The sequence below is a fragment of the Capra hircus genome, chromosome 17 (assembly GCF_001704415.2).
Source record: "Capra hircus breed San Clemente chromosome 17, ASM170441v1, whole genome shotgun sequence".
NCBI lineage: Eukaryota > Metazoa > Chordata > Mammalia > Artiodactyla > Bovidae > Capra > Capra hircus.
This window is the reverse complement of record NC_030824.1, coordinates 26,698,302-26,837,961: the sequence shown is the minus strand read 5'-3', so window position 1 is coordinate 26,837,961 and position 139,660 is coordinate 26,698,302. Positions and strand designations below refer to the sequence as shown.

At 47.1% G+C, this 139,660-nt stretch overlaps 4 protein-coding genes and 1 pseudogene across 14 annotated transcripts; 3 read left to right on the top strand and 2 right to left on the bottom strand.

The window, feature by feature from the left end:
* Nucleotides 3,114–4,015, bottom strand: LOC102170259 (annotated as a pseudogene).
* CHFR (checkpoint with forkhead and ring finger domains) lies at nt 14,204–38,953 on the top strand. 2 transcript variants are annotated; one of them, XM_018061458.1, is made up of 17 exons: nt 14,204–14,300; nt 14,455–14,598; nt 18,990–19,089; nt 22,314–22,423; nt 23,314–23,373; nt 23,520–23,738; nt 24,126–24,293; nt 26,331–26,487; nt 27,374–27,691; nt 29,597–29,739; nt 30,769–30,885; nt 31,403–31,486; nt 32,263–32,333; nt 33,629–33,716; nt 36,185–36,292; nt 36,729–36,801; nt 37,879–38,953. In XM_018061458.1, the coding sequence occupies exons 2-17, from the start codon at nt 14,466–14,468 to the stop codon at nt 37,919–37,921; spliced, it is 1,992 nt and encodes a 663-aa protein (XP_017916947.1). In that variant the 5' UTR covers nt 14,204–14,300; nt 14,455–14,465; the 3' UTR covers nt 37,922–38,953. The 2 variants fall into 2 exon arrangements, with proteins under 2 accessions (XP_017916947.1, XP_017916948.1); XM_018061459.1 differs by lacking the exon at nt 14,204–14,300 and having other exon boundaries at nt 14,364–14,598.
* On the top strand, nt 52,487–98,949 carry GOLGA3 (golgin A3). Of its 5 annotated transcripts, none has more exons than XM_013970577.2 (24): nt 52,487–52,616; nt 58,775–59,094; nt 61,327–61,446; nt 63,739–63,851; nt 68,240–68,898; nt 69,791–69,902; nt 73,980–74,286; nt 77,374–77,576; nt 79,607–79,744; nt 81,338–81,499; nt 81,739–82,107; nt 82,868–82,945; nt 83,712–83,975; nt 85,118–85,212; nt 85,987–86,203; nt 87,967–88,110; nt 88,743–88,940; nt 89,732–89,848; nt 91,897–92,036; nt 92,625–92,757; nt 92,972–93,094; nt 93,839–94,003; nt 94,869–95,032; nt 95,608–98,949. In XM_013970577.2, exons 2-24 carry the CDS (start codon nt 58,962–58,964, stop codon nt 95,822–95,824), a joined length of 4,371 nt encoding a protein of 1,456 aa, XP_013826031.2. In that variant the 5' UTR covers nt 52,487–52,616; nt 58,775–58,961; the 3' UTR covers nt 95,825–98,949. The 5 variants fall into 5 exon arrangements, with proteins under 5 accessions (XP_013826031.2, XP_013826030.2, XP_013826028.2 ...); XM_013970576.2 differs by having other exon boundaries at nt 52,540–52,616; nt 61,327–61,566; XM_013970574.2 differs by lacking the exon at nt 52,487–52,616 and adding an exon at nt 52,726–52,840 and having other exon boundaries at nt 61,327–61,566.
* On the top strand, nt 105,776–129,870 carry ANKLE2 (ankyrin repeat and LEM domain containing 2). Its single transcript, XM_018061451.1, has 13 exons — nt 105,776–106,004; nt 113,906–114,376; nt 115,859–116,053; nt 117,448–117,641; nt 117,718–117,906; nt 120,785–120,907; nt 122,740–122,806; nt 124,359–124,531; nt 125,249–125,355; nt 126,061–126,251; nt 126,543–127,179; nt 127,733–127,864; nt 128,216–129,870. Exons 1-13 carry the CDS (start codon nt 105,818–105,820, stop codon nt 128,451–128,453), a joined length of 2,904 nt encoding a protein of 967 aa, XP_017916940.1. The 5' UTR covers nt 105,776–105,817; the 3' UTR covers nt 128,454–129,870.
* On the bottom strand, nt 129,668–138,166 carry PGAM5 (PGAM family member 5, mitochondrial serine/threonine protein phosphatase). 6 transcript variants are annotated; one of them, XR_001919399.1, is made up of 7 exons: nt 137,897–138,166; nt 135,452–135,630; nt 134,670–134,795; nt 134,495–134,583; nt 134,243–134,376; nt 133,118–133,541; nt 132,408–132,510 (listed from the first exon to the last, which is right to left on the bottom strand). XR_001919399.1 is itself a non-coding variant. In XM_018061454.1 (6 exons), exons 1-6 carry the CDS (start codon nt 138,085–138,087, stop codon nt 132,360–132,362), a joined length of 867 nt encoding a protein of 288 aa, XP_017916943.1. In that variant the 5' UTR covers nt 138,088–138,147; the 3' UTR covers nt 129,668–132,359. The 6 variants fall into 6 exon arrangements, 4 of the variants coding, with proteins under 4 accessions (XP_017916943.1, XP_017916942.1, XP_017916944.1 ...); XR_001919400.1 differs by having other exon boundaries at nt 134,243–134,373; nt 137,897–138,153; XM_018061454.1 differs by lacking the exon at nt 133,118–133,541 and having other exon boundaries at nt 129,668–132,510; nt 134,243–134,373; nt 137,897–138,147.

The following is a 139,660-nucleotide window of genomic DNA, read 5'->3' as shown; positions in this document are numbered from 1 at the left end:
CAATAAGAGAAGCCACTGCAATGAGAAGACCTTGCACATATCTAGAGAGTAGCCCTGACTCACCACAACTAGAGAAAGTCTGCATGTACCAGCAAAGACCCAGTGCAGCAAAAAAAAAAAAAAAAAAGGCAATAAATAAAATCCCTGATTCACAGAAGGCTGGAAGCCCACCTAGATACAACCTCCTAACAACCTCTTCTTCACCCTGAACCCCCTCTCTTCCATCCAGGGAATTACCTTCATCCCCAGGATGCCCCTGATGGAGTTCCTGTCCCACCCTCACTGCCCTGGGATGCCTTCTAGAAGGCCCCAGAGTAACTACCTCCAGTGGGTAGGCTGGAGATATCAGATTTGTTAAATGTCTGTCTGCATATTGAGTGCTTGCAGCTGTTGGAGACCAGTTCTTTGGTTCACAGAAGTCCAGGGAGCAGGCCATCTGGGGAACAACCTGGGAAAGCAATGCTGGACAGAGGTTACTTGACATCCTGGGTAAAATTCTGTGAAGGACAGAGAGTGTAAACAGGAGCTTCCAAGAGTGATTCAGCTGCTCTTCCTTTCTTGGAAGAAGGCCGGTGCAGATGGGGGCAGGGAACAGGAAGACCCTCCCCACACACTGACCCAAACACAGTTGAGGCTGCCAACTCTGCTAGAGGATTAGACCCCGTTCTCCTTCAAGCTCAGATGAGTTGCACTCCTGCCACAGGTCTTTCAGGGGGTCAAAGCTATACATCCTCCTCCTCTGGGTCCTGTGCAGGGCCCCCACAGTGCACCTCCTTCATCACCCTGGGTGCCAGCATCACCACTCAGGGCCATGACCAGCATGTGGGTGCCCGACACTCCCTGGAGTCTGGATCTGTAAGGACCAGGCTGGAGAACTTTACTGTCCAAATAAGGCCTGCAGCAGGGAGAGGCAAGTGAGGAACCAAACAACTCAGTCATCAAGATAAATAGTATTTTAACACAGTATTTTTAAAAACCACAACTTTCGCCAGAGAATCCGTGATGAGCAAGATATTTTTTAAACAATTCTAAAGATGAATAGAGCTGATTTTCTTTTGCTTCAGGCGCAGAGGTGGCTGGGCAGTGGTGCTGTGCCCAAACAAGACCCACTTCACATGCTGCAACCCTTCTCTCCTGCTGGTAATTAGTCAGGGGCTGGTTGGGGACAGGGACTTGGAGCCCAGGGACTGTTTACTGAACATACGTGACTCTGTGAGGTGTCCTTATTTCCAAATGACAAGGTACCCATGAGAAGGTTAAGTCACTGGTCTACAGTCACAGAACTGGCAGAGGGTGGATTTGAGGTGTGTGGTTGTCCTGTCACCTGGCAGCACCCCGAACTGGAGGGTGGGAGAGGAAGAGGGGAGTCGCGGTGTAACCTGCATCCTTCCCACTCAGTCCACCTTCCCGATGCTGGTCACACTCCAGGTCCACAGTGGACTCTGACGTCACAGATGAATGAGTTTGAGGAACCCATCTCAGGAGTTGCTGATTCCCTACTCTGTGTAGAGCATGAAGAAATCAATCTGTTTATTTCTGTTGTTTAGAAACAGCCTATTTAACCAAAAACGTTTTAGATTTACATAATATTACATGTGAAAAGTTGAACAGACATACAAGTCCAAGAAAATGAAAGCATGTTGTGAATGTTCTTGATGTTTTGATTCTCTGTCTTTACAACTTACATGAAGTGCATGGATCTATAGGGTTTACCTCTGAGTTTTTCATGTGCAGACACTGTCCTCACCACTTCCAGCACGCTTGAAGGCTCTTTCATGCCCATGTCCAGTCACTATCCCTCCACAGTAACCACTGTTGACAAGTCACCAAACATTAGCTTTTCCTGTTTTTGCACTTGACCTGCCTTCTCAAAAGCTACAAGTTTCCCCTCTTTAACCTTCTAGAAGGTCTCTTTTTCCCCTTTATATTTAGGTGTGCAATTCACTTGGAAATAATTTTAGTTTATGATATGATATACAGAGGTGTGAACTCCCCTCCACAGAATACCCAGTTGGTCTAGCTCATTTATTAAAAAGGGTGTCTTTACCACTGCATTGAAGTGGCACTTTTTGCCTGAAATCAGATGATGGTACATGTGTGGGTTTCCTGGGTTCTCAAAGGATATATCATTCATTGCTCTGTTTGTCTAGCTTTATACAAAATTATACAATTTTAATCATGGGATAAGTTGATATTCAGTGTGTATCCTTCGATTTTCCTCCTGTTTATCTTTGCTATGCTTCAACCTTTGCATTTTCACATGATTTTCAGAATAAGCTTATGGACAAAAATGCATCTACTATGATTCTGAGATGGCATTGAATGTATCAATCAATTTGGGAAATGTTTAAGAAAATATTGAGTCTTCCAATCCACAAATACAAAATAGATCTCATTTATTTAATTTCAAGTAATATTTTGTAGTTTTCTATATAAAGGCTTTTCACCTTTCTTTAGACTTTTTTCTAATATTTTTGATGCTATTGTCAATGGTACTGTTAGTTCCATTATCTAATTGTTTTGTAAGATATGGAAATAGTTGACTTTTGTATATTGACATTATGTCAATACCTAACAGCTCTGCTAAATTCACTTAATTCCCAGAGTTTATTTGTAGATTCTTTTGGGTTTTCTAAGTACATAGTGTGTAAGAATGACTAGTTTTCTTTCTTTCTTTCTAATCCTCACACTTTAAAAAAAAAAATTATTGCACTGGTTAGGAACACCAATATTCCTTGTTGAATTAAAGAGATAATAGTTGTAATTTTCTCTATTCTTATATGTAAGGAGAGAATAGTACATATTTTTATCTAAAATTAAATTATGTGTTTGCATCATGAAGTGTCTGTGAAAGATTTTTTTTATAGATATAGTTTATCAGATTAAAGAAGTTCCTATTAATAGTTTTAAGAACTTTTGCTTTAAATACCTATTTAATTTCATCAACTTTTTTTTGCATATTTTGAGTTGCTTCTTCTCCTTTCTTCGGTAAATGTGGTGAATCACAGTGTGATTGTGTGGTGTTTTTTTTTTTTTTTTTTAACATTAAACCATCCTTGGACGGATAGTATAAACCATACTTGAACATGATATAGTTTTTTTACAGAATACAAATAAAAGTTTTATTGTACAAAATTAAGGCCTTCGCAGTCCATAGTTCACTAAGGCTAAACAAAGACCACGTAATTTTTTAAATTCCTTTCAACAATTTCACATACACTGCCTCTCTCCCCGCAACTATTAAAATGGCCTGGCCAAATGTTATCAAAACAAAAACTATAAATAATACCAGTCCTTTAAAGACAGTTATCCCAAATGTTATTTCTTGGCATAGGTTATCATCATGGTATGGGACAATGTGACCTCAAATTCCTATAGAGCATCTCTGGCAGCTCCAGCCTGTCCATCATTTTCAGATTCAACAAAAGCAATGTCAGTTCCTCTCAGGTACCAAACGTACTTCCTTAAAACCAGAGAAGTGATTAAACAACATCGATAATATCATCTCACTAGTCTCTTCTGGTAAATTTTTAAGGAATAAAGTACTGTTTGGAGGGTAATCAGGGACCTGAGGATTGGTGCGGCATTTCCTTGGATAGTAGCTGAATCTGGTGTTCCCTGACCAGGGTTTTTGTCCATGGTTGGTTTTTGCAGTCAGTTCCACAGTTTTGGCTTTTTTCTTTTTTCAGCAAGAGTGCCACACATGTTATATATTATATCCGAATCTGTTTTTGCATACTGGATTCGCATCAGTTTGCCATAACATGGAAATCCTTGTAACTGTCTCAAGGCATTTGCAGATGAGCTCAGTTCCTTAAATGTAACAAAGGCTTGCCCCCTCATGTTCATGGTCTTTAAAGACACAGTATCTACCACGTGGCCAAACTGAGAAAACAGAGCATACAGAGGTCTCTTCTTCTTTTTTGTCATTCATATTGTTAATGTAAATTGGGTGATTTGGTGTGATATCTGTGTTTGGGGTTATAGTGTTCAAATAGCCAGAGGGTCCTACCATGTCCTGTAAGAATCTCTCATGATATAATTTTTAAATATCACTAGATTACACCTGTTTATGACTTTTGAGTCTCTCTTCATAAAAAAGAAATGTCTACGTTTTCATTTTTTCTAATGTGCTTGTTTGGATTTGGCACCAAAGTTATGCAGGTCTCAAATATTTGGGGAAAGTATTCTCTAACTTTTTCTATTTCCTGGAATAATAACTCCAATGTTTATAGAATTGGAATTATTTCTTCTTTAAATGTCAGAAGAACTCACTGATGAAGTCATCTAGGCATCAAGCTTTTTTTGTGGAAAGGTTTTTATTTTTAAAACCAATTTCTTCCATAGATTTAGGACTGAATTAGTTTTCTTCTTATTGTGTCCATTTTGACTTGTGATTTTTAAGGAATTTGTCCATAATATCTAAACTGTCAATTGTGTTTGCCTATTACAAAACCTTCTTTTACTTTCATTTATATGTTATATTAATTATTTATTCATTTACTTTGATGTAAATTCTATTGTGATATCCCCATTTTCATTCTGGATATTGAAAATATATTTTTTCCTCTTTCTTTTTTAAAAAATTTTATTTGTTTATTTCTGGCTATGCTGGGTCTTTACTCTGCAAGCTTTTCTCTAGTTGCAGTGAGCCGGGGCTACACTCTAGTTGTGATGCCCAGGCTTCTCATTGTGGTGGCTTCTCTTGTTGTAGAGTATGGGCTGTACGGCACGTGGGCTTCAGCAGTTGCAGCTCCCAGCCTCTAGAGCACAGGCTCAGTAGTTGTCATGCGTGGGCTTAGCTGTTCCTTGACATGTGAGATCTTCCCAAGTCAGGGATCAAACTCATGTCTCCTGCATTTGCAGACAGTTGCTTTACCACTGAGCCACCAAGAAGGCTCTTTTTTCCTCTTTCTTGCTTCTTCTTGATCAGAAGTGAGTTTTACTAATCAAAGGATCAAGTTTCAGTAGTATTTATTCTCTTCTAATTGGTTTTTTATTGGAATAAAATTGCTTTACAATGTTGTGTTAGTGTCTGCTGTACAATGAAGTGGTCAGCCATATGCATGCATGTATCTCCTCCCTCTTTGGACCTCTTTCCCACACCCCAACCATCTAGATCATCACAGAGCACTGAGCTGAGCTTCCTGTGCTTTGCAGCAGGTTCCCACTAGCTATCTACTTTATACATGGTAGTGTATATATCATGCTTCCCAGGTAGCTCAGCTGGTAAAGAACCTGCCTTCAATGCAGGAGATGAGACGCTGATTCACTTCCTGGGTCAGGAAGTTCCCCTGGAGAAGGGATAGGTTACCCAGTCCAGTGTTCTTGCGCTTCCCTGGTGGTTTAGATAGTAAAGAAATCGCCTGCAATGTGGGAGACCCAGGTTTGATCCTTGGGTTGGGAAGATACCCTGGAGAAGGGCATGGCAACCACTCCAGTATTCTTGCCTGGAGAATCCCCGTGGACAGAGGAGCCTGGAGGGCTATAGTCCATAGGGTCGCAAAGAGTCAGACATGACTGATGAGCAACTAAGCACTGCATAGCACAATGTATATATCAGTCCTAATCTCTCAATTATTCCCATACTCCCCTTCCTCCCCTGGGTCCACAAGTCCATTCTCTACATCTGTCTCTCCTCCTGACTTGGAAATAGGTTCATCTGTACCATTTTTCTAGATTTCACATATATGCATTGTTATATGATATCTATTTTTCTCTTTCTGGCTTACTTCACTCTGTATGACAGACTCTAGGTCCACCCACATCTCTAAAAATGACCCTGCTTCATTCCATTTAGCAACTGAGTAACATTCCATTGTATATATGTACCACGTCTTCTTTATCCATTCATCTACCATTGGACATTTAGATTGTTTCTGTGTGCTGGCTACTGTAAATAGTGCTGCAGTGAATGTTGGGATACATGTGTCCTTTTGAATTATGGTTTTCACAAGGTATATGCCCAGTAGTGAGATTACTGGATCATATGGTAATTCTATTTTTAGCTTCCTAAGGAACCTCCGTACTGTTCTCCACAGTAGCTGTATCAATTTATAATCTCACCAACAATGCAAAAAGTTTCCCTTTTCTCCACACCCTCTCCAGCATTTATTATTTATAGATTTTTTATGACAGCCATTCTGACCTGAGGTGATACCTTATTACAGTTTTGATTTCCATTTCTCTAATAATTATAATTAGTATATTATAATACTACTTAGAGTAACATAAGATAGAAATATAGTGATCATAATTAGCAATGTTCAGTATTTTATCATGTGCCTTTTGGCTATTTGTATGTCTTTTCGGGGGAGATGCCTATTTAGGTCTTCCATCTATTTTTTGATTGGACTGTTTGTTTTTTTGATAATGAGCTCTTTGTATATTTTAGAGATTAATCATTTCTTCATTGCTTCATTTGCAAATATTTTCTCCCAGTCTGAGGGTTGTCTTTTAGTCTTATTTATGGTTTCCTTTGCTGTGCAAAAGCTTCTAAGCTTAATTAGGTCCCATTTGTTTAGATTTTATTTTCATTACTCTGGGAAGTGAGTCAAAAAAGATCTTACTGTGGTTTATGTTGAAGAGTGCTTTTCCTATGTTTTCCTCTAAGAGTTTTTATAGTGACCAGTCTTATTACATTTAGGTCTTTAATCCATTTTGAGTTTACTTTTATGTATGATGTTAGTGTTCTAAACTCATTCTTTTAGATGTAGCTGTCCAGCTTTCCCAGAACCATTTATTGAAGAGGCTGTCTTTTTTCCATTGTATATTCTTGCCTCCTTTGTCATATATTAGGTGACCATAGGTGTATAGGCTTATCTTTGGGCTTTCTGTCCCATACCATTGGTGTATATTTCTGTTTTTGTACCAGTAGCATACTGTCTTGATTACTGTAGCTTTGTAGTATAAAGTCAGGGAGCCTGATTCCTCCAACTTTGGTTTTTCTTTCTCAAAATTACTCTGGCTATTTGGAGTCTTTTGTGTTTCCATACAAATTGTAAGATTTTTTTGTTCTAATTCTGTGAAGAATACCACTGGTAACTTGATAGGAATTGCACTGAATATGTAGTTTGCTTTGGATAGTATATTCACTTTCACAATATTGATTCTTCCAATCTAAGAACATGGTATATTTCTCCATCTGTTTTGTCATTTTTTATTTTTTTCATCAGTGTTTTATAGTTTTCTGAGTGCATGTCTTTTGCCTCCTTATGTAGGTTTATTCCCCGGAATTTTCTTCTTTTTGTTGCAATAGTAAATGGGATTGTTTCATTAATTTCAATTCCTGTTCTTTTGTTAGTATATAGGTATGCAAGAGATTTCTGTGCACTAATTTTGTATCCTGCAACTTTACCAAATTCATTGATTAGCTCCAGTAGTATTCTGGTGGCATCTTTAGGATTTCTATGTATCATATCATCTGCAAACAGTGACAGTTTTACTTCTTCTTTTGCAATTTGTATTCCTTTTTTCTCTTTGATTGCTGTGGCTAGGACTTCCAAAACTATATCAAATAAGAGTGGCAAGAATGGACATCCTTGTCACTGCTCTGATCATAGAGGAAATGCTTTCAGCTTTGAGAATGATGTTTGCTGTGGGTTTGTCATATATGGCCTTTATTATGTTAAGGTAGGTTCCCTCTGTGCCCACTTTATCATAAATGGATGTTGAATTTTGTCAAAAGATTTTTCTGCATTTATTGAGATGAACACATTGGTTTTCTTGTTACTATGGTGTAACACATTGATTGATTTGCATATATTGAAGAACCTTTGCATTCCTGGTATAAACCCCACTTGATCATAGTGTAGGATGCTTTTAATGTGTTCTCTTTGCCAATTTAATGGATTCTCTTTGCTAATACTTTGTCGAGAATTTTTGGTTGTGTTCAGTGATATTGATCTATAATTTTCTTTTTTGTTTTATCTTTGTGTGGTTTTGGTATCAGGATGATGGTGGCCTCATAGAACAAATTTGTGAGTGTTCCTCCCTCCACAATTTTTTGGAAAAGTTTGTGGAGGATCAGTGTTAGCTCTCCTCTAAATGTTTAATAGAATTCACATGTGAAGTCATCTGGTCCTGGACTGTTGTTTGTTGGAGGACTTTCAATTACAGTTTCAATTTCATTACTTAGGATTGGTCTGTTTATATTTCCTACTTCTTCCTGGTTCAGTCTTGGAAAGTTGTACCTTTCCAAGAATTTGTAGATTTCTTCCAGGTGGTCCATTTTATTGGCTATAGTTGCTTATAGTAGTCTCTTAAGATCCTTTATATTTCTGTGGTGTCAGTTTTAATTTCTCCTTTTAGAAATTTTAGAAATTTTCCCTTTATTAGAAATTTTCCATTCCTAATTTTATCAATTTGAGTCCTCTCCCTTTTCTTTCTTGATAGTCTGGCTAAATATTCATCAATTTTGTTTATCTTCTCAATGAACCAACTTTTACTTTTGTTAGTTTGTTATTGTTTTCTTCATTTGTTTCATTTATTTCTGCTCTGATCTTTGTGATTTCATTCACTAACTTTGGATTTTCTTCATGCTTCTTTCTTTAGTTGATTTAAGTGTAAGATTACATTGTTTGAGGTATTGTTTCTTGAGATTAGATTTAATTACTATAAACTTCTTAGAATTGCTTTTGCTGTGGTCCATTGGTTTTGGGTTGTTATGTTTTTGTTGTCATCTGTTTCTATGTATTTTTTATTTCCTGTTTAATTTCTTCAGTGATTATTTAGCAGCACACTGTTTAGTCTCCATGTGTTTGCATTTTTACAGTTTTTTTTTTCTCCCTCTGTAATTGATGTCTAATTTCATAGTGTTGTATTGTGGCCAGGAAAGATGCTTGACGTAAATTCAGTTTTCTTAAATTTTACAAGGCATGTTTTGTGACCCAAAATGTGGTCTATCTTAGAGGATATTCCATGTACAATTGAGAAAAAAGTGTATTCTGCCATTTTGGGGTAGAACACACTATAAATATCAGTTAAGTGTATCTGATCTATTTTGTTATTTAAAGCTGGTGTTTTTTAACTTATTTTCTGTTTGATAATCTGTCCACTGATGAGAGGGATGTTACGGTCCCCCACTATTATTGTATTACTGTCCATTTCCCCTTTTATGGTTATTAGCATTTGCCTTATGTATTGATGTGCTACTGTTGGCTGTGCTCAGTTGCATCTGACTTTTAGCAACACAGTGGACTATAGCCTGCCAGGCTCCTCTGTCTTTGGAATTTTCCAGGCAAGAATACGGGAGTGGGTTGCTGTTTCCTTCTCCAGGGGATCTTCCAGACCCAGGGATCAACCTGCATCTCTTGCATCTTCTGCACTGGCAGGTGGATTCTTTACCACTAGTGCCACCTTGGGTGCATAAATGTTTATATCAATAATTGTTATATCTTCTTTCTGGATTAATCCCTTGATCATTATTAGCCCTTACTTATCTCTTGCAACAGTATTTCTTTTCAAATCTATTTTATCTGATACAAGTATTGCTACTGCAACTTTTTTAAAATTTCCATTTACATGGAATATCTGTACATCCCCTCATTTTCCGTATCCCTAGGTCTGAAGTCTCTTGTAGACAACATACATACAGATCTTGTTTTTGTATCCATTCAACCAGTCTGTGTCTGTTGGGACATTTAATCTATTTACATTTAAGGTAGATATTGATATGAATGTTCCTATCACCATTTTCTTAATTGTTTTGGGTTTTTGTGGATCTCTTTCTTGTTTCCTGCCTAGAGAATTTCCTTTAGCTTTTGTTGTAAAGCTGGCTTGGTAGTGCTGAATTCTCTTTTTTTGCTTGTCTGTAAAGCTTTTGGCTTTTTGATCAAGTCTGAATGAGATCTTTGCTGAATAGAGTAGTATCTGTTGCAGGTTTTTCCCATTCATCACTTTAAACATATCCTGCCACCCCCTTATGGCCTATAGAGTTTCTGCTGAAAAGTCAGCTTGTAGCTTTATGGGAATTCCCTTGTATGTTATTTTTTGTTTTATCTTTGCTGCTTTCAATACTTTTTTGTGCTTAACATTTGTTAGTTTGATTAATATGTGTGTTGGTGTGTTTGTCTTAGGGTTAATCATTTGTGGGACTCTTTGCACTTCCTGAACTTGGAAGGCTATTTCCTTTCCCATGATTAGGAAGTTTTCAACTATAATCTCTTCAAATATTTTCTCAGACTCCTTCTTTTTCTCTTCTTCTTCTGGGACCTCTATAATTTGAATGTTAGTGAGCTTAGTGAGGTCTCTGAGACTGTCTTCAATTCTTTTTATTCTTTTTTCCTTATTCTGCTCCTCAGCAATTATTCCCACCATTCTATCTTCCAGTTCACTTATTTGTTCTTCTGCCTCAGTTATTCTGCTATTGATTCATTCTAGTGTATTTTTCTTTCAGTTATTGTGTTGTTCATCTCTGTTTGTCCTATAGTTCCTCTAGGTCTTTGTTAAACATTTCTTGTATTTTCTCTATCTGTGCCTCTATTTTATTTCCAAGATTTTGGATCATTATTATTATAAATTCTTTTTTAGGTACGTTGCCTATTTCCTCTTTATTTATTTGGTCTTATAGGATTTTACCTTGTTCCTTCATCTGTAACATACTTTTCTGTTCTCTCTCTCTCTTTTTTTTTTTTTGAGTGGGTCTGTGATCCTGTCTTACTGTTGTTTGGCCTGAGGTTTCCAGAACTAGAGTTTGTAGGCAGTTGGGCAGAACCAGGTCTAGGGGTTGAGATGCATACTTCTGGAAGACCTCACTTCAATTAACAGTCCTTGTGGTCTAACGTTCTGTTAGTTCAGCAGTTCAGACTCAGTGCTCCAATCATAGGAGTTCAGGCCTGACCTCTGGCCCATGAACTAAGCATGGCAAAATGAAACAGAAATAAAAACAAACAAAACAAAAAAGGGGGGGACAACAACAAAGCATAAAAAATAAAATAAATTTAGGAAATTAACTGATATATTAGAAAAATAAAAATATAAATGAAACAACCAGCAGAAATTATAACAGAACCACAAAAGAAAAAAAAATTACTGGAAAAAAACCTTGGCTGTGGGGGTCAGGGCTTAGGGGCAGGGTATAGGCTCATGATCTGTACAGCCAGAAAAAGCCCTCGGAATGGTGGGGGCAGGGCCTGCGGGCAGGGCCTATGCCCAGCACAGCCCAGAGGGGACCCCAGAGTGCCTGCTGCTACAAAGTATGGAAGATCAGGCCAGGGACCTCAGCAGGCTCCCAGGGGCAGAGAGAGTGGGGGGAAATGGTAGATGCATTCCCCTTGATCCTCCAGTCCCTGAGGATCCCTCCCTGTCTAGCTCCACTCTTCATTCCCAACTCCCTCTCATACCCCCAGGATCCACATGGCACCTGTCATATTTCCACTGCTCCTGCCCTTTCCCACCCACCCATGTCTGACCCCCATCACTTGGGGGTTGCTCCCATCCACGTGGGTATCAAGGTCCCCCAACAGTGTCTGGTTAGGTACCTTTGTGGTGAGGAAATGCAGATTCTATGTCCTCCCACTCCATCAACTTCTGTACATTGGTGGTGGCTTAGCCGCTAAGTCGTATCTGACTCTTGTGACCCCATGGACTATATAGCCTGCCAGGCACTCTGTCCATGGGATTTTCCAGGCAAGAATACTGGATTGGGTTGCCATTTCCTTCTCCAGGGGATCTTCCTGATCCAGGAATTGAACCCACGTCTTCTGCATATAGCAAGAAGAGATAAGAAAGCCTTCTTCAGTGATCAAGGCAAAGAAATAGAGGAAAAGAACAGAATGGGAAAGACTACAGATCTCTTCAAGAAAATTAGAGATACCAAGGGAACATTTCATGCAAAGATGGGCTCGATAAAGAACAGAAATGGTATGGACCTAACAGAAGCAGAAGATATTAAGAAGAGGTGGCAAGAATACATGGAAGAACTGTACCAAAAACATCTTCACGACCAGGATAATCACGATGGTGTGATCACTAATCTAGAGCCAGACATCCTGGAATGTGAAGTCAAGTGGGCCTTACAAAGCATCACTAAGAACAAAGCTAGTGGAGGTGATGGAATTTTCCAGTCGAGTTATTTCAAATCCTGAAAGATGATGCTGAGAAAGTGCTGCACTCAATATGCCAGCAAATTGGGAAAACTCAGCAATGGCCACAGGACTGGAAAAGGTCAGTTTTCATTCCAATCCCAAAGAAAGGCAATGCCAAAGAATGCTCAAACAACCACACAGTTGCACTCATCTCACATGCTAGTAAAGTAATGCTCAAAATTCTCCAAGCCAGGCTTCAGCAATACGTGAACCATGAGCTTCCTGATGTTCAAGCTGGTTTTAGAAAAGGCAGAGGAGCCAGAGATCAAATTGCCAACATCCGCTGGATCATGGAAAAAGCAAGAGAGTTCCAGAAAAATATCTATTTCTGCTTTATTGACTATGCCAAAGCCTTTGACTGTGTGGATCACAATAAACTGTGGAAAATTCTGAAAGAGATGGGAATACCAGACCACCTGACTTGCCTTTTGAGAAATCTGTATGCAGGTCAGGAAGCAGCAGTTAGAACTGGACATGGAACAACAGACTGGTTCCAAATAGGAAAAGGAGTGCGTCAAGGCTGTATATTGTTACCCTGCTTATTTAACTTCTATGCAGAGTACCTCATGAGAAACGCTGGGGTGGAAGAAACACAAGCTGGAATCAAGATTGCGGGGAGAAATATCAATAACCTCAGATATACAGATGACACCACCCTTATGGCAGAAAGTGAAGAGGAACTCAAAAACCTCTTGATGAAAGTGAAAGAGGAGAGTGAAAAAGTTGGCTTAAAGCTCAACATTCAGAAAACAAAGATCATGGCATCCTATCCCATCACTTCATGGGAAATAGATGGGGAAACAGTGGAAACAGTGTCAGACTTTATTTTTTGGGGGGCTCCAAAATCACTGCAGATGGTGACTGCAGCCATGAAATTAAAAGATGCTTACTCCTTGGAAGAAAAGTTATGACCAACCTAGATAGCATATTCAAAAGCAGAGACATTACTTTGCTGACTAAGTTCGGTCTAGTCAAGGCTATGGTTTTTCCAGTAGTCATGTATGGATGTGAGAGTTGGACTGTGAAGAAGGCTGAGCACCGAAGAATTGATGCTTTTGAACTGTGGTGTTGGAGAAGACTCTTGAGAGTCCCTTGGACTGCAAGGAGATCCAACCAGTCCATTCTGAAGGAGATCAGCCCTGGGATTTCTTTGGAAGGAATGATGCTGAGGCTGAATCTCCAGTACTTTGGCCATCTCATGCGAAGAGTTGACTCATTGGAAAGGACTCTGATGCTGGGAGGGACTGGGGGCAGGAGGAGAAGGGGACGACAGAGGATGAGATGGCTGGATGGCATCACTGACTCGATGGACTGGAGTCTGAGTGAACTCCGCGAGTTGGTGATGGACAGGGAGGCCTGGCGTACTGCGATTCATGGGGTCGCAAAGAGTCGGACTAGATTGAACGACTGAACTGAACTGATGGACCCAATTATTCTTACACAAACGGGTGGCTACTTCCTTGTCGACGTCCTGGTCGGTCAGACGTGGCCTCGCTGCTCTGAACCGCAAGGCCGACTCCGGACTTGGCACTTTAACTCTCACGCGCTCAGCACGGACGATCCCAGATCAATCTCCTTTGGAACACTCACCGGAGCGCCGCCAGATCCCAAAAGGCAGCATCGCTTGAGTCCAGGAAACGTGTGTTTAAAACGAAGACTGTATCACCGCCTCCAAGAGGTGCCGACCAGTGCGGAGATGCTCGCGCTTTCCAGAGCTCTCCCAGGGTACTATCAACATTCCTATCGCCAGAAAACTGGCTTTGGAAACTTTCAACTTACATTTACCTCATCAGATGTAAGGCAGACCGTCGCTTCGCACTTCTCAACGCCATCTGCACTTCCAACGCAGCTTTGGGAATTTGCCTCGGTGCCCAATGCTCGTTACTCTGTCCCCTCTCCGCGGACTTAACATGGGGCTGACTTCAGCTACTTCCGAGATCCGCGAACACCAAGTCGTCCCGGCCAACATCAAAGATGGCGTCCAAGCCCACAACCTATCCACTGCGCACGCTCCGCTGGCCTCCACGTGTCCACTCTCGATGTCCGTCCCCCAGGTTCCACTCTAGCCGCCGCGTTCAGTGGTTGCCACCGCCCGCCAATCGCAGGGCAAGGACGCCGCGGGCCCCGCCCAGCGGATCAGCTGAGGGATCTGCGATGTCTGTTGACAGCAGCGGTGGCTGCGCGGCCGGTTCCGGGTTCGGCGCGGGGCGGGGGGTAAGCTGGCGACGGGCGCGGGCGTCCGGCGGGACGCTGGGGAGGCTCCCGGTGCGGGCCGCAGCGGGGGGGCGCGGGCGCCGAGGAGGAGCGGCAGGCCGCAGCCTCTGCCCTTGCGGTCAGAGTCTCACCCGACGTTTCCGGGTCTCGTCAGATGTGAATCCGATGGAGCGGCCGGGGGAAGGCGAGCAGCCGCCCCAGGAGCAGCCGTGGGGGAGGCTTCTTCGCCTGGGCGCCGAGGAGGGCGAGCCGCACGTCCTCCTGAGGAAACGGGAGTGGACCATCGGGCGAAGAAGAGGTGCGGGGCGGAGAGCGGGCATGGGAAACGTGGGACGGGCGGGGGACAAGCCTGGGGATGGGTCAGGGCACGGGGGTGGGGGACCAGGGACCCGGGATGGGGGTGGGGGACGGGGACCGAAGGATAGAAGCCGGGGGCTGAGGGCGGAAACCTGGTGATATGAGCAGGGCGAGACCGGGCCCACCAGGCTATGGGAGGCCCCTGGGCGGGGCGCATTCTGCCGTCCAGTTTTTCCAGTGGAATGGGCTTTCGTGTAACAGCTGCCATGTATTCACTTAATGGCCTGCCCAGTCACTTCTGAGTGCTTCATTCAGGTTATTTAATCCTCACCACAACTTTATGAAGTAGATATAATAATTTATCCCCGGGAATACAATCTTCTCAAGTTTATTATTACCCAAAGCATCTTCTCTAACCTTAATAGAAATGAAATTAGAAAGCAAAGCAGAAGGAACTCTGGAAAATCCACAGCTATATGGAAATTAAATAACATTCTTTAAGAAGCAGTGGGTCTAAGAAGAAATCAAAAGGGAAATTAGAAGATATCTTGACATAGGTAAAAATATCATATGTGAAGATCGCTCAGTCATGTCCAACTCTTTGCGACCCCATGGACTATATGCATGCATGCTAAGTCGCCTCAGTCGTGTCCAAATCTGTGCGACCCTATGGACAGCAGCCCACAGGATTCTCCAGGCAAGAATACTGGAGTGGGTTGCCATTTCCTTCTCCTCATGGATTATATAGTCCATGGAATTCTCCCGGCCAGAATACTGGAGTGGGTAGCCTTTCCCTTCTCCAGGGGATCTTCCCAACCCAGGAATTGAACCCAGATCTCCCACACTGCAGGAGGATTCTTTACCAGCTGAGCTTTCAGGGAAGCCCCAGACTATAATGTATCAAAACTTAGGGGATGCAGATAAGTAGTGCTTAGAGGGAAATTTATAGCTGTTAAAAAAGATCTCAAGTCCCAGCTCTTAGAATAGAGTTGATTAAATATTTGTTGATTTAATGAAAGGGGAAGCTAAGGACTTGAAGAAAGTCGCACAAGTAGTGAGAGGAAGCACCCTCACCCTCCGTGCTTACTGCTTCTGCTGCTGCTGCTGTCACTTCAGTCGTGTCCGACTCTGTGCGACCCCATAGACGGCAGCCCACCAGGCTCCCCGGTCCCTGGGATTCTCCAGGCAAGAACGCTGGAGTGGGTTGCCATTTCCTTCTCCAATGCATGAAAGTGAAAAGTGAAAGTGAAGTTGCTCAGTCCTCTACTGCCTCTAGACCTCTGATAATTTAACCTCCCTTGTAGCTTTCATACTGAGAGTGCAGTGCACTGATGAGGCCAACAAAAATATTTTGGTTTTATGCAAATTAATAAATTGTGACTCTGGGAATTCCTTGGTGGTGCAGTGTCTGAGACTCCACACTCCCAATGCATGGGAACTGGAGTTTCATCCCTGGGCAGGGAACTAGATCCCACATACCGCAATTAAGTTCACAAGATGCAACTTAGACCTAATACAACCAAATAAATAAATAATTTTTAAATGAAAATAATACATTGTTTTTCTGACTTTATACTTTAAACAAGAGAGAATGAGAAAAATTACTATTTAAAAGCAAGTATTTTTTGGCTTCATTTTACCCAGTACGATGTACCTGTACCTGTTTTTCTGTTGGGGTCTTTTGGGAGACAGTCTTAAACCCCAGCATCAAGTTATTATTTTTTTTACAACTTTAAAAATATTTATGGATTATTAGAAACTTTTCAAGATGCATTAATTAGTGTAAATGAATGTTTGATGAAGAGCAGAAGCCCTAGAGACCGCCACCTCCAGGCCCACCATGACACCAGCAGAAGCAGCAGCACCACCACCACAGTACAACTTACTTTGGGTTAAAAATTTATATTTCAATGCCTTTGTACTTACTTCATAGGGTCACTGTGAAGATTAAAGAAGCCTGGCTAAGAGTTAGCACTTAACGTTAGCCATTGTTATTATAACACAACACTATAGTATCACTTTACACGTTAATACAAGGAAGCTCCAATACTTTGGCCACCTGATGGCGAACAATTGACTCATTGGAAAAGACCTTGATGATGGGAAAGATTGAAGGCAAAAGGAGAAGAGGGCAACAGAGGATGAGATGGTTGGATTGCTATCCAACTGATATCCAACTGATATCACTGATTCAATGGACATGAACTTGGGCAAACTCCGGGAGATAGTGAGGAACAAGGTAGCCTGGTGTGCTGCAGTCCATGGAGTTGCAAAAAGTTGGACATGACTTAGTGACTGAACAACAAAGCAAGAAACATAAATATGTAGTTAAGCTGATTCAATGAAAGTCCTTTCCGTGAATGTATTAACCTTTCCAGCAAAATGTAGAGTTTAAAAGTCTGCCCAGGCCTCCATAACAAAATACAGGAAGCTTAAACAACAGAAATTTATTTCTTATACTTCTAGAGTCTAGGAAGTGCAAAATCAAGGTGTCAGTTGATTTGTTTCCTGATGAGAACTCTTCTTCCTGGATCACAGAGAGCTGCCTTATCTTTCTGTCCTCGCATACTGGTTCAAGAGACCTGTGGCGTCTCCCTCTTAGAAGTAGTTCAACCCTCTCAGATTAAGGCCCCACCCTAATGATCTTATTTAACTTTATCATCCAGAGTCACTCTCTCTAAATACAGTCACTTTAGGGGATAGGGTTTCAGTGTATAATTTTGGGGGGCACACAGGTTATAGAACTTGATTATTTTAAAACTGTTACACACCTGCTATGTACAAGGCATTATTTTGAGAAAAAGGGAGAGCTGAGTTGATGTGTTGGGGGGGGAGTGGGAGTCCTCGCTTTCCCAAAGAGCTCCCGATTCTTGGAGAGTGGCAGAAATGCATACCAGCCATGGAGAGGTTAATGAACTGAAAGACAAGCACACAATATTCCAATTCTCGATTGGAATGCTGATGTTCTGGCATGGAGAAGCCTATTAAAACCCCACTCCGGTGCCACAGTGACCAGCGTGGCTCTGGGGCTGTGAGACCATCCTGGTGGTTTTGCTCAGTGTAATGGGACAGTCTTGAGCACAGGTGAAATTCACCTCAGATAAATGTAACAAAATACTTCCCATAATTTGGAGTGTTTGGGCGAATAAGGTTTAAGGATTATGGAAGCATAGTTCACACTTAGTAAAATTTGCCCCTTTTAGGTGTTCAATGAGTTTTGAGAAATAGAGGCACCACTACCATCAAGATACAGAACATTTCTGTCACCTCAGAAAGTTCCTGGTGGTCTTTTGGAGTCTGTCCCTGCCCTTTCAACCTCAAATCCTGACACTCACGTATCTGATTTCTGCCCCTGTAGTTCTGCTTTTTCCAGAACACTGTCTAAAGCCATCTAAGGGAAATCACACATTATTGCAGCACTGTCTTTGGGTCCAGCTTCTTTCTCTTGGCTGGTGCTTTTGAGGTTCATCCTTGGCAGTTATGTGTATCAAGTGTGTTCCTTTTTATTGCTGGGTGGTGTTCTGCAGTGTGTGTATTAATTCATCACCAGTTGATGGGTACTTGTACTGTGCTGCTTCCCACGTTTGGTTATTAAAAATAAAGCTACTGTAGGGAATTCCCTAGCTGTCCAGTGGTTAGGACTGTGTGCTTTAACTGCCGAAGGTGCAGACTCAATCCCTGGTTGAGGAACTAAGATCCAACAAGTCGCAGGGCATGGACCCCAAAACAATAAAATAAAGCTACTATAAACCTTAGTAGCTATGGTGCAAACCTATCATAGGCAGATTAGTGACTTGGTGTTAAAACACTCCTGAAAGCATTTATTCTTTTGATTTTAGGAGAGAACAAAGTATTTGAAGATTTCCCCCTTAGACTTAATGAGAATACAGTAATTGTATTCAGCTGTAGATACATTCCTGTTTTGTTTTAAATTTTCTTGAATGTGTACGTGTGCTTGTGATAACTCACTCAGTCATATTTTTGTGAGTCTGTCATGCTTCAATTTTGTGACCATTTATGAAACCTTAGATTACACAGAAGAAATTCAGGACTACAATACTGAAGATATTTAATAAGTCCCTTAGGTTTTTCTCAAAGTTCTATAATACTTATCAGGTTGTCTGCATACATGTGCATATTGTAAAAACGTCACCATGAAGCTGTTGATGTATAGCTAGAGGTGTTGATGGGTATATCTTCTGGGTAATGAGGAAGGAGAAAGGTTCAATACATAGTCCCTTTTCCTTTTGGATTAACACTTAAATGCTTTCTGGGTCTTGACTTAGTGGGTCTTGACTTCTGGTCATATGCTATCATTAAAAGAAGCATAGTGTTGTGCCTAGTACCCACAGTTGTATTCCCCTTCTCTGCACACCCTCCTCTCTGTTTTAGGTTGTGACCTTTCATTCCCTGGCAATAAATTGGTCTCTGGAGATCACTGTAAAATTACAGTGGATGAAAAATCTGGTCAGGTATCACTGGAAGATACCAGGTAAGCTCTTTCTGAACTTCTTTCCTGTTCCCTCTTGTAGCTTCAGGAAGCCGACTTTAGCCAGTGACTGCAGAGAAGAGACAAAGGCCCACTTTCTATAGCTCAGAAGTCTGCTAGGGTCTCTGGGTATTGGGAGATATATTTTCTGGCTTCTAGGATGGGCTACTTAGTGACACTGGTGCCTGTGACAATTCTTGAACATTATCAGATTAAAGCAAAAATGTCTCAGAAGTAAGATTTAAAAGGCAGTGATATATTTTGGGTTTTTACAAATATATGCAAGTTCAGTTCAGTCACTCAGCCGTGTCTGACTCTTTGTGACCCCATGAATTGCAGCACGCCAGGCCTCCCTGTCCATCACCAACTCCCGGAGTTCATTCAGACTCACGTACTTCAAGTCAGTGATGCCATCCAGCCATCTCATCCTCTGTCGTCCCCTTCTCCTCCTGCCTCCAATCCCTCCCAGCATCAGAGTCTTTTCCAATGAGTCAACTCTTTGCATGAGGTGGCCAAAGTACTGGAGTTTCAGCTTCAGCATCATTCCCCCCAAAGAAATCCCAGGGCTGATCTCCTTCAGAATGGACTGGTTGGATCTCCTTGCAGTCCAAGGGATTCTCAAGAGTCTTATGCAAGTTAGGCTTCCCCAAATCAAGAAGTTTCCCTTTCTTTTTTAATATTACACCACATAAGTAGTGTGTGAAAATGAAAAGCTTTTCAAATTGCACTTACCCACTAAAAATATATACGTATTTATTTTGTATTAATAGGATTATACTATTATACTGTTGTTGTAATCACCAAAGGCTCAGTGGCCGAAAACAACAGCAATCTGGGATATTATAGGCCTGGGGTCCTAAAGTCCAACTCAGGTCTCATTGGCATCAGCTCTTTCTGGAGGCTCTAGAGGAGAAGTAGCTGTCTTCTGTGCCAGCTTCCAGAAGCCACTGCCTCCCTTGGCCGAGGTGGCTTGAGGGGCAGGGGTGATCCATGCAGAAGGAACAGCAGCTGCAGAGGTCCAAAAGCGCCAGCAGGAAGACCCCAATGTCCACACTGGAGAGACCGTACTTTAGTTTGAGAACAGTAAAGAGTCACTAAGGGGTTTAAGCACCCCTTGGAGAAAGAAATGGCAACCCACTCCAGTATTCTTGCCTGGAAAATCCCATGGACGGAGGAGCCTGTAGGCTACAGTCCATGGAGTCGCAGAGTCAGACACGACGGAGTGACTTCACTTTCACTTTTTAAGCAGAAAAGTGAAATCAGACTTTTGGGCTAGAAAGAGCTTGAGGATGGATCTTGAGCCTGGCAGCAGAGCCGTGGCCGTGTAAGACAGCTTCACTGGTCTCTGTAAGTGGGCTTTTACTGGGAAGGCAGCCCAGCCTTCTGGGGACCTGCTGCCAGCTGCTGAGGACTCGAAACAGAGATGGTGTGACAACACCGCCTGCACTATTTACTGTATGGCCCTGTACAGAAATCTAGAGTAGTGGAAGCCTGCTCAGAGGCCAGGCTAGAGCCTCTTCCTCACTGGGGGTCATAAGAGTGCAGCCATGGAGTTAGGGCCGAGGTAGACCAAGTGCCCAAAATTGGCTAAGGGGGAGGAGGTTGCTCAGGTGTGCTCTTTCCCTTGGTTGCAGTCTAGTCTCGGTCCACTCAGGAGGACCTCCTCAGGGAGGCATCTCCTGTCCCGTCTGACTCAGGCTTCTCTCTCTCCCAGTAGTGTCCGCTGCCCTCCCATCCAGCAGTGTGGTCCCTGATTTTCTTTTTTAATATTTATTCGCTTATTTTAGGCTCTGCTGGGTCTTCGTTACTGTATCAGGGTTCCTCTAGTTGTGGCGAGTTGTGGCTACTCTTCCTTACTGTGCATGGGCTTCTCATTGCAGTGGCTTCTTTTGTTGTGGAACATGGGGCTTCTCCACTTCTATAGTTTCAGTATGCAGACTCTAGAGACTAGGCTCAGCAGTTGTGGTGCACAGGCTTAGTTGCCCCATGGCATGCAGAATCTTCCAGACCAGGGATACAACCTGTGTCCCCTGCATTCGCAGGCAGACTCTCAACCACTAGACCACCAGGGAAGGGTGGTCCAAAGGGTCCCAAAGTCCAACTCAGGTCTCATTGGCATCACCTCTTTGTGGAGGCTCTAGAGGAGAAGCAGCTGTCTTCTGTGCCAGCTTCCAGAAGCCACTGCCTCCCTTGGCCGAGGTGGCTGGAGGGGCAGGGGTGTTCCATGCAGAAGGAACAGCAGCTGCAGAGGTCCAGAAGCGCCAGCAGGAAGACCCCAATGTCCATTCTGGAGAGACCAGACTTTAGCCTGAGAACAGTAAGGAGTCACTAAGGGGTTTAAGCACCTGATTAACTGGTCCCTGATTAACTGGAGTGGCATCCCAAGCATAGGAATTGCACTGTCTTCCTGTCATCGGTAGTTGTGTGTTGATTTGCTTCTACCCAGAGCCTGTCTCAGGGCTTCCCAGGTGGCACTAGTGGTAAAGAACCTGCCTGCCAATGCAAGAGATGTAAGAGATGTGAGTTTGATCCCTGGGTCATGAAGATCCCCTGGAGAAAGGCATGGCAACTCCAGTATTCTAGCCTGGGAAATCCCATGGACAGAGGAGCCTGCCAGGCTTCAGTCCACGGGGTTGTACAGAGTCGGACACGACTGAAGCGACTTAGCACACAGAGCTTGTCTCATGGGGGCCGTCGGTGCTCATGTGAGGAATGAACTGAGGGCCTAAGGCTGCTGGAGGGAGGGATAGGTCTGTGGACAGAGTCTGGTGCAGAAGAGAAGCTGGAAGTCAAAGGACATGCTGCTGGTGGATTCTAGGGCTTCACCAGGAGGAGAACATGAGTTTGGAACAGTGAAGGCATTCAAACACTTGACAACGTCATTTGGCTGTGAGTGACGGCACAACAGGCAAGGATTTCCTTAAGAGAATTGTAAGGCAGCACAAATGTTTATATCATTCCTGTGAGTATTTATCATTTTCAAGGTGATAGGGGCTTCCCTGGTAGTCCAGTGATTAAGACTCCACACTTCCAGTGCCGGGGGTGTCAGTTCAGTCCCTGGTTGGGGAATGAGATCCCATGTGCTGTGTGCCGCCACCCAAACTTTCTTAAATTAAAAAAAAAAAAAAATTGGTAATATTGAACTGCTTTCCTACAATTGTAGAAAGGGAAACTTTTAACTCCAAGTTGTTTTAAGTAGGATAAATTCCATTTTATTGCCCCTACAGCGCCAATGGAACTGTCATTAACAAGCTGAAGGTTGTTAAGAGGCAAACTTGCCCTTTACAGACTGGGGATGTCATCTACTTGGTGTACAGGAAGAATGAGCCAGAACACAGTAAGAGGGGGGTTTCCTGGGCTGGACCCACAGGTGAGGTGTGGCAAGGGGCCCTGCAACAGCTGGAAAGCATTTGGGAAGAGGCTTATTAAAGCCAGTATTTCCTGAAGGAGTGTTAGCTTACCTGCATCCCTTTTGTGTTTATGTAGATTCTTGGTGTAGGTAGTGTCTGTTGAAGAATGGGAGTGTTGGCCTCGCAGTCTGAGCCCCAGGCATTCTTCAGAAATGCCACCGTGGTCATGAGCCAGGGGTCTCAAAATGGTAGCCAAGGAGAAGTGAGTGAATTGGGAGGGGTGAGCTGACAGAAAAAGACTCCTAAATTGAGAATAAGACTTAGAATGGGGGCTGGAGGCCACAAATGGCTCTGCTCTGGGACACTTGATAGTAGATAGCAGAGGTCAGACAGGATTCCACTGGAGCTTGTCCCAATCTGAGCATCCACATTTGTGGAAGAAGAATGATGCAGGACAGAATTAGGGGAGTCCTTCAAATGGTGCCCCCAAAATAGGAAGAAGGGGGCAGGTGTTCCCTAGGTTGTTCTCAGCATAGTCAAAGCCACCCCTGGCCACACAGAAGGATCTCGTGTCCGCTTCTGGTGGTTTGAAAAAAGCAAGGCCTAGACTCATCCCTCCTTGTTGCTCTGCTTCCCTTAGTCAGCCTCTTCATGCCAGATGAGTTTCCTGAGGCTTATTTATTTTGGCTTTGGTTCAGATGTTTTGGATCACTTGCTTTAAATTCCCTTAAACCGGCAGCTGTGGTTATTAGCTGATAAGTCAAAATAGTCGACAAGAACAAAGTGGCTGTGAGGTAATGGGAGGGAACAGAAGAGAAATGTGAGTTCTCACCTGGCACGTGACTGACAGTGCTCTGATTTGGTTAATTTCTTTCAGACGTGGCATACCTCTACGAATCTCTAAATGAAAAGCAAGGTGTAACACAAGACTCCTTTGGTAAGTGAGATTTTCCAAGAGGAGTGTGTGTGTGTAAAGTGGGTCTGTGTGTTGACTGTCTCCGTCAATAGGAGTAGCTTGCCTGAGGCGGTGGTGCCCATCTGTGCCCTGACTGTATTTTCCTCCTGCTCCTTCTGTGTTCACAGAAGCTAATAAAGAAAATGTGTTCCACGTGACCAAAGATACCTCAGGTGCAGGCCGAGGTGACGATCCTCAGGATCCCCAGGTCCTGCTGTCGTCGCCTGCCACTCAGGTGTGCTTTGAGGAACCACAGCCATCGACGTCCACATCAGACCTCTTCCCCAAGGCCTCTACCTCTTCCATGGAGCCCACCTCTGCAGGCCGAGGGCCTCCCTCCAGCTCCAGTGAGAATGGGGGTCTCGGGGCGGTAGCTACAGTGCTTTCTATTCACTGTTCCTGCCCTGTGTTGTTACGGAGACAAACAAGCACTGAGGAGTTCAGTGGTGGCGTTAGGCATCAGGCTGTCAGTAGTAAGGTTTTTCTAGCAGTCGCTGTCTTGTTCCATCCTCAAGAGAAAGCCTGGGAATAGGGGACTATAGCAGTGTGGTATTTTTTACAGGTTATGTAATTCATATACTGTAAAAATCACGTAGAATGAACCCTTCCAGTTTTCTGGGTTTGTTAACGGCATCTTGTGTTACCTGTGCCTAGTTTGAATGAGTGACACTTCGATCTGCTGTCTCTTCTTCTGAGGCGGGTGAATCAGACTTTCTTGTTTGTCCCTCTCACAGGCTCCAGAGGTGCAGACGTCTCTCCAAAGGGGTGTGGTCCATCTGTGACAAGTGATGAAATCTCCAGCTTCCCTGTGACTCTCCCAAACAGAGAGGGGGCCTCCTTTTCTCTGTCGGAACCCCAGGATCAGGAGGATTTGGAGCCTGTTAAGAAGAAAGTAAAAGCAGGTCAGAATCTTGAGGTTTCATGTAACCTCAGGGCCCCAGCAGGACCATCCGATATGCACCTGCTGGGGCCCCACCATCTGCCAAAGCCTGAGGATGCTGTATTAGGCTGACAGCAGATGGCAGCCTGGGCCCTTTCTTTCCTGTTTGTACCATTGGGATTGAACTGTGTTTACTGCCAGGATATGCTATCAGTCTGCAAACTGCATTCTTTTTTTTTTGGCTGTGCTGGGTCTTCATTGCTGCACAGGCTTTTCTCTGGTTACAGCAAGCAGGGCTACTCTCTAGTGATGCGTGCGCTTCTCACTATGGTCGCTTCTTGTTGCAAAGCTCAGGCTCTGGGGCTTGCGGGCTTCAATCGTTGTGGCTCTGAGGCTCCACAGCACAGGCTCAGTAGCTGTGGTGCACGGGCTTAGTTGTTCCGTGGTATGGGAGGTCTTCCCAGATCAGGGATCAAACCCATGTCTCCTGCATTAGCAGACGGGTTTTTTACCACTGAGCTCCCAGGGAAGCCCCTGGAAACCATATTCTCGAGTTGCGACTCTGTCCTGATACAACAGCCAATTTTTAAGAGTATGTTATCTTTAAGTGATAGTTTGAAACTTCACATTAAAGACAATTTAGAGAAAAACCTATGCTTTAAAAGCCAAAGTTAAAAAGATTGTAAAAAATGTTTGGGAATGTAGTTCGTAAGACAGTAGCTGTAAGGCAGACCTGAGGGCTGCCCGTGGATTGGAGCAGCGTGATGCGAAGGAAGATGGGCCTTAGAAAGAAACTGTATTGCCTAGTGTATTGAGTGGAAAATGAGTTGATTGACCTGGGAAGGGGTGGAATGAATTGGCAACAGATACATTAACAAGTGTAAGAATGAAGCCATTTTTAATTATCAGAAATGAAAAATTATCTAAGGAAGAAAATTCTAATATGCTATTTGACTGAATAGACTATTTAAGCATAGTAATATACCTACAATATATTGACCCAATAATTGTGTTAGAATAATATTGGGAAGGCTACTCAAAGGGCAAAATCCTTCTCTGTTTTAATGGATATCAGGAGATGATAGCTAAAATCTTCAGCGTAAATGTAGCGTGACAATCCAGAAACACAGAGGCTGGGACCAGAAGAAACAGCTAAAAGACACTGTGAGGCAGGAAGAAAGTCCTTTCCTCAGAGGAGGCGGGGATGGTGAAGGTGAGCAGAGGCTGGGGCAGAGGGCTGCTGCTTTTGTTTTCTTTTAAATATTTGACTTTTTAATTCATGTTTCTCTAATAAAAATAAAAATTAATCTGTGACATAGAAAAATTAAACATGCCAGCCAAAAAAAAAGATTTTAAGCTCCTGGTAACATTTTTTTAATTTAATTATTTTTTAATGGGAGTATAATTGCTTTACAACATTATATTAGTTTCTGCTCTGCAGCAATAAGGATCAGCTATGCATATATCCCATCGTTCCTGAGCCGCCTTCTCACCCACCCCCCGCCCCATCCCACCCATCTGGGTCACCACAGAAGCACCCAGCTGAGCTTCCTGTGCTGCGCAGCAGCTTCCCACTAGCTGTTTATTTTATATATGATAGTATGTGAAGTATGTCAGTGCTGCTCTCCCAGTTTGCCCTACCTCTCCTTCCCCCACTGTGTCCACAAGTCTCTCTAGGTCTCTGTCTCTGTTCCTGCCCTGCAAATAGGTTCATCAGTGCTCCTGGTAACATCTGATGGTCTGTATTTTCCAGCACTTTCCTGTATGCATATGAGTCATATTTTTTTATTCAAATGAAAATGACTTCATACACAAATGCTATTTGACAACTGGCCTTTTCTCGTACCTATGTATCCTGAGTGTCTTTTTATACTGTTAACTGTTCTAAAACAATGCTTAAATATACCAGATTATGAAACTTATTTTGGACCTTCTTAAAAATGCCCTCTGAAATACACAGAGGAAGAGGTCTTCTGTCCACAGTTTAAGACATCTATAAATCCAAGAGACGTGTTGCCTCCATGGTCATGACGGTCAGAATGTGTCCCTTCCCTTGCAGATGGGGAGCCAGACCTTAACCTGCCCATACTGGTCACAGACCCAGGCAGAGACCGTCCCGCTGCCTTTGACGTCAGAGCCGAGGCCATGAAGCCAGACAAGATGGAGGAGACGCTCACGTGCATCATCTGCCAGGACCTGCTGCACGACTGTGTGAGGTGTGCCCAAGTGGGGTCCTATGGGAGGCCAAGGGTGGGGTGGGCCTTTGGGTCAGGTTGGAGGCTGCACCCACTGAGGGTGCCATAGCCCTTTTCCTTGTATGGCTGGCGAGCCGGGAACCAGGCTGGTGACTGAAGCTACAAAGGAGCCCGAGAGACTGAGGTGCAGTGGCTCTGACCTCGGGTTGGCCTCAGGCAGAGCAGGAGAGCTGCACCGAGGGCTCGGTGTCTCCTGGCAAAGAAAGCCTGGCAGTCAGCATGGAGCGAGCCTCCTAGAACGAAGATCTCTCATTGCTCCTCTGTGGGAACCTGGAATTAATCTGTCTGAAGTTCAGCTGAAATGCGTGTCCTTTCCACCCACACCCCATGTCACTGCTCTTCCTCCCTGGCCCTCCCTAGGGTACCATGTGACCTCTAGTTTCTTTTTTTTTTTTTTCCTACTTGTAGTTGACAGGCACAGAATTAAAGCAGTTGAGATGGGTGCCATGTTTTTGCACAGGGACTGTTTCTCTGGCAGGTTTTGGAAGGCAGGTGGCTTCCCCTGGCATTAGCTGAGGATGCAAACCCCACCAGCAGCAGACCTCACACATGGTATGGGTGGAATGCCCAGGAATGACAGGCTTAAGGCCCTGCTGAGGCAAAAGAGCATACGGTCTGGGGATGGGCAGTTGGCTCATTTTTCTGTTTGTACCCGAACCTCAGTCTGAGCAGGGCCAGACTGTTTTCCTCCGAGGAAAGAGGCAGTGTGACCCTGGGTCCTTGATCCTCATGCCCCAGGCCAGCCGTGCCCCTGGGGCCCTGGCATCCGAGGGGCTACTGCACTTGCTGGGGAGATGCTCTGCCCAAGAGTGCCCCCAGTTCTCTGAAGCCCATCCCGTGCCCTCAGCCTGCAGCCCTGTATGCACACCTTCTGCGCTGCCTGCTACTCGGGCTGGATGGAGCGGTCTGCCCTGTGCCCCACCTGCCGCTGTCCAGTCGAGCGCATCTGTAAAAACCACATCCTCAACAACCTGGTGGAGGCGTACCTGCTGCAGCACCCGGACAAGAGGCGCAGCGAGGAGGATCTGCGCAGCATGGCTGCCAGGAACAAGATCACACAGGACATGCTGCAGCCCAAGGTCAGGAGGGCCTTCTCCGACGAGGAGGGCAGCTCCGAGGACCTGCTGGAGCTGTCGGACGTGGACAGTGAGTCCTCGGACGTTAGGTGAGCCCCTTGGGCCTGGAGCGGGGTGGGTGGCCCAAGTCTGACCACCCCTTAGGACCAGCTGGCCCAGGCCACTGCTGAGGCGCAACCCAGCAGCCGTGTTGCCTGCTTTGTGCCAAGCACGCCACTCATTCAGGTGACCGTGATGAGGCTTGCTCACTGCCCTGCCTCCTGTGATAGCCTTTTTTCTCTTTTGTTATGCAGTGGAACATTTATTCTATTTTTTTGTTGTTTATCTGTATTGTTTTCCAGTTTATTAAGATATAACTGACATACAGCCTTATAGAAGTTCAGGGTGTGTAGCATAATGGTTGGGCTTAATTATTGTGAGAGACTAGCCACAGGAAATGATACTTTTTTATTTGCTGAGTCCTCATCAAGTGCCTTGATTCACCAGCTAATACAAATACCTCATAAGCACACTCACTCTCCACAGCTTACATAGTGAACATACATCCTAGAGTATCACTTGAGGTACTTATCATCTGTCAGGGTATTATTACAGAAAAGCCACAGCCACCTGGTAGACAGGATGCAGTCCTAGGAGACCTTATTTTATCGGCTGATGTCTCCTGACTTAGAAGTCCAGGGTGTGAATTTTTGTGTTGAGGCCATAATATTTAAAAAGACAAACCCCTACCCCTAGTTTGTCTCTTTTCACAAAATTTAGCACATAATGTTCAAGCAAAAAGAAAATAAAAAATCACTTTTGTGTGAAGTTTTTAGTATATATTCATCCATTCATACACAAATGTAGTCATACATGCTTAATTTTTTTTTTATTAAGACATTTTTTGTACTATTTTGAAACCTGGGACAAAACCACAGTGCGCATGCTGTGTTTACAGTTTAGTCCACACGTTATTTCTTGGAGACAAGCATGTGGAAGTAGGATGTTCATGTCAGGAGTCTCCGTGAGAGGATATCTTGCTGTACTTCTGACGTCTGGTCGAGGATACAGTTTAGTCCATAAGTTATTTCTTGGAGACTAGCATGTGGAAGTAGGATGTTCATGTCAGGAGTCTCGAGAGGATACCTTGCTGTACTTCTGACGTCTGGTCGAGCGCAAGATTGGTGCTCGACAAATGCCCGCCATTGAGTGCAGGTGGCAGCACTCCCCTGGGTGTGTGGAGGAACCCCAGTGATCCCTGAGACACTCGGGGTCTTGGGACAGGCAGGTGACTTATTCCCATTTACATGTTTTCCTTACAAACATGGCTGAGTGTCTTTTCAGCGTTGCTGCCTTTTCTAGTCATGTCTTGCCTGTCCTTCCCATGGGTGCCAGGCTCAGGCAGGCATCCTCTGACTGAGACCAGAGGAGAGTCTACATGTGCCTTTCCTGCAGATTACGTTTTACCATCTGCAGGTTTGAAGGCTCAGCTGAGGAGCATACAGCTGAAAGGTGCTGTGGACAGCGGCATCCAGCCCTGTGCATTTTCAGATTTTAATGAGGGGAAGGGTGTGCACTGGGTGGCGTCAGACCTGCAAGAACGCATCCTGCCCAGTGTGGGGACAGGAAGGCTCCACTCCAGGGGATGGCTCAGGGGGTCGAGGGGCAGGCAGGAGATGTCTCCAGACCCCAGGAGTGTCTGAGGGAGAGAGCTCTGGAGAAGTATGGGAAAAGGGGGCTGGGAGGTGGCAGGGAGTAGAGCCTGCCGACTGCTAGTGTGCGGGGTGAGTGTAGGGGGCTGGGGGGTGCTGGAGGGCAGCTGTCCTTCCCCTTCGCACACACCAGGTCCAGCAGCTGACGCAGAGCTGAGACATGGAAGCGGGACGAGGCCCATGAACTGGGGTCTGGGTCTTGGCTTGTCATTCGGGCTGGGGCCGTTGTTGCTACCCTCAGCCTCACACACCAACCAGAGCAGGTGTCATCTCATCCCCCCGAGCTCTGTGCTTTCCTTGCAGCCAGCCGTCCATCGTGTGCAGACAGTGCCCTGAGTACCGCAGGCAGGCGGGGCAGCCCCTTCCCTACCCAGGGCCCGGCAGCGAGCCAGGGGCACCGCAGGCCCCCGGGGATGCACCGTCCACGTCCGCCAGCGTCACAGCAGGTGAGATGGCCACTCCCTCCTTGCTGTCCTGACCGCTCCGGGTGTGGGTGGCGCTTCTGCTGGCTCTTCTCTGCTCAGATAGCTCGTTGCTTTTCGTGACCTGTTTTGCGCTAAGAAGCCAGATAATCAGCTTTATTTGTGGATCTCTGCTCTTGAACACACAGTCCTGATTCTGACACTTACCCTTTCCCACCCCTCCCCGCTACTACCTTGGGGCAGTCAGCATGCCCTGGGATGCTTGCCAAAGCTGAAGTGACCATCACACATGGGCCCCTCCGGTGAGGGACTGGCCTCTTTGCAGCAACAGGACATGATGTTACCAGAGCTGCCCTGAACTGTCTGTTCGCTGCCCATTTCGGCGGGCGAGTTCCTAGGTGCCATTAAGAAAGGGAAAACGAGCATGTGGACTGTGGTTTGTGGCCCTACATTGTAGGGCCTGGCCTCGTTGCCACTATCAGCCTGAGCCTGTCTAGAGGCCACTGACGTCAGGAATGTGACCCAGAGCCTCATTCTTCACCATCTGCTATATGTGCTGTGCCACAGCTCTTGGGTATCCTTGTAGGCCCCTACGGGTGGGGATGGCCAGGGTGGTGCGTGGAAGGCCCTGTTGTGACCATGGTGAGTGCACAGAGCCTCATGTGGTGCGTGAGTGACCAGGGGCCCGGCCACATTGACACAGCTCCTGGGGCAGTTAGCCAGCAGAGACTAGAGAAATCACTTTACTGTTTTGTGATCTGTCCTTCCTTTACAGGAAATACTAGAAAACCTTCAAGTGGCCTTTGAAATCTTGCTCCAGCTACTGAACCAAAAGATAGCTTCGGTCACTTTTCCATCTATTAAACCTTTTAGTTTGAGTGGTAGACCGTCACTTGGCTGGTAGAAAAATTGGCCTGGGATCTGTCCAGGTTTTCTTGTAGGTCTGTGTTCTCGTGCGTATCTTGTAGCTGCCCCTCCAGGTGTGGGCTGAGCCGCTCGTGCTGCTGCTCCAGTGCTGGCAGCACCAGCCTGAGCAGGCTGTCTGTCCCACAGCCCAGGACTACGTGTGCGCCCTGCAAGGAAGCCACGCCATATGCACCTGCTGCTTCCAGCCCATGCCCGACCGGAGAGCAGAGCGCGAGCGGGACCCCCGCATCGCCCCCCAGCAGTGTGAGTGAGGGTGTGGGTGTGTGTGTACACCGTCCGCCCGGGGCCCTCCCCACCTCAGAGCCACTCCTATGTGTCCTTCCAGCCTGGTTTTCAAAGTGTCGTGGACTTCTGTGTGTGGTTTGAGCTGAAGATACAGTTCTGTGTTTTCCACCTGTGTCACCAGGTATCCCTGCAGGACTGTGTTGATAATCTCTCCTTGGTCACCAGTTGATATCCACCCCTGTCATACACACAGGGGGCTCTCTTTCTAGATCCTGTATCTGAACATCACCCCAGTAGTTCTCCAGTGTTGCATTTTTATTCTGTTCTGTTGGCTGCTTAGTTTGTTGGATCTCAGTTCCCCGAGCAAGGATTGAACCCAGTCCAAGGTGTCATTTTAAAATCTAACAGCTGAACTGTACGGCACATTAACAGTTTCTAGATGGTGGTGAAAATCGAGCTTGTCATTTATTTAATGGTTACCTGAACTTCCTCCTTGCCATGAGGCGTGACTGGTGCATGTCCTCTGTGTCCACAGGTGCCATCTGCCTGCAGCCCTTCTGCCACCTATACTGGGGCTGTGCCCGGACCGGCTGCCTCGGCTGCCTGGCCCCGTTCTGCGGTAATGCCGGCCCCACCACCGATCGCCACCACCTTTCCCTGTTCTCTTGGTGTACTTAAGGCCAGTGGTGGGCTGGCTGTGTGCCTGAGCAGGGAAAGGCCACATTGGTCGCCATGAATTAGCTACCTTTTCCTGGAGGTCTGCATGGGTTTGCAAGTATCAGTGAGTGTTGGCTCCAAGACAGCAATAACAACAACAGGGGAACTCTGAGTCGTGCACAAGGACCACCCCCACTAAAAATACATGTCTGGACTTCACAACCCCAGACCAGGGGCTGTGCAGACTGGACCATTTCTGGGGGGAGTGGAATGGAATGCCTTTTACTTTTTCTCTGTTTGCAATTATACTTCATCACAGAACTTTTTTTTTTTTTTAATTAAACTTTCTATTTCATCATGGGATATAGCTGATTAACAGTGTGATAGTTTCAGGTGAACAGCAAAGGAACTCAGCTGTACATATACATGCATCCTTTCTCCCCCAAACTCCTCTCTCATCCAGGCTGCCATATAACATTGAGCAGAGTTCCCTGTGCTATACTGTAGGTCCTTGTTGGTTATCCATTCTAAATACAGCAGTGTGTACATGTCCATCCCAAACTCCTTAACTGGCACCTCCCCCATCCTTCCCCCACTATACCCATGACCATAATGTCACATAACTTTTCCTTCTTTATAGAATCCGTAATGAACGAAATTTGGTTATCCTGTCAGGTGAACAGTGCTTTCATAAAGTGCATGTGAAATGGGTAATGCTGCTTCCCTCCATCCCAACAGAGCTCAACCTGGGTGACCGGTGTCTGGATGGGGTACTGAGCAACAACAACTACGAGTCAGACGTCCTGAAGGTACAGGCCAGGTGGAGGCCAGTGGGAGGCCTCCCGGGACTGTCCAGTGTTGTGACTATGCATGTCTGTCTGTGCATGTCTGCATGTGTTGTGACTCTGCATGTCTGTTTACCCCTGTCTCCCCCCAGATAGGTATTCCTCCCTGCCCTTCACACTGAGAAGCCACAGGAATTGTGTTACACAGTTCCAGCTCCTGCTCAGCCTGCCCGGGGCAGGCAGGGGGAGCGGCTGGCCCTTGAGTGGAACCAGGACTGCCCACTGGCCCTCTTCATGCATTTCAGGAGGCAGCTGGCTCTTAGAACTTCAGAGTGTAACATGCACATGTGTCGCTTGCCAGGGGTCTTCCCTTCACCCCAATTATGTTTGGTATGATACCCCCAGGGCAAGGCCCCTCTCATCTGAACAGCACCTCCTCTACCCCACTGCTCTCTGAATAGGTCTTCACAGGCACGCTCTTGTAGGTTTACACAGCCAGAACCAAGCAGCTCCGTGTTTCTTGAGGGCAGGCCTACCCAGACGTAGACCCTGGCTTCCTTGTCACGTGGTCGTGGGCCACACTATGGCCGTTCAGGCTACGATTAGGTCTCACTGCTCCTATGCTATAGGAATGTCTTTGCAGAATTTCAGAAAGAGAGTGCCGACTCTTACACTTGAGGTTCTAAAGCTAGCCTGCCGTTTGAGACTGAGAAGAAGCTCCTCGGTCGAAAAGTTTGTGCTGCGCTGTGTGGGTGTGATACCATGTCTGTCCCAGGCCTCCTGTTCCAACAGGCCATCCAGGCCTCCCAGCTGAACTCCTGGAAGCAGGTCCCCTAACTTTATGCAACGCTCACCCTCTGCAGGTGCCCGTCACACTTGTGTGTTTTGGCTCTACCCACCTTCCAGGGCCTTTTATGAAATGTCAGCCCTCTTCGCCATTTGTTATATGTTTTTGTTTGTTTGTTTGTTTTTTTATGTATTTATTGGCCAGGCTTTTCTCTGGTTGCAGAGACCAAGGGTTACTCTCTAGTTGCACTGCATGGGCTTCCTGTTGCCGTGGCTTCTCTTGTTGCAGAGCACGGGCTGTAGAGCGTGGGGGCTTCAGTAGTTACAGCACATGGGCACTGTAGTTATGGCCCTATGGGCTCAGCTGCCACGCAGCATGCAGGACCTTCCCAGACCAGGGATTAAACCAGTGTCCCCCCACATTGCAAGGCGAACTCTCAATCACTGGACCACCAGAGAAGCCCCCTCTTTGCCATTTTAGTGTTTCCTTCTCCAAGCTCATGTTTCTTTTCTTGCCCATTCCCCTGTTACAGAATTACCTGGCCACCAGGGGTTTGACATGGAAAAACATGTTGACTGAGAGCCTCGGGGCTCTGCAGAGGGGAGTATTCCTGCTGTCTGGTAAGCCTTGTTGTCCTACTTGCCCCCCACTGATGGTGGTGTTTTCCAGGGGCACCTCTGTCTGTGGTCAAGTGGTCCCTCCTGCCTGTCCACACACTGGCAGCATTGATGTTGGCTTTCCCATGTTCACTCCTGCAACCTCTGCCCACCCTGGCAGAGACAGACAGAAAGGTCCTTATACTTTGAGATTTCTTTTTCTTGTTGGGTTTGAGTCGACATGACATGTTCCAGAATCTTTTCTCATACAGGGGAGGGAAGGAGCACAGCTGGTGAGGTGCTGGCCCCACCACTGGTCACCATTGACATTCTAGGGCTGGTTGTCAGGGTCTTTGCTGGCCTGTCCCTCAGTGCATCAAGTGACTCAGCGAAGGCTTACCCTCTCTCCCAGGGACACCTAGTGCTTTGTGAAGTGTGAACTTTTGTCACTAATGGAGGGTGCAGAAAAATCAGTGAGTGATTTTTTTTTTCCCTAACATAAATTATTATCAAAGGCTTTAAAGGTACTAAGTTATTTAGTCTCACAGACACATTATAGTGAGTATCTTGAGTTTTCTCTGTTGGAACAGCTCTATGTGGTTGGATCTTAACTTCTTTTGCTTTTTAATGGCTATTTTTATAAGAATGATGTGGTTCACAAAGAAAATGTTAAGTGGTACAAGAAAGTCTAAAGGATAAAGTAAAAATCATTGGAAATTCCACCACCTAAAATATCCCCAGTCATAATACTTTGATAGCCACCTTCTAAATCTATGTACCCATGTGTGTGCATCATTTTCATAAATGAGATCCTGCCAGATATGCTTTTAATAACCTATTCACTCAACAGTATATCTCGGACTTCCTATGTCAACAAAGATCTATGCCTTGATTTGTTTTAGTTATTACTTAGCATTCTGATACCATCGTTCATTTAGCCAGTTTGTTATTAAAGAGTATTTAAGTTCTTTCCAGCTTTTCACTGTTTGAACCACCATTGAAGCTGTCAAGCATGCAATCCTGTAGATTTCACAATCAGTCCCCATCCCTGTGCCACCCCTCCCCCCGAAAAAACACAGTTGTCCCCTAGGATAATAAACAGGACTACTGTCACTGGCTTGCATGGTTGAGGCATGTCCTGGGGCCTGAGTGCCAGCATCCCCTAAGCCTGTCAGCTGAATGTTTGCCCTCTCAGTTCAGTTCAGTCGCTCAGTCGTGTCTGACTCTTTGCAACCCCAGGAATCGCAGCACGCCAGGCCTCCCTGTCCATCACCAACGCCCAGAGTTCACCCAAACTCATGTCCATCGAGTTGGTGATGCATCCAGCCATCTCATCCTCTGTCGTCCCCTTCTCCTCCTGCCTCCAGTCCCTCCCAGCATCAGAGTCTTTTCCAGTGAGTCAACTCTTCGCATGAGGTGTCCAAAGTATTGGAGTTTCAGCTTTAGCATCAGTCCTTCCAGTGAACACCCAGGACTGATCTCCTTTAGGATGGACTGGTTGGATCTCCTTGCAGTCCAAGGGGACTCTCAAGAGTCTTCTCCAACACCACAGTTCAAAAGCATCAATTCTTGGGTACTCAGCTTTCTTCACAGTCCAACTCTCACATTCACACATGATCTCTGAAAAAACCATAGCCTTGATTAGATGGACCTTTGTTGACAAAGCATGTCTCTGCTTTTGAATATGCTATCTAGGCTGGTCATAACTTTGCTTCCAAGGAGTAAGAGTCTTTTAATTTCATGGCTGCAGTCACCATCTGCAGTGATTTTGGAGCCCAAACACTGTTTCCACTGTTTCCCCATCTATTTCCCATGAAGTGATGGGACTAGACGCCATGATCTCTAGGTCTTGTAAATATGAAAGAGGCGAATGGTAGGATATTTTATCTGCCATGTTTGATGATAAGTGAAATTGAAAATCTTTTTCTTATATGGGACATATATATGCTTGTCTGTGTCCTTGGTTCATTTTTGGACTTGGGAGATTGTGTGATATCTTTGTTAATTAAGGGTACAGTACATTGTCATTTGTGTTAAAAATGACTTTTTTATAAAAAAGTCATCATCACTTAGAAATTCTTAACGTCCTCTACTAATTCATTAGTATTTCTCCTTTGTTATATGTGTTCCCATTGTGATGTGTAAACTAGAGGCAGTCGCATTTACAAATCCCTTCCTTTGTGCCATTTGGTTTTCATGTCATAGTTAGAAATAGCTCAAGAGAAGAATATTATTCCTCTTAGTGCTTTTTTAAATTGTTCTAAATATTTAAATTTTTAATCTAGATGGAATGATTTTGCTATAAGGAAATAAGTTGGCATCTAGGTTGGTTTTGCTCTTGTTTTCCAAATGTCCAGCCCTTTGTCTCACCCTGTCTGTGGATCAGTGCATTAGTTCCCCAGCAGCGTGCAAGCCACGTCTGTTCTGCTGTGCTGGAAACATGATGCTACCCACTGGCGGGCTGCGCCTGTAAGAGGCTGTGTTCCTTCCAGATTACAGAATCACCGGGAACACCGTGCTGTGCTACTGCTGTGGCCTGCGGAGCTTCCGCGAGCTTACCTACCAGTATCGGCAGAACATTCCTGCTTCTGAGCTACCAGGTGAGGAACCAACTGGCCCCTTCCTGGCCCACAGTTCAGTTCTGCTTGCGTGGGCTCCCACACTCTTTTGCAGTAGTTCAATACCCTGTGTGGGCCTTTACTCTGAGTTCAGAGCAGGGCCAAGGACACAGCCTGGTGGGTAGGGGCGCAAAGGCCATGCTTGTCTCAAGTGCCCCTTGCCTGGTGCCTGCACAGGCTCTGGATCGGGTGAGGTAGGTTCCTTAAACAAGATGGCAACTGGAGTCATCTCATTTCTAAACTGGATTTTCAATTAAAGATTTTTTTTTCCTTTCCTGGAGAACAAGGAAGCGAGCTATGAAGTGGGACAAAGCATTGTGTGTCTCAGCTGCAGTGTCTCTTTGGGTCTCAGCTTAAATTCACTAGGCCAAGTCTGTAGACATGTGCATGACATGTGTTCATTTTTTTCTCTTCCCAGCGGCTGTCACATCCCGTCCTGATTGCTATTGGGGCCGCAACTGCCGCACTCAGGTGAAGGCCCACCACGCAATGTGAGTGTGCAGGCAGGGCGGGGGCTGGGCAGGGCTGGAGAAGTGAGTGCAGAAAGGCGAACAAACCCACGGTTTCCTAACAGGAACTGCTTTTCTTTAAATCTTCTGGCCATGTTGATTTTGAAGGTTTTAGGAGAAGGAAATGGCAACCCACTCCAGTGTTCTTACCTGGAGAATCCCAGGGATAGGGGCGCCTATCTCCTTCTCCACCTCCATGTCCCCAACCCACATGTTCGGGGCTGAGTACTTTGCGAATCCGTGGTTGTGGTCCCTGAGACCCATTTCCCAAGTCACAGCCATGTGCACGTCGCCCTGCACCTGGATCTACCTATGGTGATGCGATGGCTAGAGCTCTCCCTGGGAGTTTCCTACAGGGTCTTTAGAGGCTGTTCGTGTTGACATTCATGTCACCATGCTCGGTCACCCATAGGAGTAGATCGGCCTCTGCTTTGAAGCCATGAGGAAAGTGATCACATAAGTCAGTTTCATGGATTGAAGCTGTTTGCGGTGACTGTGATCCCAAACAGCCATTTGAGGTTCAAATTAAAGAAATTGGTTAAAAGAGTCATCATGAGGACTCAAGTAAAGGCAGCCGCCCAAGGGAGTGATTCTGTAAAATAAAAATCTTGGTTTGTATTTGAGCATAAACTGTGTGGAAGAGATAATTTTATTCCAAGAGATTTTGCTAGTAACAGGCTAACCTGTCTCTATTAAAATGTGGGGAAGAGGGGCAGCAAAGGCACCCTCATCTTCTCAGAGAGGAGGTCACCCACGGTACCTTGGGGATGCTAACGAGGCACAGGTCTGAGTTTCTGGAAATTACCCAAATGTTCCACTTATATTTTACATTTAGAAAGGAGGGGTCACAAAGGAGTCAGACATGACTTAGAGACTAAACAACAACAAAGAGGGTTGCATTTGGGGTTAGTGTGTTTGCTGTATGAGAAACATGCCCTTGCAAACCCCCAAGCACAGGATCACTGTCTCCTGTAGTTCCTTTGGGTGCAAGTACAGAATTCCTTTACTGAATGCATCTGTGATGCCCTCTCGTATGATTTGACTGTTTTCTCCCCACAGGAAATTCAATCACATCTGTGAACAGACGAGGTTCAAGAACTGAGCATCCAGGGAGGCACCGTGATGACTCAGGAGTGTTGGCAGTCAGTGACACGCATCTCAGAATATACCGAAAACAGACATTTTAAGGGCATTTCACAGTCCCCCCCGCCCCAGGGGGGCTGGGGTCTCGGCATAGGGCACTCTGGTGTCACCTTTCTTTTGTGGAGCAAGACCCTCTCGGCGAGAACCCCCACCTGTGGCACCCAGAGCCCTGGGGCCAGAACAAGAGCCATCAACCGTCCCCTGTGTATCTGTCCCACAACCACAGTCAAAGCAGAAATCTCTCTTCAAGAAGAGTGTCCTGGGAGAGGAAGGGGAGTTTGTCAGAAACACTGTGCTGTGAGGAAAGGGAGCACAATTTTCCAGCCACAGGATGCACAGCGACTCACGTGTGTGTTTTCATAGCTTCGGTGCTCATCTCCTAATGAGATTTAAATATCACAAACTGTAGCACAAATGATATAATTTATATTTGCAAATTGACTAAAATTGGAGACACTGATATTTGAAAGAATAAGCATATGTTCCTGTTTATGAAAAAAAATCATTAGACATCCAGGACTTCCCAGCGCCAAGGGCATGTTTGGGTCACTAACACATGGGCTCCTCCTTGGCACAACTGCAGCCCACCAAGCCGTCCGCCTTCTTCACTCCTCCCAAGCCTTGGGGCTGGGGTGGCCTGGGGCCAGGCTGCAGGTTGTCCCTGGTGATGCCCCAGCCCACCTGGAACAGCCCCTTCCTGCCAATAGGTTCTGCGAGTCCTTAGCCTTTCCTCCTGCGTTGGGTTTGCCGTGTCATCTGGAATAATACTTGAAATTTTGTTGTTTAAAAAAAAAGTGTTTTTTTTTTTTTTTTTATCATTTGTTAAAGCCACCCGTTTGTTTGCAAAATTGTACTTTTTTGCTTCTTCTCAGGAATACGATTTTCAACTTTGTCTTGCTCTTGATACAGACTCTGAGAAGCAGTGCTCTGGGGAAGAAGGCCTCCTTCCCGCATTCTAATAAACACGCTGTGTCTGTTTCTCTCCCTGGCACCTTTGTCTGTGTTGATTGTGATACCCTTCCTTTGGTTGGACCACCTGCAGAGGTCACTGGTTACCTGCTTAACTAACAGAGTGTGCCCCCGGTGGGGGGCAGGGGGCCGCTGCACTCATTAGCCTCGCCAGCCCTGCAGGTGTAGGTGACCTGGGGCCAGGGCCAGGTCTGAACAATTGGGAAAAGGCATAGCTTCCCTGGGATCCACCAGTCCAAGCCTTAGCCTACTGGTCCCTGGTTAAAGCCACAGCTTTGTGTCTAAGCTCTGGCTCAGCTCATGCAGGCACGAGGCTGCCGTCCAAGGTCCTAACTTGGCACATCACCCCCTTCACTTTGGACTCCGACCACTTCTCCCAAAGTAAGAACAGAGATGCAGGACCCTTAGCAGATGTAGCAGCTTTTTTGGCTGAGGCCTAAACATGCAGCCTTCCCTGGACTACACTGGATCCATAGGTGAAGGGAAGGGCCCACACCACCTCAGACAGCTGGTCCATGGTGCAGGCCAACTCCAGTGGAACTCAGATTCCCTGTTTCTGATGAGCACACCGGGTCCGAACAGACCTTGTCAGCCCTAACCTGAAGAGGAGCCGCAGGACCCAGGCTTGCTGACCAGCTCTTTTATAGGGTGGGCACCATGCAGTGTTTTTTATGACTTTCTGTACTTCCTGTTCCTTGATACCCTCCCTGACCACCACCACCCCACCCCTGGCATCCAGCCCACAGTGGGTTGGAGCCTGCTGTGTGCTCCTATCCTGGTGGTTTGGCTGGCACTGAGTGACTCCTGTGTCCTTGGGCCAGCTCATGTACTCTCACAGCCTCACTACCCAAGTCCCTCTTGGGCTCCTGGTGCCCATGTCAGAAGGGCTGGCCCTGCCCACCCCACCCATCTGCTGGGCCTCCTAGGGCTGCACACCAGCCCTTTCTGGCCTGGGTCCTGGCCCCCAGATGACCAAATGGATTCCTCTTTGGGCCAGTGACCAGGAACCCAGCAGGTCATCTTAATACTGCATAGCTAACAGGATTGGGGGCTTCCCTGGCAGTTCAGTGGTGAAGAATTCACCTGCCAGTGCATGAGACATGGGTTCGATGTCTGGCTTAGGAAGATCCCCTGGAGAGGGAACTAGCAACTGTCTCCAGTATTCTTGCCTGGAGAATGCTATGTAGAGAGGACCCTGATGGGCTACAGTCCATGGGGTCACAAAGAATTGGACATGACTTTTCAGCTAAACAACAGTTATTGGGATCACAGGCCCAGGTCTGAGAGTCCCAGCGTGACATTGGTGGATCTTGCCCCAGGGGAAATACTCCACGGAGAGAGTGGAGTAGCCAGACCTCTACCAGTGGAGGCCCTGCAGCAAAACCAGCTCTCACGCAGCAGCAGAGAAAAGACCCAACAAAGCTCAGGTTCTGAATCAGGATTGCTGCTGCAGAGAGCACCAGACAAATGACCTGTGCTCTGGAGGAAGGAAGAGAAAGGAGGGATGGATTGGGTTTAGAAAGCCTAGGGTGGCTGGATGCGGGATCCTTCTCCTCCTGTATATGGTGGCAGCTTCCCAGACCTCAGGTTCCCTCCTAGCAAATACAGGTGAACTGGTGATTTCTCCATCAGTTCAATTAGAAGGCTATCCCTGACCCTAAAGCTGATGACCTGGCAGACCTGAGCTTTCCACCACCTTCCGGCTACTAGCACTTGGTAAGCAGGTGGGGCTGGGGAAGGCAGGCTCCAGAGTCACCGTCGAGAAAGCAGACTGGCCACTGTGGGCCAGACAGCCCACCAGAGCTGAGCCCATCCTCATTTCAGGCCTGCTCTCCCAGGCCTGACCCTAACGGGAATGTGCCACTGGGTCTCAGCTACTCTCCCTGAAAGCGCCAGCCTGGGATGGCGTTTGTAGTTCCAGCTGAAGTAAGTCAAAGGTCCTCGGGTCACTGGGGTGCCACCCAGTCTGGCCTCCATGGCTCTGTCTCCTCATTCCCACCCCTTCCTGGCCCCTCTGTGAGATGAAGCCATGCAGAACTCACTGTGAGGGGTATTGAGGCTCGAGGCCAAGGCCATGCTGGCGATTGTCCAGCCTCCCAACCAAGCCGCTCAGCACTCGCTCAGCTGTGCCACCTGCTGGTTCATTTCACTGTCTCATTTCTCTGTCTCAAGTGGATATCCTTTCCATCCTGTCCCTCGGGACGTGAGCAAAACAAACGCAACAGAGATGAGCTGTGCACGTTCCCTCCCACTCTCAGCTGCCACCCCAGGCCCCAGAGAACCTGGAAGGAGGCCCAGCCCCACGGATCCACCGGCTGAAAGTCTTGACCTGCAGATGAGCCACCCAGCCAGCAACCAGGGAACAAGTGTCACCATCTCAGGAATGACTCCAACCAGTAACTTAAATACAACTGTCGCAAAATCGTATAATCTTGGAACCCCAAAATTATAATTAAACAAAGGTAATGAGCACTCAGGACTCAGCCCTTCTTGATGAAGCTTGCTCCCATCGGCATCTATCTGTCTGGACCTATAGGTTCTCTGCAGTGCTGCCTTTGGTTTGGTCTGTGGCCCTCACCTTTGGCAGCTTGACACTTGCCACACTATGAGTATTCACAACATGGAAACTGGTAAATGCTGCAACTAGGGTCATTTTTTTTTTCTTTTTCTGGAGAGGAGGTTATTAAACACTTACCAGCATACCATTGCCCCCAACCAGTATAATCATGAATAAACAGCTGTTTGAAGCCACTGCATTTTGGGTCAGCTTGTTACTTAGAAACAAATGGCACTGCCATGGCCCATGAAGGCCCAGCACTGGGTGGCCCCCGCCCCTCCCTGAGCAACCCTCCCTTTCCACCCACCCCACCTCGGGACCTTCCGAAGCTCCACTCAAAGCTGGGCCCTCGCCCTCTTCTGCAGTGGTATCCAGGCCTCTGCCCCACTCTGGGCTCACCTCAGACCCGCTCCTGGAGGGAGCCTCCCAACCAGCGTTCTAGCACCAGCCTGTTTGGTTTCTTCCTGGTGCTGACCAATCATTTGAAAGGAAGCATTTCCTTACTATTTATCTCCCCTTCAGAATCCCAGAACAAGGCCCCACCTGGCTTGCTCACTGGCAGAAATGTCTGATAATCGCTGGCTGACTGGTCCTTGCAAAGACCCTGCTGAGACATCCCTCTGCTGGGGCTCCTCCCCAAGGCACGGGTGATGGCTCTTTTCCCTTGTCTCTGTTGAGTCTAATGAATCCTCTTGTTTTGTTTTCTGTGTGTTTCCTTTTGAAGACAGTGAGCCTGGAACACACCCTTATCTTTGGTGCTCCCGTGCCCACACGGAGCAGACTAGTGTGACGGGTGTGGGAAGCCAGTTTTGCGCTTACAGAGGTTACATGGCCGTATGCTGCGCTGTCGGAGAAGGCAATGGCACCCCCACTCCAGTACTCTTGCCTGGAAAATCCCATGGGCAGAGGAGCCTGGTAGGCTGCAGTCCGTGGGGTCACTAAGAGACACGACTGAACGACTTCACTTTCACTTTTCGCTTTCATGCATTGGAGAAGGAAATGGCAACCCACTCCAGTGTTCTTGCCTGGAGAATCCCAGGGACAGGGGAGCCTGGTGGGCTGCCGTCTATGGGGTCGCACAGAGTCGGACATGACTGAAGTGACTTAGCAGCAGTAGCAGTAGCATGCTGTGCTCTGAGGGGGGTTGCTCTCAGTAAAAGTTTTGTGTGCTGGTCCTGGGGCCTGCGTAACACTCACCACAGGTGAGGAGGCTGAAGCAACAGACATTTACAGTCCTGCAGTTCTGGAGATAAGGTATCACAGGGCTGGTTCCCACTGAGGCCTCTCTCCTTGGCATGCAGACAGCTGTCTCCGCCCCATGCCCTCACATGGTTGTCCCTGTGTGCCTGTGTCCTTATCTCCTTCTCTTAGAAGGACACCAGTCCACTGGGTTGGGGTCCACGCATACGGCCTTGTTTTACCTCAGTCACCACTTAAAGGCCCTATTTCCACACACAGTCGCATTCTGAGGTCCTCTGGGTCAGGGCTTCAACATGTGAATTTGGGAAGGGACGCAGTCCAGGTCACAACACTTTGTCCTCAGACATCAAGCACCACAGGGTTTTATAAAATCAGATGGGTTTGTTTTTTTTTTTTTTTTTGCAAACCCCACATCATAAAGAATCTGCATACAATGTGGGAGACCTGGGTTCAGTCCTTGGGTCAGGAAGATAACCTGGAGAAGGAAACGGCAACCCACTCCAGTATTCTTGCCTTGAGAATTCCATAGACAGAGAAGACTCACAGGCTACTGTCTGTGGGGTGGCAAAGAGTTGGACACGACTGAGCGATTAACGCTTATATAAGGGAGGGATTGGGGGCAGGAGGAGAAGGGGACGACAGAGGATAAGATGGCTGGATGGCATCATTGACTCGATGGACGTGAGTTTGAGTGAACTCCGGGAGTTGGTGATGGACAGGGAGGCCTGGCGTGCTGCAATTCATGGGTTGGCAGAGTCGGACATGACTGAGCGACTGAACTGAACTGAATTGAACTGAGCTGAATTGAACTGAACTGAAGGCTTCCTTAGTGGCTCAGTGGTTTAAAAAAAAAAAGCCACCTGCCAGTGCAGGAGATGTGGGTTCTATCCCTGGGTCTGGAAGATCCCCTGAAGAAAGAAATGGCAACCCACTGCAGTATTCTTGCCTAAGAAAGTCCATGGACAGAGAAGCGTGGCAGGCTATAGCCCATGAGGTCGCAAAAGAGTCAGACATAACTTAGAAACTAAACAACAGCACTTTATATACTATTAACATCCTGTGGCAGGCTGAATAATGCTCTCTGCCCTTGTCCCCAAAGAAGTCCATGTCCTGACCCCTGGAACCTGTGAATGTCACCTTATCTAGCAAAAGGGATTTGTAGGAGGTAAAACCATCCTGGACTGTTCAGTGGGTCCTCAGTGAAATTGCAAGGGTCCCAATAAATGGGGGGCAAGAAGGTCAGGCAGAAAAAGATGTGAGAGTACCAGAGGCTGAAAGGATGCCTTAGAAGTTGGAGGAAGGAGCCATGAGCCAAGAGATGCACTAGAAACTGGAAAAGGCAAAAGAAACAGCTCCTCTGAGAGCCTGGAGAAGAAACATGGCCTGGAGACACCTGGATTTTGGAGATCTGACCTCCAGAAGCATGAGAAAATGAAACTGTGTTGTTTGAAGCCACTAAATTTGTGCAGCTTGTTACAGTGGCCACAGGAAGCTAAGACACACCTTCACCCTCTTCTCCTTTAGTTTTTAGTCTTTAGGAAGAAGCCAGTGTTTTCTGAAGCACTGTAGGAAGAGGTGAAGATTTCTGTCTGCCTTGAGCCCCAGTGGGTGCCTTAGCTAGTTGACTCATTTGCAGGGTGTGGCTGAGCCTCTGCCCTGGTCATAAGGGCTGCCAGTCTCAAGCTGCCCACAACCCAAGCCCACATGGCACCTGAGCCATTTCTTCCAACACCAGGCAGATGATGTCACCCCTTGCCTGAAACTTGCCAGCGGCCCCACCACACCAACAGACCCTGTGTGTTGTGCCCTCTCTGCATCATCTCAGACCCCTCCCACTCCTTTCCTTGTAAAACTCCTCCATAGACCTGCACACGCCTGCCTCCTTATCACCCAAGGTCAACTCAAGTGTGACTTCCTCAAGGAAACTTTTGAAGTTTGGGATCAACATATACACACCAGGGACTTCCCTGGTGGCCAAGTGGCTAAGACTACATGCTCCCAATGTAGGGGGCTGGGTTTGATCCCTGGTCAAGGAACTACATTCCGCAAGCCTCATGAAAGATCAAAGATTCCACATGTTGTAACTAAGATCTGGCGCAACCAAGTAAATACGTAACACAAAAAAACATACACACTCGAGAAGGAAATGGCAACCCACTCTAGTATTCTTGGACATGGACATGGACAGAGAAGCCTGGGGGGCTACAGTCCATGGAGTCGCAAAGAGTCGGACACGATTGAGCACCAAAGGAAAAGAAAACCATATACACACCAGTGAATATATATAAAATAGATAAACAACAAGGACCTGTGCATAGCAAAGGGAACTATATTGAATATCTTGTAATAAGCTATAATGGAGAAGAATCTGAAAAGAATATATTAATATATCTTTGTATAACTGAATCACTTTGGTGTATACCTAAAACTAACACATTGTAAATTAGGTACATTTCAATTTTTTAATTAAAAATAAAGTTAAGAAACAAAAATCCCAAGCACATGGTTCTCTTTGCTGTCCCACAATTACCCTCATGAACTTTTTTCTTACTTTCTGCATGTTTTTTGTGCAACTCAGCTTAGGGGGCCTCCCTAAACTGCTATCTAAAATAGCAACATGCAGCTCCACCTTTCTCTTCACCCTGCCCTTTTCTCTTCTCAACTCAGTTCTTCCTGTCCTATAAGCACAGTTCTTCTGTGCTTGTTTTCTAGCCCTGCAATAGGATATAAGCCCCGTGACAGCAAGGACTGTGTATGGCAACTAGAATGGTACTTGGCATACAGTATCAAACTGCGATAGAATGTAAGCCCCACGACCGCAAGGACTGTGTGGCATCTAGCAAGGTATACTTGGCATATAGTAGACCACAATGAAGGAAGGAAGGATGGCACAGTGGAAGCGGCGTCTGTCCCACCCTAACACGCTACCAGTTTCGTGAGTTATCGCTCTAAAGGTCTGCTCTTCTCCACACAAAGGAAGCTGGATCAGAGCAGGGATCTCATGTCTCCTGTACCTGAGAACACTGACCAGCACTTTTGAGGCACTTGAATGGGTCCATCCATGGATTAGGGCATCATAAAATGGTGTATATCCAGACAGTGGAATTACACATCCATAAAAGGAGCAAAGTTCTGATACACATCAAGCATGGATGAATCTAAAAACATTATGCGAATTAAAAGAGAAGGCAGTCACAAAAGACTGCATAATGTATGAAACTTTTTATATGAAATGTCCAGAATAGGCCAACCCATAGAGAAAGAAAGTAGGTTAGTGGTTGTCAGGGGCTGGGAGAAGGAGGAATGGGCAGCGACTGCATGTACATGGATTAGAAGGATCCTTTGGGGTTTATCAGAATGTCCTGAAGCAATCTGTAGTAAATCCAGTGTACTTAATAAATGTGATGCACCCAGTTTTATCTACTAAAATTTAGTGAGTATAGCTGAATTTATCAATACTTAAAAATCACTGAAGTGCACACATAATATAAATAATGTATATGGTATGCAAATAATACTTTAATAAAACTTTTTAAATGTATGAGATTAGGTGTTTTTTCTTATGTGTGGATATCCCATCAATTTAATATATAATTAGGCTTAGTTGTTTCTCTTTGTTTTTAAATTTAGTGTTTGTCATACTCTAATTGCTAATTTAATTATTTCCTCAGTTTCCCTCACTGGTTGTGTCATACGTGGCTGTGGTACTACATCAAAACCAGGAAACTGGGACTTCCCTGGTGTCTCAGTGGTAAGCAAACTGTCTGCCAATGGGTTCGATCCCTGATTTGGGAGGATCCCATGTGCCACAGAGCAGCTAAGACTATGGGCTACAACTACTGAAGCCTGTGTGCCCTAGAACCCATGCTCTGCAACAGGAAATGTCACCACAATGAGAAGCCCAAGAACCACAACTAGAGAGTGGCCCCACTCGCCACAACCAGAGAAAAGCCCATACAGCTATGAAGATCCAACACAGCCAAAAATAAAATAATAATTAAAAAAAAAAAAAAGGAAACCGACATTAGTCTAGAATGCAGGCACAGCCCTCTGTCATTTTATCCCACGTGCAGTTTTGTGAATCCACTGCTACATTTAAGGTGCTGAACCACTTCAAACCATAAGGACCCCCTTCATCCTACCCCTCTAGTCACACTTACCCCACTATTCCTTGGCAACCACTAATCTCTTTTCCATCTCTGTACTTTTGTCACTTCAAGAATGTTTTATATGTGAGATCCTATCATACAGTATATTCCTTTGGATATTTGTTTCCTTCCTCAGCTTAATGCTAATGAGATGCCTCTGAGATTCATCCAAGTTGTTGTATGTATCAAAAAAGTAAGTCTCTTACATATGAATCCTCAAGTTGCAAACTTCCAAATATGCAAACGTGTGTTCACATATCCAACCATAGAAGTTAGTCCCATGTCTGGCATATATTGTCACGTGCGTGCATCCTCTACAAGTGGTTGTGCTTTTGTGCACTTTACCATACAGCACTGTATAGATTACAGCAGTGCATTTTCTGTATTTCAAGCCCAGGATGTCCAGAAGCAAGCATAAAAGCTGTGGTAATGTAGTTGGTACTGCTAAGAAGCAACAACAATGGAAACAAGAGGTGAAAACAATTGGGAGAATGGAGCTAGGCAAAATGATGATAGACTTCACTCATTCTTATAACATTAATCATTCAACCACTGGCACGATTCTAAGGAACAAGGACAAGATCACAGAATAGGTAAAGTCTGCTGTGTCAACAACATAGAAAATAATATCAACGAAGCATGGAAAAATAATGGAGGAGATGGAGAAACTTCTCGGTGTGCAGGAAATGGCAAGGGCTTTCTTTATTTAAGGAGGCACCGTTAGTTGTTGAGGCACTGAACTCAAATGTAGAACAGTGCATAAAGGTTGCAGCCACCGTTCAGAATGCAATCTAGTGCTACTGTGCCATCTATGACAAGAAAAAAAGAACTACTACCCAGATATCACTGCATCATTGTTTTTCCAGGAGAGTAGATAGAATTGAGTGAATCCTGCAAAGAACCAGAACCTGTACTTCAGTGTCAGGTGTCATTGAAATTGCAGCTTGCCCTTCAACTCCACCTCCTCTCCCTCCTCCAGTCAGCAGCTCTTCTTGTCTGTTCACTTGATGCCAGCCCCTGTGCGTCAGCCGTTGTACTGTACTACTGTACTTTTAAGGTACTTTATTGTAAAATTTTAAATATTTTCTTATTTTTGTGTGTTTGCTTTTTTATGTATTATTTGTGTAAAGAAATGAAAGTGAAAGAAAGTGAAGTTGCTCAGTCATATCTGACTCTTTGCGACCCCATGGACTGTAGCCTGCCAGGCTCCTCCATCCATTGGATTTTCCAGGCAAGAGTACTGGAGCCGGTTGCCATTTCCTTCTCCAGGGGATCTTCCTGACCCAGGAATCGAATCCAGGTCTCCTGAATTGCAGGCAGACTCTTAACAGTCTGAGCCACAAGGGAAAGATTATTATTTGTGTAATCAATCTGTATGCAGGTCAGGAAGCAACAGTTAGAACTGGACATGGAACAACAGACTGGTTCCAAATAGGAACAGGAGTACATCAAGGCTGTATATTGTCACCCTGCTTATTTAACTTCTATGCAGAGTACATCATGAGAAACGCTGGACTGGAAGAAACACAAGCTGGAATCAAGATTGCCGGGAGAAATATCAATAACCTCAGATATGCAGATGACACCACCCTTATGGCAGAAAGTGAAGAGGAACTAAAAAGCCTCTTGATGAAAGTGAAAGAGGAGAGTGAAAAAGTTGGCTTACAGCTCAACATTCAGAAAACGAAGATCATGGCATCCGGTCCCATCACTTCATGGGAAATAGATGCGGAAACAGTGGAAACAGTTTCAGACTTTATTTTTGTGGGCTCCAAAATCACTGCAGATGGTGACTGTAGCCATGAAATTAAAAGATGCTTACTCCTTGGAAGAAAAGTTATGACCAACTTAGATAGCATATTGAAGAGCAGAGACATTACTTTGCCAACTAAGGTCCATCTAGTCAAGGCTATGGTTTTTCCAGTAGTCATGTATGGATGTGAGAGTTGGACTGTGAAGAAGGCTGAGCACCGAAGAATTGATGCATTTGAACTGTGGTGTTGGAAAAGACTCTTGAGAGTCCCCTGGACTGCAAGGAGATCCAACCAGTCCATTCTGAAGATCAGACCTGGGATTTCTTTGGAAGGAATGATGCTAAAGCTGAAACTCCAGTACTCTGGCCACCTCATGCGAAGAGTTGACTCACTGGAAAAGACTCTGATGCTGGGAGGGATTGGGGGCAGGAGGAGAAGGGGACGACAGAGGATGAGATGGCTGGATGGCATCACTGACTCGATGGACTTAAGTCTGAGTGAACTCCGGGAGTTGGTGATGGACAGGGAGGCCTGGCATGCTGCAATTCATGGGGTCGCAAAGAGTCAGACACAACTGAGTGACTGAACTGAACTGAATCAGTATTATAAACCAATTACAGGACAGTACTATACGGCTGATTGTGTTAATTAGGTACCTAGCCTAACTTTGTTGAACTCACAAATAAATTGAAGTTACAAACAAAACTTGTTGTCTGCACGGGGCTTACACTATACTGATAATGAACGTGTGGAAAGCAAAATTTAAAACAAAATATCATTTATAACCACTCCAAAGAAAATGAAATACTTAAGTACAAACTTTGGGCTTCCCTGGTGGCTAAGATAGTAAAGAATCTGCCTGTAATTTGGGAGACCTGGGTTCGATCCCTGGGTTGGGAAGATCCCCTGGAGGAGGGCATGGCTTTCCACTCCAGTATTCTTGCCTGGAGAATCCCCATGGACAGAGGAGCCTGTTGGGCTACAGTCCACCTGGTTGAAAAGAGTTGGACATGACTGAGTGACTAAGCACAACAAGGTATAAACTTTAACAAAACATGTTTAGGATCTGTATGCTGAAAATGGCAACCCACTCCAATACTGTTGGCTGGAATATCCTACGGACGGAGGAGCCTGGTAGGCTGCAGTCCACAGGGTCGCACAGAGTTGGACACGACTGAAGCAACTTAGCAGCAGCAGTAGCATGCTGAAAATTATAAAATACTGATGAAAGAAATCAAAGGTCTAAATAAAAGGAGAGACATACCATGTCCATGGGTTGAAAGACAACATAGTAAAGATGCCAATTCTCCACAAATTGATTTATTAAAGTTTAAATAGTTAAATTATAGTTTAAATGCAATTCCTATCAAAATCCCAGGAGGGATTTCTGTAGATATAGACAATTTTTGTAGAGCTAGTCTCTTCTAAAATTTATATGAAAGGACATGAGCCCCAAAATAGCTAGAATAGTCACAAAAAAGTAAAGTGGAAGGAATCATCTCCTCCATATTATGGCCTGTTGTAAAGCTACCATAGTGGAGACTGTGGTGTTGGTGGAGAGAGAGGCATGTCAACCAATGGAACAGGGCAGAGAACCCAGATAGAACCAACAAGCATCCAAATGACTTTTGACCATGTGCAAAAACAAGTTAATGGAGGAGGGATAGACTTTTCAATAAACAGTCTGAAACAATTTGATTGTTGTTGTTGTTGCTTGTTGTTCAATCACTATGTCTGACTCTTTGCAACACCATGGACTGCAGCACGTCAGGCTTCCTTGTTCTTCACTATCTCCTGGATAGCGCTCAAATTCATGTCCACTGAGTCAGTGATACTATCTAACTATCTCATCCTCTGTTGCCCTCTTCTCCTTTTGTCTTCAATCTTTCCCAGAATTAGGGTCTTTTCTAATCAGTTGGCTCTTCATAGCAGGTGGCCAAGGCACTGGAGCTTTAGCAACAGCATCAGTCCTTCTAATGAATATTCAGGACTGATTTCCTTTAGGATTTACTGATTTGCTCTTCTTGTAGTCCAAGGAACTCTCAAGAGTCTTCTTTAGCAATACAATTTGGAGGCATCAATTCTTTGGTGCTGAGCCTTCTTTATGGTCCAACTCTCACATCCATACATGACTACTGGAAAAGCCATAGCTTTGATTATGTGGACCTTTGTCAGCAAACTGATGGTTCTGCTTTTTAATACACTGTCTAGATTTGTCATAGCTTTCCTTCCAAGGAACAGGAGTCTTTTAATTTCATGATTATAGTCACCGTCCCCAGCGACTTTGGAGCACCCCCCAAAAAAAATCTGTCACTGTTTCCATTTTTTCCCCTTCTTTTTGCCATGACATTATGGGAGTAGATGCTATGATCCTTGTTTTTTGAATGTTGAGTTTTAAACCAACTTTTTTACTCTCCTCTTTCATTCTCATCAAGAGGCTCTTTATTTCCTCTCCCCTTTCTGCCATTAGAGTTGTATCATCTGCATATCTGAGGTTGTTTCTCTCTTCAATCTTGATTCCAGCTTGTGATTCATCCAGCCTGGCATTTCACATGATGTACTCTGTGTATAAGTTAAATCAACAAGGTGGCAGTATGCTGCCTTGTCGTATTCCTTCCCCAGTTTTGAATAGTTCATTGTTCCATGTGCTGTTCTGTTGCTTCTTGACCTGCATACAGGCTTCCTAGGAGACAGGTAAGGTTGTCTGGTATTCCCATCTCTTTAAGAATTTTCCACATTTTCTATGATCCATGTAGACAAAGGTTTTCATGTAGTCATTGAAGCAGAAACAGATGTTTTACTAGAATTCCTTTGTTTTCTCTATGATTCAACAAACATTGACAATTTGATCCCTGGTTCTTCTGCCTTTCCTAACCTAGCCTGTACATCTAGAAGCTCTCAGTTCACATACTGCTGAAGCCTAACTTGAAAGATTTTGTTGTTGTTGTTCTAACTTGAAAGATTTTGAACATAACTTTACCAGCATGAGAAATGAGTGTAATTGTACATAGTTTGAACATTCTTTGGAATTGTAATGAAAACTGACCTATTGCAGTCCTGTGCCCACTGCTGAATTTTCCATACTTGCTGACATATTGAGTGCAGCAATTTGATATCCATGGACAGAAAAAGAAAGGAAAAAACCTTCACCTCATGCTCTATGCCAACAATTCTTTCTTCCTTTCTTCCTTTTTATTTTGACTGTGTTGGGTCTTTGTTAGGCTTCCCTGGTGGCTCAGACAGTTAAGAATCTGTCTGCCGTGCAGGAGACCCAGGTTCAATCCCTGGGTCAGGAAGATCCCCTGGCACAGACAGTGGTTACCTACTCTAGTATTCTTGCCTGGCGAATTCCATGGACAGAGGAGCCTGGCAGGCTACAGTCCATAGGACAGCAAAGAGTTGGACAGAACTGAGTGAATGTTTCAGTCACTGGGTCTTTGTTGCAGCAGGTGGCCTCTTCTTCGTGGTACACAGGCTTTCTCTAGTTGCAGCAAGCAGAGCTACTCTCTAGTTGTGGCTTTCAGACTTCTCTCATTGCTGAGGGAGGGCTCAGTAGTTGTTGAGGGCGGGGAGGGAGTTGTTTCACTGCACAGGTGGTATCTTAGTACCCCAACCAGGGATGGGAACTGCTGCCCCCGACACTGGAAGGAAAGTCTTAACCACTGGACCTCTGTGAAAGTCCATGAGTCTCTTGCATACCTGAAAGATAAGGACTAGCGTTGTAGAGGGTTTAGAAGAGGGACAGCGGCCAGCACCACCACCTCCACCCACACTGACCCACGCCCACCAGGGTGCTTACGAGCAATGCCGCCAACAAGGTAGAGGCGGGGCCAGAACGACCATGCCCAAGCACTGACAGCTGGGGCGGGGCGGGGCGGGGGCGGGACCGGAGCTTGGCCACGCCACTTCCGCCGGAAGCTTAACTGCCGGCTTCCTGTTGGAGTTGGTCCGGCAAGTCTGGGAGCTGCGTTTCTGAAAGGGAAAGGTCCCCCAGATTTACTTTCTGAAATCCTCTTCGGACCAGTTGTGAGTGGGCTCTATCCAGACGTTGAGGTTGAAGCAGTCCCCGCCCGAGGGCGGCTGCGGGCTAGCAGAAAGGGACCCTCTGTCTTGCGGAACGGAGGCACTGCGTACAGGCTGTTTCCGGGGGGGCCAGATTACGTCGTTGCTCCGCGCTCCGCCCCTCGAGGGGCCACGTCTCCACCGGAGCGGCCGGGCCGGGCGTTCGCCGCGGCTTCCGCACCGCCGGGGTGAGGGTCGCGGGGTGGTGCTTGGGCAGGAGCGCTGGTCGCGGAGGGCGCGAGAATCCAGGGAACCGCAGCACAGTCGGGGTATGGGCTGGGAGAAGGGCGGCGGGGCCCAAGCGGACGGGGAGGCCGACCGCAACTCTGTCTTGAGCGGCAACGCCCCGCGCTAGTCTGGCTCCTCACCGTTGGTAGCCTCCGGGCCTGGAAGCTGGCTTGTGCAGCTGTTAGGGAACTGGGTTCATAAATAAACATACATTCGAGCCCTTCCGGAGCTCTGTCTACCCGTGCCAGGGAGAGATTTGTTCAGGGGTACCCGCAGCTGCTGTTGGAGCTGCTGAGAAACAGCTCTTGTCCTTTTGCAGAAGTTATGTCAAGATGACATGCGTGATTTCGTGTCGGGTGGTTAGTGTGAAGCTTGGTTTAAAGAACGCGTGTGATCTCAGTCTCTGAGTCCACTTCGATTCCATCTCGATCCTGGGTGCTTAGAGGCGTTTCACCGGTGCAGTAATACTTTCCAGAGGGAGTGAGGCCAGGCGTTGTCACTAGTGTGCTGGTGTTGGCGTGAACAGCTCCGCCTTCATTCAGCAACTGTTGGTCGTGTGATGGGCAACACTCACTGTAGGTCCTGGAATCCAGAGCTGATATCGTGTCAGGATCCCTGCTGTACTGAGCTTACGTCGTAGTGGAGGATAAATGAGACATTGTTGAGAGAGTATTAGGCGGTGCTTGGGGTGGGTCTGTAGGAAAGCCTGTCTGCGAAAGTGACTTTTGACCTAAGGTTTCTATCACAAGAAATTAGCCATGAAAAACGGTGGGATAAGAGTGTTTCAAGCAGAATGAACAGCAAGTGTGATGACCCCGAGGGAGGAGTAAATCTGATGTTCTTAGAGAAGTATGGCAAGTGTGTAATGAAAAAGGAAGAAAGCGATAAGGGACAAGGATGCAGTGTGGGGAGGGGCCAGATGGTATGCAGTTTCCTAGTTCAGGGTAAGAGGCTTAGATTTTATTGTCAGTGTGATTGGAAACCACTGGGACATTGTAAGCTATTTACAGGTGACTCATGGGTTTGTTTTTTTATTTTTTAAATTGTCCCTTAAGTATTGGAGACATAACTTTTTGTTGGAGTGATAGCCTTCAGTTACAATGGGCCTTGAATGGCAAGAAAAGGAAATAAAAATCATCTGACATTACTCAGATTCTAAAGTAGCCTTTTTTTTTTTTCCAGTTGCCTTAAGCAGCAGTATAATTTTTAAAGTGTAGTTAACTTACAACCTTATGTTAGTTTCAGGTGTATAACATAGTAATTTGATGTGGGGTTTTTTTTTTTCCTTGTTTTTGGGTTGCACTCTGAGGCATGTGAGATTCCCAAGCCAGGGATTGAATCCGTGCCTCCTGCAGTGGAAGCATGAGTCATAACCACTGGAAGACCAGGGTCCTGATGTTTTTGTAGATTACACTCTGTACTTTCCATTCCATGCAGGGTTGTTATAGAATACTGGCTGTATTCTCTGTGCTGTACATTACATCCTTGTAACTTATTTATACCTAGTAGTTTGTATCTCTTAATCCCCTTTATCTACTTTGCCCATCCCCCTTCCCTTCTCCTCTCTGGTGACCAGTAGTTTGTATCTCAGAGTCTGTTTCTTTTTTGTTTTATTTGTCCTGTTTTTTAGATTCCGCAAGTGATAACATACAGTATTTGACTTTTTCTGTCTTGACTTCTTTCACTGAGCATAATGCTCTTCAGGTCTATCCATGTTGTCACAAGTGGCAAAATTCTGTTCTTTTTTATGGCTGAGTAATATTACAGAGTGTGTGTACGTGTGTGTACACTGTATCTTTATCCAAGCAGTATGCCTTCTTGAATGAGAATATCTTCAGTTGGCTTTTACCTGTTGATTTGGACAAGAAACAATTGAAGGAAAAAGTAACACTAATAATAAATAGCTGTCATTTACTGAAGTCATGGGGCATGTCCCTTGTTGCATTTAATCCTGGCACAAGTTTTTTGGTCTTTTTCTCAGCATCTTACTGATGGGATCACCATCTAAGAGTGGTTAAGAAATCTGCCCATGATCTCACAGCTGAGTGTGGAGGACTCAGGACCTAAAGCCAAGATGTCTGATGCCTGAGTCTGTTCTTTACGTTACACTGCTCTACAGTGACATGAGGCTTTCTGGGTTTTCACTTTGGCCATGCTCTATTGTTTCTCTTTTTGTTTGGGACATGCTGCATGGCTTGCAGGATCTTAGTTCCCCAGCCAGGGATCAAACCTGTGATCTCGCCAATGAAAGAGCAAAGTCCTGACCACTGGACCACCATGGAATTCCCATGCTCTGTTGTTTCTGAATTGCCAATAGGACCATCGTAAAGAAGGTAGAGTAGATGGAGCTGTTGATGTGCGTATACCAGATCGAAGTGATCTGCTGTCTGGGGGAAGCTGAAGATCACGTAGTTGCCTGAGATGGTAGTTTCTCAGTCTGAAGTCTCTTAATGTCAGACAGTGGTGAACCTAGAGTTACATACTTTTTGAAGTTCTAAGTGATACCTTTGCTTCATCTCTTCCCTCTGGGAAACACAGAATGCAGGTGGTCAGAAATGGTACTGTGATTAGGCCGATCTCTGTATTTTTAATCACAAAATGGAGTGCATGTTACTAATAACAGCTTCCTTGTGATGTACTCCCAGCTGTCTAACCCTCCTTGTCCTGTTTTTGCCGGCAGTCTGAAATAATGAGGCCTGGATGACTGAGTCATGCTAAGTAAAATTCACATGAGGCTGAGGATACATGGAGAATGCCAGTGTATTATAGATAGGGAGACATGTCCCTTCCCCAGAGGCTGCTTCTGGTGTTCTGTGAATCCTGTCTCTTGTCTGGCTTCAGGCAGGGCTGTGTGTGAACAGGGGCCACTTTCATAAGTTGCCAGAACAAGTCACAGTCACAGGGTCTCCAGGGCTGCACCATTCATCTCAAGGGGTGGGGGTTGGGGGGACAGTTAGGGCTCCTTGGGAGTCAGAAGACTTCTTGTTTATCAAGAAATCCAAATAAAGGCAAGCAAATGCATGGACTGTGCATTGCTATTAGGCTCAAACAGCCTGACACATTTCTCTCTGTCTTTGGTGTGCTTCCTCAGTGCACACAAACGTCTCGGCCAATGCTCTCTTTCCTGCATAGTGTCAGGGTCAGGTGTTGTCACTGCTTGCCTCAGTAACACATTCCCTGTGGCTCCTTAGATGCTTCTCTGACCTGTGGCCATTTACATGCTGCTCTCCCAGTTTGTACCTCCCAGGTGTTCTTTGCCCTCCCAGAACTGTGACTCCCAACTGCATTGAGTAGTAGAATTATCGTATATTTGACAAAGCATTGTGGATATTCAAGGATGCAAATACTGTATCGTTTTGTTTTCGAACTACTAGCTTGGTTGCTAAGGGGTAGGACTTGGTGGAGGCAGAGATTTGTTTGTCAGCAGCCGGCATTGAGCACTACTCTGTGTAGGGGATGTTTGAGGGGGTAGGGGCAGACCTGGAGTGGTGATTTCTGTGTCTAAGATCTTACAGGGTGATGGAAGAGATGGGCATACACACAATTGCCGTGTGATATTCACCGACTCAATGGACATGAGTTTGGGTAAACTCCGGGAATTGGTGATAGACAGGGAGGCCTGGTGTGCTGCGGTTCATGGGGTCACAAAGAGTTGGACGTGACTGAGCGACTGAACTGAACTGATGCACGTAGGGGTATCATGATGGCACAGAGGGGTGCTTTACCTGAGACTCAGGAGACTTGAGAGCAGTGCCTAGTGGCAGACATGAAAGGATCCTGGGGGATTTGCCTGGTGGTCAAAGGGAAAAGGGCATTGGCAACAGAGGGGCCAGCTCTGAAAAGCACTTATCTGTTGTTGTTACCCTCTCAGGCAGGCATCTTAGGGAACATGTGATAATGTAGGCAGCTTCACCCCACCCCCACAAGACAGAAACAAAGACATTTCAAAGCAAAATGCAAATATCTTCCTTTGTTAAGGAGCATTTCAGGACGGCCAGCACTTACCATACACCATAGGCAGGGACAGTTGATTCCACAGCCCACTGTGTGTGTCCCAGCCCAACCATCTGTAGTCACCTGTCTGTGAAGTGAAGCCTGTGGTGAAGGGACAGCCTGGGTGTGCCCTTGCCTGGCCTTGTGGGCATCACCTCCTCTATGGTGTCACTCTGGCCAGCTTACCACCAGCTGTGCCCACGGAGTGAGGGCAGGCTCAGCAGGTGTCACAGTGGTGTCCTGTGCAGCCAAGTCCCTGTGAGATGGTGGTTTTCAGAGGGACCTGTGGACTGGCCTGTTTGTCTACCCACCTTCCAACCTGGAAAGTGTCTCCGTGGATGAAAGAGGTTACCGAATGTTGTAGAGACAGAAACTAAGTTGAGACCTCATTGCACATAGGATCATGTTTGGTTGACCTTGGTACCTCCCTTCAGACATCATTTCAGTCCTCAAATATTTCCTCGCACCAGGCGCCATGAGCCAGCAGCACCCGGTGCTTATTGATTCACTACACTGGATTGTAGCTACTCATGTTTTCACACAATTCTATCTGTGATCCTTTCAAGTACAGAGTTTTAGTACTAGCTCTGCACTTGATAGTAGACATAGGACATCCCCCAGCAGTCCACTGGTTAGGACTGCGTACTTTCAATGGTGAGGGGCTGGGTTCAGTCCCTGGTTAGGGAACTGAGATCCTGCAAGCCATGAGGCCACCAAAAAAAAAGTCAGCATAGCCTTTTTATATTCATAACAGCACTTATTAATCCATGATGTTGCTGGCCTGTTGGGTGCCAGATAGCAGAGGGAAATGTGTGGATGATTGACACTGCAGTTCAAACACTGCTGGGTTCCCATCACTAGGTATTCACAGGTTGTGCCAGCCGCTAAGGACTACCTGTTCATGGGTGACAGGGTGACAGAGAACTGTGGAGAAACAGGATCATCTAGTGAGAGTCAGCTGTTGCTTAGGCTCTTCTCAAAAACATCTATGTGGCATTTGGAAGCCGTGGAGGAAAGTCCCGTAAATTTTTGTCCTGGAATTCATGAAACACCAAACAGTACATAGGGTAATATGAAATCTTATCTTCAAGGAAGTAAATGCCACCATTTCTGCAGAATAATAGCAGCACCTTATCTGTTGAGGAGGAAACGAGGTGATAATATCCTCATTACACTTCAAAAGCAATAACCAGTTGCCAGGCTTTGGGCAATTTTGCTCCCTTAAATTCAGCTTGGCAGAACAAGCTGAAAGATAGCAGATCTTGTGAGAAATGAAGAATGCATTTGGTCACCTGCTGTGAGGTCCTTTCTCTGCCCCCCAGACCCCAGTGGCTATTTTCCATGTGTCCTCGTCCCCCCATGCTTCCTCCGTTAGTGTCCTGTTTACCGTGCTGCTACGTCTTCCTTGTTGACCTCTGGTTCTAAGGCATGGCCTGGGCACTGACATGCCAGGTCTCCTGGGAGAGGAGCTCACCCTTCGACCCCTGTGAGCACTTGGGCCTCTGTGTCCAATACTAAAGCCACTGGCCACATGCGCTGTTTACATACAAGTCAGTTAAGTTTAAATAAATAAAGACAGCTCCTCAGTCATCCAAGCCCCACCCCCAGCTCTGCGGATTACATGGAGGAGCTCTGCAGGTTACATGGAGGAGCTTCTCACCCTGGTGGGGGATGGTTTTCAGCAGTCATCAGTGCAGATGGCCTTCAGGGATGGGCCAGATGGGTTTGGGTCAGTTTTTTATCCTCAAAAAATAGGATGCTGTAGGTGCTCAAGGATTATTTGTTGTATGAATATATTTAATATACAAATGCATGTTGGGAACCAAATGTTAGTCTTGGACTTGTTACTTCAAATCTGACGAAGTTTCATAATACCTTCTTTCTCTTTTTATTCCTGTCAGGTATCATGCATGATATTACCTGGTTTGATTTCAGGCCATCTGTGAGACTGTAAATCTCTTCCCCAAAATGGCAAACCTAGTGTGGTCCGTCCCAGGAGCTTTTGGCCATTGCTAATGGCAGAAACTGAACTCGCTCCCAGTTCACTTGTAGCCTCTGAGCGTCAGCCCAGCCCGTGTCACCCTGACCATGGACAGTGCAGCGGCTGTGCAGGAGGGCCTGGTGGAGGACAGATCCGGCAGTGGCACCTCAGCTCAACCCGAGGGCCCCCCAAAGCCCCCTGGCTCACTGGCACCGCTGGATCAGTGGGATGAAGCCCAGTGTAAGTTGCCAGTTACTCTGTGTTCTGCTCACATCTTATCTTTAAACAGGAGAACAGAGGTCGTCTTGCCTTTTGGAAGAAGACAGTGATGTCTAAGAGCTTAATGAACTTTATAATTCATTCAGAGTGTGTTTTTATGTATTTTTTTAGTTGAGGCCAACTTTAACTCAAACACCATGTGTGTTAAATGAAATGGGAACTTTCTGGAGCTTTCTGCTCCAGAGGGATGGAGCAGCATGGTTTACCCATAAGGCTTGTGCAGATCTTCACTGACACATCACTGTCTCCTGCCTAACATTCTACCTTTTGGGTTGGTTGGTTGTCAGATTTTTACTAACTGGAAAGTGTGCCACTAGTGCTCTGAGGATTACTGGGTCACATTTCCATGTTAGCTAGTGGCTTATTTGTGTTTTGGAAGCACAGAATAAATGACTGCTTCCTCATGCCCCTTCCTGGGCAGCGTGTGCTTGAACATCGTAACATGTGTATGCACTGATTTACTAGCAGAAACTGCGTTTCCCTTCTGGTAAAACAGTGCTCAGGCACCTGAAATGGCTTTGCTGCTTCCTGCTCCTTAAGTGCCAGGTGAGGCTGATGCGGCTTGGCCCAGGATCAAGGGTTCTGCAATTGGAACAACTAGGTCTGCCGCTAACAGGAATGAGCCCTCAACCAAGATCCTTAGTTTATTTCCGCCTCACTCTCTTACTGAGAAAATGGAAAGATGAATGGTCCCTGCGTCTTTGTGTGTGTGTCAGTTAGTCATGTCCAACTCTGTGACCCCATAGACTGTAGCCCTCCAGGCTCCTCTGTCCAAGGGATTCTCCAGGCAAGAATATTGGAGTAGGTTGCCATTTCCTTCTCCACCCTGCATCTTAGGGTGGTGGTGAAGGCCCATGTGAAATATGAGCACTTGGAAAGCACCCAGGAGGTGGGGCTGGCCAGTTTTTGTGTCATCATTATTTGTTTATCCATAATTAGACTTCTGTTTGGAAACAGTCAAGTCTTATTATTTATTAGGCCTTCTTTTAGATTTTTTTAAAGTGCAGTGTGACTCTCAATTATTTTCGTATGTAAGCAGGATGCTTTAGAGACTCTCCGAGATTTGATAAGCCCATTAGGAAGTGGTATTGACCTCATTAACTTGCATCTGAAATACACGGTTTCCTCCCCACTCCCACCCCACCCCTCACCTCAGCTGTTTGTGTAAAAGAACAGACGGTTATGTCAGAGCTGTGGTGGGGCCCTCCCACTCTGTTTTGTGTCTGCCCCCTCCCCACCACTTTATGTTCTAGTTTTCCTTTCAGGGAGGCATGACAGTAAGTGGCTATGTTAGTTGGGACTCGCATTTCAAGTGACAGAAACCCATTTTCAATTTGCTTGGGTACAGAGGGAATTTCCTAGTTGCGTACTGGGTACATCATAAGATCCAAGTGGTGCTAACCTTATGGGGACCTGGGGCACGGCAGTGCTTGGGAGCCCCTGGAACATGCCTGGAAGCCTCTCCATGTATCTCCTCGACTCATTGGCTGCCAACTGGCTGCCCATCAGGGGGAGAGCACTTTCCTTTTGATACAAAAATAGGTTTCAGTTAGTGTGTAAGTAACTTGTAGTAATGTTAGTAGAGGAGACTGAGCTTGATACTCAGGTGAATAGTCATCACTGGTTAACTTGGGTTTTTACCCATTAGGTGTTTGTCAGTCAGAAGCATAAACTCTGGGTTCTGTCCTCACCTTTGGGGAAATCATTCTCATCAGCTGTTCTAACTCTTCACCTTTGATGTCTCATTTTGGATGATAAACTTATGCCTTGAAATAACTTTAGAATCAGCCCTTTGTAAATGTGAGGCTGTGACACTGGTTAGTACTGCTGTTAACAGTGCTTATTAGAAATATTGTTGGCCACGTTTTAAGGATTTGTGGAGGTTTTTTTGCTATTTTTTTAAAAACAGACTTTCATAAGATTTCTTACTGGTCTTGTTAAATGAAAAGGAAACATGACTACTGAAATTCTACCGCTGTAGTGCGGAAGGTGAAGAGGGCGTCCTGCAGGTGAGGGCATTACTCTGCGAGGTTGAGTCACTTGTCCACATCACCTGCCCTTTGGAAGGACAGGCTTGCTGTCCTCGTAGAGTGAACAGGTTCCTGGGATGTGGAGAGTGCTCTGATGTCTAGATTCCCTCTTGTCCTGTTTTAGTTGTTAAAACATGATGGCCCAGCACACCCTCTTTTCCAGGTGCCAGTGCCAAGGTAAACAGAACTTCAGATGAAGGACGCCAGGGGGACACCTGTCTGAATGGGCCGACACCACAGTTCCCAGAGCCTCCCTCGCCAGCGGGTCCTGATGCGTCTCCAGGTGTGGCTGGTTTCCATGACAACCTAAGGAAGTCTCAGGGGACTAGTGCTGAGGGCATTGTTAGAAAAGAAGCTTTGCAGTCCCTCAGACTCAGTCTTCCTATGCAAGAAACGCAACTGTGTAAGCATCTTCCTGCTGGGCTCTCCCCCACCCCCTCATCCCCCTTCCCACCCCCCGGGCCCCTGTCACTCACCGTCCTTGAGAGGCACAGGCCCCGAAGGGCTCGCCCCTCGGCCGTTGCTGTTTTATCACCTTGGTGGGTTGTGCGTTTAACAAATAGCTCCATTTCAGAGGGAAGATACGCTTTGTCACAGCCTGCTGGTGACAACGGCACTGGAGGCCCCAGTGTGAAGGGCCTGTGCGTGCATGTCTTCCATCACCTGAGGGGTGAGCAGGCAGCAGTGGGGATTTCATCTTGACAGTCACAGCTTGAAAGCTTTCTTCTATAAGTTACTTTAATCAGCCTTCATTTTGTGCTAATCCCTGGGGATTCAGGGGCAAACAAGTTGCAAACTGTCAGCCTGAGAGCCCTGAAGCCTCCAGGCTTTTCTAACATGCAAGTTTTCACACACAGACTTGTGTAATCTTACCTAATGGGTTCATTTCACAGCTGCTGTTGTTACACCTCGTCCTCACTTCAGTACTTCCTCCCCTCTCCTCCAGGTCAGCCACCTTCTCACATAGTGCCTTACAGGCCTCTGAAAACAGCCAGGTTGAGAGGATCATTGTTCTTAAAATGGGCCTATGTCCTTCACATCACTGCATGCTCTTCTCACCTAGCGCTGTCACCTGGAGATTGCCCCACGTCAGTTGATGCAGCTCCACATCCATTCTTTAAAGGCTGGAGGAGCCCCGAGTGTGGCCGGGTCAGGGCCAGGGGACCGGTGCTGCAGTGAGCAGCTCCCCGTGCATGTTGCAGCACTGGTGCTCTCACTTCTGTGCACTCCATCCCAGGAGCAGAACTCTTGGTCAGAAGCAGTGGTTGTGTTTATCTCCATCATGGGTGGTCACATTGCAAGGGTGCTGATGCCCTGTGAGAGGACAGATGCTGTTTCCCTTCAGCCTTCACCAGTCTGCTGGGTGTGCAGCAGTGCTGCCTTGATGCTTTCATTTGCACTTGCACTCCCATGCTTACTAGAGGGTGTTCACAGGAATTTTTCCTTTATGCTGCTAGTGTCACAGCATACTTTAAACATTTCTGTAAACAAACTGTTAGCATGTCAGCCAGGATGCTGTGTGAAATCCTGGGTCCTGACCTGAGGGGTTTGTGAGCTCTGGCCCCAGGTTCTCCTGCTTTTCCCCTGGCCGCCCCTCCCAGGAATGTGCCCAGCCCTGAGGCCATGCCTCTGGTGGTCTCTGCCATCTGGACCACTTAGTGATGTGAAAAGTATGTAAGCTCTTTCATATGAAACTTATACGGAGAGTATGAGTGCACAATCAGTAACAACACTAGTGAATTCCTAGTGAAATTCTTGGCGACTGCTCAGGTTTTAGGGATTATTTAAAACAACAGCAGCTTCCCTCCCAGAATTCATATTTGAGGATGGTGCCGCCCAGGAAGGGGCTCAGTTACAGCATTCCTCTGCTCTCACCAGCCCTTGGCCCTGAGCTGGGAGGCCTGGGTCTTGCCTACCTTTCACTCACTGTGCAGCTCTTTTTTTTTACCCAAAGTGAAAGTTTGGGTTTTGATATTTTAAGTTTTGTTAGCTGTCCGAAAGTTGTCAGCGTAGTTCCCCTCTTGTCCCTGAGCATGGCCCTTAGACGGGAGTCGCCTCGGGTAGGAAACTGAGGTAATCTGCTGGGATGTTCCTGGGTAAAGCAGGCAAGTTTGGTAGAATGTTCCTGTTAGCTGCTGCTGCCTGTCGTTCCATCAGGATTGCTGTTCATGTCCCTCTGTAATGTAAGGAAGCAGAGTTAGAGCTTGGTGGGAGCCTCAGAACACTCACACTGGCACCAACTTCAAGTTCAGTTCTTTAATTACTAAAAGGCGCAAGTGGCGCACGTCCTGTTTTATTGGCAGGATGCCCATAGGTGGCAGTGCGCTGCTGGCGGAGGCACCACCCCTGTGCTGGGCCCTGTGTCTGCCACCAGGTGGGTCCTGTCTGTGGTCAGTGTCCAAGGCTTACAGTTCTCCATCCGTTTGCAAACAGTTCTTTCAAACTAGACAGCCATGTATTATTTAAAGCTAAATCATATCGGTAATAAAACGCAAGACAGCCAAGCTGCTCTTCTGATTTATCTTCTGTGTGCTATTGTGTTGTGAGTTTCTAAATGGCTATTTCTCCACCTCAGGCTCAACAGAGGCTTCGCTGCCCCTGGAGAAGGAGGAGCAGGTCCGACTGCAGGCTCGGAAGCGGCTGGAAGAACAGCTCAAACAGTACAGGGTGAAACGCCAGCAGGAAAGAGTGAGTCTCCCTCTCTCGAACCAGCTAATGGAAAAAACAGTAGGCAGTCAGTCATAATTCTAGGATCTGCTGTTTATTTCTCTTTGCTGGGATGGGCTTGTGTGTGTCTCTGCAAAGATCATCTTTCTCATGTAGTTCCCACCCTTTGAGGAAATTTCCTGGGGCTCTGGTTCCCACCCCTCTGGTCCTTCTTTCCTCCAAACAGGCATGTTTTATGTCTAAATCTGCCATTAGAAAAGCAGAGGCAGCGAACATGTGGGTGTAACCGCTCTCTGTACTTGAGCAGCCAGTCCTGGGTTTGACTTGTTTATTATTGTGTTAGTGTTTCTGCTGAACTTTGCTGTATGGTATTAGACTGTGTGGCGTGTCACACACATGATAGCGTGTGTGCATGTATGTTAGTCACTCAGTCATGTCCAGCTCTTTGTGACCGCATGGACTCCTCTGTCCATAGGATTCTCGAGGCAAAAATACTGGAGTGGATTGCCATTTCCTTCTCCAAAATATGTGCATAAGCTTTCCTAAAATCAGTTTTATTCAGGTATGAAACCCTCATTAGGATACTAATGAAAATAGTATTTTTAATCAGTCGAGTGAATCTAGGAAAGGCGTGTATGAAGGTTCACTTCAGTCTTAATCCAAGTTTATCGTGAACTTGAGAAATTTCAAATTAAAGGAATTTGAAACTAAACGAACTAAAAAAAAAAAACATGCTTTAAAAAACTAAAACACTTGCAGTGAATGATTTAGTTGTGACAAGTCCTTATCAGAATTGGCCATTTGTTTTCCCAAGAGAGGATCTTGGCTTTTCGAGTGTCACTGCTCCAAAGCCAATGTAAACAGACTGGAAGAGCCAGCACCAGGCTCTGAACTGACTGAGGCTCCCACCCGGTCAGGGGCATTCAGGCATCTATCCAGGTGGCCTGTCAGAAAACCTTACAGTGACAGTCAGTAGTCAGGAGTTATGTGCACCAGGCAATATTAATTTCCCCACAGATTTTATAGTGAGACTTAGGCAGGTAAAGAACTTGCCAAAGGTCACTTAGCAGTAAAGTGGCGGAACCAAGATACAGACCAGCCAGTGTACATATGCCCCGTCCTGTCCGCAGCCTGCCTCTCAGGTTTGCACCGCAAGTCCAAGCTCTGTCTGGGTCATCCAGCATTAGGCAATTAATGTGTTAGGAGTTCAGGGTGAAATTTAACATCAGTTCCCATCTTTAAAAATTATATGTACATGGGACTTCCCGGTGGTCTGATGGTTAAGAATCCACCTTGCAATGCAGAGGATGTAGGTTTGATCCCTGTTCAGGCAACTAAGATCCCACATGCTTTCAGGCAACTAAGCCTGCAAGCTGCAACTACAGAGCCCACGTGCTCTGGAGCCCACGTATCACAGCTGAAGAGCCTGTGCACGGCAACAAAAGTCCCGCAGGGTGCGACCAAGGATCTCGTGCCACTAAGAAAGACCCCATGCAGCAAATTAAAAACAAAACAAGCCAGCAAAAACAGGTAAACTAAAAATGTGCTTAGTCTATCGGTCGTGTCTGACTCTTTGCAACCCCATGGACTGTAGCCCCCCAAGCTCCTCTGTTCATGGGGATTCCCCAGGCAGGAATACTGGTGTGGGTTGCCATGTCCTCCTCCAGGGGATCTTCCCAACCCAGGGATCAAACCCAGGTCTCCCACATTTCAGGAGGATTCTTTACCATCTGAGCCACCAGGGAAGCCCAAACTAAGAATAAAAAGATACTTCTTTAGGAGTGTAATTCATACTTCATGTCTAAAGGCTAGAGAGGATGAGTGCAAGTCCCCCCGTTTTGTAGTCTGGTAAATACTTTGAGAGCGTCACCACACAGGTCCTTCATGTAGAGGTGAAGATTGTGTACAGGGCGAGTGCCCTCTCTCTGCTGCTCTTCACGTGACCTTTCTCACGCACCTGTCCTCCCTCAGCGCAGTAGAGACCCTCCTCACCCTTTGTAACCATGCGCACATACCAGCATTGCATTAAGCAGCCCGAAGTGATCAACATTTTAGGTTATCTCTAATTTTTTGAAATTGCAAACAGTGCCGCAGTGAATGTTTTGTGTCTTGGTATACTTTTGTGGGTAAATCCTTAACTGTTAAATTATTGGGTAAAAGGTTTTATGTATTTGTTAGTTGATAAGGACTGGTTTACATTCCATTTAGCAGTCTGTAAGACTGCTAGACTTCTCATCTTTGGGAGGATTAGAAATAATAAAAATTGAATCTTTGTTCTCAGATAGCTGAGAAAAAAAGTACTTCCTAACAATAAGCACCTTTTTACATATTGGCTGAGTGTCTTTGTCAGCCTTTGTCTGTTTTTCAGTTTGTCTTTTTGCTGTGTTGGTACTATATATGAGGAAATTATTCCCTTTTAGTATTTTTGCAAATAATTTTTTCTTAATTTTCCATGACTTCTTTTCTGGTATATTTTTTGCTGCACATCAGCTTTTTGTTTTTATTCATTTTGGCTTTGCTGCTCGGCTAACAGAATCTTAAGGGATTGAACCTGAGCCCCCTGCAGTGGAAGCTCAGAGTCCTAACCTCTGGACCACCAGGGAAGACCCTGCACATTGGATTTGAACGTTTACAGTCAGAACTTTTAGTCTTTGCTGTTACTTCTTTTAAGGTTTATATCATATTTAAGATCTCCCTACTTGAAGGATATAAATTCACTTATTTTTATACTAAAAGTAAGAGATAATATAAAAAGTTTTCATAAGCTATGTTTTTTATTTTATTATGTAGATATAATTCACTTGCTTGGATGGAGGCGAGAGGTAGGAATGAGCCTCTTCGTGAACTGCTGGTCAATTATCTCAAGGCTGCTGATTTTGTAGTCTGTCTTTTCACTTTTTGCCGTTCTCCCTTAATATCTATAGACGCCACCAATACTTGGGCCAGTTCTTGGGCTGTGTTCTGTGTCATCAGTCCGTCGACGGCTTTTCTTGGTCTCTGTGGCTCTAATTATGGCAGCTTTATAGTGTGTGTATCTGTCTGGGAGGTCCAGTCAGTCTGCCACCCCACATCCCTTACTCTTCCTCACTGCTCCGACTCACGTATCCTTGCTGCCGTGTCATAGCATCGTTCTGAGATGCTCCTCACCCACCTTGTCCCTCACCACTTTGCGACTGCACTGACTTTATAGAATAACATGAACTGAACATTAATTTATTTGTAGAAGAAAGTCATGTTCATTTAGCATCAAGGAATGTCATCTTCTCACATCCTCAGCTTCATTCAAGGCCAGTTGGGAAGTTCTAGATAACACAATGATATAAGAAAAAGAAATGAGAGATATAAGTATTAAAAAATAGAAGAGGGCTTCCCTGGTGCTCAGTGGTGAAGAATCTGCCTGCCAGTGTGGGAGACATGGGTTCGATCCCTGGTCTAGGAAGATCCCACATGCCGTGGAGCAACTAAGCCCATGTGCCGCAACTATTGAGCTCATGCTCTAGAACCCAGGAGCTGCAAACTCCCGAGCCCACATGCTGCACCTGTTGAAGCCCACATGCCCTAGAACCTGTGTTCAGCAACAAGAGAAGTCATCACAATGAGAAGCCCATGTACCGCAACTAGTGAGTAGCCCCTGCTTGCCTCAACTAGAGAAAAGCCTGTGCAGCAACAAAGACCCAGTGCAGCAAAAAATATAAGAGAAATGACATTGTTATTTGCAGGTGTTGATAACACTTTAGAAAAATGCTGACGAATCAACTGAAAATTCTATTATTATAAGTTTATTAGAATATTATAAAATAATTGGGGTTCAGAAATTGTCAGTTTGAAATACAGATATGAAAAGTAGTTATCCTAGTATGAGCAGTTATAAAATTAGAGGGGAAAAAATAATATTTACAGTATCAACAAAATAATTTCTAAGTATCAAATGACAACAAAAATGGTTTAGAATCTAGATAAAACACTACATAAGTTTCTCTGTCAAGGATCATGCAAATAGATATGAATAAATGGAGGAAAACTGCTCATTATCCCGTAAGTAATTATAAATTTATGGTAATTCTAATTCAACAGGACCAATATTTTAACTTGAAAAATTTCAAGGTTTATCTAAAAGAATAAACATGAGAGAATAGGCAGGGAAATTTTGTGAAGGAGGCATGATGAGGAAAGACTTGCTCTAGTAGGTGTTTTACAATGTCATCAGGTCACAATCATGATAGGCCTGTGCTTGGACTTTCCCTGGGATAGACATGGAGGAGTGAGGTCAAGAATGGAAGGCCCGTGACGTGGGAACATGGCGGGAGGGTGCTCTGTTTATGTAATCAGTATGGCCTTTCTCGGTGGCGATTTTTGAATGCTGCTTGTCAATTTTAAACATAATTTTTGTACTTTTTTTTCCTCCTCAGTCCAGTCAACCTGTAACTAAAACGAGACTTTTTAGCACACTTGATCCTGAACTCATGTTGAACCCAGAAACCTTACCGAGGGCCAGTGCCGTGGCTATGACAAAAGAATATTCCTTCCTGCGCACCAGTGTCCCTCGGGGGCCGAAGGTGGGCAGCTTAGGGCTCCTGGCACATCCTAAGGAGAAAAAAAGTTCCAAATCAAGCAAAATTCGGTCTCTGGCTGATTACAGAACTGAAGATTCAGACGTTCGGAATTCTGGTGGAAATGTTCCAGCTCCGGACTCTACCAGGGGCTCCCTGAAGCAGAACCGAGGCAGCGCGACATCAGTGGTGTCTGAGGTCAGCCTGTGCCCCGAGGCTGACGACCGCCTGGAGAATGCGTCCCTGACTGGAGACAACGTGTCCGAGGCTGACGGGACGGAGAGCGATAGCTCCTCCTACAGCAGCGTCTCCACCCGCGGGACACCAGGCATCCCAGCGAACATGGGGGGCACGCGTGAGGCCCCCTACGTGGTCAGTGGCAGGGAGATCGCAGTTGGAGCCCTGGGCCAGTTCCCCTCCATCTCAGATGTCCTGCAGGCTGCAGCAGCCGAGCACCAAGAGCAGAGGCAGGAAGTCAACGGGGAGACGCGAAGCCGGACCAATAGCATCTGCAGCAGGTGAGTGACGCTGGAGCCCACAAGACACCACCTTCTTCTCGGAGTACCCACTCAGTCCTTAACATTTCATTTATACACTCTCTGTTGCTTTGTTAGAAAAGAAACTGGGTCTGATGAGTGCTTACCTGCAATGTTAAGGTACTCTGCTTTCCAGGATTTCTTGCATTGATGTGACATGGATTCATGTCTCCATAAAGGTGTTCTGGCCCTGTGCTGGCTGTAAAGGCCCTACTGTGGGCAAGAGTTTGAGCTTTAACTCTCTACCTAAATCTTTTTACTTATCTGTTTCTTAAAAAATGTAGGGAAAGGGCTTAAACCTAAGGACTTGACCTAATTTTAAAAATTAGAAAAGATGGTTAAGAATTCATCTTCCAAAGCAGGGGATACAGGTTTGATCCCTGGCAGGGAACTAAGGGGAGAAGGCAGTGGCATCCGACTCCAGTACTCTTGCCTAGAGAATCCCATGGATGGAGGAGCCTGGTAGGCTATAGTCCATGGGGTCGCTAAGAGTCGGACACGACTGAGCGACTTCACTTTCACTTTCTACTTTCACCTATTGGAGAAGGAAATGGCAACCCACTCCAGTGTTCTTGCCTGGAGAATCCCAGGGACGCGGGAGCCTGGTGGGCTGCCACCTATGGGGTCGCACAGAGTCAGACACGACTGATGCGACTTAGCAGCAGCAGCAGCAGGGAACTAAAGTCACGTGCCTCGGGGCAACTAAGCCCAAGTGCTGCAACTAGAGAGAAGCCTATACCACAATGAAAAAAAGTTGTTTTAATTAGGGGAGACTGGCCAGAAGGGTGTGAAATCTGGAGAGTATGGGCAGTATAAAGGAAGATAATGATCAATTATACTCCCACCACCTGATACTTTTGTCTTTATCCTCTAGTGTGTCCATGGAAAGCTCTGTTGCTGAAACTCATGATGAAATGTTGCAGGTTCTTAAAGAAAAAATGAGACTCGAAGGACAGCTGGAAGCTTTATCATTAGAAGCTAGTCAGGTAATTGCAATTTGATGGATATATTAATGTGCCATGTCTTTGGAAAGAATGTAAAATTTCCTATTCACTACACACCAAGTTTTACAGATGTATTTAAGAAGAAGCTTTATCATCATTAGCAGCCTTGTCCTCGTAACCATTTATTTTTCTCTGTTCTGTTTGTCAGCCTTGGCAAGAGGTATGCTAGTTTCCCACTCCGACTGTGGGGTCTCTCCCTGTATCTCTGTCAGGATTTGCCTTGGATACCTCCTAGCTCCGCTATTAGAGACCTAAGAGACCATAACAGTTCAATCTTTGGAGTGGATTTCACCTTTTTCTGGCCCAGTGAAATTGTCATTTTTGTCCCTTTAGTACTTTTTGCTTTTTCTGATATGAATTTTGCTTTATCTGGTTAGCATATGCCTGAAAAATCATTTTCCATCCCTTAATTCTCAGCATTCCTATCAACGATCAGAGTAAATCAGTTCAGCTGCCTTTGACTCTCTGCACTTGGCATGAAGATGGCAAGGGCCTGGGGAGGTGTCTGGTCAAGACAGTGGGGTAGAGGGTGGGGGCTGTCCCCTCAGTAACCTGTGCTGTGGGGATGTGGGGAGGGCACCCACACTAGAATGCTTGCTCTGCTGCATAAACTCCAGACTGAAGAGGTGATTACTGAGGTTTCAAGGTTCCTTTTGGTTGTACATGGTTTTCACTTTGTCCTCCTGTGGAACATGAGAGATACCTGGAGTAACAGGCAAGTTTGGCCTTGGAGTACAAAATTAACCAGCGCAAAAGCTAACAGAGTTTTGCCAAGAGAACACACTGGTCATAGCAAACACCTTCTTCCAACAATGCAAGAGAAAACTCTACACATGGACATCACCAGATGGTCAATACCAAAATCAGATTGATTATATTCTTGGCAGCCAAAGATGGAAAAGCTCTAAACAGTCAGCAAAAACAAGATCGGGAGCTGACTGTGGCTCAGATCATGAACTCCTTATTGCAAAATTTAGTCTTAAATTGAAGAAAGTAGGGAAAACCACTAGACCATTCAGGTATGACCTAAATCAAGTCCCTCACAATTATACAGTGGAAGTGACAAATAGATTCAAGTGACAAGTGTGCCCGAAGACAGAGTGCCTGAAGAACTATGGATAGAGATTCAAGACATTGTACAGGAAACAGTGATCAAGGCCATCCCCAAGAAAAAGAAATGCAAGAGGGCAAAATGGTTGTCTGAGGAGGCCTTACACATAGCTGAGAAAAGAGAAGCTAAAGGCAAAGGAGAAAAGGAAAGATATACCCATTTGAATGCAGAGTTCCAAAGAAATAGCAAGGAGAGATAAGAAAGCCTCCCTAAGTGATCAATGCAAAGAAATAGAAGAAAACAATAGAATGGGAAAGACTAGAGATCTCTTCAAGAAAATTAGAGATATTAAGGAAACATTTCGTGCAAAGATGGGCACAATAAAGGACAGAAACAGTATGGACCTAACAGAAGCAGAAGATACTAAGAAGAGGTGGCAAGAATACACAGAAGAACTATGCAAAAAAGATCTTTATGACCCAGATAACCATGATGGTGTGATCAACCACCTAGAGCCAGACATCCTGGAATGTGACATCAAGTGGGCCTTAGAAAGCATCACTACAAGCAAAGCTAGTGGAGGTGATGGAATTCCAGCTGAGCTATTTCAAATCCTAAAAGATGATGGTGTGAAAGTGCTGCACTCAATATGCCAGCAAATTTGGAAAACTCAGCAGTGGCCACAGGACTGGAAAAGGTCAATTTTCATTCCAATCCCAAAGAAAAGCAATGCAAAAGAATATTCAAACAACCACACAGTTGCACTCATCTCACACGCTAGCAAAGTTCTACAAAGTGCTCCAAATTCTACAAGCGAGTCTTCGCCAGTACATGAATTGAGAACTTCCAGATGTTCAAGCTGGATTTAGAAAAGGCAGAGGAGCCAGAGATCAAATTGCCAACATCTGTTGGATCATAGAAAAATCAAGAGAGTTCCAGAAAAACATCTACTTCTGCTTTATTGACTACACCAAAGCCTTTGACTGTGGATCACAACAAACTGTGGAAAATTTTCAAGAGATGGGATTGAATACCAGACCACCTTATCTGCCTCCTGAGAAATGTACGCAGGTTAAGAAGCAGCAGTTAGAATCAGACATGGAACAGTTGACTGGTTCCAAATTGGGAAAGGAGTACGTCAAGGCTACTTATTGTCACCCTGCTTATTTAACTTATATGCAGAGTACATCATGCAAAATGCCAGGCTGGGTGAAGCACAAGCTGGAATCAAGATTGCTAGGAGAAATATCAATAACCTCAAACATGCAGATGACATCACCTTTATGGCAGAAAGCAAAGAGGAACTAAAGAGCCTCCTGATGAAAGTGAAAGAGGAAAGTGAAAAAGCTGCCTTAAACCTCAACATTCAAAAAATGAAGATCATGGCGTCCAGTCCCATCACTTCATGGCAAATAGATAGGAAAACAATGGTAACAGTGATAGACTTTGTTTTCTTGGACTCTCAGATCACTGCAGATGATGACTGTAGCCTTGAAATTAAAAGACACTTGCTCCTTGGAAGAAATGCTATGACTAACCTAGACAGCATATTAAGAAGCAGAGACATTACTTTACCAACAAAGGTCCATCTAGTCAAAGCTATGGTTTTTCCAGTAGTCGTGTATGGATGTGAGAGTTGGACTATGAAGAAAGCTGAGTGCCAAAGAGTTGATGCTTTTGAACTGTTGTGTTGAAGACTCTTGAGAGGCCCTTGGACTGCAAGGAGATTAAATCAGTCTATCCTAAAGGAAATCAGTCCTGAATATTCATTGGAAAGACTGATGCAGAAGCTGAAGCTCCAGTATTTTGGCCACCTGATGTGAATAACTGACTCACTGGAAAAGACCCTGTTGCTAGGAAAGATTGAAGGCAGGAGGAGAAGGAGATGACAGAGGATGAGATGGTTGGATGGCATCACCGACTCAATGAACAGGAGTTTGAGCAATCTCTAGAAGTTGGTGATGGACAGGGAAGCCTGATGTGCCATACACAACTGAGCAATTGAACTGAACTAATCCTCCTGGAATTTGATTTGCTCTTCGGCTGTGTCCAAGCCAAGATCTTTGTGGATTGTTACGGGTGTAAAACTTGCTGGCATTTCTGTGAAGACACTAATTATGCTTAACTACAAAATCTTATTGCATCTGCTCAGTTAGCTTCTTTTCTTTGGGTATTTGTTCTTCTGTTTGTTGTATCTGTTGTTTGTCTTCCCAAGGTTGTTTTTCTCCTATTGTATGTTGATGTACAGCTGTCTGCTCCTTTTTGCATTTTGAAATTGCTCTACATGCACCTCCTGATAGGCTGACTTTATGGTGGGTGAGAGATGCTGATGGGTGGGGACTGTGCCCTTTGCTCCCTGTCTCTTCTCTGGTGCTCCAAGTGCCTGGGCCTTCTGCTGGCCCCACCTTTCCTGTCAGTTCCTGGCATGTCCATCAGACAGGGGTCCCTGTGGTCCTGCCACCTAGCACAGATGGTGCCTCAGGCTGCTCTGTGCCCCTGGCTGCAAGGCCTCATGTAATGGTGTCCTTTCCCGGCTGATGTGTTCTGTGGGTTTGGTTTTTCCCAAACTTGAATCTGACTGCTCTGCATCTACTAGAGATCCCTCAGCTCTCAGGTATTTTGTGTGTGTGTGTGTCTGTGTGTGTGTGTGTGTGTGTGTGTCTGTATGTACTTTTTTCTTTTTTCAACATCCTTGTGGGTGAGAAGGTGATCACAGATTCTTCCCCTGATGCTGGCCTGCTCAGGTGCCGCCATGCAGAAAACAAGCACATTCTGTCTTCACCCCACCTACCTGCCTGCTGGGCCTGATTGGAGAATCCCCTTCTTTGGGATAGCTATAATGCTCAAGTTCCTGAATATTTAGTACAGTGTGGTGCTTTCCTGTAAAGGCCACCTGTTGGACACCTTTCTTTATCTCACTGGCTGAGTTTTGGCAGCCCTCTTATTAGGCAGGGTGGAAGTGACTTATTTTTCCGAGAGTCAGCATGGCTGTTTGTGTGTTTCTCCAGGCACTTAAAGAAAAGGCTGAGCTGCAGGCGCAACTGGCTGCTCTGCACACGAGGCTGCAGGCGCAGCTGGAGCACAGCCATAGCAGCCAGCAGAGGCAAGATTCACTCAGTTCAGAAGTGGACACCTTGAAGCAGTCCTGCTGGGACCTTGAGCAGGCAATGACTGACCTGCAGAACATGCTAGAAGCCAAGAATGCCAGCCTGGCGTCCTCCAACAGTGACCTGCAGGTGGCAGAGGAGCAATATCAGAGACTAATGGCCAAAGTGGAGGAGATGCAGAGAAGCATCCTCAGTAAGGACAACACAGGTGAGCGGTCCCGCATCTGCCCCTTAGTTGTATGCAGGTACCCAGGGCCTATGCCCTTGGACGTTTCGTCTCATCTGCTCTGGTTGTTATTCAGTTGCTCAGTTGTGTCCGACTTTTTGCAACCCCATGGACTGCAGCACGCCAGACTTCCTGTCCTTCACCATCTCCCAGAGCTTGCTCACACTCATGTCCATTGAGTTGGTGATGCCATCCAACTATCGTGTCCTCTGTCATTTCCTTCTCCCTGTCTGCTCTGGGGACTGACCTACTGTCCCATCAATGTGCTGAGGGGTTATTATCCCTTCTAATTTGTACATGAAGTGTCCACTCGCCTAATGGAGTGTTATCTTTGGTTGAACTTGTGGAATTCTACATGTTTTTGCATGCGTGTCAAGGGGTGGCTTCAGTTCAGTTCAGTTCAGTTCAGTCGCTCAGTCGTGTCCGACTCTTTGCAACCCCATGAATCACAGCACGCCAGGCCTCCCTGTCCATCACCAACTCCCGGAGTTCACTCAGACTCTCGTCCATTGAGTCAGTGATGCCATCCAGCCATCTCATCCTCCGTCGTCCCCTTCTCCTCCTGCCCCCAATCCTTCCCAGCATCAGATTTTGTTTCTATCACCAGTCACATCCACAGCTGGGTATTGTTTTTGCTTTGGCTCCATCCCTTCTTTCTTTCTGGAATTATTTCTCCACTGATCTCCAGTAGCATATTGGACACCTACTGACCTGGGGAGTTCCTCATTCAGTATCCTATTATTTTGCCTTTTCATACTGTTCATGGGGTTCTCAAGGCAAGAATACTGAAGTGGTTTGCCATTCCCTTCTCCAATGGACCACATTCTGTCAGACCTGTCCACCATGACCCGCCCGTCTTGGGTTGCTTGGCTTGGTTTCATTGAGTTAGACAAGGCTGTGGTCCTAGTGTGATTAGATTGACTAGTTTTCTGTGAGTATGGTTTCAGTGTGTCTGCCCTCTGATGCCCTCTTGCAACAGCTACCATCTTACTTGGGTTTCTCTTACCTTGGGTGTGGGGTATCTCTTCACGGCTGCTCCAGCAAATTGCAGCCGCTGCTCCTTACCTTGGACGAAGGGTATCTATCTCCTCACCGCTGCCCTTCCTGACCTTCAACGTGGGATAGCTCCTCTAGGCCCTGAAATGGACTTTGGACCTTTGATGGTTAGATGTAATTGTTTCCACTCATTCTGTCTCCCTAGTCGTTTGTTGCTTAGGGGGCTAGACCCGCCTGCTTAGTCCAGCATTGCAGATGCTGTTTGGAGTATTTAAAAGCAACACTGAGACCAGTGACTAGTAAATATTTCTTTTTCCTCCATAAGTTCAGATTTTGGGTCTAGCTGGGTCCCTAGGGGAGCCCCCTTCAGAATGATAGACACATGAAACAGTGGAGTCTGGGAGCCTTAGTGGTAAGTGAAGGACTTGTGGGATCCTTCCCTCATGCTGTCTGCTCATCCTGGGGACGCACACTCCATTCCCAGAGTCCATGAGCCACCCACGTCCAGGCACCAAGAACCTGGTCTGTGGGCTCAGCATCTCCTGTGCACTGTGGGTAGGAGAAGGGTGGGGGGTTGGAGATGGGGAGAAGGCACTCAGAGCACAGGGGCGTGTCAGCCCAGATCCTGGTCCTCCAGAAGCCTGGATAGATGCCACCCTCATCCTTGAAGTCTGGGAGCCTGAGAGATGGGGAGTGGTGCGGCGGGATGGCTGTGAGGGACCAGGTCTGCCCACGTGGAGTCTTGGTCATAAGACTTGTGAGACTAGGTTTCGGATCTTATGACAAAAGAGTGACAAGCTGCTGTCACAAGAGCTTTATCCTGATACTGGGGAAGCGGGGGAGTGGTGGGGAGCACCAGCTGAGAAATATAACATCCTAATGTTTTCAGTCTCTGGGCATTTTATGATACCCAGTCCCTTAAGAAAATTATTAATATAATGTTCAAAAAGTTCTGTAGTGCTCAGGTTGCAAGGTCTGACCTGACCAGAGCAGGTCAACAGTGACCCGCACACAGTATAGTGCCAGCTGGGTGGGGGATTTGGGGTGCAGGGGATGCTCCAGTTGCCTTCCTAAAGCCCTACCATGCTGAACTTTGAGGCACATCCGTTCTCAAGGATTTCAAGAGCAGAGGTTGGATTTCCCAAGGTTAGGGGTCATGAATCCTGTCATTTTTTTTGTTTCATTTAAAATTTTTAGAATTTAAAATTGTAAGTGTTTTCTTAAGTGTTTGGTGAAATTTATTTTTTAAATATTTGACTGGTTTTGTTTGGACTATGACTTGGGTTTGTGCTGTGATTTCTTGTCTGTTCCCCCTCCCATCATCCGTGTTAAGAGTTGACCATATCAGCAAACCAGTGGAGTTTCTTGTGGATACCATTCCTGAGTTTGTTGATGACTCACAGACTTCATCAGGCCAAAGTCTCAAGCCAGAAAGCTCCCAGACACACACAGTCGCTCTCCCTGTTTGCAGATTCCCTAGTTATGAATTCACCAACTTACTGAATTTAATCTACTCAGAGCTCTTTCTGGTTGTTTACAGACAGGTACAGAGCAGAGAACCGTGGGGGTTGCCTGATGTACAAGGTGTAGTTTTTCCAGTTCACTTCTTGTTCCCCAAGTGCCCTTTTATGGTCGATTTAGTGCCATTTTTTTGTTTGTTTATTTTTGTGCTTTTGGGGGTGGTTTTGCTATTTACAGTAAACCCCAGCACTGTCTGGTGTTCCTAAGTGCAGGATGGTTTTGGTGCACTTTTCAGAGAAAATCGTTATGCTAGACAAGCTTCATCCAGGCAAAGGTTGGGTGCTGTCAGCTGTCAGTTCAGTGTTAGTGAATCCACAGAAAGTGAAGTCAGGTGTCTTTCAACAGAAGCACATGTAAAACAAGGTTTTGTGTTATTAGTTGATGAGAAGTGACCAGACCCTAACTTGGATGGCCCTGCTCCAGGGTTAAGTGCCCTCGCTTGCACTTTAGACGTCGCTGCTGAAGAGAAGAAGAACCAGCAGGTCCCCGCTCTGGGTAGGCCGAGCTTCCCAGGCCATGCGGTGGCCTGAGCACTGTTCTTGCCTGTTTCAGTCCACGACCTGCGGCAGCAGATGACAGCCTTGCAGAGCCAGCTACAGCAGGTGCAGCTGGAGCGCGCCACACTCACCAGCAAGCTGAAGGCATCTCAGGCTGAGATTGCGTCCCTGCAGAGTGTCCGGCAGTGGTACCAACAGCAGCTCGCCCTGGCCCAGGAGGCCCGGGTCAGGCTGCAGGGCGAGATGGCCCACATCCAGGTACGGCCCCCACCATGGCCAGAGGGCCAGACTGCATGACTTGTGTGGAACACTTGCTTTTCCTCCATATTGAGAAGACTTCTGAGTTTATATTTCATAGAAAGGTTTTGTTAAAATGTGCTGACCACCTGTCTAGCTCACACCCCAAGACGTGTAGTCACTGCCTTCTGTGATCTTCTGACACAGCTTCTGCTAGAGCATTTTAAATTCTAAAGTCCCCCTCTCTGGGACATCTTGTGTTCCTGGCTCTCACTAATCCATCCCATCCCCTCTCTGAGAGGCACCTGCTATCTGAACCCAGCTATCACATCCATGCCTGCTGGGGTCCTGGACCCCTTACACCCCAGCTCTCTCGCCTTTCACTACCTCCTGTCTTGTTTCTGACGTGCAGAGAGCACAGTACACGCTGCTTCCCAGCGGAGCTGCTCCTTCCTCCAGCTGCATGATCACCGGATCCTTCCAGAAAACACGCATTTCCCGGACCCCGGAGGAAACACTTCCCACTCTGTCTTTCCATGTTGTTAGGGTGCAAGCATGTTGGCCCCTGATTCTGCATCAGTGGGAGCAGGTGTGGGTCCAGGTCTGCAGGGTGCTCTGGAGGCACCCGGGAGTGGTAGGCAAATTGCTGTAATACACTTTGCCCCAAATCTTAGGGTTTGGACTAATTGGACCAATTGTGAAGGTGCTGATGGTACCTTGGTCAGCCTGTCTTCTCTTTGAATTTTGCTGTGGGTTTTATCACCTCCCCCCCCTTTTTTTTTTGGTCCAGATTAAATATTGTAATTTAACTTGTTAAAATGTTCAAAACATTGAAACTTTTATTTCTCAAGTGGAGGATATGAAGTACTTACTCCACCAAAAACTCTTTTTAAAAAAATCTGTATAAATACACAAAATTTATGTTCTTTTGGCAGTACCATTTCTGGTAATTTTTATTTTCATAAGTTTTCTAACAATTAATTTTTAATCAGAAAAAGTTATCGCAATATATTGCTAAATGAAAACAATTACAAAACAGTAACACAGAATGTGATTCAACATGTGCTATTTAAAAAGAGGACCGTACAGATAAGCATTTGTTTACATACAGTGTAGGTGGAAATAAATCATTGCAAATCAATGCAATTTTGAAGCTATTGTGGATTTTTTGATGCATAAAAAAATTTAAAGAAGCGAGATTTATGTGTCCTGACATAATTCAGAAATGGCATTTGGAAGACAGAAATGGAAGATTCCAAGGGAATGGCAGTTGGAGAACCATAGCTTCTTTATTCAAATACCTGTGGCACCCAAGTTTGTATTCCTTGATTAGAGTGTGTAATAAGTTTTTGTCCTCTTTTCCCAGTAGCATAGATATGTCTCAGGAATGCTCAGGCTAGAGGAGAATGCAGGGTGGTCTTTATTCTTTTGTTACCTTGAAATAAAATCCCGGCGAATTACGCTTTCCCTTGTTCTGAGCACCTTCTATTTTAAACCCTGAGGCTCACAACGTCTGGCCGCACCTGGCATCTTACAAGTCTTGGAGCATTCACACTGGCTCTGGAAGGGATGTGCTTGAAGGTCTGGGTCAGACACTGAGTGGATAGCCAGTGCCTCTTCCTGGGAATGGCCAGGGTCAACCTGATATGTCCAGGATAGTCAGACATTGAGAGGGCAGGGCCCAAGATGTGTCACCCCATAGGTCAGTTCATTTGATGGTTAGATTCCTGGCTGTCCCTGCCGCCCAGATGAGGGCCCTCACCTCAGGGGCTCAGAGATACACCTTCAGTGGAAACTATTGTGCAGGTCTTGCAACAGAGCACACCGTCATAGGGGTGATGAGCACTGAGTTCTGGGCTGCTGGCTAGCCCCTCTTAAGCACATAGAAGCCGGATGGCCCAAGTGTCACAGTGGAGGGGTCTTAGGGAATGGCCCTTCTGGGTGCCAGCACTGTGCAGAGACCCTGAGGCCACCAGAGTGAGGGGCTGGACTGGGCTGGGCTTGTGTTTGGAGTCTAGCAACCTGAAACTTTCTGTTGTTTTTCTCTGAAGGTTGGACAGATGAGCCAGGCGGGCCTTCTGGAGCACCTGAAGCTTGAGAACGTGTCCCTGTCCCACCAGCTGACGGAAACCCAGCAGAGGTCCATCAAGGAGAAGGAGCGCATTGCCGCCCAGCTCCAGGGCATTGAGGTGGGCCAAGCTCCTTCTGGGTCTTGGGGTTTGGGTATTTTTCTTTTATGTAGATCAAGAAAATAAAACAATACACACATATACATGTTAACATTAGTACTGTATATGTACATATGTCCGTATATCTTTTAAAATGTCCTTTTTGAACCATCTGCAGTTATCTAAGGTTTCGGCATTCTGTCCCTCATGTTCGCTCTATGCCCATCCCGTCTCTTGTCTCTTGAGTTGTTAGTGGTAACCTGTGGCCCTTCTGTGAGCTGCCATGTGGGCCAGCCTAGTTCAGCCCTCAGCCTACATTAACATTTCACCCTCCAGCACCCACGAGGAGTAGTTAGGACCGTGTTCAGCCATCTCCATGGATTATCCCCGGGGAAGGAGATGCAGAGGCTTTGAACTGTGCTGTTTGTCAGCTCTGAGGCCCTGGACTTAATATCTTAACCTTTCTGGGCTTTGTTCTCTTTGTATTAAATGTGGATAATATCTGCTTCACAGGCTTTTTGGAAAAGTAAAGGCGAACAAGGGTCTGCGGCATCCCGGCAGTGTATTCAGGGCAGTTTTATGCCGAGAACATCAGTGGTCTTTTAGGAGCACGTGGAAGGTTGGCATCCTATGACAAGAGTGGTCCCTGCCTCCCCATGTGCGCCTTTGTCCTCACAGATGATGTGGATGTTAAAAGACAGTCATGTTTTGTCAAACATGTTTCAAGGGCTCAGTGTCAAAGAACTGAGAAGATTTTAAGTTATAAGCTCATGCATTTTTTCCTAAGAAAACACCCAGATGTTCAGTCTTATCTACATAGTCATGATGAATGCCTTATTTGCCCCATTGGCCCTGATCTCTAGTTTTACCAAGTGGCATCAGGAAATAATCTTGTGGAAGAGAGTGTGCCGTGTATCACACCCCAAAATGGGGATGTGCTGTACAGCCTGTCTTCACACAAGTGGTCGTCATGGCGTTTTCATTCATCACTTTATCTTAGTTCTTAAAACCGGGTGGACCGCTTGCTTCTCTCTTCAGCCGGGTCCAGGAGTCAGCAAGGGAGTTGTGGGTAAAGGAGTAAGCAGCTAGCCTGTCTCATGGGCAGCAGGAGGACACCAGCTTTCTGCCCTCTTGTCACTTTTGGGCTTTCTGTCTGTGGGTCGTGGACAGGTTGGTGATGGAGACCAGGGCTTCTCTCCAGGGTAGTTGGTTTGTCTGCTGAATCTGTAGCCATCAGGTTATCCTCCTTTTTAAAAAATATTTCTTTATTTTGACTGTGCTGCATTTTCCTTGGTGCACGTAGGCTTTCTTTAGTTGTGGGAAGTGGGGGATACTCTCTGTTTCAGTGCACTAGCTTCTCGTTGCCGTGGCTTCTCTTGTTGTGAGGCATGGGCCCTAGGGTGCACTGGCTTCAGTAGTTGCAGTTCCTGGGCTTTGGAGCACAGCCTCAGTAGTTGTGGCACATGGGCTCAGCTGCTCTGAGGCATGTGGAATCTTCCTGGCCCAGAGATCAAACCTATGTCCCCTACATTTGGAGGCGGATTCTTTACCACTGGGCCACCAGGGAAGTCCAAGTCCTGCTTTTTTAAGAAATTTTCTTTCTTCTGGGCTCAGGCTGACATGCTGGACCAGGAAGCTGCCTTTGTGCAGATTCAAGAGGCGAAGACGATGGTAGAGGAGGACCTGCAGAGGAGACTTGAGGAGTTTGAAGACGAGAAGGAGCAGCTGCAAAAGATGGTGGCCTCGGCGGCGGTGCTGGAGCAGCAACTGGAGCAGGCAAGCACCTGCTGGGGCTCTCGTCACTGCCCCGGTGCCACGGCCAGCCTCACGGTGCTCATTTGTGCTGGTCTGTCCATCTTCTACTCATGTTCTGTGCCACAGCTTTACACCGAAGGCTGCCTCCAGAGCATCCATCCAGATTGCTTAAAACCTGAGCACGGAAAAAGTAAACTCTTGGAGCACACAGTGTTTTTGTTCAAGAGCAGTCACATTGACTTTGGTTCCTTCTTTTCCAGGTGAAGTTGACTTTGCATCAGCGAGACCAGCAGCTGGAGGCTTTGCAGCAGGAGCACCTGGACCTGTTGAAGCAGTTCACCTCAACGCAGGAGACTCTGCAGACTAAGGAGCAGTCCCTCGGGGACCTGCAGGTGCGCTACGATGAGCTGCAGGCCAGGCTGGAGGAGCTGCAGGGGGAAGCTGCCTCCAGAGAAGACGCCATCCAGGCCCTGCAGAATGAGAAGATCGTCTTGGAGGTGGCTCTGCAGGCAGCCCAGAGCAGCAGAGAGGAATTCGATAGAGGGGTGAAACGCCTGGAAGAGGGGGCCCAGGACACGTTGGACACTTTAGAACAGTTGAGACAAGAATTAGCCATCAAGTCCAGCCAGGTAATGCAATTTGCTGTCACTTTGTTATGAATGGAAATCATGCATACGAGAAGTAATGCTCATTGTCTGGCCATTCATTTTATTTGTTTGGTCCTGTTTTGGAACACCTTGCTTTTTAAACATGGAGGAACACTTGCAGGGCAGGGCCCAGGGCTCAGTGGGGAAAGGGTTCATAGCCTCTAGTGTGGTACTTCCAGTCCTGGGTCGGCGGCTGGGTGTGGAGATGGCTGAAAACTAGAAAACAGTTGTTGGAGGCTTTGAAAGTAATCTGCCAGGAAACGCTTGTTTCAATCTACCTACGATGAGGAGCTCAGACTTGGGAAAAGCCACTTAGAACTTCGATTGTTTTTTTTCCTTCCTGGCTGCCTGACTTTAGTGTGACCTCCAGGACACATCGACAGAGTGGATGAGGGTGGGGAGATGGCCTGATGGTCCCACACCTGGGAGCTGCCATGCTGTGATGCAAGCAACCAGTAAACAAATACAGAACAAGAAAACTGCAGGGTGTGGAGGAAGCAGAATTAGTGTCAGGAACAATGTTGTCTTCAAATCCTGTTCCATGAACATCAAAAGGAAGTCAGTGACATGTTTTCTCTCCAAGGAGTAGGTACACTTTTTCTGCAGACACTGACTGACTGTTACCTTCTAGGACAGGATGCTCGGAGGCAGGTTGTTGATGCCTCTGTGCACATGTGTCCCCCCGAGACACAGGACCCTCCTGGAGCCATCAGTGTAACATCTGCACTCATGTCCCTCATAGGTGGAGCACCTGCAACAGGAAGCTGGCACTCTGAAAAAGCAGACACAGAAAATAAAGGAACAGTTTCTTCAACAAAAGGTAAGAACATGTGGTTAGTTTTCTTCCCACAAAACAAGTGCATGAAGAAAATCCTATATGTTTAATCTTATCACTGGAAAGAAATCACTCAAGAGGAAGGTAACAGCTTGGCTCCAGGTTTTTTAAGGCACTTCACTGATTCTAAAACACGTATCTCACCCCTCCCATTTTTATATCTCTGAAGTCAGGTGCATTTTCAGGATGGGCTTGGCATCTATTATCTCACAGATCATGTGCCCTGCCATCACGTAGCATGAGCACGTGTTGCTTCCACAGAGCCCCAAGCCTCTTGTTCAGCGTGTCTTTGATAACGGTCACACCACAGTCTAGCATTGAAATAAGGTGTTTCACATTAGTGAAGCCAATTCTGCTCTGGACGAATGAACACAGAGTGTCACCAAGGGTCCGAGGAAGGGCGACTGAGAATGTTATAAGTGGTGGGGGATTTTGTCACTGAGGTGCAAGCAGGGGTGCCTTCAGAAGTCAGGCAGGGCAAGTAGAGGGAGAAGGAATGGCCACATTCCCCCAAGAAGGTGACATGGTCAGGAACCCCAGCTGCTGGTGTAGTTGCTATGTGTCTCACCCAGACATGTTGAGGACTGTAAAATTGTGACATCTCAGTGGGCGGTATCGTGCATTTGCTGAAATACATTATCTTCGCTCCCCAAAAGTGTTGTAGATGTAAGCGGTGAGTGTTTTTGTTTATGCCATTCAACCCCTTGGAAGCCCCACCCCACTGGCTGCAGCTTCTGTCTTTGTTGGGCAGGTGATGGTGGAGGCCTACCGCCGCGATGCCACCTCCAAAGACCAGCTCATCAGTGAGCTGAAGGCCACGAAGAAGAGGCTGGACTCAGAGGTGAAGGAGTTGCGGCAGGAGTTAATGAAACTTCAAGGGGAGAAGAGGTCCATGGAGGTGGAGCACTCACGCCTGCAGAAGGAGATGTCACAGGTCCAGCAGCAGGTGGTGGATCTCGAAGGGCACCTGCATTCGGCACAGAGGGAGCGTGACGAGATGGAGACGCAGTTACAGGTTTGGGGGCGTGTCTGATGTGTGAGGGCTCAGCTGAACGTGCCTGGGGCTGTATGGTGGGTGGGCAGGGACATGTGGAGAGGTTTTTAGAAAAGTAACCTGGAAAAGGCCCTCCTGGAGCTCAGATGCTGGAGGGTTGGGAGGGGTGGTCCAGGCAGAGATACAGATACAGCTGTGAAGGAGGCCTAGAACCAGCGTCTGAGAGCTGGAGAGTCAGCAGAAAGCCAGGGGGCTGCTGGGTGTGGGATGGCACAGAGTTCTGTGCGGGTGGCAGGGTGCATGAGGAATACGCTGGTTTGTGCTCTAGGTTTTAAATGTGGTGCAGCCGGATTCGCTGTGCATGCCCGAAGGCCCCTGTGGTCTAGGGGAGGCAAGTGTGGAGGCAGGAGCCCGTGAGAGATGGTGGTGGCAGTATCAGAGGGTCTCTGGAATGGGACGGGGAGAGGGAGACCTCAGGCCAGATTCCTGCAGCTGAGGAGCATGGCAAGTGTGAGAAACTGAGGCAGATGGTAGACCTGGGAGAACAGTGGGCAGGGAGTCAGACCAAGGGCTTTGTCTTACATGTGACGTGTCAGAAATCCCACAAGCAGGCCAGGCAGGGTCTAGCGGGGCAGGTGGGCTGGAGGCCACAGCTGAGGGCTGTGAGGGCACAGGCGGGACAAGAGGGCTGGGAGCTGTGGGAGCACAGGGCTCACTGAGGGGTTCAGTCTTTGAGGGCCGAGCTGGGCCTGGGGGCTGATGCTCACTGCACAGGGGGAGACGGGGCAGGGGGTGAGGCCAGGAGGGGGCACAAGGCTGCCCCGGGGGTGCTGGGAGAAACCAAGGAGGGGCCTGGGGGCTCTGTCAGGGAGTCCAGTGGGGCCCCCGGGTGGGATCCGGATGCCAGAGGTTTCCCCACTGGCCAGTTCTTCTCACTTGTTTCCACCACATTCCTTGGCACAGGCAACTCAGGATGCTCCTAACCTTTGTTAATGTTGTCACTTACCTCAGGACTCTCTGTCTGGATCTTCCTCAAAACCTGTGTCCTGTAAGGCAGCCCTGAGAGGGCACCATTTACCCACGAGGAAGCCGGTCCCAACACTGGGGCTTCGGGTGGAGGGCCTGACGCTCCTCATTTTGTCTTTTCCTGTCTTTCTTTGAAGTCTTTGCAGTTTGATAAAGAGCAGATGGTCGCTCTGACGGAGGCCAACGAGGTACTCAAGAAACAGATAGAAGAGTTGCAGCAAGAAGCCACGAAGTATGCGGGCAGGGCGTGTGCTGGGGGAGGTCGGGCGGGATTATGAACCATGAAGGGGACCCCAGTACTTTCTGTCCAGCCCTTACTGGTCCACACCAGGGGACCCCAGCACGGTGTGTCCAGCCCTCACTGGTCTACCCCAGGAGGCTTAGATGTCAGAGTCCAGATTTAAAGCTGCAAAAGTGATTCCGTCCAGACTTGATGGTTACACGTGGATGTGCCAACATAGCATATCCTTTCACAAACACTCCCTTGTCTGTTTTTGTTTTTGTTGCTTTTTTGTGTCAAGAACTTGTTGCAGTGCCCTTCCTGCCCCAGCTCCCTGCCCAGGGCGGACACTTGTGTTGGTCCCCCTCAGCCCACGCTAGGCCCTTCCACTCCCAAGGTGTGTCCCACAGCACTCTGCTCTGGTCAGCCACTGTTTTACTGTGAGCCTGAATGTTGAGTTTCTTGCTGCTGATCAGGAGGATCGCTGGAAGTCTTTCTTTTTGGTAGGAGGGGACTGTTTCTGCCTCCACCTAATCATCTAAACAGCTCCAAAAGGGGAGCGGGGCCGTTGAAATGCAGTGCTAGGCTCCTCAGGGGCACCCACCAACCACATCCTGAGGAGGCAGATCTGAGCAGTGGCGGAGCTGGACAGGGTGGAGCCGGGACAGCCTCCATCCAGAGCCCTAGAGGAATGGGGCTTGGATGGACATGTTCTTCGCGTGTGCTTGGTATGGCATGTGAATTCAGAGGTGAGCTGAGATTCCTTCTGTCTCTGCCACATCCCAGAGCCATCACAGAACAGAAGCAGAAGATGAAGCGTCTGGGTTCGGACCTGACCAGCGCACAGAAGGAGATGAAGACCAAGCACAAGGCCTATGAGAATGCAGTGGGCATCCTCAGCCGCCGCCTGCAGGAGGCCCTCGCGGCCAAGGAGGCGGCCGAGGCCGAGCTGAGCCAGCTGAGAGCCCAGGCAGCCACTGGCGGCAGCGACCTCACCTTGCATGTGGGTAACTCGTTTGCTTCGGCCACTTGCAGAGACTTGGTGTAGGGGCATGACGTTTATAGGCAGCTCCCCTCCAAAACCCTCTTAGAGGGTCTAGAAAAGCAATGTGGGGCAAGCGTGTGGGCAGTGTTTTTCTCAGATACCTCATGGTCGTGAAATGACCAGGGATCCTGATGAAGCGTGTGGAATGCCCCCTGCTCGCTCCAGTCCTCCTCTGCCTCATTGTGGGGAGGAGGCTCTGTAAGTAGGTGAAGCTCTGTGAGCGCATGAGTGCGGCATGTTGAGGGTTCAGGGTGAGGGTTGGAGAGTCCAGAAAAGCTTTTGGGAAAGGTGACATCTGAACTCGCCTTCAGTGAAAGGGGGCATCTCAGCAGAGGGGTGCTCCTGTGCCAGCTGTGCTGTGTGCTGGGTCTGGGGGCACGGGGTGGGTGGGTGTCTGGCTGCAGGGGAAGTTTGGGCTGGCTCTTGCGTGAGACAGAGCAGACTGAGACCTGCCCCGGGTGGAGGTGGGGGAGCCTCGGGTAGTAACGGTGCTGGGAGCGAAGTGGAGGCGGCAGGATGGCAACGGGAGGAGCTGATGGTGGGGCTCGTGGAGCCCCATGCCCCGTGGAGGCCAGCGCCAGGGGAACGGGGGTGGGGGGTGGTGCTGGAGACAAGCCCATGGGTCAGACAGCATGTGTAGCATAGTGGATGGAAGTGGCTATGAAACGCTTGGCGTCAGAAGGAAGAGGGAATGTGCGCATGGCAAGGGTTGAGGGCTGCGTCCTCTGGAGCCTCTCTTCCTCCTCTGGCATCCTGAGGGAGAGCCTGTGGGAAGGAGGGCAGGGCAGCAGGCAGGCGTGCTTCTCCTCTGTGTGTGTGTGTAGGGGGGTGTGTTCATACGTAAAGGCCCTCAGGTGTCCCTTGGGGCTGCACTGCCACTCTGTGTTAGTCACAAGTGCCGTGTGTGTGTGTGTGTGTGTGTGTGTGTGTGTGTGTGTGTGTGTGTAGGGGGGTGTGTTCATACGTAAAGGCCCTCAGGTGTCCCTTGGGGCTGCACTGCCACTCTGTGTTAGTCACAAGTGCCGTGTGTGTGTGTGTGTGTGTGTGTAGGGGGGTGTGTTCATACGTAAAGGCCCTCAGGTGTCCCTTGGGGCTGCACTGCCACTCTGTGTTAGTCACAAGTGCCCTGGTTCCCCAGATCCCGGCAGTGTGGAGCCTACCACCTCCCTTCACACCCGCTAGTAGGCATGAAGCTCTGCCTCAGTTAATTTGCATTTCGTTTATTACCCACAGATTTTGAGTCATTTCACTTAAGCTTAGTATTTGTATTTTTTTCTCATATTTGTTTTTCTCTTCTATCAATTTGAGAATTCATGAGTTGGAGGACACTGTAGCATAGTGTGGTGTTCTATTGCCAAAATATATAAATTCAGAATTCCCTCTCACACACTTACTTTATACAGTATCAGGAGGAGAACTTATTTGCAGTTTCCATTTTGTTTTAAAGTATCTGTCTGCTTAATTAATCTACTTATTTATTTGCCAAAGACAATAATTTATAGCTCTTACCTTTCTGTCTTTTCAAAGCATTAACTGAAAAAGTTAGTCATTACTGTGTGACACCTGGTACTTCATTGTGTCTCATTGAAGGAGAGGGAAGGCTGTCACATGTGGCTGGCAGCTTCATGCCGTCAGTGGGCTGCCGTCAGTGGCAGCCTCATGCTGACGTGGGGGGCTTTGGTGAGACCCTAACCAAACGCACCTTCCATCCCGGCCGTCAGGAGCGGGTCCAGGTGCTGGAGGCGGAGCTGCAGGCTGTCAGCCACAGCAAGATGATGCTGGAGAGGGAGCTGCAGGAGGTCATCTCTCTGACCGGCCAGGAGCTGGAGGAGCAGCGGGAGAAGGTGCTGGAGCTGGAGGACGAGGTAGGCCAAACCCTGCCGTCCCACTGCCCAGGGATGAGCACTGCCCCATGTGCAGGGTCGGGGTGCAGCCGAGTCTGAGTGCTTGGCCTCCACTCTGTGCTTTTGGGGGTTGTCCATCCACTCCCCTGGGTCTGACCACCTGCACTGCTGGACACCCTTCATGCAATTCAGTGAGGCCTGCTGTGCCTGCTCTCACTCCAGTGTGGCAAATAAGAAACCCAGCCCGGAAGATCTCCACATAACCCTCAGGCTCAGAGACAGCTGTGGCTTCAGGTGGTGCCACGTGCTGCAGCATGGTGATGTCCCCTGGCTTCTGCACAGGGTCCCAAGGTGGCTGTCGGGAGCTGCAGGCTGCGTGCACATTTCATGGTCATCTCTGTCACACGCAGCTCTAGGCCCGCCTGGGCTCCAACCTGGATGTGCTTCTCCAGAAGCCCACAGTCCGCAGGAGAGGACTGGCTGTCGGCTGTGGGTCTAGGAGAGAAGCAGGCGTGGCCACAGCAGCCTTGCCAGCTGTGGAGCGAGGGTCTGCTGCATCCGGTGCTCAGCTGTGTGTTGTTGTGTTGTGGTATTATTCATTCGGTGCCTGGAGTACAGTGGCTCCAAAAACCGGTGATTTTGATTTGTTTCAGCTTCAAGAGTCCAGAGGCTTTAGGAGGAAGATAAAGCGCCTTGAGGAGACCAATAAGAAGCTAGCTTTGGAACTGGAGCACGAGAGAGGGAAGCTCACGGGCCTCGGGCAGTCCAATGCAGCCTTGAGAGAGCACAACAGCATCTTAGAGACGGCATTAGCCAAGAGGGAAGCAGACCTAGTTCAGCTGAACCTTCAGGTATTGGAACTCATTTGCCGGAAGCAGGAGGAAACCTGTTGCAGGCCAGGCAGACTCTGAGGGCCTTGACTGCATCGTCTGTGCTTCATCACAGATGCCTGCAGAGTAGAGGCATGGAGACGGAGGCCTAGAGGATCTGCTGAAGCCTCAGCCCCTCTGCCTGTCCTGAGGTGGGGGTGGAGCAGGGAAGCTGAGCTGTAAAGGAACTAGACTCAGTCCCTAAGGTTCCCTGGGGGTGCAGAGGAGACCCTTTCCTAGCTCCGACCTGAGGGCCTCCTGTGATTCAGCACTGAGGTTCGAACTCTGGTGGATGTCACCCTACAGACCCCGCTGTCAGTTCCTCAGCTCTGCAGCCCCTCTGGGTTTTCTACCAGCCCAGCCCAGCCCAGCCCCCGCCTTGAATAATCCGGACTTTAAAGAGCTTCCAGATTTTCCTATGTGCTAGTTCCCACCATCTGAGTTACCTTCCTCGCCATGAAGACAACTGCATTGATAACCCCTGATTTATATGCATCTTTTGGGCTCCTAACCCTATGTTTGAATATGATCATATGATTGTGCTCACGTGATCTGAGATTTCAGTTTTGAGAACAATGTTCTCCAGAAGTAGAAATCTCACACTTTCCTGGCTTGTACCTTTGTTGATAACATGTCATGATGTCTTGTTCCCACGTGATGCTTGATTCCCTCACATGACCCTGATCACAGTGGCCTGTGCTTTCTCCCAGGGCTCTTCAGGCTTTGGAAATTTGATGTCCTTCCTTCCTTACCCCTCTTGGATTGTGCTGTAGGTGCAGGCAGTTTTGCAGCGCAAGGAAGAAGAGGACCGCCAGATGAAGCAGCTTGTCCAGGCCTTGCAGGCCGCACTACAGAAGGAAAAGGTGATGGTGCACGGCCTCGAGGAGCAGGTGTGTGGCTTCCAGCTGGTATCAGACTGCAATCTCACAGAGCCTTTTGGAATGTAACTTGTAAATATCTAAAAACTCAGCATTAGTACCCTTGACACATCAGTTCCCTTCCAGGAACTTCTCTGTGAATACCTTTGCTGATGGGTCCAAGGACAGGGTGTCGTCATGGGGTTGGTGACAGAGCCTGGAGGGAGTCTCCGTACTTGTCAGTGGAAGAAAGGGCTTAGATTAAACTAAGGAGCAGTCATGCGGATCTAAGATGTGTGCACAGAGCTCCACAGCTGTGTCTTTGCTGGGGAAAGAGACCCTGCATGTAGTGTGGAGCTGAAAAGCAAACTGAAGAACAGTATATGATGACCCCATTTGTGTTAAAGAAGCACCCAAGAACAGTGGTTCTGGAGACCCGTGCCATTCTCGACATCTAGAGCAGTTTTCCTGGCTGCTGCCTTCCACGCTCAGATGTTCACTAGTGCATCAGTGAACTCATCATCAGTGGCTCATCCCACAGAGAGGCCTGCCCTGGCCACCCCACAAGTGGAGTGGACCTCAGGCTGTAGACTTAAAGTTTTACCATCATGATGCATCATCTGTGGTTTCTGTGTAGCTCTTTCCTCATGAGAACATCAGCATCCTGGGACAAGGTCTGTGGCTAGTTTGCCCTCTTGTCCCCAGTGCCTTCCAGAGCAGACGGCAGAACACGTTTGTTGTGGGCACACTCCTGCGTGTGTAGGTGCATGTCACCTGGGTTTTGCCACTTACTTTTGCATTTCTTCATGATAATGCACTAGAGATAGAAGGAAATTTTTTTTTTTATTTCATGAGTGAGACAGTAAGACATTCTTTTATTTAGTTTTTATTATTTTTTAAAAATATTTTTTGGCTGCACTGCACAGCATGTGGAATCTAGTTCCCCAGCTAGGGATCTGAACCGTGTCCCCTGCATTGGAAGCACAGGGTCTTAACCACTGGACTGCCAAGGAAGTCCCCAGAGATTCTTTTAAAGTAGTACTAGTTTTAAGATATATTAAGAATATTGTTACATGATCAATTATTAGCTTCTTCTTGACCCACATGTGCCTTGTTTGCCATATTTAATCCTTGCTTGCAGTTGCTGCATATCTGATGGTTCTAAACTGAGTCAGCAATACTCCCTGCTTTTCTGTCCCCCACCTTCCTGTCTTTTGATTTGTACTCAGGTATCACTTAATAGTTTTATTCTCACCTTAAAGAAGTTGTAACTAGGCAATTTTTAACTGGAAATGCTGAGGGGATGATGTATATTTGATTTCTTTTTTTAAGGGCAGTAATTGTAAATGATGCCTATTTTTCCAAGTACATTTGGTCTGATGGTCCTAATTGTAAAAATAGTACATACTAGCAACAATTTTTAGTGCATGTGGAGATTAAAATATCTTGAATCTCTACCTAGTGACAGCCACTGCTAACACCCTCTATTGGAGTTTTTCCAGGAATATATGAGTTCTTTCTATATTCATTTGTCATATACTATAAATATTTTTATTAAACTTCTTTTACATGAAGTACTTGCTAGTGTAGTTAGACAAGAAAACTAAAATATTGGAAAAATCAAATGAAAAATGTTGTTATATTCTGAGAATTTGCTTATCTTCTCAAAAACTTTGAGATAAAATGTTGTTAACCATGAAAAAGCTAGTTACATCCTTAAAGGAAAATGAGCAGTAGCATTATTACACTTAGACGGTCTGATGGAAAGGTGGATTCTTCCTCAATGCATAAATTATGAACAAAGGTAACAAGAAATATGCAGATACACTTGAGAATGACTGTAAGAACCACTGAGGCCAAGAAGGTTGAACATAACGGTTCGCTCAGCAGGTGCTGCTGCCACGTTGCATGCTTTCAGGCCAAGTGTGTGTTCAGTACTTTCATCCTTGACAGGCACCTTGAAAAGCTGTGGAAGGAAGGCCTGCAGGAGCAGCTAGGAGATGGGGGTTGGGGCAGCTGCCTCCACACGTGCTGCGAGGTTCTGCCTCTGTCCTTGACAGTGCTAATGTTTTTTGTTTTAGGTTGCTGCAGCCAAGGCAGAAGCGGGTCACAACCGCCGCCACTTTAAGGCTGCCACCTTAGAGCTGAGCGAGGTGAAGAAGGAGCTGCAGGCCAAGGAGCAGGAGGTCCAGAGGCTACAGGCAGAGGCCGACGGGCTCCAGTAAGTAGCAGTGGGTGCCACCACCATCTCATCTCCAGTTAGCACCTTCGACACACCAGGGTCCCCTGTGTTCTAGCAAATTGCTGGGCAGATCTCTGGAGGCAGATCTAAGGAGGAAAAATGCATCCAATTGCTATCTCAGAATGCTTGCAGCTTAACACTGAAACTTTGACCTTGATGCTATGTGCTCCCACTTTGTGCCTTGCTGGTCCTTCTGTGAGGACAGAGAGTCCTGGGGGCTGTGCCCACCACTGATGCTCACTGTGGGCTCCCACTGGGGGGTCTCGGCTCAAACGTGTGTAAGCACACGTGTTGGGCAGTGCACATGCATTGAACTCTGCGACACTTTCCCTCCCATTGTAATCTATGATTGGGCACTCATGGAGAAGCCCTCCCAGGGGTTGTGAGCATTAGTTGAGCAAGTGCATTCACAGCTCCTAGAACAGTCCCCATCCAGGGAGTGCGGTACGTGAGTTTTGTCCTTATGAATGTTACCCAGGACATCTAACAGTCAACTGAAAGCGTTTTTGAGTGGGAAGGTCATTGGAAGAACGCTGTAATTTTATTCCTTCTCATTTTTTGTGCTAGGATCCAGGAGGGGAAGCACTCACAGGAAATAGCAGAATTCCAGGCGGAGCTGGCAGAGGCCCGGACCCAGCTCCAGCTGCTGCAGAAGCAGCTGGATGAGCAGCTGAGCAAAGAACCCATAGGAAACCAAGAGGTGACTCACTGGGCAGCTTTCCCTCCCCAGTTAACAGGGCTTACAGAACAAGACTCTGCTTGACACATTCACTTCATTCCCTGTCTTCTTGGAAAGGGATTTTTTTTTTCCTAAGTGTATTAAATGATACAAAGAGATAGAGTTACAGCAATTTTATAATGCAAGAAAGCCATTTTAAAATTCTTTGGATCATGTGATGTTTTTCCATCTCTAGATGGAAAATCTCAAATGGGAGGTGGATCAGAAAGAGAGAGAAATCCAGTCCTTGAAACAGCAGCTGGACTTGACCGAGCACCAGAGTAAACAGGAGTTGGATGGAATACAGCAGTCGTTACAGGTACAGGTCATGTCAGGGCCCCAGCAGCAACCCCCCCAGCTCTTCCCAGTATCATGCCAAGCAGCATGCTACATGCACAGCAAGAGTTTTTGATGGATTGAGTGCTCACACCAGATCATTCATGTTTCAGAAAGCAGCCCAGGTCAGGCAGCTGAGGGACACCGAGCAGAGAGACCAGAGCCCCTGGGCTCAGCTGTGCAATTGTCCCAGGAACGAGATTTCATTAAGTCCAATATATGAGAGTGCAATTCACCAGTGTGTGATGAGCTTCTCTGAGAAGAAGTCTATGTACATATGGTCTTGACTGCTCGAGGATGGGATCGGGGTTGGGGGGCGGGGGGTGACTCTGACTGAGATTCCTATATGTGGATGGACAGCTTGTAATCATCAGAACTGCTTTGTCTTCTGTCTTGGGAACAGTTAAGCTTATTCTAGTAGCTGACCTTGGAATTTATACAAGGATTGGGTTCATTGTCAAATGTGGATATGGGAATGTTACTGGTTCCTCGGCAGAAGCTCTGAAGTTTGGATGGGAACATTGAGGACAGAATTGTAACTGGATTCTCTGCAGTGTAGACTCCTAGAGAGGAGTGTTGCTGGGAGGGGAGCGTCACATGAAAGCTTTAGTGTACAAAGCCAGGCTAGTAGCCCCAGCCCCTTAGAATTGTGACGTACAAACTAAGATTTGTGCAGTGTGCTTAAGATCTTTCAGTGTTTGAAAATCTATGACTCCACTTTCTTTAGAATATTAAATCTGAGCTGGAGATGGTACGGGAAGACCTGTCTATGACCCAGAAAGATAAATTTATGCTGCAAGCTAAAGTGTCAGAACTGAAGAACAACATGAAGACACTGCTCCAGCAAAACCAGCAGCTCAAGCTGGACCTGCGGCGAGGAGCAGCCAAGACGGTATGAGGCCGCCCGGGCCATCAGCAGGCCGTTGTAGACGTGTTGGCTGATGGTCGGCAGCCATTCAGTCATAAAGTTACATTTAATCAGTGTTGGGCAACAACCATGTGAAATGATGATGGCATATTCTTTCTGGACCACCGGCCATATCTTTTTAATTTAGTGCTTTTTCTAACAGAACATTGGCCTCTTTCTATGAATTCAGATGCCATTTTATTGTAATATGCTTTACAAACCAAATGAGGGCATGGTTTGCTTGTGTTAACAAGAGTTCCTGGCCTTCTAGGTGAGCCCAGCTGGGACACACAGCTGCCAGAATAGGCTCGAGGGCCCAGGAACCCCTGAAACTGCTGTCATGAGCTCTTTCAGATTATCTGTTTACCCACAATTTGTTTCTCTCCTCAGCCTATGTAAATACTTTGCTGGTGCAAAGAACTCGCTCCGATTCAGAGGTTTATTTAGCATGGTTTGGTTATCTATGGAAAAAGTTAGAAGTCCAAGGAAGGGGAGTCTTACGAGTCAGAAAATTGACTTAATTTCTCAGGGAAACTCAGAGTCAAGGCCTTGGTCTCTCTGGAAAGCCCCACCTGTGAGCTGTCATTAGGGGGCCTCTGGTCAGGTCCATGCGCCTGAAGAGCCAAGACTATAGTATTTGTTACATGGTTAGGAAGAAGATTTTCTATTTAGCAGACATTTCCTGAACCCCCGAGGCTTCCAGCTCTGTGGAGTGGGAGTTGCCTCCCCAGAGACCCTTGGGGAGCTGGGGAGGCGCCTCCAGAAGCACGTGTGATGGCAGGGACCCTTGGGGAAGGGGTCGGGGGGTAGGCCTCCAAGTGGGAAACTAGCCGTGTGCTTTGAAAAACAGAGAAAGGAGCCAAAAGGAGAAGCCAGCTCTTCCAGCCCCGTGACACCAGTGAAGATCCCCGACTGCCCTGTCCCGGCCTCGCTGCTGGAGGAACTGCTGCGGCCCCCTCCTGCCGTGAGCAAGGAACCCCTCAAGAACCTCAACAGCTGCCTCCAGCAGCTCAAGTACGAACCACACTGGGCTTCATGGCTTAGTCTTTACAGATAAATTTCTTGTTTAACTTGGAAGAATCTTTCCTGTTACATCACCCCACATCCAGCAGAGGCCGAGCAGCTCTGGGGGTGGGGGATGGGAGGGGACCATGGGGTCCCATGCCTCTTGCTCTGTCTCTAAGGTGGGAGCTGTCCTGAGCTAAATGACAGTGGCCAAGCATCAGGAGGCCCGTGTCTGGAGGGTGTGGGCAGGTATCGTTTTTGACCCTGAAGAAGCCAGGCAGGACAGATTCAGCTCTGTCTTCTCCACATTCTCCCCAAGCAGCAGTTAGCATGTGCAGAGCTGCCTGGCTTGTGGGCCTCTGTGAGCGAAGGAAAATGCCCAGAGTCCCATTTGTTCTGTGACCCAATCAGTTTGCTGGTCCCAGTAGAGAGATTCAATGGGTCCTGTGAGTGTGAGCACCTGCCGTCCAGTTGAGGCTCGTCAGGGCCGAGTCCTAGGTGATGGGCTGTCTCTAGGGGAGCAGGGCGCCCTCCCTGGCTCTCCTTTGACAGCGTCCCTTCCTCTCCCTCCCCTGTCTCCCCAGGCAGGAGATGGACAGCCTGCAGCGCCAGATGGAGGCACACGCAGTCACTGTGCATGAGTCGCTGTCCTCATGGACTCAGGGGGACCCCGCCAGCCCCTCACCACCGGGAGATCACGCCAACCCTAGAGGAGACACAGAGCGGCACGGTCAGGGCAGGGCCTCGCGAGAAGGACTTGGAACAGTGACCGCCGAGCATCCCCACCCCGAGTGTTTGTAACTACCCCGAGGAATGTTCTCTCATCGATGTTATTTATTTGACTGTGTGCTCTATGTTTTTCTAAGAGGTGAAATTTAAGTTTTGCGTTTGCCTTTACAAGGAGTAAAATAACAAAACAGGAGCCAAGGATTGAGAAATAATCATTTGCAGATCACAACCAGCTTTTCCCACGAAGTGACCAAATCTTAGAAACCTAATTTAGGTCTCAGTGAGACATTTTTGGATGTGTCTGAAGCATATGTGTAGAGAAGGTATCTTAGGCATGACCATAGACGCTGCTCTCGGACGGTTGCTGGTAGAGACGCTGCACAGCTGAGTCCGGTTTCTCACTTTCCTGCCTGATTCAGTAAGAGTTTTACTACCCTGCAGGAGTGAGGCTTCATTTGCACCTTTGGTTTTTATTTTATTTTGATTTCAATAGCCATCTCTCCATAGGATATGTATATAAATACTGAAAATCATAATCTAAACTTTAAAAGTATATCCTTATATTATTTAAGAATGACCCGAATTGTCTTTTTATTGATTGCCTTTTGAAAATCTGCTGTTAGGAAATAATGTACATGTAGAATTTAGGAATGTCAGAAAATTATATTTTAAGAAATTTATTTACCTCCCAAAGCCAAATATTCTTAGACAGAAGTTCTTTGTTATTTTAGTTTTACTCTATTTTGAGGGTCTTTCCTTGTCATGAGTGCACAACGCCCACCTGTTCGAGCCCTGGTCCTGCATGGCCTCGCTCACCCCAGCCAACCCCTGGGCAGGCTTGATGACCACCAGGATGCCACACAGACACCACGGTCAGCAGGCGCTGACCTGACACGTGAGGTGTGGGGAGGGGCTTCAGGAGAAGAGAGGAGGGGTGGTGAGGAGAATAAGGCAGGGCTGCCTGCAGGCTCCCAACCTGGGAGCAAGCCTTCCCCAGGCCTCCCACTTCGCCTTTGTGTGGAAGTGTCCATCAGCACTGTGTGGTCATCAAGAGATTTGCCGGCCTCTGTGTGTGACAGCCTTCAGAAGGGCCTTCCCCTCTCATCTGGAGAGCAGCAAGGTTTCTGAAAGGGGCAGGTCAGCACGAGAGGGTCTCTAGAGCCTCCCATGTGGGACGCCTTATTGGAAACCAGACACCCCAAGTGTGTGAGGTCCCACCTAGAATGGCTGAGACTCGAGGTTTGAAATTCTGTCACTAGTTTGCTAAGATGATGTCAAATAATGTTTATTGTTCCAAGTTGAGAGAGAGAGAGAATGGGTCTGTGTGGCCCCCGTGCAGGGCGGCTGGTCTTAAGATGAAGTCTGCGGTGTTACTGATCAGGCCAGACACGCTCGTGTCACCTCATCACCTGGGTCTCTTGTGGAGAAAACAGCGTGGTGTTTTTAAGCTGCTTGCGTTCTCTCACAATATGCTGTTAGAAGGTTAATCAGTAAGGTTAAAATAGCACTAACCAGAAAGATGTTTAGCATTTTAAAAAGTTCTCCAGCAAGTATTGGAACTTCTAAAATACGTATATCATTTGTACAGGGTTATTCTTGGAAACTATACTTGAACCTTCTTTACATAAATATATTCTACTTTTCCTTCTAAGTTGGAAATCATTTTTGACAAACTGTTTTTGTACCATTGGAAAAGAAAAATGGTAATTTACATTCTTATTTATTTTGGCTGCGTTATCCTTTAATTTTAGAGCCAAGAAGTCACTTAGCCTCACTTTGTAGCTGCTTTCTCGCTCCTTGCTAAGGTCTTCTGGAAAATCACCGTGCATCTTCTTCCTTAGGAAATGATGAGCGAATCTTGAGTGTGTCCATCAAGAGAAAGCCGGTCTCTCTTTTTCACCCCTTTTCCTTTGTGGAGTCACCCTCTGTTTCAGCAGCAGCACCTCCTTGGGGCTCCTGCCAACCTCCTGTGCCAGCCTTATCTGTAGTTCTGGGCCAGCCTGGCCTGCCTCTGGCCCAAGTGCTCTGGCTGCCCCCCACCCCCTGCCTTGTCCTGTGTGTGCCCCTTGTGCCGTCACACTGGCCTGCAGTTCCCGATCTGGGGCCCTTGTGTCCAGGCTTCCTTAACAAATTATCCTGAAGGAGGAAGTTGGACTGAAGTCACCTGCTCTTGGTTTGTTAAGGCTTTTTTTTCCCTCTGAGAGACTTTACTGGCGCTCCTGCCTCCCAGCATTTGAAATATTCTTCTTCCATGGGCAGAAGTGGGAATTAGGAATTTGCTCATGGAAATCAACAGTCAACTCTGGAGTACTTGTAGAAACACATTCGTCATCACGTTGCATTTGTCTATGTTGTTAATCCTGTACCTCGTGTCCTCATTGGAGGACGTGTCAGCTTGGACACTTCACGATGTTATGACTTGATTTTCTTATGTTCCAAAAATAACTTACTGCGAGGTGGTTATCATTGATTTTTCCACGGTACCCATCACATAGATGCCACGGATTTACATGCCTTTGTTCTACTATTCGGGAGGTGTAACAGGCATTGTTTTTGATAGGATGTGAAACTGGTTCATTCTCTGGCCTGGGGTCCAGGTACCAAGATGGGCCTTGAAGAAGACAGCCCTTGGAAGGCTGTGTTAGGAAGATATCTCATTAAACTCTTCCTCAGTTTAAAGACTTTCTTGGTCTTAAGGATACTGCTAAAGCCATGGGCCTGCAGAGTCATCAGGACATATATTCCTATGAGTATTTTTTTAACAAAAATTAAATGTCATGTAAAGACTGCTAGTAGTGGAAGGGACCAGCAGATCTGAGAGAGAAATGTCCGGAGCCTCCCCAAGAGCCCATGACATGCATAGTGCAGGGGCGTGTGAGACACTCTGAGCCTTACTCAAACAAGTCACTCACTCCCATGCCAGGTGATTCTCAGCGTATGGTGGTCTCAGGTTAACGATAGGATCCTTGAGGGTCATGTTTTAAAGGATCTAGAAAACTCGGTGGTGTTAAGTTATTCATGTCTATTAAAAATTTCCTCATTAAAAGGGAGTCCTCAGGTTGGGGCTGTTCAGGGGAAAGGTGTCACCATGCACAACAAATTGTAACTTTAAAAAGCATGTTGATTTTTTTATAAATTTAAGTGTGCTTGGGAATTCCTTGAATTTTGTGCAATAAACTATTTTTTGTTAAAGATTTTTATATTTCATTGGGGGTGGCTTCATTTTCAGCTATATATTTTGTCATTTCTGGGAGTAACTGTTACCTCACGTTGTTAACCAACTCTGTTCAAACACGTAAAAGAATTTTATTCTGTCAAAGCTTCAGATGGCTGTGAAATGTCTCACAAGGGAGACACTTCTGAGTAAACCACTCCTGAGGCCGCGGATGCACCACACACATGCTTCCTGGTCTGGAGTGTTGCCCAGCCTCGGCCTCCACTGACCATCCCTTGCCCACGGCAGTCTCAGCCTTGTGGCTCCCCAGTCTCACCCGTCTTTTTCATTCACACTTTCTTTTCAATCAATGAGAGTAAACCAGATGTAGATTCTTTACTTAAATGTTCTCATTCTTCAGTTAAATGTTATCATAACCAGCATGGTAAAAAATGTACAGAAAATGAGAAGTTAATCAGTGATCACAGAATTTTATTTTGTGATGGGACAGATACATGTTTCATTGTGCTTCTGCCTCAGTGTCTATAAGCAATTTAGGGTCAGGCATTCCGTGTACCACCCAGACCTAAATGAAACTGCTCTGACTGCCTCCTTTTGTGATCTTAACTTCCTGAAACATTGCGATGCAAATTCTCATCTCTACAATCAGTAGTCATGAAGGGGGTGATCATAAGTATTAACTTTTTCCTTTTTCTGTAAAGCTGCTACACATTTGCAGGCCCCAAACAAATGAGTTGATGGATGTATTTTTAAGCTGTATCTCCTTTGTCACATAGTTCTCTGCTGTACCCTCCTAACAGTCATACAGTGGGTATTACAGGAGTGATCCAAGTGAAGATTCATGGGCAGCTGCTTCCTGGCTCCAAGGGGGATGGAGTACCAGCAGAAACACGTGCTGAGTCCTCCAGATCACGAAGGCTCCTCTGTCGTCGTGCCGACTAGGTGGGGAGTAGAGAGAGGATTACTGATGCCATGGTGTCGAGTGTGGTGGATAAGCGTGATAGCTGTTGGAAAAGTCTCCAAGCCTTCCCCTTAGATGAGGTGGAATTCTTAGCCATCAGCAGTGGCCCATACCAGAAAGCAGCATTTATTGGAATTCTGCTTGCCTTTATGCCTGTTTCACTTAGCAAAGAATGTTGTAACTTCTGGTAAAAAAAGTTTTCTTTGGCCTTGCCTTTTTCCTGGAAACAGGAGAGGTGTTAAACTGTGTTGCTGATCCTTTTCTCTGCCTATTGGGGGGGAGGCGGGGGCAGCACTCCTATGCCAGGCCCCTTCTCTCATCCCAGGCTGTCCGTGTGGAATGGGCACCTCCAGGAGCTCAGAGCAGCCTCTACCCCAAGCAGTATGCTTCTGGGCCAGGTTGGAATTGGAAACATGTGAATCACTGCAGCATCTGGAGGTGGAAGCATCTAGAAGTTCTCATCAACTCAGCCTTCTTTCACCTGGTCTGGGAATTGCTGGAGAAAGTGACCCACTGGGTTCTTACACATAATCTGCAGGTCAGAACATGACGAATGTTTCTGGGCTCGTGAGTTCTCACAGGACCTTCATTTTGTTTGTGAGCTTTCAGCGTGCACTTCTAAATACCTGATAGACATTTCAAAGTGATTTTCCTATACTCGAGCCCTGGTGTGTTGAAAGCCAAAGGGGTCGCCTTCATCCAGAAAAGAGCCCCTTCCCTTGACTGACTGACTTATAGTGATGGAGTCCCCCTGGCCTCCTAACCCTCAGGGTCTCCTCCTCGCTGGTCCGGCCCAGCCCACAGCTCCTTCACAGCCCAGGTCTCTGCTTCATGCCCCCTTCCTTCTCCGCATCAGCTTGGAACCTGGCTTAGCTATAGACCCAGCCCTGTGGCGGTGTCCAGGCCTTCAGAGGCATCCTCCTTGCTCTGCTGCCTGGAACATATGCTTGCTAGCCCTGCAGGTGGCCTGCTGCCCTGTAGGACTAAGTTCTATACACATGACCCTGATTGGCCTCTCTCAATTCTTGGTGGAGCTTTGACGGACTCCAGAGCCCTCACCAGTGCTGTCCTCCTCTGCCTCCCTAGACACGTGCACAGCAAGGTGGCAGGCTCAGCTCCCGGAGCTGGAGAGACGGTGCACAGCATTGGCTGCCTGCTGCAAATCCTTCCCCAGGGTCACAGCCTCGTCCTTGAGTGGTACTCCCAGTCAGCTTGAACACCTGAGTGATGGTACCAGCAGATGACCCACAATGGGTGGCAGGTGGCAGCAACAGTGAACCTGTTCTTTCAAGCCCCTGGAGACTGGGGGTGACCTGTTAGTGCAACATGACCCAGCCTGTCCTGGCCAGTCCGAGTGCCCACAACAGGCCAGGGTGCCCTGGGCCTTGCTTGGACAACTCGCCCATTCCCCTTGTAGCGAACAGCTGCTGCCTTGCCTTTTGATCAGTAACCACATGTCAGGCTGGGCAGTCACACACTTCCCAGAGCTATTCAAAACCAGCTCTGCAGGAGGAAAAAGCCTGATGCCTAGCATCTGATGAGGTGTAAGCACCCCACTTGGGCAGATGGGACACGACCACTGGGAAGTCACTGGAGCTGGGAAGGGTTGTGGGCAGTCACATGTAGGAGACCAGCACACCAGGCTATCCCCTCGTGATGCGACAGGTAAGCAGAAAATAGACCTGCATCAACTTTCGTAAAACCTTCCCTGAGGGCTTCCCTGGGGAGTCAGTGGTAAAGAGTCCACTTGCCAATGCAGGAGGCACAGGTTTGATCTCTGGTCCAGGTCCTACGTGCTATGGAACAACTAAGTCCTTGCACCACAACTTTTGAGCCTGTGCTCTTAGAGCCCAGGAACTGCAACCACTGAGGCCATGCACTGCAACTCCTAAAGCCCAAGTGCCTAGAGCCCGTGCCCACGAGAGAAGCCACCGCAAAGAGAAGCCCGAGCACCGCAACTACAGAGTGGCCCCTGCTCACCTCACCACAACTAGAGAAAAGTCCACGTAGCAACAAACACCCAGCACAGCCAAAAACAAAATAAGTAAATCTTTTTTAAAAAAAGAAAAATGGAGGTAGGGATCAGAGTAGGAGACAAACTGCAATCATGAATTAGATTAAACCAGCTCCTCTCCCAAAAGACCATCAAGTCTCTTAAACTTAATTTTCTCTTCATTTTGTAGAAATCCACTTCTACCTACAGGGATTTACATCTCAAATTCATTTCTACCTCAAAGGTGAATAGTGGCCAATACAGTGTTGGCTTAACAGTGGAATCGTGTACCACCACCACCCCCCACACCATCCCAGTCTCGTTTAATAGACCGTAGACTGCATTAGATGGCAGTTAAGAGGATCCAGCCATAATAGGATTCCTATTGTTAGCTGGATTCCACAAAAAATCCTGGTATTAAGATACTTGTTGGGCTGGTAAAGCTGCTATGAGACCCTGAAATTTAGTGGCTTAAGTGAGAGAAGTTTCTCTTTCATGAAACAGCCCGAGCAGTAAAACAGAACTGATAAGGGCAGCTTCTGGTGCCTTCTAACCTCCAGCCCCACCTGTGGTCCAGGATAGCTGCTCCAGGTCCCACTTCCTGTCTGCATTTACCAAAAGGAAGGCATATTGCATACCCTCATCCAAGAGTACTGCTCCCTAGCAGTGTACACTGTCTGTTGCCTCCACTTAGTCACTGGGCCACAGGATGTGTGTTTAGCTGGACAACAGTGTGCCCAGCTCCAGCTGGGACTTCTGTCATTACGAGAATGGATGATACTGGCAACAGCCTCTTATCACCATACACAGTCTCTCAAATCAGTCCTCTCTGCTCTGAATCACTGGGGTTTATGATTAATATAACAAAATCCCTCACAAAGGAGGCTGATACTGCTACCGCTTGAGTGCATGCTCAGTTGCTCAGTCATGTCCAACTCTTTTTGATCCCATGGACTGGCTCTTCTGTCCATGGGATTTTTCAGGCAAGAATACTGGAGTGGGTTGCCAATTCCTTCTCCAGGGGATCATCCCTACCCAGGGTTCAAACCCTTGCTCTCGTGTCTCCTGCCTTGCAGGTAGATTCTTTACCACTGGGGAAGCCCTCCCTTAAAGCCATATATATAACTTTAATAATTTTTAAAGTATGATAGAAGTGGTAGTAACAGCTAACGTTTACAAAGTCTTGCACTGTAGCAAGAGCCTGGCACAGATTAATCCTCATCTCTGAGACAGTGCAATTATCATTCTATTTTATCCCTGAAAAAAAAAAAAACAAAAAACACAACACAGGGAAATTAAAGAATTCACCTAAAGTTACCCGGCAGGCAGGGGCGGTCTGACCCAGTGCTTGGAGCTCTCATCACTGAACAAAGTCACAGCCTCAGAAACGTCAAGTCTGAGGAGAGGCTGGGGATAGAGATCCATCTTCAGGTACTTAGAAATTAAAGAGAATATAAAGTAAGATCTCATCTAACACGGTGCTCTTTATCCCTTTTCAAATATGGTTATTTTATTGGCTGCACCCTGTGGCATGTGGAATCCTAGTTCCCTTACCAGGGATCAAACCAGCACCCTGCAGTAGAAGCACAGAGTCTTAACTACTGAACCACCAGGGAAATCCCTATTCCTTTTTAAACGTAGACAATAGGCACAGATTTTGGTGTATATTTTGGTAAGTTTTGACAAATGTCAATCAAATGTGTACCGGTATTCCTATCAACGCAAGTAAGATGCAGAGCGCTTCACACAGCGGAAGTCCCTCACGTCCGCCACAGCTCACCACCCCACTCAGAGGAAACCCTTGGTCCGATTTCTATCACCAGAAGCTTTCCCTTGAGCTTGAGCCTCTTATAAATGGAATTGTGCAGTACTGTTTTTGTGTGGCATTCTTAGCAAGGTTTTGATTCAGCAACCTTGTAGCTAATAATAAACCTCTGTGCAGGATTATCATATGACGATTCTAAATTTGTTTATCCTTTCTTCTGGGGTTTACCCAAACAGCTGGGTGTTTCTCGCTTGGCTATTCTGAATAAAGCTGCTGTGAACATTCTGAAAACTTTCATTTTTCACACCCAGGGCTGCAATGCTGAACCACAAGGAAGCGTACATTTAACTTCACTAGAAACTGCTTCGTGGTTTTCAAAGTGGTTGATTCATTTTACACTCATATCAGCAGTGTATGAGAATTCTAAAACAGCCCCACATCCTCACCAACATTTGATACTGTCAGTCTTCTAATTTTAACCATTCCTGGTGGGTGGAAAGCAGTATCATTGTGGGTTTAATTTGGACTTCACCCATTCTCAGATTCACTGACTCTTCAATTGTTGTGCTCAATTGACTCTTAGTGCTGTCCAATTGATTTTTTTAACCAAGGAAGTCAATTTTATTTCTTTAGGTTTTTTTCTATTTAAAAAGTAAATGTATAAATTACAGTAAAATTTGCCTTTTTATTGTACATGCCCTGAGAGTTTTGACAAGCATAGTTGTGTGACCCCACCACTATTAAGACAGATGCTTCCACCAGTCGCTAGAATTGATTAAGCCACTGTATAGTCCGCCCCTCTCTGCCTGCAGCGACCACTCCCCTGCCTGTCCATCTGCATCCAGTGAATTGGGTCACCTGGTCACTTAGGTACAGCTGTTCATCTGTGTCTGGGAAGCCGTGGGTCTCTCCAGGGATAGGATGGTGAGAAAGTAACCTACACTGGCTAAGAAAGTTAAGGAAGTCAGATAAGCCAGACAAGCCAAATGCAGACATGAGTCTGCTGCCAAGTTAAGAGGAGTTGTTGCAGAGAAGAACCAATTCTGACTTCATGCTGGAACTGTTTCTTTGACTTACTTTTCGTTGCTGTTATTATAATCATACATAAATGGCACACCTCAAAGGACCCTGCTCCTCTGCCTGTTAAAGTGGGTTTGTTCAGCTCATAGATAATCTGACCCTGGCCACCCGTGCATGGCTGCAAGATACAAGAGATTAACACATCCCTTCCAAAGACTGGCCTTTTCCAGAGATGTTTTGCAAGACTGATGGCCCTTTTTACTTCCTCGCCACCTCTCCCTCTCGATTCTGCTTTTTGACTTTAGTTCCTCATTCTCTCTCTCTGCCTATATGAAAAAAATATGCCATCCAGACTCCGATAAGACGGTTACTTTGAGACTTTAGTCAGCCATCTTCTCAGTCAGACAGCTCTCCAAATAAATTCTTATTCCTTGCCGCTACACCTCCTCTCTTGGACTCATCGGGCCTGCCTTGCACGAGGCGAGCAAGCTTCAACTCGGTAGCAGAGTCTTGATGCAGCTGGAAAGTGCACGGAGAAATTTGTCTTCTAGAATCACAAGATGTCAGAAACCTTGTTTGAAAGCATGTCCATAAAATACCAGGAGCTGGCCTGTAGGATTTTGGTCGCTTTGAGCCGCAAAGCAGCCGTGTTTCCACCTAGCGCAAAAGAGAAACCAGAGCGGTTCGTTTGTGGTTCCACCGCGACTGGAACCCGGCCTGGCGTGAATCCCCAGCACAACCTCCTCCCAGATCCCAGGGACTCGCTCGGAAACCTGCCAGCGCCTGGACAACCTCTTTCAAGGCTCCAGGCCCGAGCCTCAGGGATCTGTGGACCAGTCTTCGGACCCGCCCCTGGGGGCAGTCTGCCTGCCCGAGGACCCCGCGTGCCGGCTGCCCGCGCCACTGCCCGACCACGCCCTCACGCGCCCGGAGTCTGAAGGCGCGGCGGTAGCGGCCGCGCTCCCCTGTCGAGCCGCCGAGCGCCGGCGCGGGATCAAGCGCCCTGTCTCGCGCTGCGGATCCGGCCCCGCCCCGGCTGCCCCCTGGCGCGGCGCCGTCAGGCAGTGGTGCAGGCAGCCTGGCGCGCGGGGTCCTCGAGCGAGCGGGCCTCGGCGGCAGCGGCGGCGGCGGCAACCGGGCGAGTTGTGGCGATGCTGTGGCCGCGGCTGGCGGCGACTGAGTGGGCGGCGCTGGCCTGGGAGTTGCTGGGCGCCTCGGTGCTGCTGATCGCGGTGCGCTGGCTGGTGCGGCGGTTGGACAGGCGGCCGCGGGGCCTGGGTCAGAGCGGTCCACCCGACCCGCCGCCCCGCGCGGCTGCGGGCCCAGCCCCCGATCCAGGTAAGACCGGTTCGCGGGTGGGCCCGCTCCCTTGCCCGGGCCTGGGTCCTGCTTCCCGTCTTCTCCCACCCGCCTCCCCGGCTCGGGTCCCCACTAGTTTCTCCTCTCCGGGCTTGGATCCCCCTCCCCGGCCTGAGTCGATGTTCTGGGAAGAGACTTGAAGTGAAACGCGCGAGTCCTTGACTTGCAGACGGTGAGAGCGCCGCAAAGCTGGACGCCCGGGAGCACGTCTGTGCCCAGTTTTGTGGGTTTGAGCCCCCTGATTTGACCGAGAAGGCAGTGTTCACCCTGCGTGCATCCCAGATCCTCCTTCGTTCAGTTTTCTTTCACCGCGTTGCCCGCAAGTTTGGTTTCTTCCTGAAGGATAAACAACAGTTTCTCAAGTACCCTGATAAGGAGATAGAATTTTATTAGCAAAAAGCACAGCTGATAACCCTACCTAGATCTCTCGGTGCTGCAGCGGTCCTTCCAGATGACTTAGTTTTCGCAGCTGAGGGAGCAGGCCTCAGGAAGGTCCCGCTCGGCGAGGATGACAAGTCCGAGGCAGAAGCCATGTGGAGATGCAGGCCTGTTGACACGAGGTCCAGCTAGCCCTCCAACCTGTTGGGTTTCTTGTTTCCCTTCTTTCATCCCTTTCAGGAAGTTTCAGGTGATGTCTTTAGTAAATAACATGCTGCTATGTCCAGGTACACTGTCAGCACTGTGTCAGAAAATCCCCTGTGACAGAAAACCCTGTCAGAAAACACGACGCCCCAGTGAAAGGCTGTGCAGACACTAAGACTGAAGGCGGTTGGGGCCAGTGGTGTCAGAAAAGTGAAGGGAAAGCCGCTGTCAGTCTCTTTGCAATCTGATGGACTGTAGCCCACCAGGCTCCTCTGTCCATGGGATTCTCCAGGCAAGAATGCTGGAGTGGGTTGCCCTTCCCTTCTGCAGGGGAATCTTCCTGACTCAGGCGAGGAACCTGGGTCTCTTGCATTGCAGGCAGATTCTTTAGGGTCTGAGCCACCAGAGGCTAAGAAATTACAGTTTGGAGTGTCTTATTTATTTCTTTTTAAATTTTTAACTTATATTTCTAAGTCACTTCAGACAAAAAATTACAAAAATGGTACAGAAGAAATCAACACATGTGAAAAGATGTTCAACATCACTAGCTAGTCATGAAACTGCAGATTAAACTTATGATGAGATATCACTACACACCTATGAGAATGGCTAGAATAAAAAATACCAATGACATTTGGTAATGCTAGTGGAAACCCTGGGAAACTGGGTCTCATTTACTGCTGGTAGAAATTTTTTTTTTTTAATTTACTGCTGGTAAAAATTTTAAAGGTGCAGTCATTCTGAAGTCAAACTCCCAGTTTCTCAAATAGTTGAACCTGTACTTCACTCTTGGGAGTTTACGCTAGAGGGTCAAAAACTTATTTTCACACGAAAACGCTTATGCAAACGTTTATAACTTCATTTGTAATTGCCAAAAACTGGAACAGCCCAGATGTGTCTGAAGGATAAAACTGGCATCTTCATGCTGTGGAATGCTGCTCAGCAGTGAGGCCAAATTGTTGATCCATCAGCAGTTCGGATGGATCTCAAGGGCATTATGCTGAGTGAAAAAAGCCAACCTTAAAAGGTCTGCAGTGTATAATTCAATTTATATAACATGAAGTGAAGGTATTATAACAACGGAGGACTCCTCAGTGGTTTTCATGTGTAGGGGACAGTGGAGGAGGTTGGATATGATAGTGAAGGGTTGGCAGGAAGATCTTTGTGGTGATGGAACAGTTCAGTAATTTAGCATGTCTATGTGAAGCTATTCGTGTGATAAACGATCATATGGTAAGCGATCACAAAGTTACATACAAAGACACGAGAGTGACTGCAGAACCCGGTGAGGGTGCGGTTAGTTTAGGGTGTAGAGCCAGGGTCGGTTGCCTGGGTTGGATGCAGTGTTTCAGGTGTCCCACTGAGGGAAGCCACATGGTGAGTCCACAAGACCTCTGTACCATTTTTCAACTTCTTATGTTTATAATTAAAATATAAAATAAAGAGTTAAAGAAACCCTGTATACTTAGATTCCCAAATGTTAGGATCTTGTGTAATCATACTGCTAGTAGTAAAGTCAGGAAGCGTTATACAGTCTACAGACCTGCCTCAGTTTCTTAATCTCTATCTTTATGTTTCTATCAAATGAATGGACATGTTGCAGATACTTCTAACTCTAGCCCAAGGGTCAGCAACTATGGTCCACAGGCCAAGTCTGACTCCTACCTGTTTTTGGAAGACAGCCGTCTTTTATCTATGGCTCTTGAGTGTTTGCAGGTTCTTGGGCTCATAGAGCCTCAAAATTTACTCTCGGCCCTTTACAGAAATTTTCTGAGGCCTGTTGTAGCCTCTCCCTTCTCTGTCAGTGAGGAGCCTGGGTCTTAGCAGCCACAATATATCCAATTATTTGCTGATACCTAGCGGACACACAAAAAGCTTCAGAGTCACTAACTTATACCACTGTGAAAACCTACCTTCCAGCTAGAGTGTCTGTGTACCCTTGCTGTCTTTATCCTTAGAGGAGAGCATCACATGTTATTTTTCAGTGGCTACATTCCTTCTCCCTTTCATTATGTTACTAACTTGTAATACTGATGAGCACATTTGTTTTGGTTTGTATGCCATTTGGAGGTCTCCCCTATCTGTTTATTTAGGTAGTTTTTGTGTATGTGAATCACAGACTGTGTTACTAAAAGTCAGAACATAAAATCATTCAGAAGTGTCCTCTCCCCTGCCCTCTGGCCTTCCTGTCTGTTTCCCACCCTCCCCTGAAGCTAACTAGTCTCATTATTTTCTGCTTTATCGTTTCTTTCCCACACATAAGCAAATATTTGTGAATTAAGAATATCAGTAACAGGATATATGTTTGTCTTTATTCGAGTTGACTTTCTAGCATACTGTGTATTCTGCAAGGCTAATAAGCTTGTATTTACTTAGTAATAACTTCATATCCCTGACGTTTATGGATACTTTGTCAGTGTCAAACACATGCATTATATTTTATCTAATTCTTGTTAAGCTAAGAAGTAGAGCTATTATATCTGTTTTATAGATGAGGAAACTGAGGCTTAGAGTTTACATAGCTTGCTCAGGGTCGCACAGTTAGTGATATAATGTAATTGTTCTCTTCATGGCTTACTTGGTTATAAGGACAAACCCCTCTTCAGATTAGCCTATATTAAAAAGATAGCTTTAACTGTTTATAATAGCCAGAACATGGAAGCAACCTAGATATCCATCGACAGATGAATGGATAAAGAAGTTGTGTTGTGTGTATATGTATATACAATGGAATATTGCTTAGCTATAAAAAGGAGCAAATTTGAGTCAGATCTACTGAGGTGGATGAACCTAGAGCCTGTTATACAGAGTGAAGTTGCAAGTCAGAAAGAGAAAAACAAATATCATATATTAACACATATATATGGAATCTAGAAAAATGGTACTGATGAACCTATTTGCAGGGTAACAGTAGTGACACAGATATAGATAACAGACTTGTGGACACAGCAGGGAAGCAGGGAATGAGAGGAACTGAGAGAGTAGCATTGAAACATACATTACCATATGTAAAATAGATGGGAATTTGCTGTATTTTGTAGGGAGCTCTACCCAGTGCTCTGTGACAACCTAGAGGGATAGGAGGTGGGAGGGAGGTTCAAGAGGGGAGGGGATATATGTATACCTATGGCTGATTCATGTTGATGTATGACAGAAATCTTTACAACATTATAAAGCAATTATTCTCCAATTAAAAATATTAGGTTGGTGTAAAAGTAGTTGCGGTTTTGCATTGTTAAACTTTGCCATTTAATATTGGGATAATTCTTAAATACATGTGGTTATGTTATCATTTTAATGTGTGTTTCTCGCTTTTTTTTTCTGATGACTTATTACTTGCTGTTAATTTTTTATTTATTTTAGACTACAGAAATGATGTTAAGCAAAAAGCAGATTTGAGCAGTTTTTTTTTTTTAATTCAAGTTCAAAATGGGCCATAAAGCATTGAGACAACTTGAAACATCAACACGTTTGGCCCAGGAACTGCCAATGAACATACAATGCAGTGGTGGTTCGAGAAGTTTTGCAAAGGAGACAAGAGCCTTGAAGATGAAGCGCTTAGTGGCCGGCCGCTAGAAGTTGACAGCGACCAACAGAGAGCAATCATTGAAGCTTATCCTCTTACAGCTACATGAGAGGTTGCCGAAGAACTCAATATCGAGCATTCTGTGGTCATTTGGCATTTGAAGCAAATTGGAAAGGTGAAAAAGCTTGTTAAGTGGGTACTGCATGAACAGACCGAAAATTTTTAAAAATCGTTGTTTTGGAGTGTTGTCAGCTTTTATTCTACTCAACAACAACGAACCATTTCTTGATCAGATTGTGACATGCAACAAAAAGTGGATTGTATACAACAGCTGGCTCAGTGGTTGGGCCAAGAAGTTCCGAGAAGGATAACTTCCCAAGGCCAAACTTGCAGCAAATAAAGGTCTTGGTCACTGTTGGTGCTTTGCTGCTGTACTGATACACCGCAGCTTTCTGAATCTTGGCAAAACCCTTACATCTGAGAAGTACGCTCAGCAAATCGATGAGAAGCACTGGATACTGCAGCGCCTGGAGTTGGCACTGGTCAACAAAATGGGCCGAATTCTCCACAATACCTGGCCACACATCACACAATCAACCCTTCAAAAGTTGAACGAATTAGGCTACAAAGTTTTGCCTCATCCGTCATTTTCACCTGACCTCTTACCAGCTGACTACCACTTCTTCAAGCATCTCAACAACTTTTTGCAGGGAAAGCACTTCCACACCAGCAGGAGGCAGAAAATGCTATCCAAGAGTTTGTCAAGTCTTGAAGCATGGATTTTTTTTTTTTCTCATTGGAAAAAAATGTGTTGATTGTAATGATTCCTATTTCGATTAATAAAGATGTGTTTGGGGCTAGTTATAATGATTTAAAATTCACTGTCAGAGACTGCAATTACTTTTTCATCAATCTAGTAAATTTTTTTAAAAGATGGCTTTAGAGTCAGGACACAGGGATGGTATATGCAAAAGAGAATATTATCAGGATCAGGTGGAATTTCTCTCCATTTGTTCATAACATCTGCCCCAGTCCTCCCCACCCCTACTTTGCCTTGCGTGTGGCTTCAGCCTGTCCTGTACTTCTCATACCAGCCCCCTATCACATCTGTTGACCTTATGCCTAATGTTCAGACTCCCCGTAGGGGCTCTCTTTGAGTGGGCTCCTGTAGTCAGTTGGCCTCCCCTTTGTTTTCTTGGCAGCTCTAGAGGGGGCTATGCAATACATTGATTGTTTAAAAAGTCTTGGAGTGTGTGAATGGGGGAAGGGTGGTATAAAAATATATTTAAAAAGAAAAATACAGAAGTAACTATCATTCAGCTGTTACTGAGTCTAAGCTCACTCTGCTGTCTGCATGACAGCCCAGTGAATTGGAGACAAGGTGTTGAGGCAAGGATTAAGCACTCATATACATACCCTTGACACCCAGCTCTGTTTTTCTCACTCTGAATGTCTTCTGAATCTCAGACTTGAAAATCAAAATGCCTACTTGATGTGCGGTGGGTGTCTCTGATACTCTCTTCCTAAATCCCCATTTGCATCTTTCATATTCTCTGCCTCAGGGAGAATCGCTTTCTAGGCATCTAGACTGGAAATCTAGGTATTACTATAGGCCCACTATCCCACCAGACCCCACTCCTGGCATCTGATCTGTGGTCAAGACATCCTGTTTCTCTAGTCTGAGCCCTCACCTCCAGCCCCAGTAACTGCGGCAGTGACCCATGCTCTGTCCTTTCTTACCTTCTCCCAATTCTAGCTGATCGTACTTAAACCTGTACCATAGATTTAACTGCTCTTTCTCTAAACGTACTGTTGAAAGCTCCAGCTCCAGTTCACATCCATTTGATTGGTGACTGTATAACTTGAACAAGTCACTTAGCTTCTCTGATTTAGGATCTCCATCTGTGAAGCAGGGGTGAGCAATGGCAATAAACTTTCATGCAGAGTTACTGTGAATTTTAAGTAATTTAGTGCAGACAGAGTGCTTAGGATAGAACCAGGCACTTGGGAATCCCTCCACATGTTACATATTAGCTATTTGTCATCAATATTAGCAAAATGACTTCCAGAGCTATCTGTGTGGCTCTTCTGTTTAAATCTTTGCATAATCTCTCATCATGTATGGAATAAAGTACAGATGTATCTGTAGGATAAATTTCTGGAGTTGGAGTTTTAATGGACATTGTCCAGTTGCTTTCCTGGGGATTTCTTCCTAATTATTCTGCAGCTGGGGTTCCCAGGTGGCCCTAGAGGTAAAGAGCCTGACTGTCAATGCAGGAGACAGAAGAGACACAGGTTGGATCCCTGGGTCAGGAAGATCCCCTGGAGGAAGGCATGCCAACCCACTCCAGTATTCTTGCCTGGAGAATTCCATGGACAGAGGAGCCTGGTGGGCTACAGTCCATGGGGTCACTAAGAGTTGGACACGACTGAAGTGACTTAGCACACACACACGCACACTGCAACTAGCGACAAGTGGTGCACCTGTTTCTCCAGCGTGCTGGCCTCCCTAGAATGTTGGTGTGATGAGATCGTATCATAGGCTGCAAAGAATATGGGGAAATAATGGATTGAGATGAAACTTTGAAGTCAACCTTTTTTTTTTTTGGTCACAGTCTGTTGCTTTCAGGATCTTAGTTCCCCAATCAAGGGTCAAGCCCCCTGCAATGGAAGCACGAAGTCCTAACCAGGGAATTCCCTGAGCCAGCTCTTTTGCCGCTTTTTTAAAAAAATGGAAGTATAGCTGATTTACAATGTCATATTAGTTTCAGGTTACAGCATAGTGATTCAGTATTTTTACATATTGTACTCCATTAAAAGTTATTACAAGATAATGGTTATAATTCCCTGTGACAGAAACCTATCCTTATTCCTTGTCTATTTTATACCTAGTAGTTTGCATTTCTTAATCCCATACCAGCTCTTGCCCTTCCCTTTCCTCCCCACCAGTAACCACTAGTTCTCTTTTATCTGTGAATCTGTTTCTTTGTTATTGTATTCACTAGTTTTATTTTCTAGATTCCTCATACACGTGACTACACATAGTATTTGTCTTTCTGTCTGACTTCTTTCACTAAGCATAATACCCTCCAAGCTCTTCCATGTTGTTGCAAATGGCAAAATTTCATTTTTTTGTAGCTTGGCTATTGTGAATAATGCTGCTGTGAACATTGGGGTGCTCATATCTTTTCAGATTAGCGCTTTTGTTACCTTTGGGTTTGTGTGTATAGATAGATAGATCCCAAAAGTGGGATTGCTGGATCATATGGTAGTAGTGTGTTTAGTTTTTTGGGAACCTCCATATTGTTTTTCCATAGTGGCTATACCATTTTGCAGTCTCATCAACAGTGTACAAGAGTTCCCTTTTCTCCACATCTCCAGCCTTTGATATTTGTAGACTTTCTGATGATAACTATTCTGACAGTGTTAGGTGATATCTCATTGTGGTTTTGACTTGAATTTCTCTAATAATTAGTGATGTTGAGTACCTTTTATGTCCCTGTTGGCCACCTGTATATCTTTGTAGAAATGTCTGTCTTCACAGGTCTTCAGGTCTTCACCTCTATAGTTATGTTTATTCCTAGGCATTTTATTCTTTTTGATGTGATTTTAAACAGGATATGTTACTTTCTCTTTCTGGTAGTTCATTATTAGTGTATAAAAAAGCAGCAGATTTCTGTACATGAATCTTGTATCCTGCAACTTTGCTGAATTTGTTTAAGAGAAGACGTACTTAAAGCCATCAAATTGATTTTCGTTCTTTTGGGCCTAGGTGAAATGACAATGGATACCATCTTGGCACGATTGAAGCTCCTGAATCCAGATGAGCTTAGAGAAGAGATTGTCAAAGCTGGATTGAAATGTGGACCCATTACATCAACAACAAGGTTCATTTTTGAGAAAAAACTGGCTCAGGCTTTGTTAGAGCATGGTACACTGCCTTCACACCTGCCCGACCCTGGTGGCGCAGATGCCCCATCCCTGGGCCAGGACACGCAAAGGATTGTGAAGTCTGCAGTAGGGAGCCCAGCTGAGCAGCTCAGCTTTTCTGAAGACAGAGACTTTGGTTATAGTGTGGGCTTGAATCCTCCGGAGGAAGACGCCGTGACATCTAAGACCTGTTCAGTGCTCTTCAGTGCCTCAGGCAGCGTCAACAGCCAGAAAGCCGTGCTGAGGGCCTCTGCAGAGGTGCCTCTCTACTATGGGGTGTGCCCGGCCTTCGAGGACACCCCAGCAAGAAATGGTAATGTGACCAGTAGATTTCTCTTACACAGGTGGTTCATTTACATCAGGGGAGAGGGATTTTGAAAAATCACAAACTACAGAAGAGAAGAAAGAAGACTTTAGTCACCATAATACTCCTCCAAACTAACCATTGTTCACATTTTTGTATAGAACGCTCCTGAATTTTTTGTAAATCTATAGGAATTTTTAGAAATTAAGGAAATTGGATTCTACGGAGATATAGTTCACTTATAAATATTTATGGATTGGCTCCATTTTTTGATTAATTATCCCCCTCACTTTTTTTAAATTCTCTGTAACCTGACCATCTTTTGTATTAATGAATGCAAATGGCCAGTGAAGTTATAATTTTCAACATTAAAGAATTGTAATTTTAAATAAGACTAAAATAGCATTGGAAAGAAGTAATGAAAACTTGATATATATGTGTGTAGTCTATAAAGATGAAATTTATTCCTCCCCACCCAAATCTTACTGTTTTGTGTATCATTCCTGACCCTGCTTACTGTTTTATTTATGTATTTAAATATTAATTACTTTATATTTTTAATATATTTTAATTTATATTTAAATATATATGTAAGTATGTACATTATTTTTATTTTTATAAAATTGGTAAGAGTGTCAGGTCAAAAGGTTTTTTGCATTTTTTTTCAAAATGCATTTTTAAAACTGAAAGCTACTGTCCTCCAAAAGATATTACTATTTGCTGTGAATGAGTGACTTTTTAGCCTCTCTATAATATGAAATGTACATTTTTGTCTATCTGAAAAGGGAAAACAAATATCTTGTTTCTGTTCCATCAACCATACTGCATGTTATTAAACTTCCCTTTTGGTCTTTTCAAATAAGGGAAACCTGTCTTATTTTTATATCTAGTACCCTTTGTGTGTGTGTGTATTTTTTATTTACTTGTTTATGGTTGTGCTGGGTCTTTGTTGTTACACTTGGGCTTTCTCTAGTTGCGGTACATGGGCTTCTCATTGCTGTGGCTTCCCTTGTTGCAGAGCACAGGCTCTAGGGCAAGGGCTCAGTAGTTGTCTTACTTCGCAGCATGTGGAAATCTTCCCAAAGCAGGAGTTGAACCCATGTCTTCTGCATTGGCAGGCAGACTCTTAACCACTGGACCACCAGGGAAGTCCAATAGTCATAGTTTTTTGACTTACTTTTAAAATTATTTAGATCGTTGGTCCATAATTTCATTTTTATATCCTTAGGTATAAAAACTGCAGATACAGATATAAAATATTTATCATTTATATTCATGCATATTCATATGATCAAACTTACTGTGTTCTTTTTGCTAACTGAAGCCCTTTTTTTTTTGAAGTTTAAAAATCTGAACTATTAATGAGAGGAAAAATCAGGCTACTGGGTAACAATTGTTAATAAACAAACCCAGGGGGCTTCAAGTGTGAATTAGGTGACAAGGGCTCCAGTTAATCATCTCTGATTTTCCTTTGTCGCTTTTCCCATACAGAGAGGATTCACGTTTATGAAGATAAAAAGGAAGCCTTACAAGCTGTCAAGATGAACAAAGGATCCCGATTTAAAGCTTTTACAAACAGAGAAGATGCTGAGAAATTTGCCAGAGGAAGCTGTGATTATTTCCCTTCTCCAAGCAAAACCTCTTTACCACTTTCTCCTGTGAAAACGGCGCCACTCTTTAGCAATGGTGGGTTAAAAGGTCATTATATAGCAGTTCATATCTGGCATTACTGTCAGATTTACTCCTGGGTATTTTACACCCTCTTTCTTGGTAACTAGTTTTCTCCATCTTTGAGAGAAGTCCAGTGTGCTGGTAGTAGAGAGCTGAGGCCCAGGCCACGGAGCAGCTGGAGGAGGATGGGTCAGTTGGCTGGTCTGGGTTGAGGCAATAGGAGCTGAGTGGGCCAGGCAGCTGTTGAGGCCCCAAACCTGACAGGGCCATGGGAGATGCAGCGGAAGGGCCTCCATTGTCCTGTGTTCTGTCCCTCTTATCGCACTTTCTCTCCTGCAGCCTGTTGGGTTCTAGGCCTTTTTAGATGCTGAGACCTATCTGCTTGCGCCCCGAAGCTACACCTTCTTCTAAGACTCATGGTGCTTGCTTGTGCTTGTGCTTGTACTTGTGAAAGCACTTTGTTGTGCATGTGCTCAGTCAGTCATGTCTGACTCTGTGACCCCATGGACTGTAGCCCGCCCGGCTCCTCTGTGCATGGAATTTTCCAAGCAAGGATACTGGAGTGGGTTGCCATTTCCTTCTCCAGGGGATCTTCCCGACCAGGGTCAAACCTGCATTCTCTTACATCTCCTGCATTGGTAGGAGGATTTTTTAGGCCTGCACCACCAGGGAAGCCCAGGTGGTACCTGCTTGGCCTAAAAGAGTTCTCCAGTAGTTGAGCTTGCCTTCGGGAGCCGTCTAGCTGGAAACCTGGCCACTGCCACTCCCAGCTCAGGACCAGGGTCTTGTGGGGCCTTTGCTATCAGCATCATACAAAACCCCAGTGGACTAGCCTCATTCTGGCCCCTCCGTGAGCTCACAGCGGCCCTGCTTCCCAGGCTGGCTGGGGTTGCTGAGGAAGCAAGCGGCTCTCCTTGCAGGCAGTTGGCCTTGGATCAAGAGTGCTATGTGCCTCCTCTCCTGTCCCTTCATGGAGGCGCTTCCTCCGTGGAAGCCAGGATGATTCCCAACACTTAGATGTTTCCCTGTTCATGTTTGGTGATAGTTCCTCAGATGGCTTTCACACACCCACAGGTGTTGTGATTCAGCCAGTAGACCTTCCTCTTGACTCACTGCCTTGCTGGGGATGCTCCTTCTTCTTGCAGGGTCCCATGCAGGAGTGGATCGTATCCTTGGCAGCGTGCCCATATCCTTCCTCCCCCTGCTGAGCGTCACAGCCTGTCCTTCACTGCCCTAGGCTGGAACACGCGTCCGTCTGCTGCAGATCGTCCTTGTTTCTTAACCTTTTACTCCCAAGTAGATCATCAGCATCTGTGGGAAAAATTTTTCTTGCCCTCAGTGAAGCACATAGTAGATGATGAGAAAATGTTTGTGAAATTCAGTGTCCTTCAATTGTCTCTTCGTGACAGACGGGTTGTACTTGTCTGAGTCAGAAACAGCAAGCAAAGAGCGAGCAAACAGCTATAAAAATCCGCGCACACAAGACCTCACTGCCAAACTTCGGAAAGCTGTGGAGAAGGGAGATGAAGACACCTTTTCTGACCTCATCTGGAGTAACCCCCGGTATCTGATTGGTTCAGGGGACAACCCAACCATCGTACAGGTAAACCTGTTCGCATCATTAGCATTAAGACTGCAGGTGATGAAAGCGAAGCTCAGGGTCTGCTGTTTTCCTTCAGGAAGGGTGTCGGTACAATGTCATGCATGTGGCTGCCAAAGAGAACCAGGCTGCTGTGTGCCAGCTCACCCTGGAGACGCTGGAGAACCCTGAGTTCATGCGGCTCATGTACCCAGATGACGAGCCGCACATGCTGGAGAAGCGCATTTGCTACGTGGTGGACCTGTACCTCAACACACCGGACCGAGTGGTATGCCTCGTAGCCATCCTGGGGTGGAAACAGTATTTGGGTGTTTGTTTACCGCGTCCTTGCTCTGCATCAGCTCAGAGGAGATGCGCATTCCTTGAGGTCCGAGAGCCTCCTGCTGGCCTGCATACTGGGTCTCAAGTAGGGTGGAGCTACCCCCAGGGCACTTCCCACCTGGCCTTATTTCGGAGAGGCTTGAGCTGAAAGGAGGAGGAGTGAATGCCCCAAAGCTAAAGGGAGAAGGAAGTAAAAAGGTGCCTTACAGTCCTGTGTATGTCTGTTGTTTACATTTAACATTATGTGAAGACTATTTCCTATGGGGTTAAAATGTTCAGTGGGGTGACTTTTTGTTTTTAAATATTTTATTCAGTTATTTGTGGCTGTGCTGGGTCTTCATTGCTGCTGGGGCTTTTTTCTCTAGTTGTGGAGAGTAGGGTCTCCTCTCTAGTTGCAGTGTGCAAGCTTCTCTTTGCAGTGGCTTCTCGTTGCAGAGTGCAGGCTCTAGGTGTGCATGCTTCCCGTTGCAGCATGCAGGCTCAGTAGTTGCAGCTCATGGACCCTAGAGCGTGGGCTCAGTCGCTATGGTGCACAGGCTTAGTTGCTGTGCGGCACATGGGATCCTCCCCACCCAGGGACTGAACCTGTATCTCCTGCATTGGCAGGTAGATTCTTCACCACTGACCCACCAGGGAGCCCCCCAGTGGGGTGATTTTTAATGGTGCATAAGGCATCACTGACTCGATGGACGCGAGTCTGAGTGAACTCCGGGAGTTGGTGATGGACAGGGAGGCCTGGCGTGCTGCGATTCATGGGGTCGCAAAGAGTCAGACACGGGTGAGCGACTGAACTGAACTGAACTGAAGGCTTAAGTAAGGATTCTTGAAACAGAAGAGTTTTACATATTTATATAAGGGAGAACCCAATGATGGCTGAGAGCCAAGGGCTGTAAATTCTGAGCGAAACCTAGAGTTTGAGAAGTCGTGGTTGGCAGGAGAGGAAATAAAGAAAGCCTAGTGGATTATTTTGTAACATATTGAATATGATACATTGAAATGCAGAACTGGAAGCCAGAATAACTTTTCTCACAAGAGAGAAAAGGACAGAGGGAACAATTTTGGCCATGCTGGCAAAATTAAAGAAGAGCATAATAGAGAAACAGTGGTTACATGAAAGCAGTAGTAAGTGTGAAATAGGCCAGAGAGAACAAAGTCATAGTATATTAGACTAAGTGTGAACAGACTGAATCAGGGTGTGTGACAGTGCAGTTAGGAAGTGTGACTTCTTGATGCGATACAGGCCCGTGTGCCCTGCCGGAAGTATAATGCAGTGTTTTCCATGCCTGTGTAGCGCTCATTGAAAACATGCATGTGTGTCCACAGAGACCACTGGATAAGTTCTTGAAATTAGGTGTTACAGATCCCATTCTTTGACCACAAGGCACTGAGAGTAGGAAGCGCCTAAACTGGTGTTGACCTCCTTAATTGGTGTTGACCTCCAACCCCAGGGGCTCAGCAGAGGGTGTGGTGTGAAGGAGAGGCTGGATCAGCCAGGAGTGGCTAGAGGACCCAAAGCCCCCCAGCTGTGCAGGAATGAAAGTTGCTGGCAGGTGTGAGGGAAGTGACTTGGGGTCAAGCTGCTAAAGCTCAGAGCAGGTTAGGGAAGGATGTTATGTGCTTGAGGAAGAGGGCTAGCCAGAAGGAAGGGGAGTGTGGAGGGCACTTTGCAGTCTGATATCTTGAGCACTGAGTGGACACAGCTGGCCTTGATGTGCAGCGGCCCCAGCCCCCTGGGCCTGCCTGGGAGCTGTGGTGATGCTGCAGCCTTGGCCACAGGGCTGGAGGCGGCTCAGGTGGACTGGGGAGGGCCTGGTGGGAGAAGGCAGGCAAGCCAGGGCTGGCAAGGGGCAGCCTGTCCCATTCAGTTAGTATAGCTTTACTGGAGCCCAGCTCTGATCCTTCTGTGTGTCTACAGCTGCGGTGGGTTGGCCGGGTGTGTGTGGCAGAGCCTAGTGGCTGTTTACTGCGTGGGAAAGCCAGGGGCGGTGTCAGCAGCTCCTGGAGACAGTGAGATGACTTTAGAAGGTGCAGAACAGGGATGGAGCTGCCCTGAGGGTATTTGCTTGCCCTGGGGCCTGGGCTCACCTTGGAGAAGGGGGACTGGAGCTGGGAGTGTGGGTGTGGGCAGCAGGGCCCTTGGGACTCTAGATAGCTGGGAGAGAAGCTCTGAGCACGCAGCATGGCATGTAGAGGGAGGAACCCAAGGGCTGGAACGTGTGGTGGTTGCAGGTGGACCTAAGCAGATTCTGTTTTGGTCGAACTGCCTCCTAGTCTGCGGCCATCCAAGTGAACATGCCGGGGGCGATGGCTCCACAGCTCAGGGGCCTGCTGGTCTGTGGGGAGACTGGGGAGGGATTGAATTGGAAAACCTTGTGGCATCAGAAGGGGGGAGTTTCATTTATTGCAATACTAGCCATTGGAGAGAATTCTGAGTACAGACCAAATCATGGGCTTGGCTCAATTCTAGATCTTGTTTTTATCTATTTGTTTTACCATATGAGCATTGATTTTAAGACACTGTACTGGGCCCTGAATTGTTAAAGCTGCTGTTTGCTGACCAGGTGTTACACCCTAGCTCTGTTGTAAGCTCCTCCCAGCCACTGGACACACAGGAACAGAGCGTTATGCTGGGCTAACACCCTGGCGTAAAGTGGGTGTATGCTGGTGTGCCAGTTACTTTTCAGCTATAAAGACACTGCCTTTTTATAGTCTTTTATTTTTAAGGGTTTTTGTTTGTTTTACTAAATACTTATTTTTAGTAACTTGAAGCAACTTTATGAACCAAAAAAGTGTATATAAGTGTTCTTCTTTTGCATTTCTCCCAGGGCTACGACACACCATTGCATTTTGCTTGTAAGTTTGGAAACGTAGATGTGGTCAATGTGCTTTCTTCACACCCTTTGATTGTAAAAAACCCGAGGAATAAATATGATAAAACACCTGAAGATGTAAGTACTTATTAAAATCTTACTACATAGTTTTAGAAATGAAAATATATAAAATTACAAGGTCTGCAACCACAGCTACTGTGAAGACACAAGTAACTGTGTGCATGTGTTTGCCTTATGGCAACAGAAGCTTGATTGTCAAGTAAGATGTGCTCTGAAGAAGATGCCTCTATAGAGCCAGGAGGGAGTGAACTGCCCTAGTTTGCAGATTTTATTTTCCTGAACTGGGTGGTCAAGCTGTCCTCTGTGGCTCACTGTGTTTTGACAAGTTCCCTCTGCATCCTTCAGCTCACCAGGGTCAGAGAGAACATGGGAGGTGGTGCTTGTGCTGCTGATGGTGGTGGTCATGGATGATGGAGATGGTGAGGATGGAGTCAGTTATGATGGTGGTGATGGCGGTGGTGGTGGTAATGTGAGATGATGGTGAGAATGATGGTAACTGGTGAGGGATAATGGAGATGGTGATGATGGCGGTGATGATATGATGATAAAGATGCTGCTGCTCGTGTGTTCAGCTCGGTGTGCACCAGGAGCTGTCCTGCGCCCCTCTTCTATATTCTCGCCTGGTCCATACAAGCCTTAGGAACAGGCCTTGTCAGAATGTATGTCAGCAGTTGAGCAAAATGTGCTTTGGAGAAGGCAGCAGTGCCTCTGTGCAGTGAGGTGGAGAGGAAAGTGGACCTGAAAGAACTGGAAGATGAGTTAGTTTGTAACATGCATGGGAGCTCTTGGCTGGCGTGGACCTGCCAACCCTGTGGAAACAGAATTTCTAAGATCCTGTTCTGGCAGTGGCACCTCCTTTTCATTTGCTGTGATTATGTAAGTTGCACCCACTTCTGTAGCAAGTTTAGAATTCACATAAAAAGAATAAAATTTACCAGCCAATTCTGCAACTCAGAAATTACCATTATTTTGGATAAATCTGACTCAGCTTTCTGTGTGCCTGTGTGTGTGTGTTTTCTCAATATAAGATGGTGACACATTTTTGTTTCACTTTTTGTATCATACTGATAGCTTTGATAGTTTCAGGTAAACTGGCTGAGGGACTCAGCCATACATAAATATGTATCCATTTTCCAAACTCACCTCCCATCTAGGCTGCCACATAATATGAGCAGAGTTCCACATGCTATACAGTAGGTGGTGACACGTCTTTAAGGCATTGGACATCTCTCACAATCAGTTACAGAGTTTAAAAGAAAATGTTGCACTACTTGAAGGGTTCACTCTGCAGTGGTAGTTTGTTTTTCTCACAGGCTGGCAGGAGATGGTAGTTTTGTGGTTCCTTCCTTTTTATTTTAAGGTTATTGGTTTTTTATTGTTTGTAGCTAAAATGTTCACAATTCTCTGTATTCTCTAATGTCTGAGAACATTGATTCCGGTAGTTGCAAAAATGAAACATCTGTGTCCCTGTTCAATAGAAGTTGTATTTCAGTCCAGCCAAACTGTAGAAGACAGGCTCCCAGGCAGTGAAGAGTATAGCCCGGAGGTGTGGACATGTCTGCTCTGACTTGATGGTTCACCTTAAGGTTTCCTTTCCTTGTAGAAAGTTAGTAAATGTAGACAGCATGAAGAAAGAAGGTAAAATTTACCTGTAATCTCAGAGTTTGTTCTCCTTGTCCTGGCCCCTTGGAGCTTTTACAAAACATTGAAGAAGGAAGATTGCACTGTTAAACATACATTTTTTATTGTGGGCTGTATGAAATACTCAGTGTTAGGATCTATCTGTCCTTGTTGTGTTGACTTTAATACTTGCTTCTGCAAAATCATTTTCATGATAAGAAAATGTGATAAATTCGATTCAGAGCATTCACTTATTTTTTTTCGAATAGGTTATTTGTGAAAGAAGCAAAAACAAATCTGTGGAACTGAAGGAGCGGATTCGAGACTACTTAAAGGGTAAGGTGGGGAGTGGGCGCCCAGAGTGAGGAGGCCCTCCAGGAAGGTCCTGGCAGCATCTAGGCTGCCTTGTGTGTGGGAGTGAAGCCAGGGGGCTGTTGGGACCCCCTCAGAATTCCCCTGGGTTCCACCTCCCTTTTCTGGGAGACCAAGTTGTCTGTCACTTGACTGTTGCTTGCGGCCTCACCCCTTGACCTCTGCAGCCTCTTGGGCAGCAGCTGCCTCTGGCGCTTCTTCCTTGGCCACAGCCTGCAGGGCAGCCAGAAGTCAGGAGAGGCCTGCCTGGAGCCCCTATGTCAGTGGTTGTGGCTCCCTGTCCTCCACCACCCTCTGCCCAGGCTGTCCCCGTCTCTGCTTTCTGCGACCTCCTGGCCCTGGATCACCACTCTCCAGGCCAAGGGCTTCTCAGACCATAGCCCATGGGCCAGTCCTTCCTGTTTGGTTTCCCGGGGCCTCCAGCCTCTGGCCCAGAGCGCCCAGGCTGTGTCCCAGCCAGCCCGCAGGCTCCAGGGCACCTGGTGGTGGAAAGCCCCGCTTCCTACCCCCTTTTTCCTCTGTGTTGTTTCCAGGGAGTTTGAGCAGTTGGCAGCAGCTTGTTCAGTGGCCTTGCTGCAGATACTGGAAGATCTTTGCCTCCCCTGTGTGCTTGTCTTTATCTTCTTTCCTCTGGTTTCCATTCCTGCCCAGATCCCCGGTGGTTTCTTTAGTGCAGGGCTCAGTGAGGCCTCTTGGTGTGAAGTCTTATGGGCCCCCGGCAGCCACCACCATCGCTCACGTCGTGTCCTTGGTGCTTTCCTGCCACATTGTCCCTGTGGCTTCACAGCCTTTGTCCTTTTCAGATTCCATACCAAAGTGTGTGATTCCAGGTCTATTTGGATATATGTGTTCAGTGATAACAAAATTGTAACATATGAAACAGAATAGGAGTTGGGGGAGGACGGAGGTTGACATGCATCTTCTTCGTAAGGTTTCTCCAGCTCCTCTTCAGCTGCTCTGGTTCACAGGTCCCTCTCAGTCCTCCTACGAACCTGGGAACGAGCATGTGTTTGCCGCTCCCCTTTCCTTTTTTCTTCTCCTCATTTCTCTGCAGAGGAAGAGTGTGGGGCTCGTTAGGTGGAGGAGTCTGGTGCAGACTGACCTCTCTTCAGTTGCTCTGGCTCCAGAGCTTTCTCAGCCTTTTTACTGTTAATATCTTTGACTGGCATGCAGAGCCTGTGGGGTAATAACCCAGCTGATTCTCAGGCCGATTCCCAGGGCCTAATGGCCACTGTCGGAGAAGGCAATTGCAGTCCATGGGGTCGCGAAGAGTCGGACACAACTGAGTGTCTTCACTTTCACTTTTCACTTTCATGCATTGGAGAAGGAAATGGCAACCCACTCCAGTGTTCTTGCCTGGAGAATCCCAGGGATGGCAGAGCCTGGTGGGCTGCCGTCTATGGGGTCTCACAGAGTCAGGCACGACTGAAGTGACTTAGCAGCAGCAGCAGCAACAGCCGCTGTGGTGCAGGCTGTTCACACACATCACCTAGCCCCATGTGTTTTCTCCTCCCAGGTCACTACTATGTGCCCCTCCTGAGGGCAGAGGACATGTCTTCTCCTGTGATCGGGGAGCTGTGGTCTTCAGACCAGACAGGCGAGGTCTCTCACATTGGCTACACTCGAGGCTTCTCCAAAGACCCTGTTCTAACCCTTCGAGCCTTCGCAGGGCCCCTGAGTCCATCCAAGGTGAGCATCTGTGGAAGGTTCTGGAACAACTCCTGGCTGTCCCCACCAGGAGTGCTGGGTTTTTCCAGCCTTTTGCTTTGTGCTTGGTCCTGGAGACCAGGTCTCATGAAACTCCAGTGAGTTGTCAGTGAGGCTTTAGAACTTTCCTGGAGGAACAAGAGTGTCTTGGCCCTATTATTGTTAGCCAGAGCAGTATGTGACAAGCGGTGCTCCCAAGAAATGAGGTTTACCCGGGCTTACTCTCCCCGTGCTGGCATTGCCTGTGCCCATGGACCTTGCACAGCACATGCCCATTCCATTGTCCTTGGATTTGTGCTGTCACTAGGAAACTTCCACTTGCAGACTCTGAAGTTCACCTTCCAGATGGAGGTACTTCATATACTGACCTGTATGCACTCTTTCCTCTTGGTAAAAGAAAGCTGTAGTTAGTTACCTTAAACTATAAAATGTTAGGAATAGATTTAGCTGCATGAAACATAAAAAGTGCTTATTGGGCAGCAGGTCTGTAGGGTCTCCCTCAAACCCTCCTGGTTCAGTTCTGACCCTCAGCCCAGCCCAGACCTTGCCAGGGTCCCTCCTGGCCTCTACTGTGATACAGCTGAAGTTCCTTAGCTCCAGGGCAGGAGGGCACATTGCTTGCACTGTGTTTGGGGTTGGGTGGGGGTACTGCCTGGCAGTGTGGGTGCATAGCACATATCAACACACTTTCTGTTCTAGGCAGAAGATTTTCGCCGACTCTGGAAAACCCCACCTCGAGAGAAAGCGGGCTTCTTCCACAGTGTCAGGAAATCTGATCCAGAAAGAGGCATTGAGAGAGTGGGAAGGTACTTAAAGAGCGCGAAGTGACAAAGAGCCGAGTGGTGGTGTCTTGTGTGCTGTGTGCCGGTGTGCTGATTGGGGCTTTCAAAACAGTAGTTCCCAGAAGTATTTACTGGTAGACTTTAAAGCCTTTCTACTAAGGTCTAATTTGCAGAGGTGTACGCTGCAGCCTGTGCAGCAAGGCTCCATGAAAACAGTTCCTCCTGGCAGTCAGGTGGGGTGTTCAAGGAGCGTGAGGCTGTGTGGGGAAAGGAGCCACACAGGGAAACTTTTTCTTAAAATATGTGCCCAGCTTTAAGTTCACAGCTTGAAAAGGACCTCTAAAGATTTATGTCTGGCCCAAACCAGAATTGTCTTCAACTTTGTACAGTTGTTTTATGAAAACCAAAATGTTCTTTGTTAGTGGAGTTTTACAGTTTGCCCTTTTTTATCTCTTGTGAGTGTTGGTGTGAGTGGAATGGTTTGTTTCTAAGTGGTACCTTTCTCAACCGTGACCTTGACTCATTCCGTAGCACCGTCTTACCCTGTGAGGAGGGCACTGCTTCAGGAAGTTAAGCATACTCTTTCAGCCCCAAATTTAGGATAAAATGAAACCAAGGTTGCAGGTGCAGTTTGGGTATTTCCAGCATAAAGTGTCTCTTTTCTCTGTAGTCAGTTCTCTGAGTTTTTCTTCTGCTCTCAAAACTGGTTAATTTGCTTTATTCTTACAGGGAGCTGGCTCATGAACTGGGGTATCCCTGGGTCGAATACTGGGACTTTCTGGGCTGTTTTGTTGATCTGTCTTCCCAGGCAGGCCTGCAAAAGTTAGAAGAATACCTTACTCAGCAGGAAGTAGGTAAAAAGCACCTACAAGACATGGGAGAAAATGCAGTGTGTCTCCAGGAGGACACCTCAGCCCTAGGTAAGGACACGCAGTGCATCCAAGGCTGGTAAGACTGGCAGCTGTCCTGTGGCCAGGTCTGGGGGAACCTGTGGCTTCTCATTTTCCTGCCCATGAGGGGGGACAGCTGGGCCTGGAGCCTGTAATTCTGTCTGCAGGGTTCTGCTTGACTTTTTCCAAGGTTTTCTGTCTTAAACAACAAGGAGGAGGCTTTGAATATGGGAGTGATTTGTTACAGGGTTTGTGCTATGCGCGGTGACATCTGAAGTCCCCTTGTCAGCACCTCTGAGAGCTGGTTTCTCTCCCTCACAGGCCATCAGAGGAAGTGCAGCAATTCCATCTCTGTGAGGGCGTTTCTAGATGAAGATGATGACATGAGCTTGGAAGAGATAAAAAACCGGCAAAACACAGCTCGAAACAACACCCCACCCAGGGCAGCTGCTTTTGGAGACTTGGGGTGTGACATCCTCCCCTTGGAGCAGACAGAACTTATCGAAGCCTCAGCCCCGACCAGCCCCCACAGCAGCAGAAATGGGTTTTGCAGCCCTCTGAGGGATGGCAAGACCCTGAGTGGGAAGAGGCCCAAGGCCCAGAGTGGGGAGGAAGACCTCCTGTCACCCGTCTCTGGCTTGACTGTTGAGTTTGATAAATTGAATTTGCAGAATCTAGAAAGTAGCTTTTCTAAGACACCAAATCAAAGAGTGAAAACTAGAGATAAGAAGATCCTGACGTCAAGAGTGAATGCAGGAGGAAGTGATGTATTAGAATCTCTTGGTGCTGATAGACTTGCAAATAACCAGGGAAGGACAGAAAATGAGATGTCTGCTGGAATTGCTAACATGTGCCTGAATCCGGACAGTTCCATGCATGAGCCCCGCTATGGCAATGGCTCGGAGCCTTCGGAGGTTCCTGCCTCAAAGGAGCCTGTCCAGAGGCTCTTCCTTTTTGGGTATGAGTTGGGGAGCATGCATGTGTATTGGGGGGTGGTGGGCACAGGCACCAGTATGATTCTTGGACACTTCCCTCCACCCCGGCCAGCCTGACAGGCACTTGTTCCATCTGTCTCATGAGTTGGTGGCTTTCTGTCCATCCTCATTGGTCCTCCAAGCCAGTGGGAGACAGCATTTTCCTTCCTGGCTCCTCCTCGCGTCCACTGTACTTCCCACCATGACTGAGCTGTCCTATGAGTTTTAGGAAGAAAGGCCATCTTGGGGTCAGTCTCAGTTGTCCAGCTGATGGCCTGTTCCCCCTTCTGCTCTGACTTCCTGGAGGTGGTTATACACAGAGCGCGTCTTGCCAGCAGGGCTGGGGCTGGGGTCTCCTCCCTGTGGGCAGCACATTCCCTCTGCCGCCCCCACCCATGCTGGTCCCACCTTCACCCTCATCCCCACCCCCACCCCGGATTGCAGCCAGCAGCTAGTGCCTGTGGTGGTGGCAATGGACGCAGTGGTGCTGGATTTCCGGGTGTAATCACGGAGGTTTCTGCTTCTCGTGCCTTCTAGAGAAGAGCCGTCAAAACTGGATCGGGATGTTCTGGCAGCCCTGGAGTGCACGGATGTGGACCCTCGCCAGTACCCAGCCGTACACAGGTGGAGGAGCACTGTCCTTTGCTACTCGCCTTCGGACAGACAGAGGTACCCACAGGCCCGGGGATCAGAGTTGCTAGATTCATGGGGAAGTTCACACAGACCCGTTAGCCAAGCTGGTGGGAAGTCCCCTGATGTGTGGCTGGGGGTGATAAAGTGGAAGGGTGCTGCTGACAAGTGGGTACGGGACGGAAGTAGCCCAGGTTCCTGCTCAGGGTCACATGCCACTCGTGTGGGGAATGGTAGTGAGCTTTCAGTCTTCAGGGCCCACAGCTCCCAGGCTTACAGCACCTCTGCCCGTGTTCTCTCGGGGGCAGGGGCCCAGATCCTGTCTATGGCCTCCACTCGCCCCATCCCATCCAGCCGTCCATGCTGACTGCCTGTTCTTGGTTTCCTCAGCTGGTCCAGCCCCTCACTGAAAGGGAAGTTGAAGTCTCAGCTCCTGGACGTCAGTGGCCCTCCTAGCGGCAGCCCGGGGAGAAACAGCCCTGCAGGTGGCAGCCCTGGGAAGCCTGGCTCCACACCTCATGCCTCCGGCCTGGGCAGCCCCGGGCGCGGCAGCCCTGGGCGCTACAGCCCCGCCAATGGGGGCCACCTCCGCCGGATGGCGCGCCTGGCCCAGCTTGCCACCTTGTAGGGCCCATGCACACTGCTGGGGTTCTTGGTTTGTTCTTCGTTGTTTTGTTTGTTTTTTTAAGAAAAGTACTGTGTTTGTTGCTGAAATTTCACATGCCAAAATAATATTCTGATTAATTTATCAGTCCTTATTTAGAGAGTAAAATAATTTTAGAAATTGCAAATATTCTGTATAAAATTTAGCTTTCTGTTATTTGGAGAGAAAGTGAACACAAACTCCTGCAGATTTTCTGAAAACCCTCAGTGTGGTTACAAACAGGCTCTGTTAGCTGCCCCAGGTGCACATGTAACAGAAGAGGGCGCCAGAGAGGCCTGGGTGCCCCCTCCTCCCTTGACTGTGCTGCGCTCTCTTCTGCTCTTTTCCTGAAATGGGTGAAGTTTATGCCTCTGCCTTTTCTGGGGAGGGTCTTTGACTTTCTAGTTCATGACAGAAAATCCTCTCTGCTTTGCCGGTCAACCATTGAGTAGACACTGACGAGGTGGGCATCCAGGAGTAAAGGAGCCTTGCACGTGTCGGACAGTTGCAGCGACACTTACAGCTGGGAGTCACTGAAGACGTTTCAGTGAGTGACCAGAAGATGAAACTAGCTTTTTTCTAGACGAAAAATGGTAGTCGCTGGGAGTCACGTGAATAGTCTCACACAGGACTCACTCACCAGCGGTCCTTGGAGGGTGTTTCCTTTCTCACCAGCACTTGGCCTTTCACAGTCCACCTTATGTAGCTGCCAGTGCACTGTAACAAAGTAACCTGAATGTTGTTCCCTGGTTTTGAGGTGCACTGCATATTTTAGAATGCATTTCAGTTGGACTTGCTTTATGAAAGAGCGTCACGTTTTAGTAGAGACAAAAGGTTTGCTTTGGAGGAAATATCTGATCCCAGTTCTGTCCTTTCAGTGTGGTTTGTCTTCTCTCCCCCTGGGCCATACCTGCTGGAGGGTTTGCATACACAGAGCTCTGCATCCCGGAGGGCTAGGACATAGCAGCCGAGCTGAGGGCTGTTTCTCCCGTGTTACCAGTGACCACTCACAGCAGGGTTCTGGGGGCATTGTCAGTGTTTGATCAAAAGTGAAAACTACCAATGCGTCTGCTGTCCAGTGCCTTTTGTAAATCATTTTTGATTCTTCTGAACTTACTCTTTGAGACTATACAGTGATAGGAGGTAGACATAAGTGAGAGTCTTTTTTATTTGTAAAGATTCTGAATTGAAACATGTTAAAAAAAAAAAAAAGAGCTTATTTCTTTCACACAATAATAAGAGAGAGGTCAGGAATATCGGACCTGAGATTAAGGTTTTAAAATTCAAAAGGTTGTTACACAGGGTGTTCTCACTTGTGTAGTAGACAACCTAGACATAAGAGAAAAATACGTTCTGTCCTACAAACCAAATGGCGTGTTTAAAAGACATCTCTAGTCTCAAAGAAACCAGAACACAGATGTAGTCATAGTGATGATCTATTTTCTCTAAAATTTGACCATGCCATCCTGTATAGTTATAAGTATTCAGATGGAAATTAAAGTAGGGATGTGCCCTAACTTTGCAGACTGCTGTTCCTGTTTTCTCAAGTTTAGACCTTTGATTATTTCTCCATTTGTTTATATAAGTTGGCCCTGGTTCCACTAAATGCATTATCATGTGTCCCGTGGTGATTTTACATCTTTTTAAAACTGCTTAATGGAATAAATTATTTTTAAAACCATGTGGTAGTCATTCGAAGCTTTTAGAAAGACCTCTCTCAACTGTGCCCAGGAAAAGTGCCCTTTTTAGCAAACTCTTAAGCAGTGTTTGGGTTAAACAGAACATCAATCTGAGTGGTTTATTTGCTGTCTGGGGTCCTTTCATTCCTAACACAGTTGTGAAAAGCCTTGCTTGGCATCAGTTAAACTAGCAAATATTTCCTAAGTGTCCTATGAAACAGGAAGCCTTTTTCTTGATGTTGACAATCAGTGTGTAATGTCTTTGGTTGGAAAGAGGTGATGGGAACCCCATCATGGTGGGTGGTGGCTGTGCTGTGGTCTACAGTGCAGGGGGCTCCAGAGGGCCCCTTGCTCCTGGGGGGAGCAGGCACCACACGCGCAACCAGATCTTCTGGAGTAGTTTTCAGATGTTTCCAGAAGCGTTCACAGCTCAGAGAGGATGGTTGTAGGGTGACTGTCTTGTCGGGCACAGTTGCCAGTCACTGGGCACATCGCCATCCCATCCCCAAGCCAGATGTCCTCAGGCAGTCGGAGGCATGTATTTCTCATTCCGTGTGGAGACCACAGGCAACTCTGGGTCACACGTGCCCTCAGGTTCCTTCCTCAACTGTCTCGAGATACTTTGGAACAGCACTGCAGCCAGTAGGAACCACTTTCATTCCCACTGCTGTCAGTTCAGGATCCCTCCTGACGCACAGGCTCTCGGGGTGGGTTTTTATGTTGGTCACATTTATGATGTCTTTCCTGATGTTTCGTAAGTTCTGTTATGTCCCACCTCAGGATGGCTTCTTGGGCCCTTGACACCCTTGTCCCGCTCCTGGGCTCACTTTCTGTTTCTGAAATGTTGTCCTGCTCCTCAGCGGTCAAGTACAAAGTGTGGACATGCCACTGAAAAGACAGGTCTGCAGACAGGACAGCAGTATGACCACACAAACCCAAGGAAACAGCGAAGACCTGCAGGTGCTGAGGGTCCAGGTGCCCAGGGCTTGACTATGGGATCTCACGGCACCCGAGGCCAGACACCTGGCACTGCCTTTCACTTTTCTGTTCTTGGACATTGGCACAGCCCCTGGTGAACTTGTCGAAACTATTTCTACAGAATGGTGCATGGTTGTTGCTTTTAGAAAACCACTTAAGCTCACTGTCCTGGGTCAGGGCTTCTCACTGAGGCCCCTCTTGGGCAGATGCCCTGCAAAACTTCACCCCAGGGTACACAAGATACTGGGGAAAAGGGCTTTCTGCTGAGACTTTCTCTGCTAGTTGGGGCTGCTGTTGTGTCATGCACAGGCCTCTTGTTTTAAAACATTCACAATTAGTACTTTGAAAAACCAGTAAAATAAAATTTTATTTTGTAGTTATTTCCAAAATCGACAGAAACATCAAATACTCCAATTAGTTGCACTGATTACAGAAAATGTTCATAACCACTTAATAAAAACTGTACTTTCTCCCAAAATAACAGAAATTTGGGGTGGACACACTAAATATTTTAATCCATAAGCATGAAAGATTAACAGCCAGAGGCAAACAAGGACTGAACTGTCAGTTGGACGTTTTACTGAAACGGGCCATTCCTGGGGCATTCATCACTGCCTCTCTGGCAAGGCCAGCAGCTCAAGTCACCTCCCTCACCGGCCAAGGTGCTCCTGTGTGTCCAGAAAGGCGTCACGACACAAAAGTTCAGATCCCACAGCGTCAGGGAGGTGTGACTTTGGAGTGAGAAACTGGTTTTCAAAGCAAGAACCAGATGAGGAAAATCTTTATGTAAGTGACAAGAGTTAACGAATGTACGAAGCAGAATAAATTACAAACGGAAGCAGCGCTGCGCTCTCCTCCTCTTCCTCCTGCCTGAGGGGCTCTGCTGGCAGACACCCTGCTGCCGTGTCTGCCTGGTCCCCATAGTCACAGTATCTGGGGGCCCTCATCCAGTCCCTCAAACAGGCCTGCTTGGACCCCTCAGGCTCGTCCTGGATGAGAGGGAGGCAGACACCCTGCGAAAGATGAAGCTGGTCTGATCTGAGTGCTTCCCTTTTCCTTCCTGGACCGTGAGTTAAGAACTCTGTGTTGAAGATCCTTTTGCCTTCCTGCTGCCTAGAGGTGGCCGTCCCCGCTGCGCAGCCTGTGGGGGGGACACGGGGGAACCTGCGGTCTTGGCAGCACCCACACCAGGCCAGCGAGGGGCTGAGGAGGACGTGGGGCCTCAAAGCAGCCCTCAGGAACGGGAGATCTTGTCAGGAGGCATGAACCCTGTGTCCCCAAGGGCCCTGAGAGCCACTCGGCCATCGGGCCGGACCACCAGGTGGGTAATGCTGCCGTTGTTGAGGGAAAGGCGGAGCCAGCCTTCTGGAGGGAACTGCAGTGCCCTGAGGAGAAGAGAGAATGTGCTAGAAACAGGCCAGGTGGCCCAGGTCTCGACAAAGCTGAGGGTCCCCCACCCCAGATTAGAAGCCCCTGGTCAAACTTCCAGGGGCTGGATCCAGCATCTGTAAGTCCCTCCTGTTTGCAGATGGGGTTTCTCAGAGGAAGGAGCTGCCGGGCAGATGTCAACTTAACAGTCCAACAAGGGGTAGGGGACAGTCCAGTCCCTCTGGGATGGGGATCAACCGTGCTCAAGGCCTGCAGGTGAGGCACAAGCACCCTGGTTAACAAATGCATGCAACTTAACCTGCTTTCCCAGTGTAAACAGAAGGGGGCAGAGGGCAGCCAGGTGGTGCAGCAGGTGCAACCACGACCCCTGGAGCATTTTCATGCTCTTAAAAGTGCTTTTGAGGCACAGTTAGTATTTGCTGAAGAGCCCAGCATGACTACAGCCTCTGTCCATGTCACCAGACACTCTTCCTGCCCTAGAACTTTGGGGTCGACAAGTGGCAGCCCCGTGGCTTGTCTCACCACTACTCTGTCAAGAGTTTTGCCGACTTGAAGGAGTAACTACCTACACACTGCTTTTTAAAGTCTCAACGTCACACTCACCACTTTAAAAAACTGTCCTAAGTTAGGGGGCAGGTTGCCCTCCCATTTCCTGGGGCAGAGGCCCTGGCTCCCGGCAGCACAGGTACCACTGATCCAAATCCAGTCATTTCTGGCCCATTTTCAGCACTGGGTTCGCCTCCCAGTGATGCTGGGTCAGTGCTGTCCTGGGATATGGAAGGATGTGTGTTTTACACAGCCCAGAAGTCAAAGCTCAGGCAGCTGGCTTCTGCGTGTTAAAAGCAGCACACAGGCTCAGGCTACAAGCCTGCAGCCCAGCCGTTCCTCCCAGCAGCACTCGACCTCGCCTGGAACCTGCTCTCCCAGCATGGTGCTTCTCGCCTGGAGCCGTGTGTGATGTCTGGACAAATGGGCCCATGTGAGAAGGAGGATCCCCTTCGCTCCTGAAGCACTTGCCAAACAGCTTCTAATGGATCCGGGGGAGACAGAGTTACAGTTATTTCACATCTTGCTCTACATGGGATTTGGTCAAATACATGAGCACCCTGCTGGCCTTTCCAGGTCCAGGCCCTCTGTGACTCATGGATGTGGCTCAGGGCAGGCGTCACTGCGAAGGCCTGGAACTTGGTGGGGCCAGGACATAGGGAAGTGGTTGGCTGGCTCCAGTGACACAGGAGCCCCTGGAGAAGCTCCCGACTTCGTACCCTGGATCAGCTGGAGCAGGGAAGTGACTAATACGCCCACAGGTTATAATCCTGCAAACAGGTCCATGAGCCCATAACTGCAAAAAATTTCCAGTTAATAAGCTAAGGGAAACACGAAACTATGAGGTAAACATCGAGTAACCACGACAGCATGATCCAGCGACAGGTACTAAACCAGTCACTGCACGTCAGGGAAATGGGGTGTTGGCATATAAAATGTGACTTTGCAGTGTGAGCAGCCCGGCGCATAGCGCCTGAACCAAGCAACCACAACATCGCCCGGGAAAGACTGCCAACGGAGGGCATTTGGTCTGGTCTGTTCCCACCAAAAACACACAGTCAAGAGAAAACTGGACTGAAAGCCATTCTACCAGACCACCAGCTGGACCTGGAGGAGACACGCTGTGGGCATAGGCTGGCAGGAGGGGAAGTAGGGCCAAGGGCATCCGGCAGGACCCCTTACCGGCACACGATGTAGCGAATGACATTGGCGTGGCAGATGAAGATCTCATAGCTGTCCTCCTGCTGCTTGGCGTCCGCCCGGTGGATGTAGTTCCGGAAGGCGGCCTCGATCCGCGCTCCATCTTCATAATACTGCTAGGGGCAGAAGAAGGAATCGTGCGTATGGCAGTGTGGGCCCCGCTGCCACCAGGAGCCCAAGGGCAGAGTGGAGGCTGCTCCCCACAGGAGGCTGCCCCGGGGGGAGTGTTTTTACCACAGCCTCCGGCTTCCAGTGAGACACGGGGGGGTCAGGCTCGATGGGGGCGCCTTCCCTCAGCAGGTCTGTGCTGACCTTGCAGACGCCTGCAGAGAAGCACAGGATTCAGCCCCTTTAGGAGCAGCTGCCCCTCCCTCCCTGCTGCTGGGCACCTAGGGTGCCTGGCACTCACCTGGCAGGTGTTTGCTGATGATGTCAGTGGTTTCTACCGCACGGGTCATGGAGGAATGGACAATTTTATTAAACTTCAACCCCAAGCTTGCAAGTCGGAGACCAGTTAGTTCAGCCTGCTCACGACCTTGAAGGTGGAATACACTGGAGAATTACAGGTGGTGGGAGTCCCTGCTTGTTTCTACTTCACAAATACTTCAGTCCTTACCAAGCACCATTAGGGCTGGGGAACAAGACGGGCAGCCCCTCCCGGGTCTCGGGCCTAAGGAAGAGGTCAGGCTTTCAACTGGTAAAGTCAGTGAGACAGACCAGCCACCTCCAGCCCCATACAGAAAAAGCATCAAAACCAATGGCCACAAAGACTTCCCTGGTGGCACAGTGGATAAGAATCCACCTGCCAATGCAGGGGACATGGATTTGATCCCTCGTCCAGGAAGATCCTATATGCTGCAAAGCAACTAAGCCTGTGCACCACAACTACTGAGCCCATGCTCCTCAACAAGAGAAACCACTACAATGAGAAGCCTATGCAACGTAATGAAGAATAGCCGCCGCTCACAACTAGAGAAAAGCTTCACAGCAACAAAGACCCAGCACAGCCAAAAATGAATACATTTTAAAAAACTTATTTAAAAAAAGGTTGAGGACGTTTTCAAAGTCTGTCTTGAGTCAGAATAAGCTGATTGTTACTATTAATGACAAAGCTCACATCTGGGCCAAGAACACCTGACACAGGCCCAAGGAGGCCTGCCGAGAGGATCAGCAGACAGCCCAGCCACATACCTAGGGGCGTCAGCGTGCGGTCCTTCTCCAGGGAGGCGTCCACGTGGTACTGCGAGTGCCTGATGAGGAAGATGTGCCGTGTGGCCTTGGCCTTGCAGTGGTCCAGTCTGGACGTCAGCTCCTCTTCTCCAGACTCTAGGTTCCTCTTCCGCAGGTTGACCAGGGACAGTGGTTCTCTCCTGACGTTGAAACACAAGACGGCGCGCTCTGGGCCCCTGCTCACAAGTCACCCCTAGTCTTTCTGACAGAGGGGCTTCCTGTGTTGGGAGGTGTAGGGGAGGAGCCAACGTCCTCTGTTCTCGGTGCTAGGCCTGCCCTGGGTGGCTGGATGGTGGACAGACAGATAAGCAAAGCCTCTGTGCTGTCATGTCCTTGTGAGGAGACAGTCACAGCAAGGGGACCAGTGACACAGAGAAGAGGAAGGAGAGGCTGTGGGAGGACAGGTGGGACATGCCCACCAGGCAGCCTCGCTGACAGGGATGCTGTGCTGCCCCTTAGCAGCCATTGACTGTGTGGCTACTTACACTCAAAATCATAAAAATTAAGTACAATTAAAACTCCCATTTCCTCAATCACACAAAGCACATTTTCAAAGCTTAGCAGCAAGTGGGACAGTGGCCATCACACCGGACAGGGAGAAGAAAGTTCCCAGTATCACGGGAATCCCCCTGGTTGGCCCTGCTGGGTGCTGGGAAAGGGCTGATGGGGGGGTTGTGGCTGGGAGGGCACAGCAGTAGCAAAGATGCTGAGAAACGATGTCTGGTGAAGACAGGCTCTGTTAGCTCATGGACCAGAAGTCAGTAGAAGTTAAGTGTCTGTGAGACTGGCAGAGCTGGGAAAAAATGTACTCTGCTGAGACAGTGCTGGAAGAACAAGTTTTGAGGGAAGTCATGGTGAATTCAAGGGTTCTGCTTGGGCCATGTGAACCCGGGGTATCCGTAACAAAACCAGGCTGAGATGCCACACTAGCAGTCATGAGGGAGCTGGGGCTCAGCCAGAAAAGACCTCTGGTACCACAGGCACAGATGCAGGATACCACTCTCCTTACTCCCTCATAAATCTAGACTTGGCAAGCAAATATAGCATGTCATCCTCAAACAAAGGTGAAGTCTGGCTCTCCCTCAAGTTCTTTAACCTCAGAGTGACCGTTTCCTTGGAAAGGCACAAGAAATTAACAAGACTGCACTGATGTTTAAAAGGGAATATGACCCCAGCCTAATCATGAGAAAAACAGACAAATCCCAACTGAAGGACATTCTACAAACTACCTGATCAGCACTTTTCAGAACTGTCAAGTTCATCACAAGTTAAGTCTGAGAAACTGTCAAAGCCTGATTGTCATTTAGGATCCTGGGAGAGACAATAGACTACAAGTAAAAACTGAGGAAATCTCAATAAAGTATGGACATCAGTTAATAATATTGTACCTACACCGGTTCACTGATTGTAACAAATACCCTATGTTAGAGTAAGGTGTTAACAACAGAGGAAGTTAGGTGTGGAACTCTAACAAAACAGGAACTCTATTGTCTTTGCAATTTTTCTGTAACTAGAAGACTATTTTAAAATGAATTTATCTTTAAAAATTAAAGGTTAAAAAGAATACCTCTGAAGTTGTCTATACAATGAGGCTAACAATAAATATTAGTTCTGTGCCCCACACTCAAAGTGTTAAGTAGGAAAGAGCTGGGACTGGGTAAACCAGTCCACAACCCAGAGCAGTGCCATCCAATAGAAACAGAACACCGACAACGTATGTTATTTAAAATTTCCAAGTAGCCACATTTACAAAGTAGGAAGAAACGGGAAATTTCAGTAACTCACTTTATTCACTCCAGCATATCAAAAACTATCGTTTCAATACAATATTTTAAGATCTGCACTGCTTTGGTTTTTAAATTTAAGTTAACATTAAGTAAGGCTAAAAACTGCTTCTGGATTACAGAACCCACCATTTCCAAGTGCTCGATAAAAATACTGACAGCCCGTGGCCGGGGTGCCTGGGACCCCTGGACCTCATGCTCCTGGACCTCATGTCAGCTGGCCCTGTCCTTGCGCGGCCTCCTCGCAGAGGCCCCTTCCAGAACCCACCTCCACCTGACCCTCTCGGCAGTATCCCAAATATGGGATTAGCATGCCGTCACCCAATCTGAATATTCATGAGTTGAGAGACAGAAACAAGGACGAGAGCCCTATGAAGGTCCAACCCCTCCGTTTAGGACTGAAAACGACCACTCCGGGCATCTCAGTACTCCTTCCTCAAAACGACCCCCTGGGCAGACAAGGAAACTGGCGCTCAGAAGAGGGGTCGAGCCAGCCTCGCGGCCAGAACCGAAAGAGAAACCAGCACGCAAACCTGCCCCGCCCGCCCCTCCGTGGGACCCACCACACCGACCAGACGGTACGGCTAGCGCCCAGGAAGGGCTACCGCCACTGGCCCCGCACCTGTCCCAGTTGGGGTCCCAGACGCCGGGCCCGGGGCGCGCGGCCCCCGCCCACGCCGGGGGCTCGACCACGCGCGGCTCCGCGTCCCCGCCCGCGCGGGGCTTCCCCACCGCCACTGCCGAGAAGAGCACCGCGGCCGAGCCTCCGGCCAGGCCGCAGGCCGCCAGCTGTAGCGCCTGCCGGAACGCCATGCCGGTCAAGTCCCGCGTCGACCGCACGCGGGCTCCGCGCAGGCGTGCTCGGGTGTGGACGGCGTGCGGCGAGGGACACGCTTCGTTGGGCGTACGCTTCCGGCCGGCTGGCTTCGCGGGAGCCGCCGCGTTCGCCGCGGTGACTTCCGGGGATAAAGGCGGAGCCGGGTGGTAGGCGGTGGTTCTGAGACCTTTGGTCGACCTGCTGCCGAAGGCCTGCTGTGCGAGTCGTTTCTGCCTTTGAGCGAGGGCTCAGATGGCGCCCCGGTTGAGCCGTCTGGGCAGGGGCCCGACCCGAGTACTTATACCTGCATCTGCGGAAAGAGCCCAGGGGGAACCCTCGGATAACTTGAGGTTCTGGTTCAGATGAACTAGGAAACTCCAGCAGGGTTTGCTGGTTGCTTTGTTTTTACGGTGGCAAAATACACATATTGCAGAATTTACCAACATAACCGCTTTTAGGTGTACAGCTCAGGGATTAAGCACGTTCTCTTTGTTGTGCGAGTATCACCAGCATCCATCTCCAGAACTTTTTAATCATCCCTAACTAAAATTCTGTGCCTGTTAAAACACTAAACTCCTCACCCGCTTCCCTCAGCCCTTGGCAGCCACCATCCTGGTTCCCGTCTCAGTTCGACTGCTCCAGGAATCCCAAAGAAATAGTCAAACAGTATTTGTCCTTTGGAGCTGGATTGTGCCACTTAACAATGTCCTCAAGGTTCATCCGAGTCATCTGTCAGAATGTCCTTCCTTTTTAAGGGTGAATAATATTCATCAATGGACATTTGGGTTGTTTCCCCATTTTAGCTATTGAGAATAATGCTGCTGTGAACATGGCATACAAACGTCTCTTCAAGTCCCTGCTTTCTGTTCTCCTGGGTGTATACAACTAAATGGAACTGCTGGATCATCTTGGCAGACTTAAATGGGGAAGTGATATGATCTGACTTACATTTTAAAGTCACTCTGGATTTTGAAGAAAGAACGTATTCCACAGAAATACCCAGACCTCTGCATAAACATTGTTTTAAACCCATATATTTATGTCTCCTTCCAGAAGGTCACTTATGAAAAATGATAGCAAAAAAAATTTTTTTTAAAAGGACAAATTCAAAAAGATGTACTTGAATTCACAGAGGAAACCAAGCAAAGAGATTAGCTGACAAAATTTTGAAAGCTGGAAATCAGATTGTTACTGATCTGAGAAGATGGAATATTAATTGCCTTCACTGAGGGAAGCCAAGAATCAAGCTCATCCAGTCCTGTGAGTCTGGAAGAGCCAGATGAGTTACAGGTACTGGCCCCAACAAAACTGGGTCCCTGCTTGGCCAGCCCACCACCAAGTACGGTGTCACAAGTGCAACCCATGTACACAATCTTCCAAAGAATGTCTGAGTGGCTTTGACTCTTTTAACAATGATATACATCCAAGTATTTACAGACATTTCAGGTAATCCTGATAGGGTAAAACAAAGATCAAATCAACCCTGAATATTCATTGGAATGACTGGATAGAGCCAGCTCATTGAAAAAGACCCTAATGCTAGGAAAGACTGAAGGCAAAAGGAGAAGA

What these genes read in the sequence shown, in the direction of transcription:
- CHFR (XM_018061458.1), top strand. Translation starts at nt 14,466, where the DNA reads ATGGAGCGGCCGGGGGAAGGCGAGCAGCCGCCCCAGGAGCAGCCGTGG. An exon ending in CTGCTGCACGACTGTGTGAG is followed by an intron (nt 26,488 to 27,373) that starts GTGTGCCCAAGT and finishes CCGTGCCCTCAG; the next exon opens with CCTGCAGCCCTGTATGCACA. An exon ending in GGGAGTATTCCTGCTGTCTG is followed by an intron (nt 33,717 to 36,184) that starts GTAAGCCTTGTT and finishes TGTTCCTTCCAG; the next exon opens with ATTACAGAATCACCGGGAAC.
- GOLGA3 (XM_013970576.2), top strand. Translation starts at nt 58,962, where the DNA reads ATGGACAGTGCAGCGGCTGTGCAGGAGGGCCTGGTGGAGGACAGATCC. An exon ending in GCAGCGACCTCACCTTGCAT is followed by an intron (nt 86,204 to 87,966) that starts GTGGGTAACTCG and finishes CCCGGCCGTCAG; the next exon opens with GAGCGGGTCCAGGTGCTGGA. An exon ending in GGCGAGGAGCAGCCAAGACG is followed by an intron (nt 94,004 to 94,868) that starts GTATGAGGCCGC and finishes TTTGAAAAACAG; the next exon opens with AGAAAGGAGCCAAAAGGAGA.
- ANKLE2 (XM_018061451.1), top strand. Translation starts at nt 105,818, where the DNA reads ATGCTGTGGCCGCGGCTGGCGGCGACTGAGTGGGCGGCGCTGGCCTGG. An exon ending in ATGATAAAACACCTGAAGAT is followed by an intron (nt 120,908 to 122,739) that starts GTAAGTACTTAT and finishes TTTTTCGAATAG; the next exon opens with GTTATTTGTGAAAGAAGCAA. An exon ending in CAGAGGCTCTTCCTTTTTGG is followed by an intron (nt 127,180 to 127,732) that starts GTATGAGTTGGG and finishes CGTGCCTTCTAG; the next exon opens with AGAAGAGCCGTCAAAACTGG.
- PGAM5 (XM_018061453.1), bottom strand. Translation starts at nt 138,087, where the DNA reads ATGGCGTTCCGGCAGGCGCTACAGCTGGCGGCCTGCGGCCTGGCCGGA. An exon ending in CCGCACGCTGACGCCCCTAG is followed by an intron (nt 134,796 to 135,451) that starts GTATGTGGCTGG and finishes TCCACCTTCAAG; the next exon opens with GTCGTGAGCAGGCTGAACTA. An exon ending in CATCAGCAAACACCTGCCAG is followed by an intron (nt 134,584 to 134,669) that starts GTGAGTGCCAGG and finishes GCTTCTCTGCAG; the next exon opens with GCGTCTGCAAGGTCAGCACA.